Source organism: Lemur catta, chromosome 9 (genome assembly GCF_020740605.2).
Source record: "Lemur catta isolate mLemCat1 chromosome 9, mLemCat1.pri, whole genome shotgun sequence".
NCBI lineage: Eukaryota > Metazoa > Chordata > Mammalia > Primates > Lemuridae > Lemur > Lemur catta.
The window spans coordinates 73,003,539-73,147,717 of record NC_059136.1 but is presented as its reverse complement, the minus strand read 5'-3'; the positions used below and the strand labels follow the sequence as shown (position 1 = coordinate 73,147,717).

The 144,179-nt window shown below is 37.1% G+C and overlaps 4 protein-coding genes and 1 non-coding gene across 5 annotated transcripts; 1 reads left to right on the top strand and 4 right to left on the bottom strand.

Moving 5' to 3' along the window:
* Positions 1-38,363: 38,363 nt before the first annotated feature.
* Positions 38,364-38,560, top strand: LOC123645264. Its single transcript, XR_006737471.1, has one exon. It is a non-coding gene; the product is annotated as a U2 spliceosomal RNA (small nuclear RNA).
* Positions 38,561-80,232: 41,672 nt separating this feature from the next.
* Positions 80,233-84,578, bottom strand: PMP2 (peripheral myelin protein 2). Its single transcript, XM_045560671.1, has 4 exons — positions 84,374-84,578; positions 82,164-82,336; positions 81,850-81,951; positions 80,233-80,826 (listed from the first exon to the last, which is right to left on the bottom strand). The coding sequence occupies exons 1-4, from the start codon at positions 84,444-84,446 to the stop codon at positions 80,776-80,778; spliced, it is 399 nt and encodes a 132-aa protein (XP_045416627.1). The 5' UTR covers positions 84,447-84,578; the 3' UTR covers positions 80,233-80,775.
* An 8,602-nt stretch (positions 84,579-93,180) lies between these two features.
* On the bottom strand, positions 93,181-96,172 carry FABP9 (fatty acid binding protein 9). Its single transcript, XM_045560664.1, has 4 exons — positions 96,036-96,172; positions 94,095-94,267; positions 93,533-93,634; positions 93,181-93,364 (listed from the first exon to the last, which is right to left on the bottom strand). The coding sequence occupies exons 1-4, from the start codon at positions 96,106-96,108 to the stop codon at positions 93,314-93,316; spliced, it is 399 nt and encodes a 132-aa protein (XP_045416620.1). The 5' UTR covers positions 96,109-96,172; the 3' UTR covers positions 93,181-93,313.
* A 5,461-nt stretch (positions 96,173-101,633) lies between these two features.
* FABP4 (fatty acid binding protein 4) lies at positions 101,634-105,994 on the bottom strand. The gene is made up of 4 exons (XM_045560673.1): positions 105,831-105,994; positions 103,054-103,226; positions 102,359-102,460; positions 101,634-101,859 (listed from the first exon to the last, which is right to left on the bottom strand). The coding sequence occupies exons 1-4, from the start codon at positions 105,901-105,903 to the stop codon at positions 101,809-101,811; spliced, it is 399 nt and encodes a 132-aa protein (XP_045416629.1). The 5' UTR covers positions 105,904-105,994; the 3' UTR covers positions 101,634-101,808.
* A 30,029-nt stretch (positions 105,995-136,023) lies between these two features.
* Positions 136,024-143,951, bottom strand: FABP12 (fatty acid binding protein 12). The gene is made up of 5 exons (XM_045560698.1): positions 143,896-143,951; positions 141,372-141,508; positions 139,575-139,747; positions 137,993-138,094; positions 136,024-136,161 (listed from the first exon to the last, which is right to left on the bottom strand). The coding sequence occupies exons 2-5, from the start codon at positions 141,442-141,444 to the stop codon at positions 136,087-136,089; spliced, it is 423 nt and encodes a 140-aa protein (XP_045416654.1). The 5' UTR covers positions 141,445-141,508; positions 143,896-143,951; the 3' UTR covers positions 136,024-136,086.
* Between the last annotated feature and the right edge of the window lie 228 nt (positions 143,952-144,179).

Below are 144,179 nucleotides of genomic sequence, written 5' to 3'. Positions count from 1 at the left end.
ACCACCAGGTTAAAAAGAATATAAATATATATTATATAAACATATGCTTATATAACATAAAATACATGTAAATATATGTATGTATGATATATTTAAACTATAAAAACATTAGAAAGATAGATATTTTAGTAGCAAAATTAATCTTATAAATTATCCATCCAAGTCCTTTTAGCAGAGGTTACTGGGATGCAGGAAAGTGAGCTGCATAAAATTAATTATAAACCTTTTGGGAAAATAATTTCTATTTTTGCCATTACTATTAAGTCACTTGGAGACACTAAAGATTTTGTAAGATTCTCATAAAGAAATGCAAATAATTAAAAATAATGTGAATTATTGATTAATGAAAAAAGGTACTCATTTAAATCTTGGAAAAAATTTCTAAACTCCCCAAAATGAGGGGAAAAATTATCCCCCCATAAATATGATGAGGTTTGGGGGTAAAATTGCCATTCATATATCATCCTGTCTTATTCCTGCAACCAAAAGTCAGTCAATATTTAAGTATGTATATCTAACTACTTAAATACAAAAAGAAATCCAAACAACTTAAATTTGAAAATCTACAAATAGCTCTTAAAACTCTGCTGCCCATTGTTTATTTGCTGCGTATTGTGTAACAAGTGCAAATGCAAGTCAGATTAGATATGAGAATCAAAATCAAATCAGTTTTTTAAATTGTTTATTTCCTACACGCCCAGCTTTTCATAGTTCGATGGGAAAGAGCTAAAATTCTTTCAGTGAAATATAAAGAGGAAACCCACCAATCTGGCCACCAGGGCTGATGCCAGGACATCTATAAGCTACCAATTATACGTTGTATTTAGTTCTGCTTAATTTTCCATTAGCATCTTCTTTTCAATATATTCTTCTTTCAAAAGAGAGTTTTGAAATATTTCATCTGCCTCTATTCATTAAGGAACAATTGTTTTCCTTGCTTTGATTGTATAATAAAGAACACAATCACTATGATCTAATTAACAAACAAGACCAGAGAAAATCTAACCATGAAGCTACAATAATTGCTGACCTTCATCATTTCTGCATCTCCCACAGAATGACCTTCTGTCTGAAAAGTTCACCGACAGAGTGTCCTGCCATTGCTTTGTATCCTTGATGGGTGTGCTAAGCAAAGAGCAGATGTGACTCAGTCCTGTGCACTGATGATGTGGTTCCTGAGTCTTTTAAAGGGCACCTCTGTCAATTTTGCTGCTGTGGACATCCATCTTTCCCTAAAATTCTGAATTAAAACTGAAGTCTTTATGAAGAGTTATTATTATTATAAGATGATATTAAGAAATAATAGCCCTTAAAATATATTGCCATATTCTTAACAAATGTTACCGGGACGGGAAATTAAAGTAAACAAAAAAATTTGAACAGAAGGGCTTCTGTAGGATTTTTAGCCTCCCTCCCTCCCTCACTCTGATTTTCTTTCCCTCCCTCTTTCAGTCCATCTCTCTCTTCTCCTTCTTTCCTTTCCTCCCCTCTCTCCTACTCTCCTTTTCTCTCCTCTCCAATGCTGGTTATTGAAAATCTGTTATTTAATGATTTTGAAATGTCAGGACATGCCCTGGCAAGCTCTCAAATGCTTGAAAGGCTTAATATGAAGGAATGGCTGGCAGCTTGCGGAATTCATTTAAGAGACAACAAATGCTATGGAATAAACAACGAAAAATAAATGCTAGCTGGATTTTAAAGTAAAATTTCTTACTTAATTGAATACGGGTATCAATTGAACGAATTTGCCAATTCAGAAGAGATATGTTCATGCCGTTTAGTCCAGAGAAATGTTGAGTTACTGTTTTTTTGCAGTAATGGTGTACACAGCTGATTTCACTCTGTCTTGATGGCCTTTTTAACAGAATTATCATGAGAACTCACACATAATTCAAATCCAGTCTCTCCACTGCACACAGCTTAAAATCACAGTAATAAAACCAAATCTCAGTTATTTTAAAATTAAAAACAATTTTTAATTGACAAAAATTGTATATATTGATCATGTACAACATGATGTTTTGAAATATGTATACATTGTGAGATAGCTAAATGGAGCTAATTAATGTATGCATTTCCTCACATACTTACCCTTTGGCCAATATTTCCTGAATTTCCCCACTCCTAATCCCCTGGTAACCACCATTCAACTTTGTACTTCTATGAATTAAACATTTTTAGATTCTACATATAAGTGAGAACATGCAACATTTGTTTTTCTATACCTGGCTTATTTCACTTAACATCATGTCCTCCATGTTTTTCCGTGTTGTGAAAAATGACAGGATTTTCTTCTTTGTTAGGGTCAAATAGTATTCCATGGTGTATATATACCACATTTTCTTTATCAGTTCATCCAACTGATGGACACTTAGGTTGATTCCGTATTTGGCTATTGTGAATAATGCTGCAGTGAACATATGAGTGCAAATATTTTTTCAACACGCTGATTTCATTTCCTTTGGACATATACCCAGAAGTAGGATTTCTGGATCATATGGTAGTTCTATTTTTAATTTTTTGAGAAGTCTCTACATTGCTTTCCATAATGACTGTACTAATTTACATTTCTACCAACAGTGTGCAAGGATTCCCTTTTCTCCATACTCTTGCTGACTTTTATCTTTCATCTTTTTGTGAATAGCCGTTCTAACAGGTGGGAGGTGATATCTCATAGTGGTTTTATTTTGTGGTTCTCTTATGATTAGTGATGTTGAGCATTTGTTATATACCTAGAGACCATTTGTATGACTTCTTTTGAGATATGTCTATTAAGCTCCTTTGCCCATTTTTTAATTGGGTCATTTATTTTCTTACTATTGAGTTGAGTTCTGTAGATATTTTAGATAGTAAGCCCATATCAGATATATAGTTTGCAAATATTTTCTCCCATTCCATAGGTTGTCTCTTCACTCTGTTGATTGTTTCCTTTATATACAGATTAAAATCACAGTGATGAAACTAAATCTCTATTATTATTATTATTATTCTGAGACAGAGTCTCACTCTGTTGCCTGGGCTAGAGTACAGTGACATCATCATAGCTCACTGCAACCTCAAACTCCTGGGCTCAAGGGATCCTGTTGCCTCAGCCTGCTGAGTAGCTGGGACTACAGGCATGTGCCATCATACTTGGCTACTTTTAAAAAAATTTTTTGAAGAGATGTAGTCTTGCCGTAGGCCAGGCTGTTCCCGAACTCCTGGCCTCAAGCAATCCTCCCACCTCGACCCCTCAAAGTGCTAAGATTACAGGCATGAGCCATTGTGCTGGCCCCAAATTGCTATTATTAAGTAGATTTTGTGGGAGTGTGTTTTGTTATAAGCATTTTATACTCAGAGCCTTTCTGGCCACTTTGGGTAAAGCGCTCTAAGCTGCAGGATGCTTCTCTGCGTGATTTCTAGGTTTCTGATCTCCTAACTGGCCTTGCTGTGCAGCCACTTTCCAAGTGGCGATGAGTAACTGGCTGATTTACTCACTGACTTTACATACAAGAATACAAGAAATGTAACATTCTTGGTGGATGGGTTCAATTAATTATCTCATGTTCTAACAGCTGTTTTTTTAATCTTATTATCTTCATTACCTTTATTATTTATTAATAGGGTTATGTGGCACCATAGATATTGAGACTCTCTCTCTTTCTCTGGAGCCTAAATTATTGCCTAATAGGAAATTATAAAGTCATATTGATGGTTCTCAGAGATAATGTTTCTCGTGAGCTAACTTGTGTCCTCCTCCATCTGTGCCTTACCCAAGGGAGAAAACACAGCCCAGAGAGTCTTAGAGTGAAGTTGCTTCTGGGAACTTGCCCTCATTGATCAACACAGGATTCCGACCTTTTCCTTTGCGGTGGTTTCCTGCTCCCATAAATCTTTCATTGTTGTGGTGGTTTTAATGACTCATTTTTGCTGTAATTTTTTTCTCTCTGAAAGGTAATAAATGTACAGAGTGAACACTTCAAGCAGTCCAAAGCATGTATAGAAAATCTACTTCCACCCACTAAGACCAGTCCTGCAGCTCTTTTCCCAAAAGGGACATCTCTAAAACCTCCCATTACCGAGAGAAAAATTCCATCCTTCAGCCTGTTATTCACAGCTTTCTATGGTCTTTCCTCAACCTCTTTCCCTCATTTTTCTGTTCTACGCTAGGCACATACCCCCTACTCCAACCACACCTGCTCTCTAGTTCCTGGTTGAGTCCTGGGTCTTTGCTCCTAGGTCTTCCGCCCCTGAATCTTTGCTCTGATTGTCCCTCTGGCAGGGAGCCCTCCATTCTCCTGCCAAAGCCTGTCCAGCTTCAAGGCTCTTCTCAGGTCTAACGGGCCTTGGAAGGTCTTCGGAAGGTCCCTAGTCTGAAATGATCTGCTCCTTCTTTTCATCTTGTCAGAACCTTTACTGTGGTTTTCGTGATCACTGGTTTCCTTGCATTTGCCTCATGTATTTGTCTCCACTACTAAACTGTAAGATCTGAAGGTGAAGGCATTGAGAAACCTGAACTCTAGGCCCAGCTCAGCCATTAATAGCTGTGTGGTTTAGAGAAAACCACTAAGCCTCCCAGAGCCCAGTTTTCTCTTCTATTACAACATTTTTGAGAACAAATAGCCGAGTGCTACAAGACTCAAGAAGAAAACAGTAACTTGTGCTGCCTCTATGTTCTTAAAGTAGGGAGACATACTCTGTCTTCCCTATGTAAATGGAAACAAACGTTTGAACTAAATAACTTAGGTTATTACTGTCCCCAATAAATACAAGCCTAGCGGAAAAATAAAGAATGTGTTCATTGAAGTATGTGAGGTAAACACTGGGAATTATAAATCTGAATGATCGAGTGATTAACATGGAATCCCAAGTTCCATGGAATGTTTAATAACTTGCAAGTTGATTGAATTCATGGACTCTTATTGGTGGCCTTTCAAATTCAATAAAATCCTTTCACTTTTCTTAAAGAGTTGTTTATATAACAGCATGAGTTATGCCTTATACACTCTCAGGGAGGGATGGTGATGAACTCATGACCTCATGTGAACAGTTTAAGTACTCAGGACATAATCAGCAAGATGTCCTTCTAGGAAAGATTTCATCTAAATCTAGTTAAAGTAGACTTTAATATTCATAAGTGGTCAGAATTATTATTTGAGTAAATCCATCAGGCAGAGTTTTGTGGCAAGAATTAAATAAAGCCCAGGAGCTTAATATTTCAATGGAAAATCTCCTTTCAAAACTGGAAATAGAAACAAGTAATGTAATCTTTCAGGTCATGGAAATGAGCTTATGAAATTCTCAGACCACAAATATTAAGGTATCATACATTCACATAAACAAGAAGAAATAAGAAGAATCATAAGAGGGATTTTTTTTTTTTGGTTTAACTTTACCTAAATAACTTTGAAAATCTGGATGAAAGAAATAATATTCTATAAAAATATAATTTACTCATCCAAAAGATAAAAAATCTAGGCAGATGGATTTCCGAAAAAACAATAGAAAAAGTAGTCAAAAAGTTGCTTTTGTCTCTTCAAATGGTTTCCCAGGAGGATTCTACAGCACATTTAGAGAACACATAATTCCAATGTTATTTAGATTGTTTCAGATCATAGGAAAAATGAAATGTTTCTTAAGTGCATTTTATGAAGCAAGTATAACACTGATAATAAAGAAATGGCAAAGATCACATCAAAAGGGAAATATGGAGACCAACTTCATTTATCAATGAAGTGCAGAAATCTGAAATAAAATATCAGCAAATAAAACTCAGTTGTTTCTTAAAAGAATAGTAAATTATTACCAAGTGGGATTTATTCTAGAAATGTAAGTTAAGACAATATTACAAATGGTAATTCATTATTTGATAGATCTAAGGAGAAAAAATATATGATCATCATTAACAGTGCTGAAAAGAGCACTGAGCCAGCATCACATTTTATGGAAAAACATGAGAAATATTCTTAAGGCTTTTTTTTTAATCTAGTGGAAGTTATTCTCAAGTTAATTTTAAAAAATAAACATATCTCATGCATATAGCAACATAAATGACTCTGACTGAATCAATGTTTTAAATGTAAAAAATAAAATAACAAAAATACAAGATAAAAACATAAGTAAACTCCTCTAAATAAGGAAGATCTTTCTAATTATAGACTCAAATTCATAACCCATTTTACAAAAGATTGTAAAATTCAATTACAACATTAAAAGAATATAAAACAAAAATTTCTGCATCGGGGTAAAAATATGATAAGCCAATTCAAAAGACTGACAAATGACAAAGTGGGAAATGTTATTTGTGACTCATATCATAAAGGGAAAGCTCACCTCTCTCTTATACATCTTCTTTAAATAAATAAGAAAATATCTGTTAAACAAATAGGAAATAAATAGGTAAAAATATGAACAGACAGTACAGCACAGGCAATACAAATAAGCTTTATTTAGATTTATAAAAGGATGCTGTGTGCACTCATCAAAAAGGGAATGCTAATTTAAACAATACCATGCTTGTGATTTCATAACAAGGCTCCAGAATTATTTGACATTCTTTCCATTGGGAGGTGAAGTCTGTCTTCTTTTCCCTTGAATCTGGATTTTGTAACTTCCTGACTGACACAATACAGCAGAGGTGTTACTGTGCCAATTTCTGAGCCAAGGCTTTAAGAAACTGGCAGTTTCCACTTCCTGTCTTTCTTTTAAAACCCAACCACCACACTGTGAGGAAGCACAAGTCTTCCAGTGGAGAGGCCCGTGTGGACAGGAGCCAACAGCCAGTGCTGACTTGGCAGCCATATGAGTATGCTGTCCTGGTGGGAGAGGCTCCAGCCCCAGCTGAGCTGCTCCAGCTGACACCACATGAAGCAGAGATGAGCTGCCCTCATCAAGCATGCTGAAAATGAAGATTTGTGAGCTAATTAAATGCTTGTTTTATTTTGTTTTGTTTTAAGCAAATATGAGCTGATTGGAGTAATCTTTGAAAATGCAGTGATTAGCAGAGCAACCATTTTTACTATCTTTCACTTTTAGAATGGCAAAAATTTAAAAATTTGGCAACTCTATTGTTAAGGCTATATAGGAATAGTTGCTCTTTTACTTTGCTAGGAGGTAAAGATGGTAAAGATGAGATGGATTGGGGCAGCCACGGAAGCAAATTGTTTTCCTGTATTGTTCTTTTTTACTCTTTTGAATTTGGAACAATATGAATGTAATATCTCTGCTACAAACTACCCAATCTACTTTGAAAATAAAAAAAATTTTAAAGTATTTACAAGTTATTTAGGAAAATTATATTGAACATGTGTATTGAATTATATAATTCGTAAGACAACTTTGCAGGCATCATCTTATTTTATTAATCATAGCAACTCTGTGAAGAATACATAAGTAGGACAATTATTATAATCCCCAATTACAATTGCAAAGGTTGTCACCCATCAAGTAAATAACAAGGCCAGAATTTAAACTGAGCTCTCACTAACCAAAGTGATCTACAGATTCAATGCAATATCTATTAAAATACCAACATCATTTTTCACAGATCTAGAAAAAATAATTCTATGCTTCATATGGAACTGGAGAAGACCCTGTATAGAAAAAGCAATCTTAAGCAAAAAGAACAAATTGGGAGGCATCAATTTACCAGACTTCAAGCTATACTACAAGGCTATAGTAACTAAAACAGCATGGTACTGGCACAAGAACGGAGACATAGACCAATGGAACAGAACTGAGAACCCAGATATAAAACCATCCTCATATAGCCATATAATCTTTTTATTATTATTTTTATTTATTCATTTTTATTTCAGGATATTATGAGGGTACAAATATTTTGGTTACATTTTATGTCTTTGCCTCACCCAAGTGAGGATTAGAGGCATGCCCTTCCACTCTACAATGCTCAGTGAGTCCATTAGTTGTGAGTTTACGCACACCCCCAACCCCCAATTCCCTGGAGAATATTACTATGAGAGCACCAAAGTGTTGATTGGTTAGTGCCAATTTGATGGTAAGTATATGTGGAGCCTATTTTTCTGATCTTGTGATACCTCACTTTGGATAATGAGCTCAAGCTCAATCCTGTAAAACATAAGAAGTGTTAGATCCCTGTTGTTTCTTATAATTGGGTAATAGTCCATTGTATACATATACAAAATTTTAATAATCCATTCATGAATTGACGGGCACTTGGGTTGTTTCCACATCCTTGCAATAGTGAATTGTGCTGCCATAAACATTCAGGTGCAGATGTCTTTATTATAGAATGTCTTTTGCTCTTTTGGGTAGATGCGTAATAGTGCTATTGCTGAATTGAATGGTATTTCTATTTTTAGCTCTTTGAGGTATCTCCAAATTCTTTTCCACAGAGGTTGCACTACTTTGCAGTCCCAACAGCAGTGTAAGAGTGTTCCTGTCTCTTCACATCCTCACCAGCATTTGTTGTTTTGGGATTTTTTGACAGAGGCCAATCTCACTGGGGTTAAGTGAAATCTCATTGTGGTTTTGATTTTCATTTCTCTAATGATTAGAGATGTTGACAAAGCAGGATCTAATCTTTGACAAAGCAGAAAAATATACACTGGAGAAAAGAATCCTTATTCAATAAATGGTGCTGGGAAAATTGGATAGCCACATGTAGAAGACTGAAACAGGATCTGCACCTCTCACCTCTCACAAAAATCATCTCACAATGGATAACAGACTTAAACCCAAGGCATAAAACTATAAGAATTCTAGAAGAAAATGTTAGAAAAACTTTTACAGACACTGGTCTAGGCAAATAATTTATGAAGAAGACCCTCAAAGGCAATCATAGCAACAAAAAAATAAATAAATGGGACCTGATCAAATTAAAAAGCTTCTGCACAGCCAAGGAAACTATCACGAGAGCAAACAGACAACCTACAGAATGGGAGAAAATATTAGCATGCTACAAATCCAATATAGGACTGATAACTAGAATCTATATAGAACTCAGGAAAATCAGCAAGAAAAAAATCAAACAACCCTATCAAAAAGTATGCAAAGGACATGAACAGAAACTTTTCAAAAGAATATAGACAAATGACCAACAAACACATGAAAAAATCCTCAACATCTCTAATCATCAAGGAAGTGCAAATCAAAACCACAATGAAATATCACTTAACTCCAGTGACAATGGGCTTTATCAAAAAGTCCCCAAACAATAAATATTGGCATGGATGCGGAGAGATAGGAACACTCATACACTGCTGGTGGTACTGAAAACTAGTACAACCTTTGTGAAAAGTAATATGGTGATATCTCAAAGAGCTACAAGTAGAACTACCATTTGATCCAGCAATCCCATTACTGGACATCTTCCCAGAGGAAAAAAAGACATTGTGTAAAAAAGACATCTGCACTTGAATGTTTATAGCAGCATAATTCACAATTGCAAAGATGTGGAAACAACCCAAGTGCCCTCAATCCATGAGTGGATTAAGAAAATGTGGTATATGTATACCATGGAGTTCTACTCAGCCACAAAAAACAACGGTGATCTAGTACCTCTTGTATTATCCTGGATAGAGCTGGAGCACATTCTACTAAGTGAAGTATCATAAGAATGGAAAAACAAACACTGCATGTACTCACCATCAAATTGGTATTAACTGATCAACATGTATATGCACATATAGTAGTAACATTCATTGGGTGTTGGGCAGATGGGAGGGGGCAGAGGGGTTGGGTATATACACACCTGATGGGTGCAGGGTGCACCGTGTGGGGGATGGACATGCTTGAAGCTCTGACTTGGGTGGGGCAAAAGCAATATATGTAACCTAAACATTTGGACCCCTGTCCCCATAATATGATGAAATAAAAAAAAAATAAAAAAAAATAAACTGAGTTCTCCTGAAACCAAATCCAATTCTCTTGTATGAGATGGCTTCATTTAGTGGAAGCCAAAGTATGATAGAAATTAGGAGACCCAGTTTCTATTCCCAACTTTGTCTTTGATCCTTTGAGTATTACTGGATTAAATACTCCACTTCCCTTGCATTTGATTTTATCACCTAGAGACTAGACATGAAAATACATATGATTCACACTTAACTTCTAGAGAGCATTATAAGGATAAAATAAGATAACAAATGTGAAGGTGTTTCAAAAAGTTGTAACTGCAAAGCATTAAAATCAGTAAATGTAAATATAAAGGTAAAAGAAAGCATGGCTCTGCCTGAAGATAGCAGACTGAGAACAAGAATTTACAGTAAAATAGAGTTAAGAATAACCACCAACATGACATGTAAACAAATTTCAAGTAAATAGGAAGCAGATGGAGGGAGGAAAACTGATGAAGTAGCAGAGAGGCAGTACTATGTATCATGGACTCAGAAGAAATACAGCCGAAGAGGTTGCCGATCATCCCCACAGATCTCTGCACTGTCTCAGGATTTAGACATGCCACATACATTATTACCACTCCAGGCTAAAAGTGAAGGGCTTTCCTATGAAGATATTAATGCATCCCAAAGAAAGCCAATGCCCTTCAGGCATTTAAGTGTCTGCAGTGAAGTCACTGAATCTTGCTTATTCCTCTCAGAATTAAGTCTGATAATTGACAAATTCCATCTAGATATCCAGGCCTCTCATTGCCTCATTCTTGGAAATGACCATTGAGAAAACAGAAATGATACAGGGAATACAAAATAAATTTTTAAAAATTCTCATTGGTATCTTTAGAAAGTTTCACCAAATTGTCCATTCATTAAAGAGAAAAAAAAGAAAAGAAAAGAAATTAGTAGACTAAGTAATAATCGGGAAACAAGAAAGACCTCTTTGAAATTTTTTCCACACACGCACACACACAAAATAAATATGTTAGAATTCAAGTTGAAGAAATGTCCTTAAAAGTATTATAAAAAGGATTAAGAGTTACAAAATAGAGAGATAAATTCAAAGTTATGAACCTATAAATATGTGAGATCCAACACATAACTAATGGAAGAACAGAAGAATAGTGACACTGGAAAGGACAAATTATTAAAGAACTGGAGCAGAAGTTCTCAAGGCGTGATCTGAGGACATCTGAGGTTCTCCCTCATAATAACCAAAACAATATATCTCAGCAGATTGAATGCAGAGTCCATGTGGGAATCAGCTGTCTTCTTTTAAGATATTAAAGATATTTGCAAAAATGTAGAACAATGCTATTTTTTAGCTAAAGTCTTGTATTTTGGAAAATGTATTTTCATAAAACTAGATTTTATTGATGTCAATACATAATGAGTTTATTATTGTTAAAATAATAATTATTTTTAAATTAATGTGTATTTTTAAATTTCTGAATTTTTAATTTCTAATATGTTATATATTGATAGATATAATCTACAGAAACAGCATATCTTTGGGTCCCCAATACTTATACTTTTTAAGAGTATAATGAATTTCTAGGACCAAAGAGTTTGAGGGCTGTTATCTCAGAGACTACCCTAAATTGAAGGATACTAACCTACAAATGAAAAAAAAAAAAAAATCCCAGCAAGTGCCCAGCACAATGAAAACTAAGTACAACACTGTGAAATTTTTGAATACAAAGGATAAATAAAATATTCCAAAAATTTTCCAGTGAGAAAAACTAGGCTAACTATTAAGGCAACAGAATCAGACCAAAAAAACAAACAACAAAAAAATCAAAAACAAAACAAAACACTAGAATAACACCTTCAAAATTCTAATGGGCAAATAATTTCCATCTAGATTATTTATACAGTCAAATTAACAATCAACTGTGAGAGTATGATGAAGGCATTTTTAGAATTGCAAAGACTTGAAACTTTTATCCTTTCCTCAGAAATTACTTGAGGATGTACTCCAGCAAGAACAAGTGAATGAAGAAAGAGAAAGATATAGAGTCTACAGAAGAGTAAATTTAACCTAGAAAATCAGTAAAGGGAAGAACAATGATGCTAGTTCTATAGTAGGTCTAGAGAACTCTGACTAGAGGTCAGAATGGAGCAGGAGTCAAAGGGTCTGGGATGGAGATCACCAGGAAATCAAGGGGACCTTAGAGATTTGATATTATCCCTAAAATGACTTAAGGGGATGATGAAAACAAATAATGCAAAGAAATAGGAAAGCATATTTAAACTAAAAAATACAAGAAATAAAATGTAGCCATAATATTCAACTGGGTAGTAAACAATATTTACATAATTATAAGTAAACATTTTATTCATTTTCAACTTTTAGAATTATGCTATGTGTAAGCCATCGAATATAATAGTATGTTTATAGAATGGCATATAAATATTAGTCTTGAAAATGTTATCGTTTGAGTACAGATATCAGAGGTTAGAGGGTAGAAAGGAGTAGTAAAGGGGTTAACATTTTTTCATAAAGTGGGGAGAAAAAAATAAAGGTGAGCTACATTGATTAAAGTTAAAAATGTAATCAATAAAGTACAAATACTGACATAACTACTACACTGGAGGAGAGGTGAAGGTTGTGAGTAAGTTAAATAATTACCTATGGATGTCTATAGCAGGACATCTATAGATAATATAGAAAATTAGGAAATCTAGCACTAGCTGCATGAGGTTATTATTTAAAGATCATAATTATTTAAAGAAATAACTAACAGAAGAAACAGATAAATCATTAAAGGGAGTGTGCATGGAGATGGGACTGGGGACAGATGAGATTAGTCAAAGACGTTTACTTTTCTTTTAAATGTATGTATTTAGAAATCTAATGAGACGTCTCAGTTAACAGAGGAGTCACAGGAAGGAAATTTTCAATTTCACATTAGGAAGCTGAAAGTTGGTTCTTCCTGAAGTTTGGTGGTGAGAATTGTTGACATCGCCCCTGGTGCACTCCAATCTCCTGGTGCACTCTCTCTAGGTGTAAAGTGCTGTGTATTCTTTGAAGAATACCATGTATGCTATCTTCCTCAGTACTAATGTGATAAGTAACTTAAATCACTACTAAATGTTCCAGTTCTTCTGTTATATATTTCTGTCCTCATTATCTTTCTCTCCATTTCCTTGTTTTGTCACCTTATGATTAAGAGGATTAATGTGAAGCCAACTACAGTAAACAAGATCCCAGCATCACTGCTTATTAGCTGTGTAACTTTGTCAAAATGATTGAATCTCGCTTTTTCTCAATTACCTTATATAAAAATGGGAATAATATTAGTACCTAGCTGGTGAGGTGGTGATATTAATAATAAATGACTTAATACATGTAAAGAACTCAAAATGGTGCCTAGCGCAAGACAAGCACTTAATAAATATTACCTAAGAAGAAAAACAATTAATAATGTTATTTTCAAGTGGAACAAAGATATATTGTGCACCAAAGTAAACAGAGTTGTGTAAATGATGTCATTTTTTTAGAGGTTGTTGATGTCAAATGGGACAAATGAGTGTTTTGAGATGTCAGCTGAATCAAAATTAAGTATTTACGTGATTAATTCTATAAACTCTGGGAAACAGCTGTTAGGAAAAGCTGCACCCTGTATTCATCTGTGCCGTAGGCAAAGCTATAAACAATAGGTGCTATTAAATCAACCCTGTAAACAAAGTGATTTTCATATCTGGCTTTAAGATGTGAGGTCATGTTCATGTTGATGAAATTGAAAATGACATCAGGTATTTATTGTTGACAAGAGAAGTCATAAAATATGGATTGTAGTAAGGTAGAGCCGGGTGTCACTAAGTTTAAATTGTTCAAGTATTTATTATCTTTATGATGTTAGGCAAATTCCTTGTCTTCCTAAAATTGAGGGTTATAAAAAAGGTACAGTGGATATATGCTTCTTTTATTTGTTTCTTTGCTGTACAACATCTGAACGTCATTCCTCTCTTTTGGTAATCCCCTAGCCACTACTAAATACTGCTTCCTCCTGCCCCGTTATAACAGTAGTATAACAGTAGTTATCACACCTTAGCATGCATCTGGATCACATGGAAAGCTTTTTAAAATATTTCTGGGCCCCATCCACAGGGGGTTTGGGAGTTTGCATTTCCAGCAAGCTCCCAGGTGATATTGATGCTGCTGGTTGGGGGCTGCACTTTAAGAAGTACTGAGCTAGAGTGTGGACACATGAGTTAGGTCAATCAAAAAGATGCAGCTGTCTGGGATTTGAGACAATGATACAAGCGCAAGGTCAGCTGACAATCCACAATTATCTGTGGATAGAGCAGGAAGATCAGCAATCCAACTCTGGCAACACCAAGTGTTCAACGACAGATATCAAAGCAGGTGGGAAAGATTGTTGGCTGTGAATGACCTTGTCTGTTTAGCCTTTCTTGATTCTTGCCTGTTTTCTGGAGACGAACTTTCTCACCTTTCTGTCATTTCTATGAGCTACTGTATGTGCTTTCAGTAAATTACCTGTCTGGGTAAGTTCACCAGGGTCAGTTTCTGTTGCATACATCCAGGAACCCTGACTGGACTAGCAATGCTATCAATGAGCAAGCTGGGACTTGAACTGTTGCCAATCGAGGTGTCAATAACTCAGTTATGGATAATATCTGAGTAAGTGCAGTGATAGAGGAATGCTCTGGGTACTATATGAGCACAGAGGAGAGGGTTTAATTTAACTAAGTGATTGGCAATTGGGGGATAGGAAGTGAAGGAAGAGTATGTTTGGAGTGAGTGTTAGAGACAGAAAATAGCAGGATGAAATGAGAGCCGTAAGTAGGAATGAGGTTATGGAGAACCTTGTGTGCCCCACAAGGGAATTTCAATGTTAATATACAGGTCCATGTTTCCCAGACTGCTCTGATCATACAAGTAACTCTGAAAATTCTAGGGTAGGGGCCCATAATTTAAATTTTTAATTAATTTTATGATCAAGCAGGCTCGGGAAATACTGCCACAGATAACAAGAGCCACTTAGGGGTCTTAAGTATGAGAGTGCATGGATTTCTAGAATACTCTCTGACAGCATGAGGAGGATAGAGTCGAGGAGTGAATGACAGGAAGCAGGAAGGCTAATTAGGATGTTACTGTAATTACTGGGGCAAGGGATGGTATGGGCCTCAACAATTGCAGTCATAGAAAGGAAAAGGATCGAAAACATATTAGAAATAACAGAACTTGTCAATGGAATAATATTTAATAGAAGATGGGATTTAGGGCGAGGGACAGGGAGCAATATATAAAGACCACTCCCAGGACCCGGACTGGGGTGATGGATGGACATGTGAATGTTCTTTTTCAAAAAGTCTAGAGGTAAAACTAGGGTACAAGATAGAGCAGCAGAGAGAGGCAGGGTCCAGGAAAGTATTTTAATTTTTTCTGGTAATAATATACAGAAGCTTGAGATGGTTTAGAATGGGAGAATGCTGAGATCCTAAACACAATCCAAATATTGTTGCATAGACTTCTGCCATGGGGGAATAATTAAAATTATTATTTATTATTGTTCTATTCGCATGAGGTCTCCTTTGCAGACTGAGATACTTGTGTCACACATAAAAGCAGAGCTATAGCAGGAGAGCACCATGTTTTGTGGGTATGTATGTGTGTGTTGTTTACATTTTGTGGGTGTGGTGTGGTGTGAGAGACATTCTCTAATGTGAGTTCACAACACTATTCAGTTTCTACACTGCCCTGTAACACAGCCTCACGCCAGGGCATAAGGGTGCTCAGGGAGTCTGTCCTTTGTTGTAGCCGTGCAGTCAGGAAAAAGGAGAGAAGTGAAAGCTGAGAAAAGCTCAGATGAGGGGCAGAACACGCTGCTGTATGAGGCAACACGGAAGAATGGGACGGTGTGGCCGAAAGCCCCTGAAGTCATGGCCCAGACACGTGGCCTCACCACAAGCCGAGTTCTCACCGTGTGACTCACTCTGTGATGCAGTGAGGGCCATTTGACTCCTGGTTCTCTGCCCTATTAAACAGGAATGATAAAACAGACAGAGATTTTATTGTAATAAACAGCAAATTAAATAAAAGACCACATGCATAATAAAATAGGGCATTATGGTAGAAAGGGTAATTCAGTTGATAAATTTAAAAAATAGTATCCTTGTTGCATCAGTATTTAATACAGAAATTTCAGACCTCCTTTCTAAACATGCTCTTCATGCAGTGTCATTCACAAGGTTGATTTGGTGCTATGGCATGTTAATTATTTTCTCTCAAAAGTCTTTCTAGTTCAAGAGATTCACAATTCTTTCTAAAATCCAAATTAGAAAAGTAAATAATTAAATGTTAGTTAACTTAGTCTTCCTATATCTTTAAAAGTGAATAGATTTAAGCATATCTTATAGTCTCATGTCCCCTTTGACCTTTCTGATATTTCATAGCAGATTTTATCCTTCAAACATAGAATAATTGATACTAATGCAGCTAAAATGTATTAAACACTAAAACATAAACTCTGACTGTATATAGATTGTACTCATTTAATGCTCATAAAATCTCTCTGAGGTTAGCACTATAATTATTTCAATGTCACGAATGAGAAAACTGTGACTTGGTGAATTTAGGCAATGTGGCCAGGCCAAACACTAAGTAAGTCTTATAACTGACTTTCACATTCTCATCTGATTCCTTCTGAGAGATAGAAGGGACGGAAATAATCTGTGCTTTGCACGCACTCTTCTTGGTAACCAGTGTGTTCCACAGCCTTGCACACTACTCTACATGACGCTCTTTGTTCTAGATATTGACCAAAACATTCCAAAACATTTCTTTTTCATAGAACTAGAAAGGATGTTGACAAAAAGTTTTTCTGAATCACCTATTGTATGTTTGCTTCTAAGAGGAGTATCAATACACACCCATTTCGTACTGTGTAAGATGGTAGCACTGCCCTCACATCTTAAGTCGCCTGGTTGGAATTTCATATAATCACCTTGTTTTGAGATTTCTCAGACTGTAAGAAAACAGGTGACACAGCATCCTCTGCCTGCCTCCCAGGCCCTCAGGAGTCTTTCCCTCCCCACAGACTCCTGTGTGGTCCGTTTCTTTACCAGCCTCCCCTCACTCAGTGCACCCCAGCCTCCTGTGTTCAGAGATGCTACATAACCTCGCTGTCACATCAATGCTCTTAAAGAAGTTTACTCCTTTCCATCCATTCACATAATTCTGCCAGTGGGCTCCCCAAGATAATTTGGTCATATTATGCTTCTCCTTGGAGATCTCCAGCAGTAATTTATTGTTTAAATAATAAAGTTTAAACTTAACATGGCACGATGCTAATAAACATACTTAATGAAAAACATTTACAATGATTATTCCATATCTTAGCTTTTCTTAAAACACTCCTATGAGGAAGGTAGATGTCAAATATTATAAATTGTAAATTGACGAAACACAGGTGAATTACTTTTCAAAGAAATTCAGGAATTAGGCTGGGCGCGGTGGCTCATGCCTGTAATCCTAGCACTCTGGGAGGCCAAGGAGGGAGGATTGCTTGAACTCAGGAGTTTGATACCAGCCTAAACAAGAGCGAGACTCTGTGTCTACTAAATTGGAAACTGGAAAAATTAGCCAGTTGTAGTGGCATGCACCTGTAGTCCCAGCTACTCAAGAGGCTGAGGCAGGAGGATCAGTTAGGCCCAGGAGTTTGAGGTTGCACTGAGCTATGATGATGCCACTGCACTCTAGCCTAGGGAACAGAGTGAAATACTATCTCAAAAAAAAAAAAAAAAATCCAGGAATTAGATGATGTAACCAAGAGTAAATCATATTTCACAATCCTTTCTTTTGCCCCTAGAATAGAGTTTTTAAAATTTTTTTATTTTTACATTCTGCTTTGATGCATATAATAGATCATTCTTGCATATACCACACATTCTCACGTGCATACTCATAACATGTTCAATTGCTGGTTCTTTATAAAGTGTCCCTTTTCCTTACCACTTAGGAAAACATATTAGAGCATGTTTGTGAGACGTAATATAGCATCAAAGGTATGAGTGCAGCAGTAGCTAAGCTGTGGAATCAACCTAAGTGTCCATTAGTGGATAAATAAAGAAATGTGATATATATTCACAGTGAAATACGTGCAACCTTAAAAAAGCAGAAAATTCTGTCATTTGTGACAACATAGATGAACCCAGAGGATGTTATGCTAAGAAAAGTAAGCCGGCCACAGAAAGACAAATACCGCATGTTCTCACTTATATGTGGAATCTAAAACAATTGAACTCAGAAGCAGAGAGTAGAATGGTGGTTATAGAGCTGGGGACATTGGTCAAAGGGAACAAAGTTGCAGGTAGACAGGAGAAATAAATGGTGAGTATTTAAGGTGAGGATATGTCAGTTAGCTTGATTTAATCATTCCACACTGTATACATACAGTGTAATATCACTGTGTACCCCATAACTATATACAGTCATAATTTGTCAAGGAAAAAAAGGATGAGTGAATGCTCTGTAGATATATAGATCCAAGTTTAAGTCTCGGCTATGACACCTAGGGCTGTAAGACTCCAGGGCAAAGTTGTTGAACCTCTTTAAGGTTCAATTTTCTCATCTCTAAAATGGGAAGAATACAATATAGATCTTAGAGGTTTTATGAACATGGAATAAGATATTTGTCATGTGCTTAGCACTCTTGACATATAATAAGTGTTCAAGAAATGTTCATTTTAAAAGTATTATGCTCTAATTTATTTAGAAATTTCTCATTTAGGGGTTTGAACTCTATTTTAATAATTAGTTCTTTGCAACATGACCTCCTCATGAATAATGGCACAACAGCGTGTGATGGTACCACTTTCCAGACAATACATCTTTAAAGTGGCTAACTAGTCGGGGACTAGTTGGAATTCTCCCACACAGTCTGGCCTCCTCCAGACTTGGGTGAGACCGGAAGAAAGGTACAGAGCACAGAAAGCAAGTGATGTGGCCTCTGCCCTCCAGCCCTCAAATTGTTAAAAAGTCGAAATGTAGAGTATATTTTGAGGGTGAATTGCTGCCATTAGTGATTTATTTTTAATAAGGCTTTTGAAAAGAACATTCTCTTTTACTCGGACACCATTCTCGAGTTAATAAATATTATGCAAGCATCCAAGACACTCTTGCAATTGCTTACATACTTACTGAAATATTGTTGATTCTAAGATTAATAAGAGCAGTACTCAAAGCTGTTAAAAGTCATACTTCCGGCATTATCCAGAGCCAGATTCAAGTCTCTGCTTCTTCACTTACTTGCTATATGTATTTGCATAAGTCACTTGGTGTCTCTGAATCCCCTTCCACAGCTGTCCAGTGGGAATAATAATAGAACCTTTTTCGCAGGAAGATTCGTTGGAGGATTAAATGAAACAATAGATGCAAATGTTTAGTACAGCACCTGGCACATCCTAAGGACTCAAACAATATTAACACTCATCTTTTTCTCATTTGAAATCAATTCTCTGGCCTCTGATTTGATTTAATTTTGAAATATTCATATTTTTATATGTAAATTCATCTCCATGAACTATTTATACCACACACAGTTTTTCTGATCTCTTGTGTTCAAAGAAATTGTGTCTACAGCAAAGAAAAACCTTGACTGGGATGAAAGGGAGCTGGAAGGATGACAGAGGCCCTAGTGTTTGGACTTCTGGGAAGAGCCTTAACTGGGACATCGGTCAGGAAATGTTACCAATGCTGTTTGTCATGCTAGGAGGAGATGTGACCAAGTGTAAGGAACTGTGGGGACGAGGAAAGGAGAGCAAAGCGGTTCTGGCTGGTTCTCAATTCCAAGTTCTCATTAACAGTCCTTGGGACAGACGAGCGGGTTGTGTTCCAGGACCTTCCAAATTGAGCAAGAGAAAGGTTCTCAGAGAAAAGTGCCACTTGGGCCTTCCTGTCACGCCTGGCAGTGTCAGCAAGCTGTTTGGTATGACTCTAATCCTGATGAGAGTTTGGCATGTCTAAACCACCACCTGCCCGCAAGATTTATCCCAGCCTTTTTAACAGCATGGCTTTAGCAATAACATCGGGATGTTGTGAGGTGAGATAAATGGTAATAGTAAATTACTCTTTTAAATTACGGAACATATGTTACAAAGATTTGCATTACCAAGCAGTTTATAATGTATTTTGTTCCTAAGGGAAAATTTTATGGAAATTTTAATCATCAATTGCAATGACTCTGAAGTATTACTAAGAGTTGCCTCACTCCCCTCTTTTTCTAAATTAATTAATGCTGTCCACATATTCAATAGAACTGAGAGGCTGCCTTTTGTTCAGCTTGCCTAACAATGCAATTGCAGACCAAGCTAGTGCCTGGAAGAATCTAGACAGCTGTTTGAAAACTCAGTAACGTTGCAGGATAGTGAACACAAAACCTATGATTTCTGGGACCATCAGGAAAGCTGTCAAAAAATGTAACAGAAGATTGTAAGTTAAACAGCACCCTGTTTTTCTCAGCATGGTGCCTCTTCAACTTCTCCTAATATAGCCATCTTTTCCCTTTCCCTTACATCCCTCCAAATGCCTCAGAAAAACACAGTTACACATACATGCTCCTTAATATTTATACATCTACCATAGTTTTCTATCCCTTTTTCAGTCTTCCTCCTTCACCAAAAAAAATAAATAAATAAATAAAAGGGCAAACTTTAGGCATCAGATCACTATAATGCTAAGTTTTTCTATTGCATTTTGAACTTATTACTTGACAATCATGCCTTAATTAATAGTTTAGGAAACCAGCAATTTCACATGTAAGAAGTTACTCTCTTGGGTTAATAAAAATTATACCAGGCACAGGAAATTCGAAGAAGCTAAAGAAACACTTGTTTCTCTCTTGTGGTTATCTGTTCTAATTCCCTGTAAACTATAAGCCCTATGAAACTGGGGATTATGTCTATTTTTTTCACCATTGTATTGTAAGCACTTAAAACAGTGCCCACTGCATAGCAAGCACTCAATAAATGTTTGTAGAGTGAACGATCGCATTGAGCACCTGCTATGTGTCAAGCACTAAGTTAGGTCCTGAGTAAGGTGAAGCTTCAACACGGAAAGTGTTTGCAGTCTACAAAGTGCTGTGGAAATTCAGATGAGGGGCAGTGGACTCCGTTGATGAGGTGACAGTGGAAGACACTGGCAAAGATATGAAGAGGAACCGAATTTTAAGCTGGGCCTGAACCAGTAAGTGGGAGTTCAGCACATAAAATGGGAGAGTGGGGGAGAATAGTCTGCACAAGGAGAATAGAATTTTAAAAAGGCATCGGGGCTTGATAGTGCATTGGAGAACCGTAAGTGAAAAGTGTGGCCAGGATTTAGGGCATGTGTGAAGGCATGAGGCAAACACGGCTTAAAAGGTAGCCTAAGAGTTTGAACTTCATCCAGAAGAGGGAGCCATTTGGGATTACTGCATTGCCACAGAATGTTCACTGAACTCAGTGTGCGTTAATGCATGAGAAGTGGGCATCAGGAGCAAGAGTATCCTGTTTGGCAGGAATTGCAAACGCGTGTGAGGGAGCAGAGGAGGGCCTGAATGAGAAGACAGCTGACAGCCTGGGATGGAGGGGATTATTGTGGGCAACAGTGTGGAGGTAGAGCTGACAGGATTTAACTACTGTACTCACTGAATAGTGAAGGATAGTTAACTCCATTAGTCAAAGTTTTCTCTCTTGCTTGGTGTGTCTGCTCAGGGACATTTATCAAGGCAGTAAATGAGAGTAGAAAGAGCTTCTGAGAAAAGGATGAGTTTGGTTTAGAAGATGTTTACCAACTGTACCAGCTTCGATAGTTTCACAGTGATGAACAGCCAGCAGTTGGAATGTGAGTTCAGAGCTCAGAAAAAATGTCCATGTTAGAGACAAAGCAAAGAATGATTTGCTTTAGAGGTGATAGTTGAAGCCTTGGTTGAGCTCATCCAGGTAGACCACGCCAGATAAAAGAACAAAAAGACCATAGACTGAATCATGGGAAATATCTCTATGTAAAGGCGAATGGATAAAAGAGAATGGGGAAGAGAATAAAGAGGGAACTGTCAGGAAAAAATACCCAGTATGCAATGATAAGAACTAAGGGAGGAAAATTTTACAAAGGAGGGGAAATTAATAGTATCCAATGCTGAAGAAGCCTGGTGACTTAGTAGCGTGCCTTTGGTATTTAAAACTTAATTGGTAACTTTGATTAATTGGTGACTGTGCAATTCACATTATAGGGCCAGAGAGTTAAGAAGCAAGTGTGAGGTGAGCAATGAAAGCAGTGAGCATTTGAACTACTCTATGAAGATATTAGCAATGAAGGGAAAGAAAGATCCGCTGAAAGACTGGTGAGGTAGCAATGTCTGGGAAAGTTTTTATTAAGATTGGAGAGAAAAGCAGGCCAGGCCAAATAGTCATTGGAGAGGAAAGGATTGAAGATTCCAGAGAGAAAACATTACTCATGAAACAATCCAGACGAATGAAAGAAGAGAGTAGAGTCTATTGTTTGGGTCTTAAAATGATTAAATTCATTCTCCCACTGTTGTTAGATGATGGAAATTGTGAATTTTTTGAAGTCTAGAACCAATAAATTGTTTCTAGGGAAGATTTATTAGCTATATTTATTAAGAAACATTAAGGTATATTATTAGTAATACTTGTTAAGAACCATGCTGTTTTGAGGATTTCTGTTTTAGGGCTGAAACCTCAGGACACATGGGAATGCACAGTCAGTCTGGCCGGCACTGCGAAGTCAGCAGCCAGGACTCTGAGCTGCAGGATGGCAGAATGGATACCACTATTTTGGCTGCCTTTCCTTAGCCTTAGCCACTTTCCTTAGCATAGCTGCTCCTTTGGTTAGACTAAGGAAAGCAATTATTTATAATACATTCCACTCAAGTTGGATCTGCATTAGAAGAAAGTTAATTCCAGGCTATAATGTGGTTGTAAAAAACTTTAATCATGTACAGTGGGCAAACTGCTGGCCAAAAGATTAAAAAATCTTGAACACATTTCTCCTGGCTCTGTGAACTGTGCTTGACGTGGGAAACCCTGTAGCATGAATGAAAACTGTGATTGAACAGTTAACCATTGGACCAAGAAATGTGCACATCTAGCACGTAGGTAATGTTGAAGCACAGGCTGTCTTCCCTTCTGTCGTTCTTCCTAAGAAAAGCAAGCAGACAGAAGTGGATGATATTTGCACTTGATTAATGTGTTTGGTTGTAGAGGGCTTGTGAACTTGAGATGCTAATAGCTTTGGCAATAACCAGGTAAGGAATGGGTTTGGACAGAATTAGCTGGTGGGCTGTTATATGACCTTTGCATTGAATTTGCCTTTGTTTTTCAGAAACCATTGATTTCTCATGGCGCTTTTCTAAACTGAGCTCTTTATAGAAAGTAATGACTTTCGGTAATTAAAATGCCTGATGAATATCAAAACCATCAGGGCAGTAACCTGTACAAACAAAAGAATGGAGCCTCAGAAAGTACAAGTTTTTTCACTTCTAAGCCAAAGGGGTAGTTTCAGATTTACAAAGCTAAACCCTTGGCTGTCTGAACAAGTTTGGAATTGCCTAAGTTGTTAAGTGAAGAATGTCCTCAAGGAGAACAGGAAGGAAATTATGGTTTCCTAAGATATTCTGAATTTATTTAACACAAAAGTGCTCAGTATTTCTGAGAAGAACCCAAGGAGAAAATCAGTAGGTATGAAATCAATAGTCTAGGGTCCTCGGGTGTTCTTGAGTTTTTTGCAGCATACATTGTATAAGGGTGGCCTCTAATTTCAGACTGTGGCAGACATGGCTTGTTAGCTGCAGTGGTATGGGACATGCTAGAAAGAATTTGGCACTGAAACTAGACCCTCGTCTTTAGAGATGGACAGAGCTATTCAGGAAGAACAAAAGATCCAAGCAGAAAGACTCAAGAAGGTATTAAGGCACTCAGAAGTCTCAGTTATCTGAGGGCTATGTCCTCTTCATCTTTTTGTCCCTGGGATATTATACAATTCCCAGTATATGAAAGTCACTAACGATTACTTTTTGACTAAATGAAGACCAAGTAACAAATGATCCTACAGACAAATACACTATAATGATGGGGATATCCAGGAATACAAGTGCTCAGGCAGTTGGCACTATGAAAAAGTCTGTTAGGAGACGATGGGAGACTAACCTAGGTGGGAGTTCAGCATTATGATCTAAATCCTGAGTAAACATGACTAGGGCTAGTCCTTGAGGTGTTGATATTGAAGGAAAGTTGACAAAGCAAGATTCAGACCTAGGGGACAAGATAGAAGCCCATTTATTAGGCCTGCCTGACTAAATCATTAATTCATCCATTCAATTAAAAATTGATTATTGGGTTTCTTCTCTGGCTAGGTACACTACTAGATGCCAGGAAAGCAAAAAGGCGAAAAGATTTCTGTTCTCAGGTGGCTAATTGCAGGAGGAAACAGAAATAAAAAAAAAAGGTAAATAAAGTATATAGTTTTGATAGATGATGTTAAATATTATACTTTAACAAAAAAAACAAAAAAGAAAGGCCGATAGTAAGTATTAGAAGTCATCACTAAGGTGACATTTGAATAAAGACAAAAAGGAAGATAGTGGAGTGATCCACACAGATATCTGGAGGAGGACTGGCCCAGGGGAAGAAAGCAGAGAGAGCAGTAGGTGCAAAGGCCCTGAGGCTTTGAGGCTGGAGTGGAAATTTTTCAGAAAGCAGGGAGGCTTGTGTGGCTTGAGGGAAGTGATGGATTGAGTAGGAAAGTAGCAGGAGATGAGGTCAGAGAGGCAAGGGCAGGTGCAGAATAGGGGCAAATCATGTAGGACTTTATAGGATTGCACTAGAGGTGCTGAAATCTTGCTTCTCTAAAATCAGAACTGTTCCTCAAGACCAAGGTCAGGTGAAGTCTACTGGAATCAGTCAAATGCAAAGCATATCTGTGAGGGGCAAAGAGGTTGGGAACCAAGCAGGTGCTACCAGCTAAAATGCAGGCAAAAATGCACAGGAAGCAAAATGTGACAGCAGTACACTCCTCTTTTGGGGACCTTTCCCGCTGCACTGTGACCAATCCCCAAAGGAAAACATTTATGTCATATTTCTGCAGGATCTTGTGTTTGGTAGAAAACTAAACCATTAGCTTCTCTGGCTTAGTCTCAGCTAGAGTTATTTAAATCATAATTAGGGCAGACTAAAAAGTCCTCAGTCTAAAGGAACACAACGGTGGAATAAAGAACATTCAAGTTGACATGTCTGAACACGGACCTGGCTATCTTTAGCTGGTTCACCGTTGCCAACTTCTATGTGAGCAGGAGCTGAGGTCTAAAAAAAACTCCCATTTTTATAGTTGTGCTCTCTCTGTGTATATGCAGGAATATGTAGTTTATTATGTTAACTGTGTGTGTTGAAGTAAAATTCCTAGTGTAATTTAGCCTTTAAATAAAGATATTTAAAAAAAATGAAGTCTAAATTTAAGGAACATAAGTGTTCTCTGACATTCTAATTCTGGGTCATCTACTCCTTTCCATTATTCATTTAGTAAACCATTTTCCAGGCAAGATCTGACTCCTACATAACTGCTAGAGGAAAGACAAAGGGAATTTACAGACATGGAGACCTAAATTACTGAGGTTGTTCATTTTTAATTATTTTAAAATGCTGACTAGCCTCTATTCCAGCAGGGACAGGTGCCTGGTCTTTACATCCACAGTAGCAAGAGAGTGAGAGAGTATGTGTTGCTTGTCCTTTATTTTTCCTCTAGAAAATGAGACCTCTTGAATTGGAGGGACTGCGAACTCTCTAGGAATTTAGTTCTATTCTATTTCATGTTCATCATAAGCCAAACTCAGGCTTCCATGAGTGGAAAATCAGTTGGCCAGCCACTGCTTAGCACAGCTAGTTCATCAAACAGGGTATTGTGGACTCTATAGAAACAAAAAGCTTTTTGATTTGGACAGTTCTCATGAGAGCTCATTGAATTTATTGTGATATTTTTCTTTATACAGAAAAGAACCAGATTAGTACCAGATGATAGATCAGCACATTTCTAAATGCTAAATGCTGAGTTGTGGGCCACGTGATTGGATGCAGAATTCGTAATTATTTTGCTTTATTGTGTTTGCTGCAAGGACAGGGAGGGGTGATGAGGTTCTGATCTCTTCTACAGAGGGCTAGTGCAGCCTCGGGCAGGCGGAGACGGGCCAGTCACTGAGGTGCACACCAGACCCCGACCGGTCTGATTCATGCAGTTGCTGAGAGGCTGTGCATGCAGGTGTCAGCACTAAATATGCAGATTCAGAGTGGCAGGCGGAGGATGAAGGACACAGGTGCTCTGGCAACTTCATCTGCACCTGAGCTGACAGGTGTCCCTATTACCCCTTGGGCAAGATTTCAATATGGGGGTGGTAGGGAGGTGATGGTGAAGATGAAGCCACAGTTAGGGAAAACAGCTGTGGCAATTATTCAGGAGGCAAGGGACAAGGCAACTGACTCAGTATTTCCCTGAACGATCAGGTTGAAAATCAGGGAGACTTAAATGACAATAAGATCTAGTCATATAGAGGTAAGAGGAGGTTTGTTTACCTGAAGGTGAGTTATATTAACCAGCTGTGCAAAGCAATACTTTTTGTTTATTTGTTGTAAAAACAAAGCAAAACAAGATACCCGCATACAAACTTTTTATTGAAGTATTAATATAATATACATACAGAAAAGTGCATATCTCATCTAGTAGTAATATTTACAATGTGCATAACCAGTACTCAGACCAAGAAGCAAAATTATCAGACAGGACACCCTCCTGGACTTCCTGCCAGTCATTACAACTCCCAAAGGAAACCACTATCCCTGCTACTATTAATATTAACAACAGAAAACATTAATTTTACCTGTTTTGATATTTTATGTAAGTAGTCTGTAATCTTTTGTGCTTGACATCTTTCACTCAACATTATATTTGTAAGAGTCATCCATCCATATTCATCCATTATATTTATAAGATTCATCCATCCATATTCATCCATTATGTTTGTAAGATTTATCCATCCATATTCATCCATTATATTTGTAAGATTGCAGGTTGTTTATTCTTATTGCTGTAGGGTATCCCATCAGATGAATATCACTGTTTTTATATCCATTCTCCTCTTTATGGACATTTGGGCAATTTATAATCTTTAATTTTTATGAATAGTGCTTCCATGAGCATTCCAGTACATTCTTTTGGTGAATATACTTATGTATTTCTCTTGGGTATAAACCCAGAAGTAGAATTGCTAGGTCATGAGGAATGTGTATATTTAGCTTTGATAGATACTGACGGTTTTCCAAAGTGTGGTTGTAGCAATTTTTTTTCTGCCCCTATTCTTTTTTAATATGGGTAACACAAAAATTTCCAGTTAGCTCTTGCCGGAAGTAATTTCTCTCTTCCTACTTGTCTTAAAGTATCTATGTTTTGAGTAACAACAAGGCTTTCTGCCAAGTCCCTAGAAGTTAAATGTGTAGAATAAAAGAAAGGGGGAAATTATGGGGTAGGCTCGAGCAATAAAAAAAGTTACATTAAGTTTTCATACAAGTCTGGGCTCCCAAGTCTCTTTAGCTTTTATTCCCTAAGTACCAGCCCTTTATTTAACTCTTGTGCTCTGTTCAAGAATTTGACCTCTGTCCTTGCTTTCCCCAAAGTTCCCAACCTCCTTAGGGCTCTGCACCAAGTCAAGTCATAGAAGATGTATCACAGAGCTCCCAGTATGTTGGGCATTGGACCCATAGCATCCAAAGTCTGCTCCTATTGTCATGTTTTCTCAAGGAACTAGTGTTAGATGACTGGGCTGAGTCCTGCAGTCAGGACAGTTACATATTGGTTAATGAGCCTTTTGGGACTGTCTGTAATCTAACCTGCGTATATCATATTACACCTGCAGGTAAAGCAATTCCAACAACTGACTTTATTTTTTTTTTTTTAAGTGCTGGAAAATCCAGATGGATAATATATTGGGAGCCCTGTATTTATACACCAAACCTCAGTGCTCTTGATTTCAAATCATAGAAACCACAAATAAATTAATGGTCTGCTGAAGGCTGCCTTTCTAACCAGGGTTGATTTTACAAAGAGCTGAGTGATCAGTCATGAAAACAAGTTCTAGGAACATTCATGAGAGGAGGCAGTGTTGACAGCCTCTCTGCCATCAGCTAGGGCTCAGGTGGCCAACACCGACACCTGGGCTGGTCTCTAATTACACGGATTTATCCATCAGCCTTCTGTGCCTAATCTCATTTCTCACAGGGAGGAGAGTTCCAACTGTAGGGTCTTCAACTGCTTTCTTGGAGAAATCAGTCCCTGGTGACGTTGAGCAACACATGGCTTCCTCGAGGCTAGAGCCCCCTACTGATATGGGGATAGTACACATGCCGGGTTTACTTGATAAACCCAGAGTACAGAAGAAGCAACATCTATATTGAATATTTTCCTGAAATCTCCACTGCTATAGCTCCTGTAGTATTACCCTAATGTTTAAAAATAGGATTATATAACTCAATGAACTGCTGACATCCAACTGTAAAAGGGACCCACTAGGCAAGGCTGGTCAATTGCATTTAAAGTGGACAGACCCCTTACCACTTCTGGAGAAGAATGCTGACTGGAGTCCATGCATGCATAACAACAAATGCAGGAAACAATATAGTCTTATGTTTAAATTTTACAGATTGTGTCCATTGGTATTGGTCCTAAATGTACCCTCTATTATCTTGCATTAAAAGATACCCTCTGATATGTATTTTTCTTAATTTTTAAACAATGGCTATAATTTGCCGTTCCACAGACGAGCATTCCCTAAACGGTTGTTGGGTTGAAATCAATGTGCTTTAATTATAAATGCGGTAGCAGGTTGAATAGATTGTGTAAGGACCTCATGAGAAATTTGCACAGATATTTTTATGAGCAGATTCTCAGTATCAGCTTTTTGAGTCAACATTTTGCTCTTTCTCATAAATTTCAAGGACCCAGGGGGAAAAGTAGTCTATATTTCTGGTAAACTGTAACTCTATTTATGTGAGGTTTTCTTATTTCTTAAAAAACAAAACAAACAAACAAAAAACTCCTGCAATCAATGGTTAAAATATACTCTTAAAGATCAGCTGTAGAGCTTACCCTGTGTACTTTACCTATAAGGGCTTGAATTAAGAAAAGAAACAGAGGTAGACTTCCTCACATTAGGGAACTTATATTTAGAGGTTGTATGGTTTTAAATCAGAGCTCTTTAGTTTCACTGACAGAAACCCAATTCAAACAGACTTAACAAAAAAAGGGAATTGATCATTCAGTCCCTGCTAAAATCTCTGCTCTTAACATTTCCATTCTTACTGGCCCCACTGCTCATTTCCAGTACTCTGCCTGTGGACTCTTCCTGGCCTTGTGTAGGGGAGATTGGAAGTGCTCTGGAGTTGACAATCAGGAGTGTCCATCAACCAGTGACAGGAGTTGGTGGATAAATACCCCAGCTCCCTCATCTCCCAGGCCGGGTAACTGAAGCATGTGCTCTAACTGGGTTCCAGAGTTCTCCAGTGAGATCAAATTCCATTTCCCCAAAACGACACCTTGCTTGATAATGCAGCCTTTATTGGCTTTTTTCTTTACCCTACCTGACTTTCCTCTTCCCCTACTAGTAATTTCTGGCATCAATTCCTAAGTAAACTATTTGTGCTATAATCTTAGGGACTACTTCTGGGTGAACTCACACTAAAACAATTGGCTTTTCTAAGTGAGAAGTCCAAAGTAAATTTCAAGTACCGTTGGATCCAGGGGTTTAAATGATGTCATTGAAAGTGCATTTCCCTTGTTTGGATCTTCAGAACCTTATCCTGCTTCATGATCACTCCTTGTCTTCCATTAAGGAGACAGAATGGGTGCCAGTAGCCCAGGTGTAGACCATATTCTCTCTGTAGCACTGACCCCAAAAGAACTATTCTCTAGTTTTTCTGATGAAAGTGCCTATGACTTCATTGATCTAAATTTATTTCATGTCTAACTTAATCCAATCGATATGAGAATAGGAATTGAATACTCTTACTGGAATACACCTGAGTCAAGTATCCAACCCTGGAGCTAGGATTGGGTCAGGCCTATCCACATTACATTCTTTGCAAATGAAGGAAGGGTGGCTTTTTCCAAGGGCTGATCAGGTTGCTGTATTTGTCATCAAAATGGTCTGCAAGGGAAACTGTGTGCATGTGTGTGAGTGTGGGTATGCTTGTGTGTTTCCTAAGCCCTGAGTCAGCTTTGGATGCTGAGTATTCTGCTGGGCAAATTGGCTGTCTTCACTGTTTTTGTTGTCTTGTTTTTCATCAGTCTTTGTAAATGATATTCTATTTTATTTTATTTTTTACTGTGTCATCATATTATTCCTGAGTCTTGGTCCCACTCTGCTGTACCCCTTATACGTGCACTCTAATGTGGGTGGTTGTTTGGTGGCTTTCCACAGACTCAGAAATATGTGTTATTTGGCTATGGTTATAAGGTGTTTGCAAAAGGCAAGGAGTATATGACTAAAACACTCTTATAGGAAAACTCTTCTATTAGGAGAAAAGGTAATTTGAGCCAAATATTATACATATCCAATGGTCTATTTAGACACAAAGAGAGAAATTAGAGCAGTCAGAAAAATGGATGGTGGGCAATTCCCTGGTCTTTTCTAAGTCCCATTTATTATTATTTTATTCATACAGGTCTTTCCTTCACCCCCAAAATATGGAGCAACCAGGAACTGAAGGCTATAAAATCTCAAATTGCAGTCCAGAGTGTTGATATTCTCTACCAATATTTCTATATAATCTCTCTGTGTGTACGGTGAAGACACAAGGTGTATTGAAAGAGAAAAGAATTTGGAGTTGCACAGACTTGGGTTGAACTCATGGCTTTGTGATTTACAAACTTAGGATTGATAACATTCTTCAAATCTCTGAGCCTTAGTTTCCTAACTTGTAAGAATGGTTTTATAACACCTCTCTCACAAATTTGTGAGGATTAAATGAGATTTTATATAGAGCATGTGATAGTGCACAGCTCAGTAAATATTTTCAAATGAATAAATGAATGGGGGTTCATTAAAATGTGATTATGATGATGGCAATTATGATTTTTTAAAGAGAAAAATATTGGTCAAAGGACAGTAACAGGTAAAAAATAGCAATTAAATAACATAATTTCAACAAATTTCATAAGAATTTGGTTTGTCATCTTCAAAAATAGTATTTTTAACCAAGGAGAGACCATAGAAGCCTAACTCAATTCATAGTGTTGGTATATTTCCACTAGTCCACATCAGTCTGATAATTTATTTTCTGCTTTGCAGTAATTAAAAGGAAATAGAATGATTACCTTTTTTTTAAAAAAAGGAACAAATGCACAATCATGAAAAGAGCTTTTTCCATATTTCTTTGTGGGAAAATCATGTAACCTTTTGCTTCTCTGTTCCTCTTGGGTATAGAAAATATGTTTTTGGTGGCTCTGGGCCATTTTAATTTATTTCTTATAAGGAAGAAATTTGAAATGGAAATTTTCTCAGTAATTCTGACTGTCCTTTTAATAGCTAAAGCATACTTGTGGTCTATTTCTTTTCAAAGATCTGTTACAGATATTAGGCAAGTCCATTGCCCTACAAATAGATTGACAAAGTCATTGAGAAATACTGATAATAAAAGGAAGAGCAAAAGCAACCCAGGCAAATGCAAACAAAAAGAAAGCATGGATTGGCCTCTTATTATCAGTCATATCTGAATTCAGAGCAAATGAATTAAATAATACAATGGAGGGAATTTTCTAGTAATAAACATTGTGATCTACAATAAAGAACATGTATGTGCCAATTAACATAGCATCACATAAATCATAAGGTAAAAATTACCAGAACTACAAGGAGATATAGATGGAAACACAGTAGTAGTAGGCTCTTGCTGCACACGATCTATCAAATCATCCACAAATAAATAAGGATATGAAAAGCCTAAGAGGTAATGATCTATTTTTATTTACTTACTTTTTCTACAGAGAGAATAAACTGTTACAGTCCATTTTTTTTTGCATCATTGATTTTCAATGCCTATGCTATCATAAATCAGGTTTCCATATGTGTGGGTCTTTTTCCTGGGCTCTCTATTCTCGCCTATGTAAATATGAAAAGATGTCCAACCTTTTTAGTCATAGAAGTGCAAATTAAAACCATTTCATATGCACCAAGTTGGTAAAATTAAAAAGCTGGGTAATATCAGGTGTTTACACAGATATAAAACAATAGAGATGTTCACCCATTTCTGGTGAGAGTGTACACTCAAAACTATTTTAGAAAAGTTTGCCATTATCTAGTAAATTTCATTTTTCTGACCCAGTAATTCAATTTCTAGGTATATTCGTCAGGACTCTTAAACATGTACACTAAGAGGCATAACAAGAATGTTCACATAAATAACTTATGCTATCTTCATATAATAGAAGATACACAGCAGTGAAACTGAATTAGCTTCAGTTATATGTATCACTATGAAGAAATCTCAAAACTATGAGGGCTTTCTAGAAAGCCAAACAGAGATATTTAATACATTAACAATGGCTGGATACTTTCCGGACAGCCTTCCTATACCATGAGTGAGAGAAGCAGTCATTGAACAATATACAAAATATGAACAATAGACAATTTAGGGATATATAAACAAGTGAGAAAACTATAAAGAAAAGGCAAGGAAACAATTAATTCAAAAATTCAGATTGATGGTTATCTCTGGGGTGGGTTGGAGTGAAAGGAGAATATGTTCAAGGGGTTTGTAACCTGCATGGTTAGTACATTTTTAAAAATTATTTATTCTTCAAACTTTACCTAAAAATCTATATCATCTTTCATATATGTTATATGTTTTATAACAACAATATTTTAAAAGGAAATTATTATAATACAATATGATAACTACTACCTAAAAATATTTTTAAAAATATACTACAGAAAAAAATTAGAATATTTAATTAAACATTTGTTAAGAAAGAAAATCAAGGTTTGCAGTGGGCATAATAAAGCCAGGAACCAGGGCAAAGGAAGTTGGATGGCTTTGTGGTCAGCACCAAGACACAGAGATCAAATGATAAAAAACTGTCAGAACAACAGACTGGATAGTTAGAGGACAAATGATCCCTTGGTTGTACTAATAATGCATTTGCAATTTTATTACCTAATTCTTGTGTGTATGGACTTCATAAAGAGGACCACTTATCCTTGTGTTTATACTAATTAGTAAATATCATTCTTTCTTTATTCTCACACAATTTAAAAACAAGTTGCAAGTCCCATGTACTCAGAATCATTTTCCTTGGTCACATTTTTGGTAGGCTGCTTTATAGAAAGCCACCTTAGAGTTTCTATAACAGTCCTCCAAATTATATCATAAAGTTAGTTGTTTTTTATTTTTCCTAGAGATACTTAAACCAAGCTGTGAAGACTCTTGTTTAATTTCTTTATTAACAGAAAGTTACTTCTTCAACATCCCTAAATTTAGCCATCCATTTTTTTGATTCTCACTTTGGTTTATTATTGCAGTAAATAAATTCAGTTGTTACAGTTGTTCAGATTACAGTTAGTTTAATCCATGTCAGAATGATATTTGGGCCAGGCATGGTGGCTCACGCCTGTAATCCTAGCACTCTGGGAGGCTGACGCAGGTGGATTGTTTGAGCTCAGGAGTTCGAGACCAGCCTGAGCAAGAGTGAGACCTCCCATCTCAACTAAAAATAGAAAGAAATTATATGGACAGCTAAAACTATATGTAGAAAAAATTAGCCGGGCATGGTGGCACATGCCTGTAGTCCCAGCTACTCAGGAGGCTGAGGCAGGAGGATTGCTTGAGCCCAGGAGTTTGAGGTTGCTGTGAGCTAGGCTGATGCCACAGCACTCTAGCCCAGGCAACAGAGTGAGACTCTGTCTCAAAAAAAAAAAAAAAAAAAAAAGGATGATATTTGATTGAAAGTTTTCTTCTCAAGTTAAAAAAGTAAAAAAAGAAAATCTCAATTGTTTTTCTCTCTCCAAAGACAGGTTAAATTGTAGTACTAGATTAGCTGTTTGCAAGTAATCTATGTGCCTCAACACTACAAATGAAGAAATGCGCTTAGTGATGCCGTTACTAGTCTATACTTCAGCTTCTCCAGGGTTCTTTAATCCAGTGCCTGGAGGATGATGATGATATAGGAGCTCTATCCCTCCCTCCACTACTTTCTCACACTGTTCCAAATCTTTTGGCACTAAGCTGTAAATCTTACTTCACTAATCTTCCACTGAGTTTCTGTGGGAATAGCCCAATTGTATTGCACTTAATTTATGGGCTATGAGAGTTCCAATGATCCTGGAACCACACTGGTGGTTTGGCCCTAGGCAATTGTTGATTTCTCAGTTTCGTTCAGAAGCAGGGCACAAATGCCACCTATACTCATTGCCAGCTTTTTAGAGCTCTTTTTCTGAATTCACTTAGTCTTAGCCACTTATTTTTCTGGGAACTCTTTTGGGATACAATGGGTAGAGTAAACAACAAGGAATGGAACCAAGCCCACATTTGGCTTCTGAGAAAACCCTTCCCCTGTGGCAAGAATTCAAGCTTGGGGGTGGGGGAGTGGAGGAGAAAAAAAGAAGCAAATTGTTCAACCAGTTCTCTATAGTGTTGAAGGAAATTACATCAGATATTGGCAGAAATGGAGAAATCTTTATCACATTGGGTCAACATAGATACTTCCTTTTCTGTTGAGGATTCAGGCATTTATTTTAAAGGTAGGTTGGTGGATTTATTTACCAAATCTCCAGCATCTATACTTAGCAAACTTGCAATAGCCCTAGTAATACAGGAATTGCCACTCTGCAAGAAAAATCTGTAAGAGAGGTTTGAATGAATGAAGTGATAGAAATTACTCTGAAAAATGACAACTTTTCATCAAGAATTCCTGATTTGATGCTGAAAACATGAATAGGCGATTTTAGTCTTTGGAATTATTCCCAAATGTCCTATATCCACAGCATTTAAGGAATACTTAATAAATTTTTAGCAGAAGTCACATGATGCAGCTGATAAAAATTCACTCAGAAGAAATATATGTCTCTGATAATGTGTTATTAGGAATACTATTACAAAATGTTATGAACTGATGTAATGGGAAAAATATACACTGGACATGAAAAATAAATTCACTTCATTTGTAGGTCCTATACTAAATCTGGAGAAGCCTAAAAACAATTAGGTCATAAATGTGGTGAAAAAATCATGAAATTGATCTAATTCTCAATAACCAGGTTGTCAAACATTCAGGAACAAATCTTGGACTGAAAGTCAATGCAGTACTTTTTTTTTATTTAAAAAAATTTTTTTAGAGATTGTGTTCCTCTGTCTCTCAGGCTGGTGTGCAGTGACATGATCATAGCTCACTGCAGCCTTGAACTCCTGGGCTTAGGCAATCCTCCTGCCTCAGCCTTCCAAGTAGCTAGGACTACTGGGGCCTGATACCACATCTGCCTATTTCTTTCTTTCTTTCTTTCTTCTTCTTCTTCTTCTTCTTTTTTTTTTTTTTTTTTTTGTAGAGACAAGGTTTCACTATGTTGCGCAGTCTGGTCTTGAACTTCTGGTCTCATGTGGTCCTCCAGCATTGGCCTAACAAAGTGCTGGGATTACAGATGTGAGCCATCACACTCACCAATTCCATAGAGCATGGCAATGCAACTCACACTGTTAAGAAGACTACAGGGCTGGGGAGAGAGAAAGGATTTCAAAGACTTTCATCCTCTTTCATCAAGGAGAGACAGGGAATATGTCCATACACATAGCTCACCACTGCAACAGCCTACAAACAACTAGCAACTGAGAAAACCAGCACACTAAAGATATCCATAACCAAGGCATCCATCCACACCCTAGATCACCATTAAAGCACCCACAGGTAAAGCCAAAGTTTCTAATCAACATATGCTACAGACACTCCTATACAAGTGTGTGTGTAGGGGGGAAGTACCATCTAAGCAAAAGAAAATCAAAAAATAAGAAATGACAGCTGGCCCAGATGAGGAGAAATCAGCAAAAGAGCTCCAGAAGTATGAAAAATCAGAGCAAAAGGACATCCCCAAAGGGGAACACCAGCTCCCTAGCAATGGGCATCAATGAAAATGAAAATAATAAAATGGCAGATAAAGAAATCTGAATATATATTATAAGGAAACTCAATGAAATCCAATATAAAATGGAAAACCAACTCAAAGTAACCAGAAAAACAATTCAGGAAATGAATTAAAAATTAACTAAAGTGATCAACATATTAAAAAAACAAAAATAGAACTTCTGGAAATGAAAAATGCATTTAAGGAAATATAAAACACAGTGAAAAGTTTTAAGAATTAGACTAGACCAGGCAGAAGAGAGAATCTCAGAGCTTGAAGATAACTCTTTCAAATTAACTCAGTCAGTCCAAAATAGTGAATAGAGAATTAAGAGGAATGAACAAAGCCTATAAGAAATATGGGATTATGTAAAATGACCAAAATATAAGAATCATAGGCATCCCTGAGGGTGAAAAAGAAAAAGCGTAAGGGCTGGAAAACCTATTTGAGGGAATCATTGAGGAAAACTTCCCCGGTCTTGCTAGAGATTTAGACATCCAAGTACAAGAAGCTCAATGAACACCTCAGAAATTCATTGCAAAGAAGCAATCACCAAGACACGTAGTCATCAGATTGGCTAAAATCAACATGGAAGAGAAACTTCTAAAAACCATGAGGTGAAAACATCAAGTAACTCACAAAGGAAAACCCATCAGCCAAACTGCAGACTTCTCAACTCAGACTTTACAAATCAGAAGGGATTGGGACCCCACCTTCAGTCTTCTTAAACAGAACAACTGCCAGCCTATAATTTTGTATCCTTCAAAACTAAGTTTCATATATGAAAGGTAAATAAAGACTTCTCCAGACAAGCAAACACTTAGGGAATTTGTCAAGGCCAGACCTTCTCTGTAGAAAATACCCCAAACTGCATTATACGTAGAACTAAATGAAATGGAAAAAAATACAAAGGATAAATGAAACAAAAAGTTGGTTCCTTAAAAGGATAAACAAAATTGATAGACCTCATGCTAGAATAACAGTCAATAGAAGAGAAAGGGCTCAGATAAGCATGGTCAGAATGGAAAAGGAGATATTACAATAGATACCACAGAAATACAAAATATCATCTGTAAATACTGTGAAAATCTGTATGTACATGAAAACAGAGAAAATGGACAAATTTCTGAAAACACACAACCTCCTAAGACTCAATCAGGAAGAAATAGAACTCCTGAATAGACCAATCATAAGCAATAAGATTGAAGCAGTAATAAAAAATCTTCCAATAGAAAAATCCCCAGACCAGGTGGATTCACAGCTGTATTTTACCAAACCTACGAAGAAGAGCTGGTACCTGTACTGCAGAAATTAGTCCATAACATTGAGAAGGAGGGAATCCTCCCCAACTCATTCTAGAAAGCCAGTATTACTTTGACACCAAAGCCAGGAAAGGACACAACAAAAAAAGAAAACTATAGCACAATAGCCCTTATGAATATAGATGCAAAAATCCTCAATAAAATACCATCAAACTGAATTCAGCAGCACATCAAAAAAACAAAAACAAAAACAAAAAACAATCCACCATGACCAAGTGGGCTTCATCCCAGGGATGCAACGATGGCTCAACATATATAAATCAATAGATGTGATCCACCACAAAGACAGAAGCAACAACAAAGACCATATGAGTCTCTCAATGGATGCAGAAAAATATTTGACAAAATTTGGCACTCTTTCATGATAAAAACCCTCAATAAACTTGATACAAAAGAAGCATATCTCAAAATTATAAAAGCCATATATGACAAACCCATAGTCAGCTTCATATTGAATGGGGAAAAGTTGAAAGCATTCCCACTAAGCACTAGAACAAGATAAGGGTGCCCATTGTTACCACTTCTATTCAACATAGTGCTAGAAGTCCTAGCCAGAGCAATCAGGCAAGAGAAAGAAATAAAAGGCATCCAAATCAGGAAAGAGGAGGTCAAACTTTTGCTTTTTGCTGATGATATGATCTAGAAAACACCAAAGACTCTACCAAAAGACTGTTGAAGAAATAAATAAATTCAGGAAACTCTCAGGTTACAAAATCACTGTACAGAAATCAGTAGCATTCCTGTACACCAAGGACATTCAAACTGAGAGTCAAATAAAAGTATGAATACCATTCACAATAGCCACAAAGAAAATAAAATACCAAGGAATATACTTAACCAAGGAGGTAAAAGATTTCTACAAAGAGAACTACAAAACACTGTGGGAAAAAAATCACAGATAACACAAACAAATGGAAAAACATATCATGCTCATGGATTGGTAGAATCAACATTGTTAAAATGTCCATACCACCCAAAGTTATTTACAGATTCAATGCAATCCCTATCAAAATACCATTGTCATCACTTCTCGGCCTTTTGGCTAAGATCAAGTGTAGTATCCGTTCTTATCAGTTTAAAATATCAATGTCATATTTCACAGATCTAGAATAAATACTTCTACACTTTGTTTGGAACCAGAAAAGAGCCAGAATAGTCAAAGCAATCTTAAGCAAAAAGAACAAATCAGGAGGCATTGCATTACCAGATTCCAAACTATACTAAAAGGCTATAGCAACCAAAACAGCATGATATTGACACAAAAATAGAGACATAGACCAATGGAACAGAACAGAGAACTCAATTATAAAACCATCCATATACAGCCAACTGATCTCTGACAAAGCAGACAGCAATATACACTAGGGAAAATAAGCCCTATTCTATAAATGGTGCTGGGAGAATTGTATAGCCACATGCAGAAGAATGAAACAGTATCCATATCTCTCACCACTCACAAAAATTAATTCAAGATGGATAAAAGACTTAAATGTAAGGCATGAAACCATAAGAATTCTAGAAGAAAATGCTGGAAAAACTCTTCTAGGTATTGGCCTAAGCAAAGTAATATGGAGATACCTCAAAGATCTAAAAGTAGAACTATCAGTTGATCCAGCAATCCCATTACCGGACATCCACACAAAGGAAAAAAAGGCATTCTATATTAAAGACATCTGCACTTGAATATTTATGGCAGCACAATTCACAATTGCAGAGATGGGGAAACAACCCAAGTGCCCATCAATACATGAGTGGATTAATGAAATGTGGTATATGTATACCATGAAGTACTACTCAGACACAAGAAACAATGGTGATCTAGCACCTTTTGTATTATCCTGGATACAGCTGGAGCCCATTCTACTAAATGAAGTATCACAGGAATGGAAAAACAAGCATCATATGTTTTCACCATCAAATTGGTATTAATTGATCAACACTTATGTGCACATATGGTAGTAACATTCACTGGGTGTTGGGCAGGTGGGAAGGGGGCAGAGGGGATGGGTATACTTATACCTAATGGGTGCAGTGCACACCATCTGGGGGATGGACAAACTTGAAGCTCTGACTCAGGAAGGGTAAAGGCAATATATGTAACCTAAACTTTTGTACCCCCATAATATGCTGAAATTAAAAAAATGACTGAGAAATAGAACTGTATGATGAGAAATAAAAGACCATTTAATATCTAAAAAAATAAATAAATAAGATAGACAAAGGGTCAATAAACATCTGAAAAAATGCTCAACATTGCTAACCATCAGAGAAATGCAAATTAAAACCACAGTGAGATATCACCTTACCCCAGTTAGAATGGTTTTTATTAAAAAGTCCAAAAACAATAGATGCTGGCATGGATGTGGTGAGAAAGGAAAGCTTATACACTGTTGATGGGACTGCAACTTAGTGCAACCTCTATGGAAAACAGTATGGAGATTCCTCAAGGAACTAAAAGTAGACCTACCATTTGATCCAGCAATCCCACTACTGGGTATTTACCCAAAGGAAGTCATTTTATCAAAAAGACACCAGTACTCAGACATTTATTCCTGCACAATTCACAACTGCAAGGATGTGGAATCAACCCAAGTTCCCATCTATTCATGAGTAGATTAACAAAATTTTGTATATGTATATTATGGAATATTAGTCAGCCATGAGGAAGGATGATTTAAGGCCTCTTGCAACAATTTGGATGGAATTGGAGACCATTATCCTAAGTGAGGTATCTAAAGAATGGAAAAACAAACATCACATGTACTGGCTATTAAATTAGGACTAACTGATGAGTATACATGTGAACAGAAGGAAGTAAACTTCAGTGAAAATCAAGCAAGGGGGAGGGGTTAAGAGGGAATGGGCAAAAACCTACCTAATGGGCACTATGAACACTATCCGGGTGATGGGCTTACTTATAATCCTGACTCAAGCATAACAAAAGTGATCTATGTAACCAAAAACATTTTTATTCCCTTAATATTTTGAAATAGTAAAAAAGGAAAAAGCTAATTTTGAAGTTGTTGAAATAATAAAACTGATTTTAACTTTGTCAAATAAAAACAGACTTATTTATCAATGTGTTTTAAACTAACAAAACCAATGTCACTATTATCCTCTACAAGTATATAGAATACCTTAAACAAAAATTCCTATTTTAAAGTGTTTTTAATTCTCTTTTCATTTAGGTTTCTTCAAAGTTTGTATTTCAGGGAAAATATAAGATAGGAAGCACTTAGGAAAATATAAGATAGGAAGCACTTTTGGTCAAATGAAGTAATTCAAAGAACTCTTGGGTTTCATTGCTAGAATAGACATTAAGGTTAAAGAATAGGGAGCAATAAAAGCAGTTATAAGGGAATGGAAAAGTGGTTCGAAAAGAGAAGGGACAATGGTAAGTGTGTGCCTGGAGATGAAAATTTTATGGACCAATTATCATTTTTGACGCTTATTTAAACATGTAAAAATAGTGAGTAATTTAAGGACTCCATGTGACCTTCTGCACAAATTATTTCTAGTTCTTTCCCAAACTTCCCTTCTCCCTTGAAAAATTACATTGTGCACAGTCTTTTTTTCTTTTACTATTTTTAAACAATAACAAAAACGTCTAGGGGTGTGTTTTGATTCTGCAGCTGCAGGGGTAGTTATTGTTCTTATCCACTTGAAGTGAAGATGGATACTGAGAGTTTAATTGTGATGATGATGATGGCTTCTGGCAAGCAGCTTTAGAGACCTCCGGGGTTTGCGTGACACAGGATATGTTTTTCTGAACCAAAGGGAAGCAGTCAAAGTTTTGTTACCTCACCTTTTAAAAAATGGCCCGTAGTGGATACAGAGAATAATTGGAGCTAAAAGGATGATTGTGTATTGCAAGAGCTATGGACTGTTTGCTCAAAAGTCTCAGAATAGGGATGAGCTAGTCCTCAGAGGGAAATGGAGAAACTGACCTGTTGTGTTACTGGAAAAAAAATAATGGAAGATTTTTAAATTCAACAACTTCCTCTTGTTGGGATGAAGGGAATCTTAAAAATAACTAATAATGAGTAGGAACTGGAGGCTTCTTTTATATTTGAGAAGGCAACATTTATCTATTTTCTTGAAATGATAGGAAAAGATAAGAAGCATCTCAAACTTCTTCCGTGATTTCTAGATTTATTCTTGGCATTAGCATGGAAATGGAAAAATCCAATTAACGGTTGTAATTCCTCCCCTCTCTGAATTGTAGTACTTTAGATACAGTTGGCAGGAATAAGAGCTCACTTCATGTGTGGGGCTACTAAATAGTTTTTAAAATGCCAGAAACCCATCTTCCCAAAGTACCTCTTCCACCAAATAAAGATCCCCAATATTAGTGTTAATAGTAAATTAGATAGATGCACTGTCTCTATATGGCGACTTTGACCCTCTCCCATCAGTTTATCACAGAATACTTTCTAGAATAAAGCAAGACATCGTCAAACTCTGTTGTGGGGGCAGGCCCTGGGTAAAGGGGTGATCACAATACTTGCCTGGGAAGGGAACAGTTGTTCCAGAAGAAAGGAAGAGAAATAATCGAATGCTTCAAGAATCATTTTGCATAGTTCCTGTCCAGGATGGAACGTTCATTTCCAGAGCTTCTCCATTATTCTTTAGCAAGTGCAAATTTTGGGATTCTATATTGTTCCAGGCTTAGAGGGAGAAATGTTTCATGGACATTTGTTCCTGGGAAATGCAATCTGGGGATTATTAGGTTGGAAGAGTAAAGAATTTTTACAGCATTATTTTATCTCCTAAAAAAGCATTTCCAAGCTTGAGCTTCCGTTCAGATAAAGATTGGCTAAGAGCCAACTCCTTGGTTCTGCACTAGTTTCCCGAGGTCATGGAAAAGTTCCAGGAATGACAGCTTTCTTCCTGCATGTTATCAGGTATGGACTCCATCCTGATGTTCTCTGTTCAAATGGTTTAGTTACTGAAAAAACAAAACAAAACAACAAAGGGAAAAATGAACAGAAGCATTTATTTGCCATCTCACTAGGTCCTAATTGAATATCTAAAATGGAGCTAAGGCATGCAATTTCCTCAGGTGGAAGTAATGCACTGGAGTCAGCTACACAGGCTAAGTCCATGAAGATGCTGAAATGGTATTCACACGTTGAAGTATAAGCATATATGAGTGTGCTCTTTCTGTGGGAAAAAGTCTGAGTTTTTCATCAGGCTTGCAAATGGCACCATGACTCAAGAAAGGTTAAGAACCATCATAGAAGATCTACAGCTCTGAGAGAGTGACTTTGCTCTAGAGGAAAGGACTGTAAAGGGGGCGATTATAATGAACAGTCTGATAATGTCATCTGTTACAATACTGCATAAAACAGACACAAGAATGTACTATGATAATTGGTTTGACTCATGGTGCTAATATGCGCACTCGCTTAGCTCCTGCATGGTACACAGGACTACATGTTGATGGAAGGTGGAATTTTTACTATTTTGGGCATTTAGGGGAATGGAAACTGATCTGATGCCTTACTACAGGTTACTTCTCTAGCAAGAGTTAGGATGTTCTTAAATTTGGTGGGTCTGAGTAGTGTGATTTAAGGGAAGATGTCTTGAGGAAATTAAAATTTCTACTCCTTTTTTTATGTTGGTTTAAATGATTGCATTTCTAACACCTAGCACTAAGATATGAATACATCATGGACATTCCTAGCTCCTTAACACCTCCCAGGTCTGTTTATTTATTGGTTGGTTTTGATGGTTAAAAGAGACCTCGTATGGTTTTAGCAAAGAGGGAAGAAGTGAGAGCACTGGCCAAGTCCTGAATATATATTTAGAGTAATTTATATTATTGTCCTCCCATCTTTCTGCTAGTGATATAGCAGTTAATAATCCAACATAGCAGCATTTCTTGACTATTATACCCTTTAACAGAGGTTAAATGGGAAAATAATATAAAGAGAGATATGAAATTGCTTATTGTCTGCATTTGTAAAACCACTTAACAGAAAACACCAATGGCTTATCATTTTCACTTAAAGGAGAATATAAAAATTTGAAGACTAAATAACTATTTAGTAAATGTAAAGTTTATTATAATGAATAATTTCCAACTAAATTCTTCTCTACATGGGAAATAAAATGCAGATATTCTGTACATTGCAAGAATATTAGAAGTTCACTTCAAAATAATGTATAAGTTTGAAAACAAAACCAATCTTATCCAAAAAATCAACTTGACACATTGGATTTTGTTGACTAATTTGATAAGCCAAAGGCACTAAAAATAATAATATTTTGAAATGCATTTCAGCATAATGCTATCTCTCCCCCCACCCCCGATTTACTGAGGAGTAATTGACAAATAAAAATTGTGTATATTTAAGGTATACAAATGACGTTGTGATATACTCATACATTGCGAAATGATTACCACAATCAAGCTAATTAACCTATCCAAACCTCACATATTTACCGTGGTTTTTTTTTTTTGTGGTGAGAACATTTAAGGTCTACTGTCACAGCAAATTTTAAGTATATGACAGAGTATTATTAAGTATAGTTACCATGGTGTACATTAGATCTCCAAAATATATTTGTCCTGCATAGCTGAAAGTTTGTACCCTTTGACCAATATCTCCCTGCTTCCTCCATCCCTCAGCCACTGGCAACCACTGTTCTGTTCTGTGCTTCTATGAGTTCAACTTTCTTAGATTCCACGTATAAGTGAGAACATGCAGTATTTGTCTTTCTATGCCTTGCTTATTTCACTTGGCATAATGTCCTCCAGGTTCATCCATGTTGTTACAATGATAGGATTTCCTTCTATTTTAAGGCTGAATAATATTCCATTGCATACACACACACACACACACACACACAGAGACACACACACCCCATATTTTATTTATGATTCATCCATTGATGGACACTTAGTATTCCAAATCTTGGCTATTGTGAATAATGATGCAATGAACATGGGAGTGCAGCTATCTCTTCAACATACTGATTTCATTTCTTTTGGATATGTACCCAGAAGCAAAATTGCTAGATTATATGGAAGTTCTAGTTCTAAAATTTGAAGAGCCTCCATACTCTTTTCCATCATATTTATACTAATTTACATGCCCACCAACAATGCACAAGGATGCCTTACCTCTACATTCCTCCCAACGCTTAACTTTTATATTTTCAAAAATGACTATTTAAAGGATATTAGAAGTGTGAAATGATATTTCATGGTGGTTTTGATTTGTATTTTCCTGACAATTAATGATGTTGAGCATTTTTTAGGTACCTGTTTGCCATTTGTATTTTTTTTTTTTTTTGAGAAATGTCTATTCAGGTTTTTTGCCCATTTTTAAATTGGATTATTTGTTTTCTTGCTATTGAGTTGTAGGACTTTCTTACTTATTTTGAATATTAATCCCTTATCATATATATGGTTTCCAAACATGTTCTTCCATCCATATGTTGTCTCTTCACTGTCTTGTTTCTTTTGCTGTGTAGAAATTTTTAGTTTGATGCAACCCATTTGTTTATTTTTACTTTTGATGCCTATGCTTTTGGAGTCATACCCGAAGAAGCATTGCCCAGACCAATGTCAAGATTTAGATAGCAACAACAAAAATAAATAAATGGGACCTGATTAAATTAAAAAGCTTCTGCACAGCCAAAGAAACAGTCACGAGAGCAAACAGATAACCTACAGAATGGGGAAAATTTTCTCATGCTACACATACGATAAAGGCTTGATAGCTAGAATCTATTTAAAACTTAGGAAAATCAGCAAGAAAAATATCAAACAACCCTATCAAAAAGTGGGCAAAGGACATGAATAGAAATTTTTCAAAAGAAGATAGAAGAATGGCCAACAAACATATGAAAAAATGCTCAACATCTCTAATCATCAAGGAAATGCAAATCAAAACCACAATGAGATATCACTTAACTTCTGTGAGAATGGCCTTTATCAAAAAGTCCCAAAACAATACATGTTGGCATGGATGCAGAGAGACAGGAACACTCATACACTGCTGGTGGGACTGCAAACTAGCGCAACCCCTGTGGAAAGCATTATGGAGATACCTTAAACAGATACAAGCAGACCTACCATTTGATCCATGAATCCCATTATTGGGCATCTACACAAAAGAACCAAAGACATTCTATAACAAAGACATCTGCACCTGAATGTTTGTAGCAGCACAATTCACAATTCACAATTGCAAAGATGTGGAAACAACCCAAATGCCCATCAATACATGAGTGGATTAGTAAAATGTGGTATATGTATACCATGGAGTATTACTCAGCTATAAAAAATAACGGTGGTATCGAATGTGTAGTCAAACTTGGCCTACTAGTGTTTTGTGGGGGATTTTTGCATCTATGCTCATAGACATTGGCATTTAATTTTCTTTCTTTTTTTTGTAGTATCTTTGTCTGACTTTGGTATCAGGGTAATGGTGACCTTATAAAATAAGTTTGGAAGTGTTCCTTCCACTTTAATTTTTTTGAAAGGGTTTGAGAAGGGTGGTGTTAATTCACCAGTAAAGCCATCAGGTCCTAGGCTTTTTATTGTGGGGAAGTTCTTTATTACTGACTTAATCTCCTTTCTCATTGTTGATCCATTCAGATTTTCTGTTTCTTCATGATTTAGTCATAGTAGGTTTTAGTATCTAGGCACTTATCCATTTCTTTTAGGCTATCCAATTTGTTGGTGTATAATTGCTCATAGTAGTCTCTTGTGATCCTTTGTATTTCTGTGACATAGGTTGTTATGTTTCTTTGATAATTTTATTGATAATCTTTCACTGATAATTTTATTTATATGAATGTTCTCTTTTTTCTTGGTTCATCTAGCTAAAGCTTTGTCAATTTTGTTTATCTTTTTAAAAATCCAATTAGTTTTGCAGAGTTTTCTATTTTTTAGACCTGTTTTATTTATTTCTTCCCTGATTTTTAATTTTTTCTTTTACTAACATTGGGCTTTGTGTTTTTTTTTTTTAAATCTTGAGGTGTAAAGTTAGGATGTTTATTTGAGATCTTCCCTCCTTCCTACCTGTTTGTTGTCTCTGAACTTCCTTCTTGGAATTTCTATAAATTTTGGTATGTTGTGTGCCCATTTTTCTTTGTCACAAGATATATTTTTGTTTCCCTTTTGATATCTTTTTGACCTATTGGTTGTTTAGGAGTGTGTTCAATTTCCACTTATTTGTGAATTATACAATTTTCCTCTTGTTATTGATGTCTAGTTTCATATCACTGTGGTTAGGAACAATACTTAATATAATTTCAATCTTCTTAAATTTGTTAAGACTTGTTTTGCTCTAACATATGATTTATCCTGGAGACTGTTCTGGTTTCATGTGTACCTGAAATAAAATGTGTATTCTTCTGCGGTTGGATGGAAGGTTCTGTACATATTTGTTAGGTCTCTTTTGTCTAGTGTTGTTTAAGTCTGATATTTCATTATTGAATTTCTATTGTTAAAAGTCAAGTATTACATTCTCCTACTGTTATTGTATTGCTGTTTATTTCTCTCTTCAGTTCTGTTAACATTTGCTTTATATATTTAGGTGCTCTGATATTAGGTACATATATATTTACAATTGTATCTTCTTGATGAATTTACCCTTTTATCATTATATAATGAGCTCCTTGTTCTTAGTGACAGTTTATGACATAGGGTTTATTTTGTCTGATATAATATAGCCACCTCTGTTCTCCTTTAATTACCATTTGCATGGAATATCTTTTTCTATCCCCTCACTGTCAGACTATGCACATCATTAAAGCTAAAGTGAGTCTCTGGTATGTAGACTCTAGTTGGATTTAGCCACTCTATGTCTTTTTATTGGAGGATTTAATCCTATTTAAAGTAATTACTAATAGGTAAGAACTACCATTTCTATTTTGTTATTATAATTGTTTTCTGGCTGTTTTGTAATTCCTCTGCTCCTTTTTTCTTCTTAATGTCTGGCTTCATTACATTATGATTTTTTGTAGTAATAGTATGCTTTGATTCCTTTCTCTTTATTTTGGGGTTTCTAATACAGTTTTTTTCTTTTTTGTTACCATGAGGCTTACATAAAACATCTTACAGTTATAATGGTCTATTTTAAGCTGATAACAACTTAACATCAGCTGCATATAAAAAGCCTACACATTAACTTCTACCATCACAACTACCTTCTACCATAACAACTACCATCACATTTAATGTTAATGGTGTTACAATTTATATTTTGCTATATCATGTATCCATTCACAAATTATTATAGCTATAGTTATTTTAATACTTCTGTCACTTAACTATTACACCAAAGACAAAAGTGATTTTTGTACCACCCTTACAGTAATAGACTATTCTAAGTTTGGCTATAATATTCTTACCTTTATAGTGAGTTTTATACTTTTATAAGGTTTTATGTTACTAATTAGCATCCTTTCATTTCAACTTGAAGAACTGTTTTTAACATTCTGATCAAGCAGGCCTAGTGGTGATGAACTCCCTCAGATTTTTTTTTTTTTTTTTGGTCTGGGAATCTTTTTCCATTAATTTCTAAAGGATAGTTTTGCCAGGTCTAGTATTCTTGATAGGCAGGGGTTTTTTTCTTTGATCAATTTGAATGTATTATCCCTGTCTTAGTGCATTTTTGTTGTTATAACAGAATACTTAAGACTGGGTAATTTACAAAGAAAAGAGTTTTATTTAGCTCACAGTTCTGCAAGATAAAAAGTTCAAGGACGTTGTGTTGGCTTCTGGTGAGGGTTTTCATGCTGCATCATAACAGAATGGCAAGTAAAAGCGGGGAGAAGTCATCTGCAAAAAGGGACAAAACACGAGGGGCATCTTCATTTTATAACAACCCACTCTCAATGAAACTAATCCATTCCCGTGAGAACTAAGCCAGTCTGTGGGAGCAAGCACTGATTCACTACTGTGAGAATGACATAAGCATCCTGAGAGCAAAGCCCCGATGACTCAAAGGCCTCTCATTATGCCTGACCTCTTGAAATTAACACCTCTTAACAGTGCTGCAATGAAAATTAAGGTTCCAATGTGAGTTTTGGCAGGGAAATTCAAACCATAGCATTCTGCTCCTTACACCCCAAAACTCCTGTCTTTCTTACAACGCAAAATACAATCACTGCATCTGAATAGTCCCAAAAGTCTTAACTGGTTTCAGTACCAACTTGAAAGTCCAAAGTCCAAAGTCTTATCTGAGAGCCTATGATATCAAAAACAAGTAATTTACTTCTAAGATATAATAGTGGGAGAGCTATTGGGTAAACATTTCAATTCCAAAAGGATAAATAGGCTAAAAGAAGGGAATGACAAGGCCCAGAAGGATAGACATTAAATCTTAAAGCTCCAATATAATCTTTTACTCCATGTGCCACCTCCTGGACACATTGGTGTGGGGGTTGGGCCCCCAAGGCCTCAGGCAGCTCAGCCCCTATGGCTTTGCTAGGTGCAGCCTATGAGACTGCCCTCACAGGCTGAAGTCTGGTACCTGTAGCTTTCCCAGGCATGCTTTGCATGCTGCTGGTGGCTCTCTAATTTGGGAGTTCCATGGGTGGCCCAAATCCCACAACTCCACTAGGCATTGCCCTGGTAGGGACTTTCTGTAATGGCTCCACCCCTGCAGTGGGTTTCTTCCTGGGCCTGAAAGCTATTTGATATATCCTTTGAAATATATAGATGGAAGCCGCCATGACCCCATAGCCTACACATTCTATTTACCTGCAGAATTAGCTCCATGCGGAAGCCACCAAGGCTTACTGCTTGTGCCCTCCAGAGTGGCAGCATTAGCCACACCTGGGGCTGCTTGAGCCATGGCTGGAGACACCAGGGCAACCAGGATGTAGGGAGCAGCATCCTGAGGTGGCCCTGGATAGAAAGCTTGTAGAGAGTGCCCTGGGCCTGTTTCCCAAAACCATTCTGCCCTCCTAGGTCTCTGGATCTTTTTCTTACTATCCTGACACACAGTACCTGATTTCCTTTTATCCACACTAATCTCTTTAGCAAGCAGTTTCTGGGCCACACCCTTTGGCATGGTCTCCCAAACACTTTTTTTTGCTCTTAACATGGTCAGACTGCATATTTTCCAAGTGTTTCTGCGCTGCTTCCCTTCTAATTACAAATTCTGTCTTTAAATTATTCCTTTGGTCCCAAATCTAAGTGTAAGTTGCCAAAAGTAAACACATAGGTCCTTCAATATTTTGCTTAGAAATTTCTTCTTCCAGAAATCCTATTCATAGCCCTTAAGTTCTGCCTTCCATAAAGCTCTAGGGCCTGGACACAATGCCCCTAAATTCTTTGCAACTGTATGACAAGGGTGTATTTTACTCCAATTGACAATAAGTTCCTCATTTCCATCTGAGATCTCATCAGAATGGCCTTTACTGCCCACATTTCTATCAGCATTCTGTTCAAGACTACTTAATTAAACTTCAAGACATTCCAGCTCATCTTCTGAGCCCCCACCAGAATCATCCATAATGATTCATTCACAGTAATACATGCTTTTTCTAGTCTGCTCCTCCAAACTCTTCCAACCATCATTCATTACGCAGTTCCACAGCCACTTTCACATTTTCAGGTACCATTATGGCAGTACCTCATTCCTTGATACCAATTTTTTGTCTTAGTCTGTTTTGTGTTGCTGTAACAGAATACCTGAGACTGGGTAATTTATAAAGAAAATAGGTTTATTTAGCTCATAGTATATAAGCTGGGAAGTTCAAGGGCATGGCGCTGGCTTTTGGCGAGGGCTTTGGTGCTACACGATAACATGGCAGAAGGTCAAAGGGAAAATAGGCATGTATGAAAAAGGGGAAAACATGAGAAACATCCTCACCTTATAACCACCTGCTCTTCCAGGAATTAATCCATTCCTGTGAGAACTAATCCAGCCTTATAAGAGCAAGGATTCACTCACTAATATAAGAATGGCACTAAGCTACCCAGATGCACAGATCCAAAAGCCTCCCATTAGACTCCACCCTCAAAGTTTCCACCTCTCAACAATGCCACACTCAGAATTAAGGTTCCAACATGAGCTTTGGTGAGAACACTTAAACCATAGCAACCCTACCCTCTCCTGGCCTATGAAGTTTCTTCTGAGAAATTCTCTGTAATCTTATGATGATTTACTTCTATGCAATGAGTCATTTTTCTCTTTTTGTTTTCAAAATTCTCTCTTTGTCTTTGACTTTTGAGAATTTGATTGTAATGTAAGTCAGGGAAGATCTCTTTATGTTTAATCTATTTGGGGTTCTTTGGGCTTCATGGATCTGGGTGTTCATTTTCCTTTCCAGATTTGGAAATTTTCTGTCATTATTTATTTAAATAAGCTTTCCTCCTGTTTCTCTTTCTCTGCTCTCTCTGAAATTTCAGTAGTGCGTATATTAGTTCACTTGATGGTATTCCATATGTCCCCTAGGCTTTCTTTAATTTTTTAAATTCTTTTTTATTTTATTCTTCTGACTAGGCAATTTCAAATGATGTGTCTTCAAGCTCACTGATTCTTTCTTCTGCTTGATTGAATCTGCTGTTGAAATTCTGTATGGAATTTTTCAGTTCAGTCATTGTGTTCTTCAGCTCCAGAATTTCTGTTTGATTCATTTCTTGTGGTTTCTATCTTTGCTGAACTTCTCATTTTTTTCATACATTGTTTTCTTATTTTGTTTAACTGTCTCTCTGTGTTTTCATTGAGCTTCTTTAAGATAATTTCTGTTAGCCAGTTTATAGATCTCCATTTCCTTAGGGTCATTTACTGGTGATTTATTTTGTTTCTTTAGTGCTATCATATTTCCTTGATTATTCAAGATCCTCAAGGTGTTGCATTGGTATATGCACTTTTGAAGAAGTAGGCAACTTTACAGACTGACTTTGACAGGGAAAGCCCTTTACCAGTAAGCTCATCCAGAGATTCTGGGTGGGCCAGCTTCCAGGACCTATGGGTGGGCTTGCTGTTGCTGTCCTTAAGCTGGCTAGTCTGGTGCTAGTGTCAGTGGCTCAGTAGGCATAGTGCCTGGGGTCATAAGGCCAGTCTCTGGGTTACCAGGTCTAACCTGGAGCCTGGGTTCACCAGGGCTGGTGTGGTAGTATAGTGGGTTTGGATCCTGGAGCCTGAAAGGGCAGCTTGGTCCAAGGTTCACTAGCTTGGGCCTGGTGCTGGGAGCTATCATAAAATTGGATATTCACTTCACTTTCCTTCTCTCATGTGGAAGGTATTTCTCTCCACACTAAACTGCATAGACTTTGGGGAGGAGTAACATGGGTAATGCAAAACTTTCTTTTCTACTTTCTTCAACATGTATTTTCTTATTTTTGTGTTCTACCCAGGTACGCTCATCTCTCACCTGGTTACCTTAGCTCCTGTGAAGGTATTTTTGTGTGGTTGATTATTTAAATTGATGTTTCTGTAGTTCCAAGTGCTGGAAACTACTATTCTGCAATCTTGTTTATGTTAATTCAACTATTTATTATTCATTAATTAAAAACATCAACATCATTAATGCAGAATGAACATTTTTGCCAATAACATTTAATAAGTATGTCTTTATTAGGAAATCTAAAATTAGGATTTTTTCTAATACCCTTATCAAAAACTTTAATATAAAATCTAAATTTTTTTAATATGAAACCTAAATACTTCTTAGATAAAAGCATTTACTCAGCAGCTATTGCATGGTAAAAATTCAAACCATCCTTAAATGGTAAGATAAATGAACTTTATTAATAAATTTTCTTTTAAAGAAAATTTATGCTTTATTGTATAAAAAGATAAGCAAGAAACCAGTTATTTACAATTTTGTTGCTGGGTTTAGCTCTTAAATTGCATCCTATGTGCAGAGTGAATAACGGGGTTAAATCAAATAGTAAGTAAGTAATACATTATTAACAAAGGAGGAAGCTGAGATGACATTGTTATAAAGCTGTTAAACCTAAAGAGTAGAATAAAATACCCAACACCTAGTAAAAGGCAGCAGAGGTGTTTAATAGGTCTCCTAAGCTTTACAAGTTCTGATTCAGACCAAAGACAAATATACCACAAACTCTTGGCTTCAAAATATTAATATATAAGTAATTACTGATTTTATATAGTGCTTTAAATGTTCCAGAGTGCATTCAAGTATATTATAATCTTCACAATAAACCTCAGAACTTTTGAGGAGAAGATCTATATTTTGCTCACAATTGTATTTCTAGGGTCTTCACTGTGCCTGGCATATAATGGGCACTCAGTAAATTTTTAATGGGGCTGATTCCTGTAATCCTAGCACTTTGGGAGGCTGAGGTGAGAGGTTTGCTTGAGGACAGGAGTTTGAGACTAGCCTGAGCAACATAATGAGATCTCATCTCTATAAAAAATAAAAAAATAAGCTGGGCATGGTGGCGCATACCTGTAGTCCCAGCTACTCTGAAGGCTGAGGCAGGAGGATCGCTTGAGCTCAGGAGTTTGAGGTTGCAGTGAGCTATGATGGGCCACTGCACTCTAGCTAGGGCAACAGAGCAAGACTCTGTCCCACAAAAAAATAACAAGGAAAATAAAATAAATTTTATGAAAGAAATAAATTTAATGAAAGAAAATTAAAGTGACTTAGTTAAAAACACCAGTGTATAAGAGAAACTTGGGTTCAGTCTTGGTCTTATGATTCCAAATCTCTCATTCCTTTTATAATTTTAGCTTTCAGTTTTTTTTTTCTATAAAGAAATAGCCAAATCTTTAGCATAAAACTTTCCCATTTTTTTCTGATTTGAAAACAAAATCTTATGAGTTCTTCAGAATTCATACCCTCTATTATTTTTAAGCAGTGACGTTTAGGTAGTTTAAAATCAGGTGTTGTCATCAACTGTTTCTATAAAGGGGCAGATAGTAAATATTTTCAGCTATTTATATCATATTATCTCTCTTGAAACTCCTCAACTCTGCTGCTTTATTACAAAAACAATCATAGATAATATGTAAATGAATGGGCATGGCTATGTTCCAAGAAAACTTTATATATTAATACTAATATTCCAATTTCATATAGTTTTCTGGTGTCACAAAATATTATTCTTCTTTTTATTTTTAGAAATCATTTAAAAATGTAAATGCTATTTCTCACCTTGTGGGCCCAACAAAAAGAGACAGCTGGCTAGATTGGTTCATGGGTGTTAGTTTGCCAATTTTTGGTTTAAATAATGATAATAATAAAAAGAGGAATTCAATTTCCCTGTATAGTGAATCAATTCAGCCTAATCATTCTTACATTGGTTATTTCCGTGTCAGGAAAAGGATATTTATTTGAATTTTCTCAGTGGTTTCTCTTTAATGCTATTCGATAGTAGAGCATTATTACATTTGGGGTGACTGAGTAAGAAACAGTGGCAGGGAGATCATGGGGAAAAGAAAGAATTTTTTGAAGTACTCTCTGTCCATTTCTACAATGTGGTGATCTGAAATCAGTTCAAGATTATGTCAGGGTTGAATCTATCCAGAACTTACTTCAGGAAAGGAAATACTGAGACTAACGAAAGGCAAGTATTCCTGCCTGAAAATACAAAACATACTATTGATTTTAAAACAAAAATATTTTTTTGTTTGAAAACTGGTATGTTTATCCTAGTACACTTACAATCAGAGATAAGAACAAATCTCAGGTACTTACATACAGTCTGCGGAAAACATAGACATCGTGCCTACTGTCTGTGGAGAAACGAGAAACAAACTTAATGGAGAAGATACATAAGTGGTACTGAGGGAGAGGAAGAGGAATGGTGGAAGGAGACATTTCCACAGTTAAAGAGACAAGAAGATGAAGCTTAACTGATGCAGAAAGAGAGGAGCTGGCTTTTTCCTTGGTCGTGTATTGCATTAGTATCGTTAGAAATGAGTGGATTAATAAAATGTGGTATAGGTATACCATGGAATACTACTCAACTGCAAAAAACAATGGTGATCTAGCACCTCTTAGATTATCCTGGATAGAGATGGAGCCCATCCTTCGAAGTGAGGTATCACAAGGATAGAAAAACGTGTACCACATGTACTCTTCATCAAATTGGTACTAACTGATCAACACTAAGGTGTTCACGTGGTAGTAAAACTCACTGGGTGCCAGTCAGGTTGTGGGTGTGTGTGGGGAGGTAAACCCACAACTAATGGATGTGCAATGCACTGTATGGGGAAGGACACGCCTATAGCCCTGGCTTGGGCAAGGCAAACACATCACATGTAACCAAAATGTTTGTATCCGCATAAGATCCTGAATTTAAAAAAAAAGAAATGCTTATTAAAATGCTGAAGTACCACCAGAGCATGACTATAAAATAATCTCCCATATTTCATGAGACATTGCATGAAATGGAAATTTAAGATAAGAATATAAACTCTTCATTCATTTATTCATAGTTTTTTTGCAGCTGGAAAGAAACTGATGTGAGAATAAGAAAGTTAAAATTGTAATTATTTCATCATTGGGGCCCCTATTTTTTTTTTTTTTGTCAATTTTAAATGTGTTTTCAGTCCTATGCACTCACTGTAACTCCCAAGGAGCAAAGGTTTCTCTCATTTTGGAGAGGGAAACTTTTCTTTCTAAAAAATCCATGTGCCTATCAATACATGAGTGGATTAATAAAATGTGGTATATGTATACCATCGAATGCTCCTCAGCCACAAAAAACAATGGTGAACTAGCACCTCTTGTATTATCCTGGATGGAGCTAGAGGCCATTCTACTATGTGAAGTATCCCAAGAATGGAAAAACAAGCACCACAGGTACTTACCATCAAATCATGTACTCACTGATCAACCCTTATGTGCACATGTAGTAGTACATTCATCAGATGTTGGGCAGGTGGGAGGGAGAAGAGTGGATGGGTATATTCACACCTAATGGGTGCAGTGTGCACTGTCTGGGGGATGGACATGCTTTTAGTTCTGACTCAGGCAGGGCAAAGGTAATATATGTAACCTAAACATTTGTAATCCCGTAATATTCTGAAATGAAAAAAAAAAACTCTTCTGAGAATTCAGTTTCAATAATTTTCCTGGTTCCAGTAGGGACACATGTTTGGATTAAATAATTAAATTATTTAATTTAGTAATTAAATAATCTGCTGCTAAGTCAATGAAGAATTTGTCCACTGGAATGATAGGACCACTTGTTAAATATTCTCATGAGAAACATACATTTTGTGTGAAAAACCAGCAGACAGCCCCTTGAAATATTCCTTTGATCTCATGGAAAGACTGCCATTATTCCAATCCACAAATCAGAGAAGGGCAAGCTGTATCAAACATTTCTTCTCATCTGACCTCAATCTTTTGTTGTGGTTTTACTCAGTAGGAGGTAAGACATGAAAACATGGAGAGATACAAGTTATTTTGGAACTTCCAGCAGAGTCTGAGATGCTGTTTGGCAAGTACAAGGTTTATATTTTATTTTTGTATGTTTACTTGTTTCTTGTATATAAAGCTTCCAACCTTTAATGTTGAATTTGGAAGTCATGTAAACAGTTCAGATTTCTCCTCTGCCATTTCAGATGTTCATTTCTGAAGAATTAATGAGGGTGTATTTCCTGTGTGCATTGTAGGGGTTTCCGTCTCATCTTCCTTCTCCTTGAACTAGAATATTAATGACTTCCTGTTCTTGTCTTTTTGAGCAAGTCCTGCATCTTTTTAGGGGAGGCTTTGCGGGCCACATGGCATTTATGCCATTGTGCACAAACTTTGACAGGAGTCCAAGAAGAAAGATCTCCCTACATGAGGAGTGTCCTGTTTGGTGCCAGAAATGACACATGCTGGTCCACAGTGATGCAAACGTGCTGGTTTGTGTTAGCTCTGTCTTTCATAGATCTGAAACACTGGGAAATTCGCCAAATCTCTTTGAACTTTTTCGTTTGGACAATGAGGTTAATTGAACTACATTCAAGTCAGGATAGTGTTGATTTTGCTCTAGTAACAAACATGTCCAAAATTTCAGTTGTGTAAAAGAACAAAGGTTTTTACATGTCCATCATGGAATTGGCAGGGGATCTTGGGTCTGGATGATCACTTAGGGAATCAGACTCAGTACCTTGCCAAACGCTGTCTAAAGCAACCAAAGCATGCTACCAGTATTCAGTTTCAAACCTCCTCCTAAGACTTCGAGTTCATTTAGTACATTATACGCTTCCAATTTATTTCTAGTAAGGATTAACTGAATGTTTTCCCACTGAAAAACACAGATTGCCATCCTTTAGTCCTCCAATTAACAGTTTCCTCACCAGCCACTGCTTGGTCCCTAAACCAATGCCATATATTTTAGTTTGGTGCAGTACCCTATCTACATATACTAATTTCTATATCCGTTAGGTTAGTATGGATTATACTGTGATAGCAAAAAATCTCCATGGAAATCAATGGCTCAGAATAGCAAAAGGCATTTCTCACTGAGGACACATTGCATCAAGTGTTGGTTGGGTGTTTACTCATCTCAGCCCTCAAGGATCCAAGCTGAAGAAACTGTAGCCACCATGCTAAACACTGTTGGCCGCTGAACTAAACAGTAAAGGAAACTGTAGAGGGTCTTGTAGCAGCAATTAAATATACAGCCTAGGAGCATCATATGTCCCTTTACTCAGAACTCAATGGTAAAAAGAGTCACATATCCCCGCTAAAGGGACTTACTGTGTTCCCAGAAAGGAGCAACTTGCAAAAATTTGATAAAGAGGGCTGGTGACTATTAAAAGCTAGGTAAACTTTGTGTCCCTTTCAGTCATAAAATTACACAGTAAGTAATATCATTCTTACTGTGATTCAAAGAAATCTTTGGGTGACAATCCTAGGCCACAGAAGGATAATCATTATGCATGCATAAGACAGTTTAACATTTATAGAAATATCCCCGGATCTGTAAAAGCTATGCAAAATTCAGTGCTTATAAATGAATATCTAACCACAACTATAATAGAAAGTACGTAAACTCTGTTTGCATTTAGTTTACACCTCCCTAGCTACTCACTCCCTTTGTTCCATGGTTTCTCTGGGACAAATGTAGTCAATTCCGGTAAGAACTGACTCAGGGTAGGAAAAGAGCACAACACTCTTAACTGGTTCTTGGCCAGTGTGTTGGCTATGCTGACAGCATTGAATTGTCAGCAGGTGATTTTCCACTTGCCTCTGTTTCCCAGCAGTTCTGGGGAATTGCTGAGGAAGCAGTCATGAACAGAGGCATCCTTATTTGGAGATGGCCTATGGTATTTTAAGCACACTGATTGATGTTCAACCTGGAAACTGCTGTAGCTTGACTGTGCAAAAAGTTCTAAGCCTAAGTATTGATGCAAAAGATGGCTAGTACAATGGGTAGTCAGGAATACTCTCCAGTTCTGACATCTCTTTGTCCTTGCCTTGTAGGAAGTAAGAGAAAAGAAATGTCACATTCTGTGGTTAAATATGCAAATGATTAGACTTATTAGACTTTAGCTAAGAAAAGAAAATTTTTTCCCAACCTGTGGCCCACGGCCTATAGGCAGAGTAGCACAGATAATCACTTTCAGCAGGACAAAGGACAGCCTCAGAGTATGGGGAAAGAAGTGTCCAGTGTCCCTGTGATCACTAGACACGACCCTATTTGGGGGGTCTGCTTAGACAATCTAAAAAGTTCCTGACTTTTTAAATTATATCTTGCAGAAGTTTAGTCTCCTACACTTGAAATTCTAGAGTCATCTTTGACAGCTTGGCTTTGCTGCCTTTCAGCTGTTGGACCTTAGGAAATTATTTAACCTTGTGACACAGTTTCCTCATATATAAACACATTACTACATGCAAAGCACTTAGCACCTAAACCATGTTAGCTTAAAGGTTCAGAAATTATGTTTCTGAGGGATACAATTATACCCACAGCAATGTCATTTTTAAGTTGTGACTAAAGGAAAGAGTATCAAAGTGGTTAATCAATTTAAAGATGTTTTGGAACAGATAATATGTAAGCATTTTCACCTACTCTTCCAGAGCTGTCTGCAAAGGTTTGAGTTTTAAAAGTCTTGGTATACTTCTGTGCTCTGAAACTCAGAAGGTTTGTTCATAAAGACCCGAGTTCAGAATTCTCTGTATCTTGGTGTCTTCTGAAACATGGAAGTTGTATTTCAAATTCTTGTTTCAATCTCTTCTTCTCAACCCTCTTTGGGAGGAAAGAATTTTCCATTACTGAAGAATTGCCTTCAACATTAACACAACTATTCACAAAAAAGCCTCAAATTAACACAGAATGTTATCTTAGACCACTTTCTAGCACTTACAAAGTCATTCCATTATTATATTGGACATAGCTCTCACTCCAAAGTGTATTCTGTTGTTGTATACCCTGGAAATACCCACAGAATTCTAAGGAGAAGATAAGGCTCAAAAGAAGAGCAATTTGAAGTTAAAATCAAATAAATTACTTTATTTAGAATTTTGGAAAAGATATATGAGAATTCTATGTAGGGTTATTATATGGAATATAGATTTGGCCCCTGGGATTACAGTGGCATAAACAAATGGAAGTTTGTTTTGCTCTCAGGTTCACGTCTAAGCCACATAGCAGTCTCCTTCCATGAAGTCAGCAGGGGTCCCAGGCACCTTCATCTCCCTGCTCCTCCACCCCTAGGATATTGCCCTCATCCCTACGGTATACAATGGTTCATCACCAAGTCCAAGTTCCAGAGAATAGGGAAGGGATAAAACAGAAAGGGAGGTCAGTCACCCACTTCCTTTTAATGGGCTACCCCTTTAGGTAACCTGAGCTACTCTTCCTCACATCCCATTGGCCAGAATTCTCAAAGCGGTTAAGTAATCACATATGGCTACACAGGAGCCAACAAATGTCTTCAGTGGTGGTGGCCATGTGCCCAACTAAAAATCAGTGTCATCAGGAGGAGAGAAAAGGGAAGAACAAATGTCAGAAGAGAACCAATAGCCTCTGCCTCAGTAGGGAATAGGATACTAGGAGATAGCTCTATACAAATATGATACCTGCACTATTTTTATAAATTATCCTAGGCTTGCAGATATATGTGTATTTTGAATTAGGTAGATGAAAGCTATTCCTGATGTTCGGTGTAATTTTCTTCTGAGGAATTACCTAATGTGTCTGTGCCTGAATCCCCACAATTGCAAAGTGGGAGCAACAAAATTAGCTCAAAAGTATTTGTTGGTTTGATGAATCTTAAATCAAGGTTTAAAATCAAGGAAACATTTTTAAAAACCAACTCAGTGTTATTCTAAAAAAAATAGTTGATTTTTTTTTTGTCATGGGTTATTGCCAGTGATAAAAAATGAAAGTTTTATTTTCTAACAACCATATCCCTTAGAGAGAGGTGGCTATTTTTATTTTTTAAGTCAGATTTCAGATTTAAGAGGACTATTTATTTCTCAAACTCAGGCAGTGCCTCTCAAGCTAAAATGACCATGTTGTGTCATTGTTTATATGTGGGAGGTAAAAGAAATTTTGCTAGAAAAGTTCGGACTGGTTTGAAAAATGATAATGAAAGTGGAGCCAGAAAATCTTAAAGCCTTGACGTCAGAACTAAATGGATAAGCAACATTGAATTGTCCCTTCCTTCATTCAACATATATTTATTGAACATCTAGACTAGAAACTGAATATGCAAGAATGATAAAGACGGGCAACATCCAGTTCTCAACATTTTGCACGCTTCCGGGGAGACAGGAAATAAACAAGCAAACAAAACATGTAATAACACAGTGGTAAATGATAGAAAATAAATAAATAGTATATTCTGATGGCAAATAACTGGGCATCTGCTTTAGATGATGTGGTCAGGTAAAGCTTTTCTGAATGGGTGACATTTAAGCAGAGACCAGAGGGAGAAGCACCAGACACCAGACCTGGAAAGAGAAGGGTACAGGGAATTACAGACAGAGAGAACAAAGCTCTGGGGCAGAAGTTATGTGGGCAAGTTCAGCATAAATAGCAAGGTTAATAATAAAAATGAATATATTTATTTGAAGGACAGTTTGAAAAATGTCATGGTTTAGAACCATTACTTAGGCTTCCTCATGTTCATTGTTGCTTCCATTATTTTTTATTAGTTAAATAGTAGAAATTAAAAACAAAGCAATACCCAGCATTAAAGTTTGATGGCCAAGAGAGAATATATACAAGCAGAAGCCCCTAGAATAAAGCTTATCAGATATATGTAGAACTAATTACTGAAATATAAGGAGCAAAAAATACTAGAATATGATTAGTTTTAAGTGTATTTAGGAAATCCTGGACGTGGCCAGTTTTTAATTGAGTGCTCCTAAAATGGATCCCACTTTACTGTTGTGGACACACTGTCTCTCCCATATTTAGCTGGAGATGTGTTTACTTTGTAATTGGAAGAGTCATCCGTTCCTAGTGCTGCTGGTTGTAAAGCAGCTTTGTTTTCTCCATCTGGAGTACAGGGCTCTTTTCCAACTTGAATCCCCAAGGATTCATGTAAATCTGTATCTGGAAATCCCATCACCCCGAGCACATTGCTGTGGCGTCAGCCCTTCCGTGCTTTCAATGCATCCCCTTACAGAACAGATGCTTCAGATATGGTTTGGAACCTTCACCCTCCCTTTTGTGGGCTGACCCGATCCTCAAATATTGAGGAAAGCATTTTCAAAATTCTATCAAGAGGGTTTGCATTCTCAAACTGACTCAATAACTTCCCAAATTGCCAAATCACCTTTCACCCTGAAACTCTTGAAAGGAAAGCCTATAGAGATTTGGTGATGACATTTGTTTCTTTCGAAGATGTTCCATTAGTAGCTCTTTCGTGCCCTTTAAGGATGATCTGCCAAAGACCTGCATGCAGTTTGGAATAGAACACCTGGGCTCAGAGGCTACAGCCCACAGGTAAGCACTTGGCGTTTTCATGCATGGTGGCCGTATACAGCTCCATGCATGGTGGACTGTATGGTGTCAGAACATGAAGACAAGTGACAAGACCTGGCAATGGCCTTGGCAGAGAAACTCTTCTCAGAAACACTTGCCTATCTGTTCCTAATGAGGAAATCGCAAAAAGTGAAGCTGAAAGTTTCCTGTCATGGAAGGGTAATAAATAAGCTTTGGAGAAAATTGGACAAATGCAGAAATATATACAAAGCAAATATGACTTTTGGCTAGAGTGAGATCTCTCCAGAAAACATGGTGACCGTGTCATATCTGATTGACTGATGTGAAACATGTGGACTAGGTGAGGAACGGTGCCAAAAATTTCCTAGAGGACTTAGGGAGGGGTGCAGCTCAAGTGCTTTTCTCCCGTCTGGTTCCTGCCGATACACTTGTGAGGGCGGCTTGAAGGCAGAGCACTTCACCAAGCATGGCTTGTTTTCCTCTCTCCCTTGACCCTGACTATGTTTAGCTCCTAATCAGGAAGAGGCTGAATATCTTTAAGAAAATATAATAGATTTGTTTGTATGTCCCTATCATCAGGGGCTGGAGTCATAGATAAGGTGAGCACAAATTACATAATTATTTTTCCACCACCTTTTTCCATAGACTTCCAAATCTATTTTATGCCCTGGGTTTATTTACCTCCCCTGCCATTCTGTTTTTAGATCTTCTGTCTAATCATCATGACATAGTAGCAGAAGGAGCACTAAACTTGGAGTCAGAAAACTAGTTGTGATTTGGGGCATGTTGCTTCACTTTCATCAGCCATAATATCCTATTCTATTAAATGAGAATTGTGCTTACCTCTCAAGAGTGTGATGAGCATGAAGTGGATAAGGGTTCAACAACCGTTGGCTCTAATTTATTTGCGTTATCTTGCTTGGGGGAACAGGGTTCATTCTAGATTGTGAATTTCTTGGATGATAGTGGAGATTTAGAAATAAAAATACCAAAAGGGATCATTGTTTCAAATTTCTCTAATTGTTGGTGGGACAAGATAGATCTTTAGGAGGATATCCTATACATTTTGGATGTGCATATCACCTGATTTTGTTAAAATGCAGATTCGGATTCAGTAGATTTGGGTGAGGCCTGAGATTTTACATTTCTAAAAGCTCCTAGGTGATGTCTATACTGCTGATCCATAGACTCCAAATTGAGTTGCAGTGGATGAGGAGATTGGGATAAAGGGAAGAGGTAACACAGGTGAGAAGAGTGATAAAGACTGAGCTTTCCTGTCTGTTGTCTCTTCATTTTGATACCATATTGGTGAACTGACTACATATATTAGAGTAATTTTATAAGAAATCTTCTTGCTAATACTGTACCTGGCCATGGTTATTCGCTCTTAATTGAGCATCTTTCTTGAGGAGTAAATTTAATACAAGAGAGACACAGAAGAAATTGTGGCCTAACTCAGAACATGCCAACCCTGCCCATGATCTGCTACATACATGGTAGGAAACCAGGGACATTCAGTTTGGAAAAGAAGAGTCTGTGTTCTACCAACTGGGAAGTGATCCAACAATGACAAAATCTTAGCTTCTGTGACCTTAGCTGTATTTAAAGGGTATTCTCTGGGGACCCCCTAGTAGAACATGTCTTGATTGGACATTGTGAACTAGCATTCTTATCATTCACATTTAGAACCAAATGACTTCCTTCTGGCATTTTCACACCGATTTGGTAGTCTGCCATGATATTAAGCATTGTTCAGGATAATTTCCCATGTTACTGGGTCCATTTCCCTGATTTATAGCTGTTTGTAAAAGTTGGCTCTAAAAAGGGGTAGAGAAGTCAAGAAGAAAATAACTTTATAATAAACTACTGCAAACAAGCAGCAGATGGTGAAATTCTTGAAATCCTGTTATAATTCTAGAAAGGTATAGGATTATGATATATAGCTCTTGGTGACTCAGTTCTAATATGCAACTGTTACCCATTATTTTTTTTTGAGATACAGTGGTGTCTTGGATATTTATTAGCTACCAAAATAACCACCCACGAAAATGTGCTGTTGTGACTTGTAACAAAGCTACACAGGCATAAATTTTGTCCAAGCACCATTGTCTAAGATTTTCTGCTTACCAAATCACTCCACTTGGATTACCAGAATCTTGATTAAAATGATCTATAGAGGAACATATAGTGAAATATCTAATTACAACATAACTAATGGGATCCTTTAGCTCAATATTTTATATTAAAATAAGAAAATCAGAAAAGAACTTTGTTGAGTGGATCTCAACTACATAATGAGAACTCCACCCTAGTTCTATCTTTTATTATAGAGTATTAAAAAATCATTACTGTGGAGATTATAAGAAAACACAAATAATCGTTTGGTTCTAACATTAATTTCCTGTATCCTTTAAAAGGAATTCTTGATGGTCTTAGCTGAGTGTGGCTGGAGGGGAGGTCTGTGTAATGGTGCAGCCTATATCCAAGCTGGTAATTGTTCCTGGTGCCCAAACCTGTTTCACATTCAACATCAGCCCTGTATTACCCTGGAGTGATTCCTTCCATGTATAGGGTTTTTTTTTTTTAACAGTTGTAGCAAATCCTTAGTCTCTCAGTTTGTAATTGCTCAAAAAGTCTAGTACTGAGTCTTCATCAGGTATTTTTTTATGATTTTGTTTTTCTCTATTCTTAACTGTACTGAACCTAAAGGGATGCCCTATGTCTCCAAATTGCAGTGTGTCATGTCTGCCAACCATTGCTTACTGCTGGGAATGGCCACCGCCTGTCAGTGCTTCATCTGAATCCAGGTGACAGTGACTTTGCTACCACTCTGAACGTGGTGAAAAGAGCAACTTCTGAATTGGTTACAAGTTGAAATAGGCCTCTTTTATTCTGCTGCAAGATAAAAGACTCTGGATAAACCCATTAAGCCTCTCCCTTGACTTACATATGAAGTGCCGCTTTCATTTCAAGAGGAAAATAGATTTTGGCTTAGTTCTTTTTTTACTAGAGATCATCTGGAGTTAATAAACATTTTTTATGGTATCTTTAGAATAAACAAATTAGACAAAAAAATCTTTTTTATAAAACTAGTTTTCTGATATATAAATAATTAATATTCATTTGGGGGAAAATTTAAAACACAGAAAATTATTTTGAAGTCCCCCCAAAATCCTATCACCCAGGGATAATCATAGTTAACATTTTGTTTTGTGAACACTCTCTAGAGATATTACTTTTTTTGTATTCTTGGACAAGTTATTCATTCTTTCACTGTGTCTTTCTCTAATCTATTAAATGAAAATAAAAATAGTACCTATCACCTAGGATTGTTTTGAGATTTAGATGAGTTAATACATACAAAACATGTAACTTAGTGCCTGACAATAGTTAATAAAAAGTCATTAATATTTTAATCACTATGTGTACATATTTACAACTAGTAAGTATATTATTTACAAAAATGGAATAAAACTATACATGTTACCTTGTAACTTTACTCAGTAATATGTTAATGTCATGTTTCTATGTCAGTAAATATAGACCTACATCATTATTTGAAATTGTGGCATAATATTCTATTATATGAATGCAGTCAGATTTTTAAAAATTATGATTTTTCCTTGATCTTCCTACCTGTCGCATATTTGCACATTTCCTTAAACTAAGTTCCTCAAAAGAGGAATAGTAGGTCAAACAATACAAAATCTTTGAGTGTAAGTGTTTTTAATACCTCAGCTTAAGAAACTGACTAAAGAAGGCAATTTAATAGTCATTTGATAGGCAAATGAAAGAAACTTGGTATTTGGCTGTATGTGTAAGCGGTTATGAAGACTGGCTATGAGGAAGTTTACTTGATTCAAATTCAAGAACCACTACTTACTAGTTGTGGTAAGTCACTGTGTGACCTTGAACAAGTTCTTAATCACTCTGTGCCTCTATTGCCCTATCTGTAAAATAGGAATTTTTTTAAAGGTCCTACTTTCTAGGGTATAGTGAAAATTACATAGAATTATGCAAACAGTGCTCTTAGAATAGTCCCTCGTTTATAGTAAAAGCTCAATAAATATTACTTAACGTTTTTTTACACAGGCAAAGTGAAATAGAAAGGACAGCAATTGTCTACTGAAATTGAATTTTATGTAATTTAGAAGTGATATAAATATTCCCAAGTTTTCCCCAAAGAACTATTAAAAAACATTTGAAATATATGCTGATATAGAATCACTGGAGGAAGTTCTTTGATTTGCTGGGCAAGACAGGACCAAATCATCCGAGCTTAACAGCCTCAAGAGCTACTACTTGCCAGAGTATCGTGAATTCTGTCAAGTTACATGCACTTAATTGCTTTAAACCCTAAGGCACTAACACAAAAAAATCTTTCCTTTGTTCTATCCAATGTTTGGCAATAAGACAGAAAAGAATAATATAATCATGCATCACCTATCGTGATTTTTAAAATTCCTTGCGAGAAATGCATTGTTAGGGGATGTTGGTGTGCGAACATCACAGAGGTGCTTACACAGACCCAGCTGGTACAGCCCACTGCACACCCAGGCTGCATGGTAGGGCCCATCGCTCCAATGCAGCCACTGTACTGAATACTGCGGCAACTGTAACACAGTGGTAAATATTTGTGTTTCTAAAAATATCTACACATAGAAAAGGTACAGTAAAATACAGCATAAAAGAGCTGTATAGGGCAGCTTAGGGAGCCAACTTCCTATATGTGGTTCTGTGTTGATCAAAATGTTGTTATGACATGCAGGACTGTATTTTTAAAACATTGAAAAGTACCAGCTTATTCAATATTGCTCTATAAAGTGATTTATTTCATTTTCAGGCCTTACCCTATTAATAAGATGTAGTGTCACCAAGGAATGTAGTTAAGGTAAGGTGTACATGTAGATTTTAATTAAATTCATTTTAAAAATATAAAATATATTTTGATATTTGGTTCAGCCTTCTTCGGACTCTCTCCGTTCATGTCTTTCACTAATCATGTCGACTATTAAAAAAGAAAAGGCGGAATTTGACTGTTGTACTTACGTGGCTTTCCAGATAAGCATAATTGGGTAAAAACAGGAAAGACCCATGCTGAATGTCATAAGGGTTTCTACTTTACCAAAAAATGCCAGATGTCTTTTAACAGAGGAAGATTTTCTCATGGACTTTATATAACCCTGACCTTGCTGAACATGTTTGGTCACAGTTGGCGAGACTGCCAGCACAGCAAGTAAGAGACAATTGTGAGCATTAAGTCCCTGGCTCATCTTAGGCTGGCTGTAAGGGCCGGGCTGCATATCAGGCGTGGCTGAGCCACATGGTATTCCCAGTTGCAATCCTAAGGGGAATGTTGATTTCAGTTGTATTAGGGATACTCAGGCTGGGTGGTGTCTAAAATGGTGTTAACAATTACTGCATAGAAATAATGTGGGTTTTTTTCACTACATTCAGATTGCTTTGACTGAAAATAGGCAAAGGTGCTTTAATTTAGACATTTGCTTTCTGTAGAATAATGTGACTAAAAGTGATCTCACATATCTACCAGATGAATCTGCAGAACAGCTACAAATCAGCAGGAAAGCTGTGTGGATCTGTGACAGACCCACAGCAATTCTGGATTCAATGAGCTACAAAGACGGTTCCCCCAAACACGCAGAACTGAAAGGAATTTCCTTCTGTGCTTTTCTTACTATTCTCTGTGTCCTCCCTACCCAGATGTTTTTGCACTTATATCAATACTTCAAAAATCTAAAACCAACACGAATTTTATATAAGTACAGAGTGTGTGCTTGGAAATGGTCTCAGAACTGCTCTAATCTATTCCCCTCATTCAGACGGACATAAATTATATTACTAATTCATAGACTCACCCATCTGTCTTTCATGATTTTTAAATGAGAAAATCCCTGGCTTTCCTGTGGAATCATTTTAGGCATAATCTCTGGGTGATGCATGTGACTTACCGGAGAAACAGAGAAGCAGACAGATTTCCTGTTTATAGTTTAACATTCCAGACCTAACTGTTTCAAAAGGAAAGAAGGGAAAGTTAGCTGTGACAGCCTATAATGATGGAATGCCATTGCTCTTCGTTGTCTGTGAAATCCCAAGGAAAAGAATTTACCTTGACTAACATTTGGAAAAGTTATCTGTTTGTTTTCCAACTCAGCTTAGAAGGGCCCTCCGTGTGCAGGATACCGTGGCCAGCATTGGTAAAATGGCACTCATTCATGCGTTCATTTCTTCAGCAAACATTTACAGAGCCTCTTCTAGAAATCAAACAAGGTGGGCTGGAATTTTTTTAAATTTAAAAATTTAAAATTTCTTCAACTGAGCTCTCATTCTAGGACTAGAGATCTAAAGAAACTGTTATGTTGTGGTGCTAGCACAGAAGACGGAGTTATTAAATGCATCTTCTTCAACCCAGGTCAGAGAAGTCAGCATGGAATTTTTGTCTTTTGAAGGATGATGAGGAATCTATTGGATAGGAATAGGGTGGGAGTGTGAAGGGAAAAAATATAGAATGCATTTCTCTGTCCACATAGAACTTCTGGAAGTGTTGAAAAGCAGGCAGCTATTAAATAGAAAAGTTCATGAACATAGTAAGATTTCAATATTAAATAGATAATTATATTAGATACAACAATATAAAATTTAGAAGTAATTGGGATTTCAGAGACCATCCAGGTTAGCCCCTCTTTTTCAAGATGGATAAACTGGGGCTATGCAAAGGTGAATGAGCTACAGTAGGTCTCCTGGGTGGGGTGTAATAGAACTAGGATCTAAGCCTGTGACTTCAGATGCTGAACAATACTCTATTTAACAGATCTTATCTATCTGTTCCCCTTTATTAGTGGAACAAATCAAGACTGTGTAATATATTTGACTTTATCCACTCTATTTTTATGACTAATTCAGGAGCACGGTAAACAGAAAAGGCTCTATCTAGAGTCATTATTTGAAGCTCTCTTGCACAAAAAAACCCCCACCCCAAAAACCTATATGCTGAATATAAGGACCCATATTTATGTGTGCTTAGAAACATAGATATAATAATGACAACAATATCTTGTGTATGAATAATGCTTTATACTTTACAAAGTGCTTTCACATGCATCATATTTTTTTCCTTCCACACCAACTGTGTAGGTTACCTATTTTGGCCCCATTGTACAAAGTAGGAAATTGCCAAGTTAGAGTTTGTGACTTAATGTCATACAGGAAATAAATGACAAAGCCAGGGCTCAAATCTGTGTTTTCCCCTACACTTGTGGTATTCTTCCTATTATACTCCCATTGCCTCTCTGACACGTGGTATATGCTGTAGATGCCCTGCACCTTCCCATATCAGCCTGGTATTTAATTAATACTTGCTGTGACCTAGCACTTTCCTGGAAACTTTCATGGACACAAAGCAGTTTAGGTAGTTGTGGTCCTACCTTCAACAACATATGATCAACCTGAGGGAAGTGGAACTAAAATGAATGAAATAGGGCATAATATAAGATAGGTTTTAATAAAAATCTAAATTCATGCTGGCTTTAAGGGCAGTAAGTATTCTCCAGACCCCAAATTACATTAGGAAGTAAAAGTCTACCGATGATTTATTTTGGAAACCCCAAAACTGAACTCTATCATCTATTTATGCTACATTACTTAATTTATTTAATGCAATTTACATGCATTGATGATGCATTAATAATATGAAAAAATGTAATTATAGAAGATCAAGAATAATAGTACTATAAATGCCAAATGCCAGGTTGTGCAAAAAATTATGCCTATTTTAATTCCAACAAGGGAATGATATTATTTGGTTTTCTTAATGGACATGATACAGCTTTGTCACAGATCTAGTTTTTAAAACCCTTTCACTGTAGAAGCATCAGTCCTTCGGTGCTACTGGGATATTCACTCTGTACCACCAGGCCAATTAAAACGATTTCACAACAGTTAGCAAAGAGTATGCTTAAATCTTACAGATACTGCCAAAATTCCAACCCAGAGAACTGAGACCTGAAAACTTAACATTCTGTAATTGATTTTTTCCTTAATAGATAGCAAGATGTGGGAAATGCTATTTTGAAAAATTAGTTTCCATATTGCTTTCCACAGGGGTTGCACTAGTTTGCAGTCCCACCAGCAGTGTATGAGTGTTCCTGTCTCTCCGCATCCACGCCAACATGTGTTGTTTTGGGACTTTTGATAAAGGCCATTCTCACTGGAGTTAAGTGATATCTCATTGTGGTTTTGATTTGCATTTCCCTGATGATTAGGGATGTTGAGCATTTCTTCATATGTTTGTTAGCTGTTCTTCTATCTTCTTTTTTTTTTTTTTTTTTTTGAGACAGAGTCTTGCTTTGTTGCCCAGGCTAGAGTGAGTGCCGTGCCGTCAGCCTAGCTCACAGCAACCTCAAACTCCTGGGCTTAAGCGATCCTACTGCCTCAGCCTCCCAAGTAGCTAGGACTACAGGTGTGCGCCACCATGCCCGGCTAATTTTTTCTATATAGATTTTTAGCTGTCCAAATCATTTCTTTCTATTTTTGGTAGAGACGGGGTCTCACTCTTGCTCAGGCTGGTCTCAAACTCCTGACCTCGAGTGATCCACTTGCCTCGGCCTCCCAGAGTGCTAGGATTACAGGCGTGAGCCACCGTGCCCAGCCCTTCTATCTTCTTTTGAAAAATTTCTATTCATGTCCTTTGCCCACTTTTTGATAAGGTTGTTTGATTTTTTCTTACTGATTTTCCTGAGTTCTAAATAAATTCTTATTATCAGTCCTTTATCTGATGGGTAGTATGCGAAATTTTTTTCCCATTCTGTAGGTTGAAGCTTTTTAATTTAATCAGGTCCCATTTATTTATTTTTGTTGTTGCTTTGATTGCCTTAGGGGTCTTCATAAATTCTTTGCCTAGGCCAATGTCTGTAAGAGTCTTTCCTACATTTTCTTCTAGAATTCTAATAGTTTCACACCTAAGGTTTAATTCTGTTATCCACCGTGATCTGATTTTTGTGAGAAGTGAAAGCTGTGGGTCCTGTTTCAGTCTTCTACATGTGGCTATCCAGTTTTCCCAGCACCATTTATTGAATAAGGATTCTTTTCCCCAGAGTATGCTTTTGTCTGCTTTGTCAAAGATTAGATGGCTATATGAGGATGGTTTTATATTTGGATTTTCTGTTCTGTTCCACTGGTCTGTGTCCCTGCACTTTTGCCAATACCAAGTGGTTTTAATAACCACAGCTTTGTAGTATAGTTTAAGTCTGGCAAATTAATACCTTAAACAGATTCAAGTAGACCTACCATTCGATCCAGCAATCTCATTATTGGGCATCTACCCAAAAGAACAAATGACATTCTATGACAAAGATACCTGCACTCGAATGTTTATAGCAGCACAATTCACAATTGCAAAGATGTGGAAACAACCCAAATGCCCATCAATTCATGAGTGGATTAGTAAAATGTGGTATATGTATATCATGGAGTATTACTTAGCTATAAGAAATAACGGTAATATAGAATCTCTTTTGTTCTCCTGGAGAGAGTTGGAACCCATTCTATTAAGTGAAGTATCCCAAGAATGGAAAAATAAGCATCACATGTACTCACCAGCAAATTGGTTTCCTTGATCATCACCTAAGTGCACATTTGGGAATAACACCAATTGGGTATCAGACAGAGGTGGAGGGTGGGGGGAAGGGATGGGTGTATGCCTACATGATGAGTGCGATGCGCACTGTCTGGGGAATGGACACACTTGAAGCTCTGACTCGGGGGGATGGGGGAGCATAGGCAATATATATAACCTGAACTTTTGTACCCCCCATAATAAACTGAAAATAATAATAATAATAATAAAAGTCCCAAAACAACAAATGCTGGTGTGGGTGTAGAGAGATAGGAACAGTCTTACACTGTTGGTGGGACTGCAAATTAGTACAGCCCTTATGGAAAGTAATTTGGAGATACCTCAAAGAGCTAAAAATAGAAATTTCATTTGATCCAGCAGGCCCACTACTAGGCATCTATCCAAAGGGAAAAAAGACATTCTATAATAAAGACATCTGCACTCGAATGTTTATAGCAGCACAATGCACAATTACAAAGATGTGGGAACAACCCAAGTGCGAATCAATACATGAATGGATTAATAAAATGTGGTATATGTATATCATGGAATACTACTCAATTACAAAAAACAATGGTGATCTAGCACCTCTTATATTATCCTGGATAGACATTGAGCCCATCCTTCGAAGTGAGGTATCACAAGGATGGAAAAACATGCGCCACATGCACTCGTCATCATACTGGTACTAACTGACCAACACTAAGGTGTTCACATGGTAGTAATACTTACTGGGTGCCAGTAGGGGGTGGGGGGTAAACCCACAACTAATGGAAGTGGAAGCCACTGTACGGGGGAGGGACAGGCTTGTAGCACTTGGCAAATGGCATTACATGTAACCAAAATGTTTGTATCCCCATAATATCCTAAATTAAATCTTTACCCTCATGGAGCACACAATGTAGGAGAGTGAGGAAGAAAGTAAACAAATAAAAACATAATAAAAAAAAAAAGAAAAATTAGTTTCATACTACATTTTTGAGTAATTTAAACTTTCTAAATTCTACTGAAAGATGATTGATATTTTGCAAAGGTTTAGTATTATTTTATAACTTTGTTTTCCTTGTTGATCCACATTTTCCTATTTTTAAACTTTCACTTTTCCATATGCTTTGTCATGAATAATGACCAATTGTGTTGCCTCCTGTGGAAATACCAAAGATAAGAGGTAAACAGTTGCTTCCCTAACAAAGGACTTGATTACATCTGAATTGCTTTTAAGGTAGTATTTCTACTATCCACTATTATTTAATCTCAAGTTAGAAACCTTTGGTATGCCTGACTTTGATGACCTTTCACTCTATTTTAATTGATAGCAACATAATAATGGACTATATTAAATTTCTAAACTTTGGAAAACTTTGGCACAGTGGTTCTTAAACTGACCGCACAATGGAATCATCTGTGAAGTTAAAAAAAAAAAAAAAAAAAAACTAGTGTTAAAGAGAGTAATTGGGAGGTCATTTGGCTGAGACATATCTAGTGTACTGGGTTCCTGCCTAAGCAAACCAAAACACAACTCAGTGTAAACAGTAAAATGCAACCTAATCTTAACCAATCAGAACTGCCAACTAACCTCTAACTGAAGAATCCGCTAATCAAAAACCACCAACTAACCTCTAACTAGAAACTTTACCAATCTGAAACTGCCAGCTAATCTAGAACTAGAGACTTTCCACTTTAACCAATCAAATATTTTCTTTGTCTTCCAGAAGCATCTTATAAAAATTTTTTCCTAGTGCCCCCTTGGTGAAGCCCAAACTGCTTGTGGTTTGGTGCTGGTGGATTTAGGAATTGCTGTTTGCTTAAATAAACTCTTTAAAATCTTGATGCCTAAGTTTAACAATAGTGATGCCTGGGTCTCACCTATCACCCACGGGTTATAATTAAATGGGTCTGGGGTGCACTCTTGATACTCATGTGTTTAAAAACTTCCAGGTGATTCTAATGTGCAGAGAGGTGCAACCTGAATTAGAAGAAATCATCCTAAAAGCTAAGCAGAAGTGACTTTTTAAGAAATTATAAAGTTAATATTTAGTCAAACATTAGAAATATTATGGCCAGTATGAAACTAATACTCTCATTCATAAAATCCAAGTACTATACTATTTCTAGGTGGGTGGTGTGCTAATAAGTGTTTAAAACCAGCTCCCTAAGAAACAAAGCTCTGTTTGCTTATGTTTGTCCATTTCCTCGGTAAAATGCTCCCATCATAGCTGATTTCAAGCTATTAATGAATTCAGCTGAGAATCCAGATCATTAACAACTGGCTTGCCAAATTTCTGAAAATTTAAAATTAGCACTTAAGAGCCAATTTTAGCCAGCTTCAGTGCACCACTGCTTCTAAGAGAACTAAGTCTAGTATCATTATCTGATTAACATCAGTTAAGTTATTTATCCTTTTGGGATAAAGTGTATTTATTTAGGCTTTATTTAGGTTAAAGCAGATAATCATTATTTCCCATTTAAAAAATTAAAAAAAATTTTTTCTATTACATGTATATATTGTATAGTGGTGAATTCTGGGCTTTTAGTGTACCCGTCACCTTGATAGTTTATATTGTAACCAGTAAGTAATATTTCATCGTTCACCTCCTTCCACCCTCCTCCACCCCTTGACTCTCTAATGTCCATTGTACCACTTTGTGTGTCTTTGCATAGGCTGTAGCTTGGCTCCCACTTATAAGTTAGAATATGCAGCATTTATTATTCTGTTCCTGAGTTATATCACATAGGATATTGATCTCCAGATCCATCCATGTTACTTCAAAAGACATGATTTCATTCTTTCTTATGGCTAGTACTCCATGGAACATATATATCACATTTTCTTTATCCACTCATTTGTTAATGGACACTTAGGTTGATTTCATATCTTTGCAATTGTGAATTGTGCTATGATAAACATATGAGTATGGATATCCTGGGATTGCAGGATTGAATAGTAGACTTACTTTTAGTTCATTAGGAAATCTCCATAGAGATTGTACTAATTTACCTTCCCAAAATAGTATATAAGTGTTGCATTTTACTGCATCCATGATAGCATGTCTTGTCTTTTTGACTTTGACTTTTTAATAATGGCCATTCTAATTGTAGTAAGATGGTATCTCACTGTGGTTTTAATTTGCATTTCTCTAATGATTAGGGATGTTGAGCATTTTTTCATATGCTTGATGGCCATTTGTAAATCTTCTTTTGAAAAATGCCAGCGTGTGTCCTTAGTCCACTTTGTATTGGGGTTAATTAGTTTTTCCTTGTTGACTTGAGTTCCTTGTACATTCTGGATAGTCCCCTGTTGGATGTGTAATTTTTAAATATTTTCTTCCATTCTGTATGTTGTCTGTTCACTATGTTGATTATTTCTTTTGCTCTGCAGAAGCTTTGTAGTTTAATTAAGTCCTATTTGTTTATTTTGGTTTTTTGCCTATTTTTTTGAGGTCTTAGTCATGAATTCTGTGCCTAGACCAATGTCCAGAATAGTCTTACCTAGGTTTTCTTCCAGTATTTTTATAGATTCAGGTCCTATATTCAAGTATTTAATCCATCTTGAGTTGATTTTTATATGTGGTCCGAGATTGGGATCCAATTTCATTCTGCATATGGCTATCAAATTTTTCAACACCATTTTTGAAAAGGGTGTCCTTTCCCCAGTATATGTTCTTGGCAACTTTGTCAAATATCAATTGGCTGTAAGTATATAACTTTATTTCTGAGTTATCTATTTTGTTCCATTGATCTATGTGTCTATTTTTATAACAGTACCATGCTGTTTTGGTTACTATAGTCTTGTAGTATAATTAGAAGTCAGGCAATGTGATGCCTCCAGCTTTGTTCTTTCTGTTCAAGATTGCTTTTACCACCTTTGTTAAATACATTTTTAGGCATTTTTCCCCTGCTATTATAAATGGGATTTCCTTCTTGAGTTGATTCTCGGCTAGATCATTGTTGGTGTATAGAAATGCTACTGATTTCTGTATGTTGATTTTGTATCCTGAAACTTTATTGTATTCATTTATCAAATCTAAGTGTTTTGTGGTGGAGTCTGTTTTCTAATATAAGATCATATCAGAAAACAGAGACAACTTGACTTCTTCTCTTTCAATTCGGATGCCTTTTATTTTTTTCTCTTGCCTGATTGCTCTAGTGAGGACTTCCAGTGCTATGTTGAATAAAAGTGGTGAATGCGGTCATCCTTGTCTTTTTCATTATTAGGAGGAATGTTTCAAATTTCCCCTATTAAGTATGATGTTGGCTGTGGGTTTGTTGTCTATGGACTTTATTCTTTTAAGGTATTTCTCTTCAATGCTTAGTTTGTTAAGGATTTTTATCATGAAGAGATATTAAATTTTATTGAATGCTTTTTCTTCATCTATTGAAATGATCATATAGTTTTTGTGTTTAGCTCTTTTTATGTGATGTATCACGTTTATTGATTTGCTTATGTTGAATCATCCTTGCATCCCTGGTATAAAACCCACTTGATAAAGATATTATCTTTTTAATGTGCTTTGTTTTCAATTTGCTAGTACTTTCTTGAAGATTTTTGGGTATAAGTTTATTAGGGATATTGGTCTGTAGCTTTCTTTTTTGGTTGTGTTTTTGCATGGTTTTTGTATCAGGGTAATACTGTCTCATAGCATGAATTAGGGAGAATTCCCTCCTTGATTTTTTTGGAACAGTTTCAGGAAGATTGGTATTATTTCTTCTTTGTATATTTGTTAGAATTTGGTTATGAGTCTAGATTTTTTTATTTAGCAAAATTCATTTTTTCTAGTTGTTATAGATCTGTTCAGGAGTTCTATTTCTTTCTGGTTTAATCTTTAAGGGTTTTATGTTTCTAAGAATTATCCATTTCCTCTAGATTTTCTAGTTTGTGAGTGTAAACAGTCTCTGATGATCTCCTTTATTTCTGTGGTATCAGTTGTAATGTGTCTGTTTTCATTTCTGATTTTGTTTATTTGGAGTCTTCTCTCTTCTTGGTTAGTCTAGCCAGAGGTTTATTAATTTTGTTTATCTTTTTGAAGACCCAACTTTTCATTTCATTGATTCTTTTTTTTAATCTCTGTTTCATTTAGTTGTGTTCTGATCTTTGCTATTTCTTTTCTTCTGCCAAGTTTGAGTTTGATGTGTTCTCGTTTTTCTAGTTCCTTGAGGTATGAAATTAGGTTGGTAAGTTGTGATCTTTCTGCTTTTTTGACATAGGCATTTAATGCTATAAACTTTCCTCTTAGTACTGGTTTTGCTGTATAACACAGATTTGGGTATGTTGTGTTTCCATTTTCATTTATTTCAAAAAAAATTTTAATTTTCATCCTTATTTATTCATAAAGCCAGTGATTGTTCAGAAGCATGTTGTTTAATTTCCATGTATTTGCATAGCTTCTGACGTTCCTCTTTATGTTGATTTCTAGCATTATTCTATTATGGTCTGAGAAGGTACTTGATATGATTTTGATTTTTAAAAATTTATTAAGACTTATCTTATGGCCTAACATGTGGTTTATCTTGGAGAATGTTCCATGTTCTGGTGGAAAACAAATGTATATTCTATAGTTGTTGGGCAGAATGTTCTGTAAGTATCTGTTAAGTCCATTTCATCTACAGTTCAATTTAAGTCCAGTGTTTCTTTGATAATATTCTGTCTTGATGATCTGTCTAGTGCTATGAGTGGGGTGTTGAAGTCCCCCATTACTATTGTATTATTGTGTCTCTCTTTTTTTAAGTTGACTTGAATTCCAGCCGAGCCAATTTTAGACCCCAGTGGTTGCAACAGTGGGCTGAGTGTGCCTGTCTTCAGGCCCCAGAGCAGCTTATGCTGGCACCAGTGTTAGTCGGTCCTGGAGGGCCAATTCTTTGTTCTCCAGGTGGCTTGCTCAAATGGTAATAGTGGGAAGAGTGGGCTGGGTGTGTGGGCAGGTGCTCAGGACCCTGGGCAGCTGGAGTGATGGGGGTGATGGCCATAGTCATGATGGAGCAAGCTCCTGGATCGAAAAGGTTGGCATTGCTGGTAGCTATGGTGGGTTGGGTGCCTCCATGACTGGGTGATAGCTGCAGCCACGTCATCTCAAATTCAGCCCAAGAGTAGGGCACAGCCCAATGTTAAACTCTCAAAATGACACCAGCTGTGGGCCTGCAATCAGAGAAGGCAGGGCTCCACTCAGGTAAGCAGCATGGGCAAGAAGCTGTGGGGATTGCAGTCCACTCATATCTCAGTCTCACAGCAGCCCATTGCAATGTGATGGGAATCATCCTAGGTGTACATATGAATGCCTGGTTTCCATGTCCCTGCTTGGCCAGGTGGCAGCTGCTGTCACGTCAGCCCACATTTGGCCCTAGGGCAGAGCATAACCCATCACTAAACTCTCAAAATTGTGCCTTAAGCCTGTGACCAGGGAGGGTGAAGCTCCCCTCAGCCAAGTGGCATGGACAAGAAGCTGTTGGGAGTGTGAAGCCCTGGAGATTTCTACCTTACTGTTTCCCTACATCCAGAAGCTTCTGACTCTCAGCCAGTCAGTCCCCAGCTGGGAAAGCTGCCTCAAACCCTCTCCTTACTTTTAGTGCTTCCCATCACTTCTCTGGTGAATCTTAGCTTTCTGTCCTACAAAATCTGCTCAAAATGTGAGTAGATACTTACTATTCAGATGCCTCTTTGTGGAGGAGGCATATATTACCTGTGACTAGTCAGCTATCTTGATCTCTCTCTTCTTTTCATTATCAATCTAGCTATGGTCTATCAATTTTGTTAATCTTTTCAAAGAACTAATATTTCATTTCATTGATCCTTTGTATTATTATTTTTATTTCAATTTCATTTAGTTCTACTCTGATCTTTGTTATTTCCATTCTTTTGCTTGCTTTGGGTTTGCTTTGCTCTTGTCTTTCTAGTTCCTTGAGGTGTGATGTTAGGTTGTTAATTTTTTATCTTTATGACTTTTTGGTGTAAGCATTTAGTGCTATAATCTTCACTCTTAGCACTTCTTTTACTGTATCCCAGAGATTTTTATTAAGTTGTGTCACCATTATCATTTTATTTTGAAAAATTTTTAAATTTCCATCTTGATTTCTTCGCTGATCTAAAAATCATTGAGGAGTAAGTTGTTTAATTTCCATGTATTTGTATCACTTTGAGAGTTCTTTTGGGAGGTGATTTCCAGTTTCAATTCCACTGTGGTCTAAAAAGGTACTTGATATAATTTCTATTTTGTAAAATTTATTGGGGCTGTTTTTTTGGCTGAACATATGGTCTATCTTGGAAATTGTTCCATGTGCAGATGAGAAGAATGTATATTCTGAAGTTTTTGGGTAGAATGTTCCATAAATATCTGTTAGATCCATTTTTTTCTAGAGTTCAGTTTAAGTCTAAAGTTTCCTCATTGATTTTCTGCTTTGATTTTCCATCTAGTGCTGTCAATGGAGTATTTAAGTCCCCCACTACTGTATCCTAGTCTTTCTCGTTTCTTAGGTCTAGTAGTATTTATTTTATGAATCTGGGAGCTCCAGTGTTAGTTGCATATATGTTTAGGATTGTTATGTCTTCTTGTTGTATTGATCCTTTTATCATTATGTAGTGAGCTTCTTTGTCTTTTTTTATTGTTTTGATTTGAGTCTGTTTGATATAAGAATAGCTATTCTTGCTTGCTTTTGGTTTTCCTTTATGTGGAATACTTTTTTCCACCACTTTGAGTCTATAAAAATCTTTATGAGTTAAGTGGATTTCTTGAAGGTAGCAGATGTTTGGATTTTTTAATCTATTTTGCTAATCTATATCTTTTAAGTGGGGCATTTAGACCATTTTCATTCAAAGTTAATATTGATATGTGAGATACTGTTCCAGTCATCATGTTGTTTGTTATCTGGTTGCTTTATATTCCTAATTTTATTATGGTGTAATAACCCCCTGTGAATTTTATACTTTAGAGTGTTTTTATACTTGCATGTATCAAGCCTTTGTTTTGATGTTTAGAACCCTTTTGAGCATTTCTTGTAGGGTTGGTCTAGTGGTGACACATATGGCAATGTTTGTTGGATTATTTATGGATTAAACTTAACAGTTTTCTGTATTGTCTTTACATTTGTATAAGTAATATTCTTAATAAGTGTAGTCACTTGGTGTACAAATAACTTAAAAGATCAACAGCTCTGAGGTCTTGTGATATTCTCTTCATTTTGAGCTATAATGATAAAATAATCTATTTGAACATCATGTACATTACTAGATAACTAATAATACCAGAAGACACTTCTATAACATTCTTCTTATGCCAAGCACTGTTCTAAGCACTTTACATATATTAAGCTGTTTGTTTTTGACAGTTCTTTGAGATCTGTTCTACTATTATTCCCATTTTCATAGAGGAAGGAACTTGGGGTCAGAGAGGTTAAGTGGCTGCCCAATGATGCATAGCTAATAAGTAGCAAACTGGAAGTCAAACTAGATTGTCAGACTGTGTTCTTAACCACCATGTTCTATCAAAAAGAAGTAGAGGAGCAAAATTATGTTCTGAGACTATTTTTGTATATTGCAGAACCCAAGTGCTATGGTCTGAATGTTTGTCTCCCCACAAAATTCATATGTTGAAATTCTACTGAGGTGTCTTTGCTCCTAAGCTTGTCTGGCAGATAGAGCTAAGAAATAAATGCTGGTTATGCACATATACATACACATAAATACATGTAAACATCACATGCATATATGTACATACATGCATATGTATATATTTATCTATGGTTTAGAAATTATGAATTTACCTCAATTTCATTCCATTCCCACACAGTTCTTTCTTGCCTTCCCTCATTCCATATTTGTGTGTTCCTTTATCCATAGTGAACACTCTGGCTCCCATCAACATCAACACATTTTCTCATTTGCTCAGTCATGTAATCCATCTGAAATAGTTTCATTATTACTTGGGCACTGCAGTCCTCTCTTCCTGCCTGTCAAAAATTACTGGCCCCAGTAATTCTTTGACTAGTTATTTATTCAAAAGAAAGGAACTTACATGTCTACAAAAAGTCTTGTATAAGAATGTTTGCAGCAGCTTTATTCATAATAGCCAAAACCTGGAAACAGCCCAGTTGTCCTAACAGAAGGGTAAGTAAACTGTGATATATTCATACAATGGAATAGTACTTGGCAATAAAAAGGAACAAATTACTGCTACATGAAACAATATGAATGAATCTCAAAAACATATTGAATTTAAAAAGGAAATCAGAAAAGAATATAATGTATAAGTGCATTTATATGAATAGGCAAAACTAATCTATGGTGATAGAAATCAAATCACTACTTGCTTTTCATGGGGGAAAACAAGGCAGGACATTGACTGTGAAGGGGTATAAAAAAACTTTCTGGAATTAAGAAATGTTTTTTATCTTGGTCAGGATGTGAGTTATACAGGTATATGCATTTGTCACAATGTATTGAACTCTACCCTTAATATCTATGCATTTCACTGTCTATAAATTATTCCTCACTTTTTTAAAAAATTGGCTGGAGCAGAGACTGCCCCGTTTAGCTGAGATTATAACTCTTCAATTTAAAATAGCTCCTTCTCCTGGATTGCCTCATTTTGTGATTTGAGTTTGCTACCATGACCAATATCTTTACTTCACTACCTTTACCTTTACTAACCTATTATTTCCTTTTTATTATCATTTCAAGTATACAAAGTACAACATAGATTAGAATTTCACAGTTAATTAAATGACATTATCAGCTGTTTAGGTTTGGTCAATATATATGCTTTAATAGAGTAATGACATACATGCAAATTACAAATGTTTAAATAACACTGAATTTTAAATTAATCCTCCATGTAAGCCTTTGCCTATCTGACATATTAAAATGAAAGCAAAACAAACAAACATCTGTATTCAGGTTGGGCTAATAGAAGCAACTGATTTCCAACATTTAAATGATCAAAACCACTTCAGTGAGAAAATGGTTTTCTCAGACCTTCTCATAGATTCTGGTGCAGACCACGCCCTTCATCACACATTCCTTAAAAAAGAGAGAGATTAATTATCTCCAACTTAAACCAGGGAACATCAGATTTGTAATAAAAATAGAAATTCAAAATAAACTCATCAGATTAATTTAGAAAGGAATAAAGCATCAGTATGTCAGTCTCCAGTACTTTACAATATGACCACTGAAATAGGAGTAATAGTTGATCTATATTACATTACTGTAAAGGACTTTTTTAAGGGCAAGTTTTTATGCATAATTTGCACGTCTTTTAAATCTACTAAAACATTGCTTTTCAAAACTATCTGCACATTTGCATTATCTGGGGAACATTTAAATATACTGATGGCTCCTCCTTCCCCAAGAGACTTGCGTTTAATTGACCTGTGTTGGGGTCTCCATACTGGTATTTACTCCCCATGTAAATCTATTTTGCAACAAAGGCTAAGAACACTGTACTAAAGAGAAAAACATTCAAAACATTACATGAATCTATTTATAATCCATGTATGTGTTAATTAGTAAACCCAAAGCCTCAATCTTAAAAAAAATCCTTAGAGGTCGTTACATTATCCTTTGTGAACATTCTATTTTTGACTAAAAGAGGTCTCCAATGATCTCAGCTTGCATTATTGACATGGTTTAGTATAAGTTACCATGGCTTCTTGAAAGCAAAATGGTTAGATGTCTGTGAATATCTGCAATTGAGCCTTTTACAGTGTGTTTTGCTTTTAAAATTTAGAGTTGCTTTTTTCTTTGTGAGTCCAAACTAGTGAGATTTATACAAACTTTCTTTAACTTTACTACCATTTTTAGGTATTCTTATTTCTAAAATGACAAATTGGCTTTTTTATTTCTAAAATCTTGGGTCATTATTTAAAGTATTTGGAGGTGAATCTTTTATGGTTTAAATGTCACTCAAGTGTTTACTCGGATCCTATTCTTAGCCATTTTTATCTATTTATATTCCAAAGAACAAAGAGAAGTTTGAAAATAATATAAGAAAATTCTTTATATTAGCATCATTTCTCTATTTAGAAGTAAAAATACTCTTACCACTACCATTTTTCCATTCACCAACTTCCTTTTTATGGTTGTCTCTTTGCCATCCCATTTTTGTACTTGCTTCAGTGAGCCTCTCTCCAGGGTCACAGTGCTCTACAAAGACAAGTTCATGTAATTGACTTGCCTTGACTTCAGTTGATTAAAGAAGCAGTTCATTCAGTATCGAACCATTTTCATAACAGATGTCTCATGAGGCACATTCATGTTCAATGGAATAGAGTCTACCCTTTTAAACACTAGCAGAAATAATCCTCTCTCTCAAGCAGGCGATTGTGCCAACTTTAAAGCAAAACATTAAAGATTACCTTGGTTTTCCTGTTGTCAGCTGTGGTTTCTTCAAATTCCTGGCCTAGCTTGAAGGAGATCTCTGTATTTTTAAAGGTGCTTTCAGTTCGTATAGTTATAATATCTCCTTTCTTGCTGATGATCACCCTGGGTTTGGCCAAGTTTCCCAGTTTCCTGGTGGCTAACCCTACACCTGAAGATCAAGATAGTGTTAGAATTAAATTGACCAAGAGAGCGTCCCTGGGGAGACTGTGGTGGACACATCGAAGCCCAGTGGTGCCTTAGGTGTATAGATGGCAGGTAGTATCACTTACTACTAAGGGCCTTCTTACCCAGTGGAAATACATGCCCAGGACTCAAACATTTTAGGTTTTGTTATTACAAAAGTAATAACAAAGATTTTCAAGGGGAAAGTGTTCAGCCAAAATAGTGTGAGTCATCCACTTTTACCACATCCAATTCTGCTCCCTATTGGAAATTACTAATTATAGATTTGTGTGAATCATTCCAAATATTTTAGTTTATACATACAAATGCTATGGATATATATGAGACTATGACATATACAGACTGTTTCATGATTTTTTTTGCTCAGTAATATATTATGGATTTGGAGAAGAATTCCCTTCCTATCTTTGATAGAATCTCATTTCTGATATTTTGTAGCTCCCATGTCTATCTGCTTGGAAAAACTATCCATCTACCTTTGAAAGATGGACAATTACAAATGATCATATGTAAATAAGATGATATTTTAAAACTCTTCTACATTTGAAAAACAAAAAATTAGACTCGGATTTTATTCCTATTACTACCAAGACTATAGAAATACATAGAAAAGGACAAATTCCAAATAAGAAATACATGAACGATAAACTAGTTTCCTAAGGCTCCAGTTGGAAGTCCCAATGCTTGAGGCTCTGACTCAGGGGGATGGGCGGGACATGGACAATGTATATAACCTAAGCTTTTGTACCCCCATGATGAGCTGAAATTAAAAAAAAAAAGCTTTTACATATATATATATATATATATATATATATATATGTATATACACACACACACACACACACACACATACAAATAAGAAGTTAAGAGTTATAGCTAATAAACTGTTATTTCTTTCAATTCTGGTTAATATTTTGTTATTTTATATGATTGAGGACAATGTTTCTCAAACTAAATCATAATCTCTGGGGCAGAGCCTGAGAACCCACATTTATCAAACCCCAGGGTGTCCTTATGCACATAAATTTGAAAACAACAGAATCAGAGCATCCCTCCTTGAGACTTTCTTTTATTTTGCTGCTTTTTCATCTGTAAAGTCAAGTCTTTAAATCTAACCAATCTCATAGTATGGATCTATCCCCATAAGTTCTCATAGTTTGCCAGGTAACAGTGACACAACTTTGCTCATTTTACCTGAAATAGAACCTTTTATACAAGTTTTCTGAACAGTTAAGTAAAGCTATAGGCACTTTGACAAGCATGGCAAGCTGAGGTCCCTGGCATCACTCTCTATTAACATCTGTGGAAATTTCCAAAGATTCTTCACATCTATGGTGTTCATATCTATGGAACATTCTCTAGAAATAGTATAAAATAAAGTTGTTGTAACTAATGACTGGGTTTTCCATCTCCATTTACTGCTCCAACTCTAGGAAATTGAGTTTGAAATCATTGCCCTAGTTTTTTTTTTCTCTCTGTAACTTCCATAGGTTATGAATGTCCTATTTTAGAAAGCACTTTTGTCTTTCAAACTCTCTGTCTCTACATGATTATGTAATAAAGGACGACCTAAGGATAGAGAGAAAAAAACTTACAGTTTAGCTAAGAATTAAATTTTAAATTGAGGTTTTCTAGTATTTGTAATATATTCAACTTATTTTATGAGCACTGTAGTTGCTATAAAACTCTTAGAAAAGCCAGAGAATGGATTGACTAAACTTCTAAAATTTCTTTCCTATGGATCTGTGATAACTCTTTTGGTATGAAACTGCCTTTGAAATCAGTGGAAGTTCTATGCATTTAAGTAGCTCCCATTTAAGTTAAAATCTATTAAAATTGCCACAAATAAAATGCAAATAAATTATCTGAATGACACAACAAAAGATTAACCCCTGAAGAGTTTTGTACTTGAGACTGCAAACTTTTGCGGTCTCTTGTTAAGGATATTAGAAGAAAATGTCATGTAGCTTTCTTAGTCAGAACAACAAAGAGCATTTCTTACCCAGAGCTTTCATGTAATCATCAAAATTCTCACTAGAGACAAGTTTCCAGGTGCCAAGGAATCTGTTGCTCATTGTGCTAGGTGAGAGGTCAGCACAGTTCTAGATGGGATTCAAAAGACTCAGAGGAGATGCAGAGGCCTCAGAAGATTCTTTTCAAAGATATCCAAAGCACGTGACTCTCACAGAGATCCAATGGAGAAAGGCAGTGTCACCATTGGACAATAAACGGCTCTTCAATCAACAGCTGCCCATCCAGTGGGATAAAAGAGAACTCCACATAATGGTTCCTTTGTCTCCAAAAATTCTTATAAAAATGAATGAGAATGCTATTCGAACCTTCAAATTTTTTTTGGGCTAGCCTACATTTATAAGAGTTCTTAGGTCCTTTAATGCTCTGGAAAACACTCTGTGAATTATATGATCGTGAATGAGTGTATGTGTGTGTGTTTAGGCATCTTGGTGACTTTCAATCCTGAGTCTGCACAATTAAGAATTCTTATTGAAAAGGAAGAAAGAGAGAAATATGTCCATGAGTATTGTGATAACAGTCTGAAATATGTTGTGGGAGGGAAATGCAGGGGAGCAGTGTGAGGAAGTATTCATAGGTAAGGGAGGCTTGGCATAGTTCACATATCCCAGGCAGGCAGAGTAGGCAGACAATGAGATCAGTCTATTACAGTAGAGCACAGAAATTGTATTCATGTGATGGGACGAGAAATAGCACTGTAACATGCTCTTTAACCACAGCAAAGATTTTCATCTAAAAATAAACCTTAAGTCTGAACCAAGCAGGTTCTTAGTTACTATAACAACTTTGCGTTTAAGTCATTTAAAATACATCCACAGTTTTATAAAGACAGGATTTTCTGGCAGGGTGCAGTGTTTCATGCCTGTAATCCTGGCACTTTGGGAGGCCAAGGTGGGAGGACTGCTTGAGGCCAGGAGTTTAAGACCATCCTAAGCAAGAGTGAGACAGCATCTCTACAAAAAATAGAAAAATTAGCTGGGCATGGTAGTGTGAGCCTGTAGTCCCAGCTGTACTACTGTACTGGGATGCTGAGGCAGGAGCATCACTTGAGCCCAGGAGTTTGAGGTTGCAGTGCAGTGAGCTATGATGATGCCACCTCACTCTAGCCTGAGTGATGGAGCAAGAGCCTGTCTCAAAATAAATAAATAAATAAATAAAAAGAGAGATTTTTCTATAAAAGTAATACTAATGCATATTGAGAGCTCACTATGGGCCAGTCACTGTGCTAAGTGCTTAATATAGTGATCTCATTTAATCATATCACTAACTTCAAGAGTTACGCGTTATTATTATATCCATTTATCAATGAGAAAAACTGTTGCTCAGGGAGGTTAGGTAACTTGCTTCCAAAACTCAAGTACAGAGAGGCAGAACTTGAACCCAACACTGTCCCCAGTGCCCAGACTCTGGACATTATCTCATGCTGCTCCTACTATACCGTACATGGGCAGGGGGGACAAAGAGCAGGTGATACTGATATCACTATGATGGCTAGGGGTACTCATTCTCTTCTCAAAGATCAAGAGATCCAGGCTACTACAGAGCCCAGTGTTCAACCAGGGAGACCAAAGGTAAATCTTCTCAGAGCATAACTGCTGCTCTTGGGAACGCCTAATTGCTTTTCTACATACCATGTCATGTAAATGTTCCTTACATATTGTCTACAAGTTACATACAATTAAATATTTGGAAAAGAAATATGTTCTATAGATATTAAAAAGATCATAAGAGAATATTATAAAGTAACTCCTGCCAATAAAATTTCTTTAAAATAAAAAGCTTTAAAAGAAATTTATAAATTTCCTTAGGAAACACAATGTATCAAAAATGATGAATCCTGAATACTCCCAAATCTATTAGCATTGAATCCATAATTAAGATCTATCCTACAAATATACCCTAGGCTCATAGTCTTCACTAATGAATTCTTACAAATATTTAAGGAAAAATAATACCAATCTTACATACAATCTTCCAGAGAATAAAAAAGTACTATTAATAGTTTCCAACTGGCTTCTGCCAAGGTCTTTGCACTTGTTCTTTCCTGGGATGCTTAACCACTCCCATGTGGTTAACCCTTAAATCTCAGTTCAATCATCCTCTTCTACCTTTGCAGCAACATATTTTAGATTTGAATTCAATCATCCATCTTTTCTAACTTCTTCTGGTACCATGTATATCATTTTTTAAGTTACTGCAATGACAATTTTTATGAATTTTGGATATTATTTGATAAACGTGTGTGTCACCTACTGAAGTCTTGATTCCATGTGAGTAGGGACGAAGTGTGATTTTGCTCATGTAATATCCCAAGTGCATAACACAATGCATACACATAGTAAGTAATGAATAAACGTTTGTTCACTAGCTGAATGAGTGAAGAAAATATGAAATTTTCTACTTACAAGGATTTTTGTTTGCATTAAATCAGAGAATACATATTATATTTATTATTGTTTTATTTAAAAGTGCTAACTTTTAACCATTACACTTTTCCCTGAGAAGAACAAATACAAAACAAAGCTCATGATGCCATTTTTCAGAAGGGATGGAAGAAGTTTGTGCCTTTTTCTTTTTTCTTTCTGATCTGAAAGAGTGACCCTACCTGCCTGAAAGGCAGGCTTCATGGACTGAGGCTGACCAAGACCCTGCATATTCAACATTTGATAGATACGTTGCCAGCATTCATTTCCTTTTTCCCTCTTTCCAACAGTCTCCAGTTTCCTTTTGGGGATCCACGTAATTTCGTGGAAGCTGACCTTACTGCCTCCCACTTAGGGGGTAGAATAGATGACCCTGGCCAAGCCAATCATCACATCCCATCCTCTTGAATACAGCAATAGAATCAAGGGTATAGATGTGTGAACTGAGCAGACCATACAGCAATTACAGGTGTTTTCTGGAAATGTTAAAGCAAAATTGCTCTCTCTGACATGAAATAAGAAAGCATGTAGCTCCAGGAGCTGAGAGCAGCCATCTGGGCACTAGGAGTGGAGCCAGATTTAGGATGAAGCTAAGGAGAGACGGAAAGGACCCAGATCTTTCAGATATCCTTGAGGCAGTGGATCAAGCCTCGTCTAAAGCATCCTTATCTTTGGATTTTTTCAGTTATATGAGCTGATAAATTTTCTTTACTGTATTATTTACTTTGAATCTGGGTATAACTTAAATATTTTCCTTCCAGTGAAGGGACTGTACTGCCAGAAAAAGCCATTGGGATGCTTTCTGTTATAAAGAATGATAACCATTCTTTTTGACAAGATCATGGGAAAAGCAGCAGCAGAATTTTATGTCGGAAAGGTACTTTGAAAATACAGCAGAAAAGAGAATATCTTTGGATATTCTAGGGGTTTCAGTCTGGGGTTTTTCTAAGAATCCCTCTTGTCATAGGACGTTAGACTTTTTTCATGAGATAATACATATTATGAAAGCATCTACAACTAGTGCTTATGATCAATAATATTATTTTCCTAAACTTCTCTTTCTCTTCTCCCTCCCTTGCCTTCTCTTCCTTCCCTTTTATATTCTGGTGGCACGAAAAGCCCAAAGGCTTTGGAATCATACCTAAGTATGAAAATTAGTTGTAACATCCATTCCTTCATTTGCCCATCCTATTAGTCAGCAGTAAAAGCAGGTGATTGTTTTCATGTTCAGGATGACATGATCTTATTACAACCCTAGGAAAGGACATGTGAGAAGAACCCAAGATTCGTTGTATATTATCTCACAAGCATGAATGCAATTATTCAATATATATTTCTTCAACTGTGATAGTACCAGATATAACATGGTGAGTGAAGTAGCAGCAGTTCCTGCCTTCATGAGACTTTTACTCTATTAATAGTTCAGAAGATAGACATTAAACATTCAGAGACATATTATATCCAGTTATTTTTTATCATTTGCAGATGGAGACGGTGAGAATGCCATTAAAGAGCCAGCTGACCACTTCTACATAGAAAGACGCCTTATGGAATTTCTTAGACACCATCATGAAACTGATGATCTGATTCATCCCCAGAATTCCAGCAACTAGGGCATCAGGTGCCCTTCCCAGGCAGGTATTTGACATAAGGTGACAATGGCACTTCAGGCCTGCTATCCCCCTTCCATGTTTCAAGTAAGTGTTTTTCCCTAAGTTTAATAATGCCAGAATTAAAATTGCTTTCTTAATGCAAACCATTTCTTGTAACTTTTTCAGCTACCAGTGGATATTTGGTCCTTTGGTTACTATGGTAACTGTTGCATTTATGCTGCCCCAAAGGTAGTTAATAGCTTTTGTTGAATGGCAATAAAGAGATGGAAAAAGTAGTGGTGATTTCACTAAACAACGTAATTAGCATTGTTTTTTGCTAGAATCTAACACACCTGGCCTCTTTTCCAAAGGCTAGTCTAAGATTTCACATCATTATTCCTAATAAAACACCTGAGAATTGAAGTTATTCTCTGGGGAGGGAATAAAAGACAGGATTTCAGCATTTCAATTTCTTTCTCTGGTCATTATAGTATGTACTGAGCTTTCTACAGTTTTTCTACTCCATTTGCATTTCCTCTTAGAAGGAAAAGTGATACTAACACTTTTCAAGTGATTTTAATACTTTCCAGATAGGTACTACTTTCAGGTTTTAGCACAAATAGCTGTAGGAAACACTAGGACTCAGCCATCTGCTACATATTGCTGTTACGAGAAAAAAAAAAACGCTAAAAAATAATTTACTTGCAAAACATAGGGAAAATATGTATATATGTGTCTAGCTTGATTTTATAAGGAAGAAAATAAACTACAAAATTCACATGATTTTCTAATCAGGTGTTATCCAGGTAGCTTACTTTGTTTCCTACTTATTTCCTTGATTGTGTCTTACAAAATTTTTTCAACTATTGAGATGGTATAGAGGCTTTGAGAGAAAGTGTAATTTACATATGAACTTTTTATGCATAGAGAGAGATCAGACTAGGTAAAGTTAGATCAGAAAATCAATTAAATTCGTGTTTAAACTGTGTTTTGTTTATTTTTGCCAATCCATCCGTTATTCCCTCAAACAATTAAAAACTAGTTTTGAAGCTAAATTCTAGCTTATAACATGCTCGTGACTGAAGATAGAATGTAAAAATGAAATCTCTTAAATTTCACACTGACTCAGAGTAACACTGGCTGCTGCAATAAACGCCAAGATTTCTGTGGCTTAACCCAGAAGTTTATTTCTTGCTCGATGTCCAGTCCAGTGTGGGGGCTCCTGGTCTGTGGGTAGCTTGTCTCCATGAAGTGACTCAGAGGCCTTGGATAATTCATCTTGTGCCCATTCCACCCCCTCGGGTTTTGGAGTCCTCTCCTCCAACCAGGCAGGCACAGGTTGCTTTGAGTCAGAAGTGTCACATGTCACTTCCACTCAGATTTCAATGCAAACAAAAGTCGTCATAAGGCGCCATGGCAGGGGGTGGGTGTGGAATGGGCAGTGTAGTGCCTGGCTGCAGGCTCTTCTCAACAATCCCTCTGTACTATGGAAGGACAACCCCAGATTTCTGGTGCATAATTAACCACTTCGGTCACAGCAGCATTCAAATCATGGTACATAGAATCCTAACATTATTTCTTTCTTTCTTTCTTTGTTTTTTTGAGACAGTGTCTCTCACTCTGTCACCCTGGGGAGAGTGCAGTGACGTCATTGTAGCTCGCTGCAACCTCAAACTCCCGGGCTCAAGTGATCCTCCTGTCTCAGCCACCCAAGTAGCTGGGACTACAGGTGCACACCAATACACCTGGCTAATGTTTTCTATTTTTGATAGAGACGAAGTCTCATTATTGCTCAGGCTGGTCTTAAACTCCTGACCTCAAGCAATCGTCCCGCCTTGGCCTCCCAGAGTGCTAGGATCCCAGGCATGAGCCACTGTGCTTGGCCACTGACACCATTTCTTAATGTAAAAGGAATGTTATAGTGAATTTGGAGTAAGTTCTCATCTAACTTTACCACTTACTAGATGGATGGCATCTGGGTTGCAGTTTTATCATTTGTAAAATATTGATTGTTTTGAGGATCAAGAAAGATAACTTTTGTGAAATTGCTTGGTAACATATATTGAGATGTATTATTTTTAATAAGCTCTACTGAAATCCAAACTCTGTTTTACAAAGCAAACCAGAATCCATTTTCCCTACTCCTTTTCCACAAAGTCCATTTCTAATTAGTTGGTTCAAGACCCTGCTCCAAGCTTACCTTTGCTGAGACACTCAAGCTCTGGCCTTTTCTGCTCCCTGTTCGAGGGCACGTGCTTGCCAATTACATTGCTCCTACTCTCTGCATTCTCCTTGCCCTGTAACCTGGGAAGGGGATCTGGGGAAAAGGAGAAGACCTGAGGGATTGCCTGTGTTAATCCTTTTTGTAAGGTCTCATTTACCCTCACCACAACCTTGAGAAGTAGCTAAGTATCTATTTTACAAAGCAGAAAACTAAAGTGATTAAGCAACTCACGCATCCACACGTAGCTGCCGATGGCAGAAGCAGGGTTCAAGTTTACCTCTGACTGGTTCTCAAACCCTGTTCCACTTCACTGCATGTGTTTCTGGGCCAACAGATGAGTCCCATTCTATCAGTGGTGGTTAAACTGGTGGTTAAATCGTCCCTCACCACCTTTCTGGAAAAAGGACACAGGGCCAGGACACCAAACTCCAAAATGAATAGATTATATTTTTCCTCTAAATGTTCAAGATAGAAATCGTGAGAGTGTATAATTTTGGGGTTAGGTTATGTCCTGATACTTTATCCTAATGTTTCATCTAATTTGGGTTACTATCTTTGGGATAATCAGTTGTCTTTTTATAGCCAGTGAAGAAAAGCATGTTCATCTATGGTTATTGTATTTTTGTGAATGAAGTATGAAAATTAAAAACTACTGAGAAGGTTCAAAACAAATTATTTTAATTTTACTTCTGCAGGGCAAGCATGGTTACATTTTGTACACTTAAGTCCTTTAGGAAAGAGAAGGACAGGTCATGACAAGAACAATATCCTTACTTTGGTTCTTGTTGTATTATAATTTAATATGGTTAAGCTGCCCGTGTGCAGCAGCTGTGTGCTAGCATCAAGCCAGTCACTTCCAGTACACAGCTAAATGCCCAGCTGTTTTCAGGGTTCAATGTGACAGGTCCTACGTCTTTTCCTTGGCAAGGGATTCAGTTCATGCCCCAACCCCATGCTTGAATCTTTTTGTTTATTACCCTTCAATTTCACACTTACTAAGGTGACTATAACCCCAGTTTGCCTAGAACAGTCCCAGTTTATGCCTACTGTCCAGGTGTAACTCTTAATAGTTCCCCTTTTCACTTTTAACATGTCACCCAGTTTGGATGACAAATTGTTGCAGAACCCCAAGTTTAGGCTCGTATACCTGAAGTGCAGCTAAACCCAAACTGTGACATTGGTGCTTGGAGATAGACAGAGGTTTGTTTGATTTGACCAAAGCAAGAACCTGGGAGAGTAAAATCTGTCAGATCCATTTTACCAAAGAAATGAAGCAGGGGGCTTTTATGTGGCTAGGGAATAAGGGGTGGGGGGTGGGGAATTTTAGGGAACCAAAAGGGGAAAGTCTGTGTTGCTCCTCGTCTCAGATAACGCTTTGAGTAACCAGACTTCTGGACATCAGGAGTTAGTTGTAACTTTTTAAAGGACATTCATTCTTTCTGTAAAATAAACTCATAGGTTTTCCTTGCAACCCTGGAGTTATCTCCTCTTGCTTGACAAAGAAACAGTACAACAGCAGTTAATAATTATTGTGACAACAAGGGGTGTTGGGTAGGAAGCAAGCTCTTAATGTGTGTAAACAAATAAGGACCTAGTCAAATTTTGTATTATTTTAGTCATTAAAAAATGCTAGGGTACTAAAATCTCAAGGGGCCTGGCTACAAAATTACATGGGCATTCCACTCTAGTGCATATTAAACATGATTCTCAGGACTTAAGTTTAACCACCTACTATCTATGTTTCAATTTAAGGCACAACATGATTATTCACATAATTCCTCCTCTTTCTCTTTTCCTCCTCCCAGTGCTACAGGGACTCTCAGTTTTCAGGCTTTACCCTTTAATTTTACCTCCATTACTCTGTCTTGCTCTAAGCCCTGACAGGACTCACTCCTAACAATAGCATTTAGTGAAACTGTTAAGGGAATTTATGTAGCTCTAACAATTGTACTCCTACTAGGCATTTAGAAATTCAGGACTGGCATTTAATAAAATGTCATTCTGCAAAGGCTAAGCTGTAAACAGTGGTGACAGATGCACCAGGCTGATTATTTTAAATGTATTTATGGAGAAGGGAGGCAATAATTGTTTTAAATCCTCTTTTACAATAATTTCACCATACTGTATAAATATGCAGGCTGTATTGTTTGCTATCTTTCTATCATCTATTTATTTATGTATCTATTTTCTTCATCATCAACATCATCGTTATCATCATCACCTAATCTATCTATCTATCTGCTTTAAGCAGGGCCAGACTTCTGCAAAGCAATATTGGTTTTTGGAATCTGTGCTGCCCAAATTAGGTTCCAGTGATAGAATATATCTCCCTTTGAGGCCATATAAACTTCCACCTGGCTTTGATAGAATGCCTGAACCTAAATGGAATGGATCCATTGGCAGGAGCTCAAGGACTGTGGCAGTCAGATGGGCAGAGACAGAAGGGACTTTGGCGCTTTTACAGTCACACCACAGGCAAGTAGCTTCTCACCTTACCAATTTATCAGACTCTTATTATCAAACAGCTCTAAAACTGCACTTGATTTGATGATTTTATTGAGCAAATTTATAATGAGACGTTTTTAAAAATGTCTCACTGGCCCTAAGATATGTCTTCTTCAAGTATCGGCTCCCTGTCAGTGAACAAGTTTTCACTGATGTGGACCTTTTCTTCACACCTTTTCATAGACTCTGGTGCTGACAATATTATTCATGGTGCATTCCTAAAAGCAAAAGGGGATTTATTAGAGTTGGTAGATAACAGGCTAAAATTACCCTGTCCCTCTGTCCCCAGACCCAACTTTCAATTCGAGGTACAAAAACAATTGAGTAACGTGAAAGGCATGTATAAAATAGGAGCATATAAACATTTCAATTTAGATAAAACTTACCACTACCATTTTTCCCTCTGCAATTTTTCTTTTGATTGTTGTCTCTTTGCCAAGCCATTTTTGGACCTGAATCATTGAGCCACTGTCTAATGTTATAATGCTCTATAAATGAATAAAGAAATCAATTAGAAGTAGCAATCCACCACATTCTAACTTTCATATGACTAGACATCTACTTTATAATTTCTATTTTGAAATTTTTTTCTTTAAAAACTTTACTTTGGTTCTTGTCCTAATTTAATACTGTCAAGCCAGAAGTCTCAAGAGATTAGTCAATTAGCGCTCTCTCCCAGACAAATAATACCTAAGCTATTTGTGCTTAACTGTTCCTTCTCTATGCTCTTTTACACAATGACAAAGAAAGATCAGGGGAAAAAAGTGAAAACAATTTGAGTTTTTTAGCCCTGTTGTTAACCATCAGAATCGTTAGCAAAAGGATTAAGTTCAGAGATGTGCAGATATTGACAGAACAAGCCCAGACTCACTTGGTGATCAATCAGATTACATAGAGTAAACCATGCCTGACCACCTTCTAGTTTTTTCCTGAAGATTTAGTTCTGACCTTCACTTTCCGGTTGTCTGCTGTGGTTTCATCAAATTCTTCCCCCAGCTTGAAGGAGATCTCAGTGTTCTTGAAAGAACTTTCTGTTCTGATGTTCACCTTTTCCCCATTGACACTAATACTGACGGTTGGCTTCACTAACCCTGCCGCGTTCCGAGCTGCAACGTCCACTCCTGGAAGACAGGAAACCAACACTCCTTATTACGACATTTAAGAAGAAATGTTAACAATCATTTTGGAAAGCAATTTTCAAAGAGTGCATACTTCGCCTATTGAAGTTTTGGATCATGTACAATAACTTCTTTTAGGCTCTCTGTGATATCTGGATTGAGCCAGAGCCTCCCAATCACAAGGTTTATCTTGTAATTATATTTGACTTTTGGAAAAACTGAATCCACTCTCTGAGACTATTGTGCTTCATCTAAAATGTGTATTTGTATGGGCTTTCATATAGTGATTCCTGATCAAACACTTGCACTTTTGCTCATGGAGCGTCAGGGCAACAGTGCAGGAGTTTGGCTTAGAGCCTGTCCCTATTCAAGTTGGGGATTTTCCATTGTCAAACTTGACTCCTGCAGTAGGTGGGCAGAGGAGCTGACTCCTTCAGATTGCGAAGCTGGTGTGACTCATCTCACGGCAAACACGCAGATCACAAAGAAGAGTGAGCTGGTTAAAACCCGGGCTCCAGATTGGAGCTGGCTCAGGCATATTATAGACCTTCTCTACCTGTCAGTTTGCTGCATAGTAAAATGTAGGTAATTATAGTACTTACCTCACAGATGTACTGGAAGAGTAAATAAAAGGACTTAGCCTGGTGCTGGCACATAGTAGGTGCTCAACTATTATTCCTCCTTGTGCCATGGCTAACCCCAATTCCCAGTCAAGGCAAGGGCCATTCTGGCCTTAAGTCCCAAGTTTATTATATGCTTCTCAATTTTAATTTAAAGCAAGTGAGTCTATAAATCCATGAAAAGAGAGGAAAACTTGTTTCTTATTATCCCCTGAAAAAGTTAATACTGACTACAAAAGAAGAATAAAATATTACATTTATAAGCATGCTGAGTTCTTATTATGAGGGATTAAACATTGTTGTTTTGTTGCCAGGATGGAGTAAACATTAATTAATAGTTGTAGCCAAAAGTTGCAGTAAAGTTTAAAAAAAAAGAAAACTAAGGAAAAGTTAAAAAGATCTTAGCTTTATATACAGTTTTTTATTACAAGGGAGTTTTCCCTTAATTAAATATGAAAAAAATATTAAATAATTACTGCTCTTCTAGTATTAGTAAAGAGTAGTTTTAGCTGTTATACACCCAAGTCATTTTAATTGATGCTTAACTATTCAACTTGATTCAAAGATAAAGGATAGGTAGTGTTTATACTTCTGAGTAATAACCAATAGTGAGACATTCAATGAGTACAAATATTCCCTTTCTCCCATCAAAATTTGGAATTCTTAAAAATAATGTTTTTTAAATATCTCTCATATGTATGAGAACTCTAAAAATTAACCAACTAAAAATTTTATTTGTTGCTACTACTCTTTTAAAGTTATAACTTAAAACAAGCCTTGCAACCAATTTAATTGATATATTTAATTATAGAGATTACTGTCTATATTTTGAAGCTGGGAAAAGCTATTCAATGAGATGACCAAGCTAAAGAGAAACTCTATCTAGAGGTTAAGATGCAGTATTTTCAAAAAGTATAAACATATGGGTTATGACCGGAGACAGGTAGGTCTAGTCTTCTAAAAAGAAACAATTATTACTAGTAATTTAAAAAAGCAAGAGTAGATGCATAAACTATGTTATTAGCATATAAATTTACTGTAGGATTACATAAGAAAGAGAAATTATAGGAAAATTCATTGTAAAGTACAAACCCAGCCACATCACAAAATGCTTTGCCAGTTTTCAAAAATCTTATAATGGCATTTCTCACCCAGTTCTTTCATGTAATCCTCAAAGTTTTCACTGGAGACCAGCTTCCAGGTTCCCAAGAAGGGCTCAACCATCGTGGAAAGCTTGCTGGGGAGAGGCACTCACAACAGAGAACCAGAGAAAGGTAAGCTTTCCAGTGCTACTAGTAACTTCATTTAAAGAGTGTCTTCATCACATGACTCTTCTGAAATGGCCAATGGGCAGCAGTAGCAAGACCGAAGATTCTAGGCACCAGCATTTGACTCATTTTATTTACCTCCAAACTAAGAAACAGAAAATTAACATGTGACGTTAAATCCAGGTCAATGATTATACCTTCTAGCAAAGAAATTTACATGTAAAGTGTCACCTGATAAATATTACTTGTAGAACAGAGACAATTTTCAATGGAGATCAGCCTTTTGAACAATGGATACTGAATCAGCCCTGAAGGAATATCCCAACAAATGTCTGATGAATACCTGGCGAGGGCGTATTCCCACGCAACCCTAGGAAATCCTTGCTTGGTCCACCTCAGCTGTTTTTTTGTTTGGATAAGTCACAGTGCCTGAATGTCCTCCTTATTAAAATAATATCTTCCCCGCCCTCCCTTGCAGGGTTGATGGACTGATATTAGTTAATGTAACTGAAATGCCTACAGTTGCTTGGAGTAAGGCGTAGGGTGTTATTAATATTGTCATTGTTTTTAATCAAGGGTAATTGAGGACTGGGAAGAAAGGTGACAAGTGAATAGTGGTATGTGATGTAAGCCTTAAAAAGGAAGCAAAGCTAATGCCTGGAAAATTCATCTTTCAGGATTACAAAGTAATTTTGATGTTAAAAGACACCATTTAAAATTGTGAGGGGAAATTTTAGGAAGTTTTATGGAGAAAAATGATGTTTGGCATCTGTATTCTAAAGACAAAGGCAGCAAATAGTTTCAATCTCTGTGCAATTACTTCTGCAATCATCTTCTGCAACCCCAGTAATGAGAGTGGACTTTGCAGGTACTGAGTGTACCAAGAAGGATTAGATTCAGGGGCTGTGGGTTTAAATTACAGCTTTGAACTCAAGTTGTTTCAAAGATGCTGGAAAGTTAGAGTGTCAGGGGTCAGAAAAAGAATATTCATACTTTTATCTGCTTTGTATGAAGTATTTCTTCCATTCGGAGAAATATTTTATTCAAATCATCTATTTGTGGAGAAAACAAACAAGCAGTTGATGTTTTGGCACCACAAAGTAATAAGTGGGATAAAGAATTGCTTTTGATGAAAACATGTAAAGAAGAAATTCATAATGTGATACCTTTATAGGTAGAACAGTTACTAAAATATCTGGAGAGAAAAATAAGGTAAGCAAAAACCCTCAAGTCAATTTCAGGAAGCTGAGTCCCATGCTCAAAATAAGTGCCTCAGCAGTTGTAGGTGCATTCGGAGGTGATGTTAAAATATAGAGCAAGTTATTAGAGCTTGCTTTACTGGTTCTAAATGTGTATGCACTCTCTGCTTGAAAGATAGCAAGCATGCATGGCTATGCATTTTGGCCATCGGGGTACTGTGACAAAAGTCTCCTCCCAATCCTTGTTCCAATTCTCCTGCCATAGGTTGATTCAGAAATCAGTCCTGTGGTCCATTTTAGAACTCAGTTGGCCCAGGAGACAAAAGGTAAAGTCAAATTTCTGGCTTCAGTAAAATTTCCCACCCTTAGGAGAGAGTCAAAGAGAGAGACAGCCTCTCTTCTTCCTCTGCACTTTGCTTTCGTGTATATTTACAGCTGCTCTATCCATTGTGTTACCAATTCAAAGACAGAGCCAAAACAGAGGACGGCACAGCAAAAAGGTGGAAGAGACTGAAGGCCAATTTATTTCTAGAATTTTGATTATGTTAGTTAATAAAGTCTATTATTATTTAAACAATTTCGTGTGTGAGTTTTTGTTATTTGCAGACTTCCTCATTGATACGGCTTTGTAAATAGCTTCACCAAATGGTTCATTTGGACCTCACAACCACCAATTACATGGATCATGTGCAGTTGGCCTCGTGTACACTGTCTTTCCAGATCAAACTCAAACATCTCTCCCTCTGTGAAACTTGTTCAGGACTGGGTGATCCCTAATTGTGTGAAATAATTATACTTTTAACAGAAGTGTATTAGAGAACTTATTTCATAGTATTGCAACTGGTTATTTCCCAGCTATCTCCTGAGCTATTCCATGAGTCCATCAAAGAAAGAAAAATTTCTTACTTGCCTCTGTATCCCTAAGACAGTGCCTGGCATATTGTTAAGTGTTCAGTGAATGTCTTATGAATGAATGACAAAAGAAATAAGCAGTATTTCTTTATTTTTAACTGGCAGTTCTTCTCATTAGTGTTCTTTATCTCTCGAACAGTGACTAAAGACGGGGTTTTAATACGTTATCTTCTCCTGACCTGCTCTTATGACAGGTCTTTCATTGTGGTCATTATCACATGGCAGAGGGATTCTCAGACTCCCTTCATCTTTCTGGTGTCTCATTACTTCTGTACAAGTCTCCCTTCTCAACTAAGAAAAGTTCTTTGCTATTTATTCTACTACCACCACTAGCCTTTGGCCCCTTTGTTTGATTACAAAAAAAGCAAGCACCATTTCCTCAAGTCAAAAATTTTAAAATTAGAATGTTTCTAATTTTTAATACTAGCAAAGAAACTGGAATATTATAATTTGTTATAGAATACTTATACATCTTGTTTTTATGACAGTTTCGATGCTTACTTCTCCGCTCTCTCATTTTTATGTGCTCCTTCGACATCTCGTTTTCTACATTGACTGTTGGTTTGCTTGATGGTGTCCCACAGATCCCTTAGGCTCTGTTTACTTTTCTTCAGTTTTTTTTCTTTATGTTCCTCAAACTCAATAATTTCTATTGTCCTATTTTCAAGTTCACTGATTCTTTTTTCTGTCTGCTCAAATAGGCCTTCAAATCCCTCTAGTGAATTTTTTATTTCAGTTCTTATATGTTTTAGCTCTAGAATTTCTACTGGTTTCTTTTTAGGCTTTCTATTTCTTTATTGATATTTCCATCTTGTTCATGCCTTATCTTCTTTACTTTCTCCACATCATCCCTTAATTCTCTGAGCCTCTCTAAGAAGGTAGTTTTAAAGTCTTTGTCTAATAGGTCACCATTTGGTCTTCATCAGGAACAGTTTCTGCTGCTTAATTTTTTCCCTCGAAGGGCCATACTTTCCCATTTCTTTGTGTGACTTGTGATTTTTTTTCTTGAAAACTGGATATTTGAATCTAATATTGTAGAAACTTTGGTAATCAGATTCTCTTCCTTCCCCAGGATTTACTGTTTTTTTGTTTTGGTTTTGTTTAATTTTTTATTTTTGTTTGGTCATTGATGTGCCAAGGATCAGCCTGAGGAATAAGCTCAAGGTCTTCTGAGCCTGTGCATTCTACTTTCCAATTTTTCTTATATGTGTGATTGCTTTAAATGTCCTAGTCTTTGATATCTGGCTCACAAAAGGGAAAAAGGGAGAAATGAAGTGGGAAGAGGAGAGGAGCTGACTTTTTAAATACCTTGGAAGTTGCTTCAGCCCAAGACGAGGGATTTGCAACTATGAGGGATGTGTGTTTATATGCAATAATGGCTGCTGGCCTGTGTCTACACCTCTGTGAGGAGAAGCAGCAATCATCAGTCAAAGGACAGATCTACGATATTTAGAAAACAGAGTCCCTATTGCCCATCCTAGTTCCTACAAGCTGCATGCAAACTGCTCCAGGAACATATGCAGAGCTGCCTACCATGGGGCTTGGGGTGGGGGGATGGGCATCTTCAACTGTATTAAGAGCTGAAATTGACCAAAATTAAATTCATTTTATCATCCAACACTTCCCCTGAATATTACAAGGATTAAATAGAGCTCAGAGTTTCAAAATAGATATATCAGACAGATTCTGACAGTGCAATTGTTGTCTAGGTGGGGAGACATATTCTTGGTGCTTCCTCCTTTGCTGTCTTCCCAGAATCCTCTCAAAATTGATCTCATCTCATTTTATGAATCAAATTACCACTTAGACCCTGATGGCTTCCAGATCTATATTCCAGCCAGAGTAGCTCTATTGATTTTCACATTCCTGTATCTATTTCTCTTAGTTTTGTGATCTTAAATTCTGAGCCTTAGTTTCCTCTGCAAACAGGAATGCTAAATCCTCATCAAATTTTGTAAAGCATGCAAAGTGCCTGGCAGCACAATTTGTGCTTAATAAATATTAGTTTACCAAGATTTGTCCTAATCAACCCTTATAAATCTTCTCTATTTAGGTTCTCCAAAGCTCTGATGAGCCCAAAGTGAGAATCTTATTCTATGTTTTTGTGAAGAAGACAATATGGTCAAGAACCTAGTCCACCTCTCCTGTCCTCTATCATGGTGTTACATATAGGGAAGGTACTCAGAAAATGAATATCTCTGGACTTATTTTTAAAGAGAATGTCACAAACAGAATTACATGAACTACGGCATATACTTTAACAGATTTTGTCTTACTATAAAATGTAAACGTGATTTAGAAATTTCAATCTATTAATATGTACATGGAACTCAAGTGATCTAGAGAGGTGCTTCATGGCTTCCACAAAAGGCAGGACACACACACACATACACACAACACACACAGGCACACACACGCACACACGCACTACCTGAGAAACCTCATCATTTTTGTGTGTTTTATGTATTGGGATTCTATGGAGATTTTGCTGAATAAAAAGTTCTACTGGCAAGAAAAATAAAAGCTTGGAATCCACTACAATAAAATTTAAATCTTTTTTAATCTGAATCTTTACTCATATATTGCACATTTTCTACAATGAGTATTATGAAATTATTTGCAATGAATTCTGGAGTGATTTCAGAGTTAGCATGGTTTACCAATAATTCTGCAGACTAAAAGTTGTAAACTAGAAGCTTTTTCTACCACATGCATTGTACATTAGTACTCCCCCACATCCAGGGTTTTGCTTTCCGGGGTTTCAGTTACCTGAAGTACAGTAGAAATATTTTGAGAGAAAGCAAGACAACATTTACATAACTTTTATTACAGCATATTGTTATAATTGTTCTATTCTATTATTAGTTATTGTTGTTAATCTGTTATGATGCCTAATTTATAAATAAACTTTTTCAGATACATATGTACAGGGAAAAACATAATGTATAGAGGGTTTAGAACTATGCAGGGTTTCAGGTATCCACTGGGGCTCTTGGAATATATCCCCCAGGCATAAGTGGGACTATTGTATGTACTTCTCTCTTGCAATGCCAGGTATTAAATGTAAGCACTTGGGCCAGCTGGCTGTGGACAATTTCACTATATTTAAAATGACCTTAAGTCTCTGAAAGATTCTTACTTACCTATAGATATACCAAATAAGGATTTACTATTCAGTGATGGTACATAGTTATTATCTCCTACTCAGAAAAGTGGAAGATTCATAGATATTAATTTTTTTACTTCGAATTATTATGAAATATTGTATTACTTTTACCAGAAACAAAGCAATAATGCAAATTTTTCTATTTCCTTCACTTAATAATAAGTGAGAAACTATCCAGCACAATAAATACATCATTACATCACCTTTTAAATCCAAAAAGTTTTATTTAACCAATACAACCATATTGAATAAAATCAGCATTGGATAAAATCAGTTGCTTGCTTAATAGTGGAAAGTAACAATCTCTTTTTGAACAAAACATCCAAGAGTATGTCGTAGAGTTTGATGCAAACTTCAGTCCAGGTCAGTGTCTCGTGGCTTACGCTCTCTCATAAACTCTGGTGGAAGTGACGCCTTTCATGATACATTCCTAGACATGCAAAAAAAAAAAAAAAAAATCTTGGTCAATCACTGGGACTAAACCATTGGTTTATTTGTTGTATCTCTCAGTGTTGGAAAGGAAACTATATTCATTCAAAAGACATTTGTTCTGAGCTCCTACATATAGACCTCATACTGTAATAAATTAGAGAGATACAAAGACCAGGAAGATACAAGTCTTCCCCTCAAAGGAGCTTGCAATGTACATGATGAATGAGAAACAGAGATATATACTACAGTGTGGTGGAGGCACCACTAGAGACAGCCTCAGGGTGCCTAAGAGGGAGGAGGAATACTTCCTGGAAGACAGCATACCTGGGCTGAGCTCAAAAACATGAAGGGCAATTGCCAGAGTGGAACCATAATCCCAATAAAATCACCTTTTTGTTCTATATAATCAAGGTAAGTATCTGTTTCCTTAAGTGGCACAAAGATCATGAGGTGGCCTAGCAGTAGGATCTGGAATTGCGTAGCCAGAAGGTACTCACCACCACCAGTTTATCACCCTCTCGTTTTCTCTTTATGGTGGTTGATTTGCCATCCCATTTCTGCACATGTACCAAAACACCCCCATCTAAGGTTATGGTGCTCTGCAGGCATAATAAAAAGTGATTACTATTTGCACATGATGACAGAAAATAAAATAAAAAATACAGTGCCTTTGTTCAAAGGAATATTTTGAGATCATTAGTAATTTTAAATGTCAAGAATAAATTGCTACAAGAAAAAAATGAATGTCAAAAACAACAGCATAACAACTTACATATACATTATGTCCAGAATGTTTTATATAAATTGCATTTGAAAAAATACCGGGAAGGAATATAAATAATAAATTTACATTGAGATGGTATTAGTATGGGTGATTTTTCTTCCTTTTTTTCTCTACGCTTTTAAAAACATTCTCTAACATTGTAATATTACTTTAATTCACTTCAAATACTCTACATATTGTATGATACATAAATTATGTTAATATTTTAATAATAGTCATATTAAGAACAACTTAATAAAAAGAGGGAAATTCATCAACTGTATTGAAAGCAACATGGTTTAGATGTAGGAGTTCAGGGCTCTTTCGTCTATAATAAAGTAGTTTTCTTTTTATAATAAAATATCTTCTTGCAGGAAGTGACAATTTAGAAACTAGGCATTTACTCTGTTTCAATTCCTTATTTCTCACCTTGACTTTCCTATCATCTGCGGTGACTTCGTCAAATTCCTGGCCAAGTTTGAAGGAAATCTCAGTATTTTTAAAGGTACTTTCCGATTTAATGGTGATCACATCCCCATTCACACTGACAATCATGTTGGGTTTGGCCATGCCAGCCACTTTCCTGGTGGCAAAGCCCACTCCTACAGTTAGGAAAACAAAAACTGTCAGGTTTACATTTTCTCTCACATCTTTATCTGAGTCAGCAAACCATAGAGTGTGTGTGCACGTGGGTGCACATGCGTGTAAGAGGAGAAAGACACCAGTGAGTTTCTTAAAGTCTTCATTTAAATAGCTCCTGCAGGTAAGTAAATCAGGCTAAGACAGAAAAACTCTGAGCCACAATAGGTGTAGGTCTATTCTTGGGTTTTTTGGTTTTTGTTTTTTATTTTTCTTAAGAAACAAGGTCTCGCTCTGTCACCCAGGCTGGAGTGTAGTGGTGTGATCATAGCTCGCTGCAGCCTTGAACTCCTGGGCTCAAGCCATCCTCCTGGATGTATTAATGGGTCCATGCTTTGCACTTCCTCTTCTCTCTTCCGGATACAACTTCTCAGGAGACCCATTGTTAATTTTCAATGAGAATATGTATAAAGGTTAAGCCGTTTGGAATACATATTTAAAAAATGGTCAGCCACTGTCATTTTTCTCTATTAATGAAACACTTGTGGCAACTTGACCATTCCTTCTTAAATATTAAAAATTATATTTAAAAATCCACAAAGACAGAAATTTGAAGAATTTGGGGGGCCAATATAGAGTTATTCAGTTAAAAGATAATCCATTTTGAATATATAAAAATCATATTTCATGGCATTTGCTGCCAAGTCTAGTTCTCTGGGCTTCGTTTCTAAATTACTCCACCATGAAATGAGGGTTTTTAATTAATTTCTCCAAAAAGCAAAGTGTTTTCTACATTCATATAATTTTAGAATGGTGATATCATTCCTAATAATTTATAGGAAATACTACAGAGGGACTAAGCATCGATTGTGCATACTTCAAAATTTAAGAAATAACTATTTCTTAGTTTAGAAGAGTTTAGAAGCCAATACATTGATTCCCAATCACCTAAGTTGTGAATTCCTCTCATTTAAAAAGGGGAATATATTTTTCTTGTGTGAGGTATGGGATGAACAATTTACAACCTCACATAGTGGTAACTTGCTGCCACTATGTTATACAGAATTTATGACAGTCATAGATATGCTGTATTTTTTTAACAGATGCATATAAATTTAAGCTATTTCTTTGACGAAAGGTGACCAAAGGTTAGAAATAGAGGGGAAATATTGTGCAAAATAAGTAATTCTGGGGCTCTGATTTATCTCCCTGTCTGAAAAGTAGCCACAAGTGGGAAGATAATATGTTGCTTCATCAAGTCCTGTCTCTGTTACAAAATACAACCTTAAATATATAGAGTGAGTCAGCACAGTGAATGGGTGCAACATCAAATGTAATTCTAGAATGCTGACCTTAGGAAAAATCATATTCTCCACTTGCTTGATTCTGTCTTTATTTGACTAATGAAGGCAATACCTGTCCTCTCATCCTCAATTAGAGTAGCTAATTTCATTCAGAAGGTACCTTATTGTCTTTAATTGTCATCAGTCCTTTATAATATAAAAGTACAGTGTTATTAGAAAATAAATATTAAAAGTGAAAAATATTTCTAAAAGTCAATAGCCAAGTAGCCCCAAATCCTGGCATTTCTATATCAGTGTATTTAATTAGTTTATTGAATCACAACTAGTTGATAGTCTAGAAAGTTAGGTCTCTCTCATGGCTGAAGTCCCTAATTTCCCCCCTCATCTATAAACAAGAAAAATGGTAGTTACAGACAAGCAAAAAATATACTGTATAATTTAGGGGATGGTTAAGTCTTTTGAGATTTAGGGATTAAATCCTAGACTCTAATAAAGATATTGTGTAAAATTCCTCCCAAGTTTGCTAACCCTGTATCCAACTATATCATGTACAGGGGTCAGGGGTTGGGGGAGGACTCTCTGATTTATGTTCATTGCTTTACTTCCATAATCATCTGGGAGACATTCACACAACACCACGCTGGCAACATCAACGGAGTCTAAGAAATTAAAAGCCTCCATTATCGAAGAGGAGGTATGTTACATCTGTACTCAATAATTCTATAACATCCCATGTCATTTCTAGTCAAAGAAGCATGTAAGCCCTTCAGGAAACATATTTTCTGAAATTAAGATTTTTGTCTACCATAAAACAACCACACATGTTAATGGATTGACACTGAGGCAAGAAAATAATTGGCTAACATACACTTACTGAAAAGTTAATGCATTCAGTTCGGAAATATAGCACCTTCATTTTCAAATGGAAATTATTGCACTCTAGGAAATAAACCCACTTTTCTTTCCAAGTTATTGCTTATTTTATATGCAAAAGAAGATGAAAGAAACACAGGCAAAAAGCCAAGTAAATCAAAGACACTCAAGTTTTCAGTTAAACTAAAATCTTGTCATTTCTATAGACTATAGAAATTCCATTTAGATCCTTTTTTATGCTGGTTCACCTTAAGGAATCATTAGTTGTAGCTGTGGTTCAGAATGTTTCTTGAAACAAATGATAGTCATTTGCTACTTACACAGCCTCTATATAAGAAAGCAGCATTTTCACGTCTGGCCAATGCTTCCAGAGTGAAAACACATCTGTAAAACTCTTTCCCACCAGAGAAAATGTTATAAATCCAGTTATTCCACAATGCATTTCCTTACCTACTTCTTTCATGTAATCATCAAAGTTTTCACTGGAGACAAGTTTCCAGGTACCTACAAAAGCGTCACACATTTTGTGAGTTTTCTAGGATTATTCTTCAAGGTGAGAAAGAAGCAGCAGCTTTCGGGAAGGTGCTGTAACCCTCTTGAGCCCAGATAACTTCCTTTTAAAGATGCTCCGAACATGTGATCTTAGGAATAACCAATTGGGAATGATACCCGATCATTTCCTTCATTACCAGCCTCTTCATTTTTCCCTCTGAGTCATGTTTTTAATAAATTTCTCAACTTTGGTTCTCCTTGGCGAACGGTCATTGGACTTAGAGTACAAATTATTTTTAACGGCTAACAGGATATTTTAAATGTTCCTGTTTTGACAGTTTAATGCTCAGTGCATTGAATTTCCCTCTGTTATTTCCATACATATTTATCCCAATACAGAGAGGGGAAATTATCTCAGGATGAACTTTGGCTCCCTTTTCTTGGGTTTTTAATTAAAATTGCAATTATATGGTTCTTTTTAATTGAGGAATGTAAGAATCACCTTGGAGATTCTTAAGCAATTTCAAAATCTCTTTGGGATGGTACTGTCTCAGGAATTACCTGGCAATTAAAATAAATAATGGCATTTTAAATTACTCCAGATTTCTAATTTCAAATGTTTTGTATGAATAAAAAAGTATATTCAATTCATCCATCAGGAATCTGGACTGAAGACTTAATTAAAATTATAATTTAATTTCTCTCTTTCCATCCCCCAAATGGCAGCATAGTGTTGAGTTCTACAGACCTCTTAAAAAATAGGTCCCAGTCGAAAATAGTCTCCCCACACTGAGAAAATTCATTCAGTTCCTGAGCTATATTATAAGCTCTGAATGTACCAGATCTAAATGGTGTTGTTTTACTCGAATGATCAGAAATGTCACAATCTATCAACATCTATTTCCTTCTTTTACATAGGAACTAATCTGTGAGATTCGTTTTCTAAAGTAATCATGGTTTTCAATCTTTTCACCCCATACCAGAATGATGGAAAATGTTTACATGTGCAACAAATTCCCATGAACATATCCAGATTTGGGAAAGAAGAGATTACAATATTACAGTGTGAGGAATCACCACACTGTGTATCCCACTGAGCAATATCTGCTGAGTGCACCATTGATTGACAAGCCCACTATGGACTGTTGCATCCAAAGACTACCATCCAGGATGGTCTTGCATTAGAGATTCATCTGTTTTCCTATTGAATAACATGGTTCAGATGGAAAGTAAATAAAAATGACTAAATTTAATAGAGGGATAATTTTGATAATGTTTTAAACTAATAATGGCTTGCTTTTTAAAATATATGTTGATGCTTTACTTTTAGTAACAAATTGCTTCAAACAGATTTGCAAATGATTATCACATTTGAATATATGTTACCTGTATTGTAACACTGCAATTTAAGCATGTTGTTTTAGAGATGGACTGTCCAATACTATACTTTCTAGACACATGTGGCTCTTAAACACTTGAAATATGGCTAGTGTGACTGCGAAACTGAATTTTAAATTTTACTTAATTTTATTTAAAATGTAAGAAATGATGCTCAATTCAGTTATTGGAAAACTTTTAAATATGTTTGGAACATCTTCAGTATGTCAATCTACTTTTTCAACTGTAAATTTTATGAAATCCAAATGGTGGTCAACGATTTCAAAAGACAATTTACAGTCTGAATTGAGATGAGCTGTTAGTATAAAATACACATCAGATTTTGAAGACAATATAAAAATGTATAATATATTATTAAAATTTTTACATTGATCACATGTTGAAATGATATTTGAGATATGTTGGGATAAATAAAATATATTGGTGAAATTAATTTATCCTCTTTCTTTTTTACATTCTTAACATGAAAATTTTAGATTACATATGTGGCTCCCATTATATTTCTCTTGGGCAGTGCTGTTTTAGAGTGCCAGAGTGATGCTGAGGTTCTTTGTTTATTCAGCATATGAGTCAGGCACTGGGCCAACCACTGGGGATTCAACAGTGAGCAAGCCGCCTTCAGCACTTGCTTGCTCTTGTGGGGCTTACATTCTAGTACTAGAGAGGATAATATACGAGGAAACAAATAAATAAACCACCAGCACTCCTACAAAAAATTTTCGAGAATATTTCTGTGGGCTGGTGGCATTATCTTCCTATGTCAGCATATTTAGTGCCTGATCATTGTTGGAGAAATGGCGTAATTGTGATTTTCTAGAAACAACCACTGGCTCTTTTAATGATCTCATAGAAATAGGAATAGTAGTAACTTATAGTAAAGGGCCTTAGTAACTTAAATATTAATAGCAATGGAAGAATTAAGATGTGAGGGAGTATTTCAGTCCCTATGAAGAAATTTCATGTTATCACTTGTGGAGAGTAACAGAATAGGCTTAGCAGAGTTTCTTACCTCAAGGGATGCTGTCCTTAAAAGCAGCTCAATTTATGTTCCAAACACACGGATCATCCTATGGAATGCTAATATTCTTACTATGCATAAGTCCACTAAGGTATGTCTTGTGTAAGGTAGAGAACTCTTTCTAGACAATAAGCTGTACAGAAATGTAATGCAAAGACTCATACCTCATCCTCTGAAGTATAAACAGGAATACAAGCAACTGCTCAGTTCCCCCAGAAATTATTTTCCTCTAAGTGCCTAACACTTAATCTTGCTGACATGGATAAAATGGAATGTTATCTCAACAAATCATTATCATCTTTCACCACAATGTTGATGTACTGCTATGTGAATGAGTAGTACAAAATAAGGAGAATCACACTAACAAGAAAACTCGAGATTATATGGCCTTGGGTTCCATGCTCTTTGAAGAATACCCCCCCTACACATTAATGAAGAGGATTTGAGTTTGACCAAAATTTTAGTGGTCATCCTTCTTGAAAACTAGTAGAAATTATACTATTTGAATTTTCAAACACAGTTTCATTGTATAAAGTTCACCCTGGCAAATAATTTTCAAAAGTCTTTTTTCCAAGCCTGCTATGTCCAAGGCACTGTACTGCGTGGGGTACAGGAATATAATAACAAATAAAACGTGATTCCTGTCTCTCTTTTATGATCCAATTTCCCACTCTAGTTATCAACCTGGGCCAAGGCAAAATACAAAGTCTTTTTAAAGTGTTTCGTTTTGATAGTCATCTGGATATGGGTATTTATTTTGTATAAGAAGCACTTGCTGATCTTTTAATTTTGTTTTTACATTTTTATCATCTTTTATTATCATATCATGCATACAAGATAAGAGATACTTTCGTCCCCTCTCCAATCTTACTCATTCCTGACTTTCCTTCTCCACCCTGAACTTGATTCCATCCATGTCTTACAAGTTCCTAGCAACTTGCTAATGTTTCGATTAATGACTTAATTAACAAAAGGCATGAGATATGAGTTTAGGCTACATGATTATGCTTAATGCTTGTGTATGTGCTTAAACCCAGGAAAGCCACACGTTCCTATCTGAGTTTAGAACGATGAACACAGTGGCCCTAGGAAGAGCGGATTATAAAGGGTACAGTGAGAAGATGTAAATCTCCTCACAAGGCAAGTTAAGAGATTATGAGGGGCTGAGCAAAGGGAATGGCAGTGAGACAATGGACAGCAGTGGAAGAAATTGGAAAATGGTATAGAAAGGGTACAGGAAGCTACTTCCTTTCTGGAGGAGGCTGGTACCCAGAAACAAAGTACGTGGGAGATACTTTGCCTTTGATTATGAAAAGAATTCCCACAGAGGTGACTGCTTTTACTCGCAAACACTGAAATCCAGCATTAAAATGCCCACGCCACGTCAGAAGGTTTCCTCAGAGCCGTGGGAAGGGGTCTCAGTGGCCAGAGCTTCGCTTTGCTTTGGGGATGTGGAGGTTGGGGACATGGCCCCAGACCCTCAGTGCTGACAGGGGACGGGCACTCCCTGGTTCGGTCCCTCTGCCTTGCACTTTGCTCTCCTATGGACAGCTTCCATGGAATGTGTCCCTCTGACCTTTGCCTGTGTTTATTTCTTTTGGAGGAAATTAGGGTATTTTTTCTGACAATTTTTAAGTTGAAGAGGAAACGTACCCACTCTCTGGGTAATGAGGAGGAGAGACAAAGGCCTGATGAGAGGGAGTGTTTTCACTGCATGTATGCAGTAGGTTAAGGAGGGTTCATGCCAAGGCTCCACTTTTATTTAAGGCAAAGTTCCTTTCTTAAAGCAATAATATTACCAATATTTGGGGGCTGATTGGAGTTTTAAGGAAAAACTTAGAAAATTTAGGCCTATTTTATTTGGTTTTCTAATAAAACCAAATGTTCCCACAAATTAGTGGGAACATTTAATATAAGACTTGTTTTATATTTCCCATCCTAGGTCAAAGAGACAAAGTAAAGGTAACCCCATATAAGTCTGCATATCATTTGTTGCACATACGGTCACTGTGAGCCATCATTGACTCTTGACTCTTTGACTTCAAATGGTGGCAGTTTTGAAAAGCATGAGTAAGCAGGCCACGGGCTGTGCATCACTTAAAGGGTAGTGACTAATTATAGACTTGTGTTGTGCCTCGAAGCTTGTTGCCTAACTCCCTCACTGGCCCTCTTACTCATTAAAGGATTCCTCCTATGTAGTGTAGTGGGTGCAAGGAGGAACTAACGAAAGAGCTGGCAAAGCACTTTCTGAATGAAAAGAGTGCCCTACTTTGTGTAATACAGCAAGTACAAGTATGACCTGACTGTGGGCAAAAGTGAAAAACCCAATAGGAAAACCAGAAAGGAATGTACAAACAAACCAGGTGTGATATCATGTTACCTAGAAAATGTCCAGGGGGACAGACAAACAGAAACACACACATATGCACACACACATCAAGTTTGTTCTCTTCTTTTCCCGGATTCTTTCCTCTTCTAATTCCCAGGTTTGAGCTCTTTGAGGATGGGGCTGTGTTTTATTCCTCCTTGTGTACCCCAGGCTTAGCACTACGTATGACGCATGGTAATTCATTGCTGAATTACGAGAAACTCGATCAGGTTAATTAAGAGGAGATTAAGGTATAAATAGCAGATAGAAGTATTTATATTTTGAAAGAAGATCCTGATTAACCTCCCAACATTGTTTGTAATGGAGTGAAGGGAAAAATTTGAGGTGTGGGACAGGAAAACCAGTGTGGCCCCTGAAGTAGTGACAGTAGATAGACTGCTACTAGTTTGGGTAAGAACTTTTAAGTTTACAAGGAAGGAGCACACCCGGTCTCTTCCAAACTTCTGTCATTGCCTGGCCTTTACCAGTCTCAACCCACTTACATTTTGTGTGCTTTTTAAAATTGTGCACATGCTATGTAATTTAAATGACACGAATAGAACTAAATGCAAAGATGGCATCCAGCCATGTACTCACTAAGTGCCCAATAAGAGTGCCAGCTACTGTGCTTGATGCTCTGCTCTGAGAATAAATATAAGCAGTGAGGGAAAGCATACGAGGGCCAGCATGGGGTCGGAAGGATTGTAAATAAAGAACCACAGGGTACGATGGGAGTGAGATGCCTCCCGCAGCCTTGATCAGGGTAGAGGGGATGAGCAAAGACTCCCCGAAGGCCTGAAGTCCAAAGTAAGGGTGAGGATGACTCAGGGTGTGCTGGCCAAAGTAGGGCATGAGAAGTAGGGCGTGAGAACAGCTTGTGGGAACACCAAGAGGGAGCCTGGAAACACGAGGGAGGCTCTGCTCCTGGCGCACAGAAAGGTGCTGAGTGGCGGGAGTGAGACAGTGAGGGCAGCACAGCGTCAGGCAGTGGCCGGAGCAAGCAGGGCCTCACCAGCCAGGCTGAGCTCTGTGGTCTTAGCTTAAGAGCAACATGGAACTGCGGAGGAATTTTAGTGAGACAGTAACATGGTCATCTTTGAGTTTTTCCAAGATTATTCTAGCTGAGGAGTAGAAAACTGGGGTGGGATGTGGGGATTGGTATAGAGATTTGAAAATAAAACTTACTAATAAATACCCATGCAGAAATTATTACTGAACATTTTGGTATATATTCCCCAGACTTTTTGTATACATATAATAATGTTTTCTAAATGACATAGTAGTCCACATTGCTTTGGAACTGAATTTTTTCACTTAGTAGAATATTCAGAAAATGTATTAACATCTACTATGTATCAAGCACTATTCTAGGTACTGGAATACGATCATGTACTCTGAATATCATTCTGTGTCAATAAGTATACTGGTATCATATCATGTGTAATGAATCCAAAGTATTCCACTGTATGGAATAAATGCCATATTATAAATATATAAAATCAATATTATACAATAAAACATTTTGTTCCAGGTTTTATCTTTTTGCTATTATAGAGAATACTGTACTATAGTGACCATCATTATACAAATATCAAACCAAGTATTTCCAATGATTTCTTTAGGCTACATTTTTGGCTACAAATTTAGGCTGTAAATGCTGGGATAAATAAACAGATATTTTAAGGCTTTAAAAATGTACCGTCAAATTTTTCTCCAAAACGTTTGTACCAATTGACAATCTTATTTCATATGCATACATGTCATAAAAAACATCCAGACATTTTAAAATTCAAAAAATATTTTAAATACTATATTTTACATATGCAGAGTGAGGCTAGTCTAAACTGTTTATGAGAAAATGGGCCTAAGGTTACACAGTCAGTAGTGGCAGAGCTGCAACTAATATCTAGGCTTTCTGAGTCCATTACTCTTTCTATTAATCTGTGCTCCTCCTCCCAGAAAGCCTAGAACCTTTAAATTAATAAGCAAAGCCATTTTCAATCACATCATAAACTTTAGAAGAGTGTAACATGGAACTGGGTTTAAGGTACTTGAGATTTTACTTCAGTTCTTCTCAAGAGTCATAATTCTTCTAGGATCCTATAGTACCTCATGCATTAGGACCAGATATGATTATGCTTCTGACTTCTAGACTGTGAGCTCCTTGAAGGAGGAACTATACATCCAGAGGATTTCTGGCAAACAGTAAGCACAGTTTCTGGTTCACATTAGACACCTAGGAAATGATGTTTGAGAGAAATAAAAAAAGAAATTAGGGAGGAAGAAGAAGAGAAAAAGAAGGAGAAAAAGTATAAAGGAAAGAGGGAAGAGGGAGGAAAGGAAAGAGAGAAAAAGTACACTTAGGATGAATACACGGGTCCCCTGTGGTTGTAGACAAAATATGAACCATGTGCAGGAATGGAAATACCAGACAGCAACAGATGCCTCAATGGGCACTAACTGTGACTTGACGCTGACAGAGAGGCAGAACAGAGACAGTTCATCCAGGAACAAGTTTGATTACAAGGAAACACTGAGTACTCTTTCTGGGAGGCACTTGTGCTGTGAGACTTCCCCCAGTGAACTCTGATCGAGTAAGAAAGCACAAATGTCGGCATCTGTGAACTGTATTTGCCATCTGGGTGTTAACTTCCTTCTTGACGAAAATCCTCTCTCACTGGGTGAAATGTGCATTCCTGTGCTTAGTCTGGAGCTTGCCAAGATTCTCTGTGTCTAGATGTTATTACTCCTGCTGCAAGATTCTTGATGTTGATTCTGAGCTATAAAGATGTATCATTCTTTATAATTTTGACATTCTGTTAAAATTTTTATTCAATTCACACTAATATCCCTGTGACATTTTGTGGTTGCCTTATAAACCACGTTGTATGATAGAAAGATCCAGGAGTGCTGGAGTTAAGGTGTGTTGAAATTCTGTTGTCACTATTCACTAGCTTGTGACCTTTGGCAAGCTAATTAATTTCTATGACACTCAGCTTTCTCATCTGTAAAATAGGAAAACTATATCTTATTGTTATTGTTTAAATTAGCAGTCTTAAATGTCAAGTATTTTGCATGTTGCCTAGGATATATTTGTATATGTTGCTTAGCATATATGTCACTCAACATGTGGCAGCTAGAAATAATAGTGGTAGTGATAATAATAATAATAATAATATCATCCCCAAAGTCAAATCACATAGTTGGGGAGGTGAGTCCTAGGCTGAGAAGAACTGAAAAACTTCCTCTGGTGCAGAATGGCCTTACTCAGAGTCATTTTTTGTCTTAGACCTCTCAAAAGACTAAACTTTCTTCAGCAATAATTCTGTGGTCAAAGTATAGTCTTGAGACCAATTGTAGCTGTAGAAATTCATAAAATTCAAAATGAGTTTTCTTAATATCCATAATTGAAAACAAAAACTTTTTTTTCTTGAGAGACAATAGCATGTTCATACTCTCTTCCTGTTATGGTGGAAAATATTCCTCCCCAAATGGGAAGTTTTTAGTGTTTTAAAAAAAAATCATATATACCTGATATATAAATTCAAAACTATGTCGATAAAGAAGAGAAGGTAATTATTTTACTCTCTAGTGATCATAACTTTTAATAATTCTATGAATATCCTTTTTAGTCCTTTTCTTTACATATGTAAATATACATATGGAATATGAATATGAATTTCATTAAAGACATTGAATAATATGTCAAGATCATGTACATACATACTCTTCTATAACCTTCATCTTCATATAGTAATATGCCATCGCCATTGTTTTAGTCCATCTTGCGTTGCTTTAAGAGAATACATGAGAATGGGTAAATTATAAAGAAAAGGAGTTTATTTAGCTTGTGGTTCTGCAGGCTGGGAAGCTCAAAGGCATGATGCTGGCTTCTGGCAAGGGCTTTTGTGCTGCATCATAACATGGCAGAGAAGGTCAAAAAGAAAGTGGATACATGTGAAGAGAAGAGAAACCCCAGAAACATCCCAGCTTTATAGCAACCCACTCTCACAGGGACTAATCAATTCCCTTGAGAACTAATCCAGTCTTGCCAGAGTAATAGCTCACTCACTACCACAAGAACAGCACAAAGCCATTCATGAAGGACCTGCCCCAACCACCCAAACACCTCCCAGTACTGCCATGTTGGGGATCAAATTTCAACATGAGTTTTGGCGGGGACAGACAAACAGTATCCAAGCCACAGCAGTCATCTTTTCATGTCAATGACTACATCTCTTTTTTAAAAATTGCTACCAAGTAACCTATTTTTGTGTGTTATTTTTGTGTGTATTTTGTGATTAAAATGTGCCATTTTAATTGGTACCTCCACTTTTCATTGTTAAAATTTTTTTAGTAAACATTCTTGTACATATATATCTTTGTCTAGTTATATGAATATTTTGAGCTAGAAGTGAGGGACCAATAGTTATATTCACTTAAATGTTGGTATACGTTACTGAATTACTTTCCAAAAAGGCCATGCTCTTTAAAGTCCCACCGATAATGAATGAGATGATCTATTTCCTCTCATCAAAACTGGCTTAACATGGGGCTTGTTTGTAATGAGACTTATCATTTGAAATAGTCAACATGGGCACAAAGCAAGTAGATTAAACTTGAGTACTAGACCAAGAGCCAGAAGCCTACAGAGGGCCTGGTTCATGTCAGTCAATAGTCCCTCAACACATATTTGGTGACAGACCATCTGGCTGTCTAACCAAGATCATCAAGGCCCTGGCTTAGGAAACGTAAAAGAACTGAATGAGGAAATAAGTAACATTATATACAAACACTAGTATTCAAGGTCATCTGCTTAAAAAAAAAAGTGTGTGAGTGAAGAGATTGAAGCAACTTGTCTTGAGAAGACTTAGGGCACATGGTTGGACCTCTTTGAATTTCAATCAGAGAGAAGTGGAGCACACAGCCTTCAACTGTGTATTTTCATCTACTTTCCAAACGTGAGACATGAAAATTGCAGGAACTATACTTGGGTCATAACTACTCTCTCGAGACCAATCAAGACCTCACACAGTATGGTTTTTCCTCTTTGTGCTTTCTCTGTGGTTGAGAATTTGCATGGTTCACAATGGAGATGATTTTTTTCATTAGTAAGTATAGGAAACAGGTTTGAAATATTACATTATTTTCTGAGATAAAAAGACATTGTGATTTGAATTCTTTGAATGCTGATTCTCTTAAGTCTGTAAGTATCAGAGGGTGCCTTGCATGCATTGAAGACTGTATTGTGTGAATAGGTTTATCAGTCAGAGAATGAGTTTCTTTAACATGGACATAAACATAGAGCAAAAGCCAGCATAAAATCTGATCTAACATTCAAGAAACTGTAAATTGCATTTCCTGACATTATGATTTCCATGCCAAAGAGTGCACCACTGGGACTGTTTGCCCTTTCCATAACCCTCCTGTGGTTGTGTACACCATGAAGCTACCTCCTGATCATTAGTGTTGCATAGTACAAGGGATCTGTCAACAATAATTTATTTTGACTACATAAAGATATTGGGAATTCTTCAAAGGCATATCAATGAATACTGATGCTAAAAACTTCTCTGAACATCTGTATTAAAAATTGCTGCTAGTGTTAAATAATGATGAATGAAAAATTCTAGGTAGCAACAGTTTCATCTAATCCAAATAAAGTCAATACCTTGATTATTTCTGAGTAGATTAACCATGTGTATGTTTGTGAAGGATCATGCATTACTTTGACATGAACTGATTTTTTTTTCAAGGATTTCCTTTATCTCCTTTTGTTTCCCCTGGGGAAATCATTCAATATTTTGGCAAAAAATTTGTGAAAATTATAAGTTCATTAGTACGTTGAAGCCTGTGTTTTTTCAAATAATCATTGGAACTTAACTCTATATTTTTAAGATTTGTGTTGTTGCTCCAAGATATTCCCTGAAATATATTTATATTCCTTAGGTGTCAATAATTATTTCTTAAATCCTCAAAGATAGGACTTCGAGCTTACGGAAAAATATCTAACATGAAATTTTTTTTTTTAATTTTGCTATAATGTGTCTCAGTTTTATAAAATGTGTTTCTTTTCCTTTCCTGGTTTAATCAAAGAAAGGAATCAGAATCCTTTCAATAATACTAGCAGGCAAGACGATGAGCTTGAGCATTTTCAGTGATTCCAAAGTGGAATTTCACTTCACCCAGGTTCCTCTGGGGTTTTGATTTCTGATTATCCTAAAATTTGGAAGCAGTTATTCCAGCTCTTGCTCTTTACCCTAGTTGTCTTGCCCAACTCTGCAGATGTAATACTTACTTTCCCACAAATCAGACCAAGGGATATTGTCCTCACTTCTTTCTATGTGGCTTTTTTCCCCCTTGTCCTTTGACATACTTCGTAGTTCCTCTGAGCTACAGAACATAGGCTATTTTAAATCAAGTCAATGACACACTCTCAGTTCCTATATCCATGTTTTTTACTTGGGTATATGTATTGTGCTTATTCAAAAATAACATTTACCACAGAAATAGTAGTCCAGAGTGCAACACAACTTGATCATAGCTACAAAAACATCTGGAACATAAAACCTTAGTGTACAGATCTTTTTTAAAGCACATGTTTTTTAAATTGTTGGGTACTTGCCTAAGAACATGATTTAGAAATGCAAATGAAAAAAAATCTATGTATAAAGAAGGCATATGATAATTTTACACAGTATATAGGCTCTACTTTTTGATATTTTTAAGTTAATTTTTCTAAGATGTTCTTTTTCTTTCATGGAGTATAAGTTATATTGCTAAAAAAATTGTACTACTTTTTATTGTCCTCTTAGGTTCCTGCAATTACTGCAATTTTACAATGATACAAAAAAATTAGAAAAATCATAGAATATGCTCCTGTCACTGATCTCTTACAATTGTCTTTATTTTATAGATGAGGAAATAGAATTCCAATATGTTATATGGCTTGTTCAAAGTCACACAGATACCAACTCAACCAGTATCAAAACAGAGTTAACTTTGTATGTATGCTCTCTTCCATATTGAAATTTTATTTTCCCAGTGTTTTTCCCAATTTTCCTCAATAAAATTGAAATTACATTTCCTCTAAATTATAGTCCAATGTATACTTCATTAGGAGTAATAATATTCATCATCTGAATTGGACATTTTTAAGCAACTCCTTAGATTTTCTTGTGGTGTTGTCTCTTAGATCCTCAGCTATTTCCTCTGCTCCAGCCTCCACGGCAGCCAAGACAGTAAATCATAACTAATACTTCATTCCTAGAAGGATCATAGATATTAGCATCACCATCAAAGACTGTAAGAATGCAGAGATCATGGTCTTTATCCTACCCCTATGCAATTTACCTGTCTAGCCCCTACAAAAACTAGATAGATCTGATGGGCAGATGCTGATGGGCTACTACCAACTTAATCAGGTGATATCCCTAACCAAGCTGATGTGCCAGATGTGGTACCTTTACTGGAGCAGATAAGCACATTCAGAGATCTAGGTGAGTAGACACTATCAGGTGGGGCTTTCAGGCAGGTAGCAGGATCCAGATGACAGGGCACTACTTGGGAGTAGACCAAGAGACTGATTAACAGTATGAGGCCTAGCCACTAGGTAAGACAGCAGTTTCATCACTTGATCTATTATACAAAGCAGGCACTGGATCCCAAGAACAAGAAGAAAACCCAGTTACCAGAATGGGGACGCTAATACCTTGGAGCCTGGGCTGCAAGTTCAGAGAGTGAGACTATGCTGTTCCCAAGTGAGAACCTAGACAGAGCTTGTTCCAGAGGTGGAGGCTAGGCTGAGGCTCAGGAAAGGATAAAGTGGCCTCAACCATGCAGAGTAGGATACTGAGTGACCAGGGCATAAATAGGTCAAAATAACCACGCACAGGCCTCGCCTCCCTCCACCGACTTGGCTTTTAAGGTCATTTTCTTTGTATGTGTATCTCTTCATATATGTATTTTTATTTAAATATCTATCTTCTAGTTTTCCTTTTGAGGCTTACTGTTGAAGAAGCAATTTTCAGGCAGAACAAAAGAGCCATTTCTGGTACCTCCCTTTTTCTCTCTCCACCAACAGAAATACTGCCCAGGAACTCCTGCCAATCACTTGTTAGTAACAGCAGCCATAACTTTTTAATTAGCAACCTTTCTGAAAACCTGGCATCATTTATTCATTCATTCATGTACACATCAACCATTTATTCATTCCATAAATATTTACTAAGTGCCTACTGAATGCAAAGCACCTACTATCAAGTCAGACTCTCAAGCCAGTCAACACTAGCTTGCTGCTTGGAAATAGGTACTATTTTCTAAAATGTAAAAAGGATTAAGTGAGATAATTCATGTAATTGATAAAGCATAGGACTTTGCAATAATAATTAGCCAGCATGGAATAGCTACTACTATTACTTTTGCTCTTATTAATAATAATGAAAATAATATTAAAACACGGTCACAGTCTACTGTGCAGAGTAGACTTTAAAATAAGTAAATGTAACATAGAGTAATAGGTGCTATGGTACAGGCATGCACAAGATTCACAGAGAATAGTAAGTCTACTTGGAAAGGTCACAGAGGCCTTCACATGATGAATCATGCTTTAGCTGAAGGTTGAAAGTTGAAAAGTCCCTCAAATGGTCACGGAAAGCACTTTGCAGCAGGGGCGTTTATTCGTGCCATGTGACTCAGCATGGAAGACAAATTCGGAAATGTGCAAGGGCCCACATGACAAATAGTCTGAGATCTTTTGCAGAGACGTCTGGATCTGGTATGGGCAAATTATTGTGTATGCTTGAAGATTGTTAAGTCCTGGAGAAACAAAAGTTACCTGTTATAAAAATAAGTCTAGCAGCAATACAAAAGTTGGGGCTGAAACCAAATTGGGGAAAGTGCGGCAGGCAAGCCAGGCGCCGCTGCAGGCAAGGCCGGCGAGGAGCTGTTGAAGTAGATCAGCAGGGAGGGTGTGAGCGTCTGGCTGGTACTGTGGCTTTAAACAGGTACACCAGGAAGCCCAGGCCTGTCCCCCAGTCGTCTTCTCCACCCTCACTGTCTCTGGCACTGGTGTGTCTGTTGCAGGCAGGTGCAGCGTCTGGAGGACCTTAGCAACTGGCCTTGGACAGGAGCAGCTGAACCTCGAAAGTGTGTCCCATTCTTTCCCACTTATGCCCACCTGTGGCCAGACCTTGGCTAGAGCAGCACTCCCTAGAGTAGGCACAATGGCCACCAGTTTCAGAAGGAGCTTGAGAGCTTGTTAAAAGTGCCTATTTCTAGATCCCACCCAGCAAATGGAATCCCTTGGAGTTTGACACAAAATCTGCACTTTTTACAATCTCTCCAGGGAAGACTGACATTGAGAAGCCCTGCAAGACACCACTAGACAAGTAATTCTTAAACTGAATTAACCAACTCACTGGTGGAGGGAGCTTTTTGAAAATAACCTTTAGGCTCCATTCCTCCAGGGATCCGGAGGCCTTGGGTCAAACAGGGAGTCCTGATACACCCCAGGCTTGGACACTCGGTCAGATTTGAGAACCATTGCCCAATATTGCCTTCCTGGCAAATTACCCTTCTGCTGCGTGAATAAATGAAATAATTAGTTCACAAACCTTTCCTAGTATAATTACAAAGGGATAGCTGAGCTGCAGTTTTATTGAATTACCACAGAAAGATTTTGAAAAACAAAGAGGCTATGATGAAAGGAGAAGAAGGTCCCTCTCCCAACTTATTGCTATTAAGAGATGGCCTTGAACAGGAACAGCTACCGATGACCACAGCACTTATCACCCTGGTGCGCTACAAGGTGCGTATTATGTAGAACACCACCTGACGTGGGACCAAGATCACCTTTGATCTAATCACTTGCATCAGAGTCCTTTTCCTGCTCCTCTCTCATTTGCCTCAGAAATCTAGGGGAACTCCCTTTAACCCTGTCCTGCCTGTGTTTCCAGTTCAGAAAGCAAGGCTCATCGTTTATCCCACGTGCTCACTTGACAGGGTATGTGGGGTTAATTGAGCCCGACAGGGTCTAATCCAATCATGGACCTAGGAAGTAGGAGTTAGGGCAGAGGAGGATGAAGCTGCTAAAACAGATGACAGTTACCAATTCTGTGGCAGTGTTTCCCAAACCTGGCTCTGCAATAACCACTTGGAGAGCCTAAAACAGCAATAAAAAAACAGACTCCTGGGCCTTGTCCACCATATTAGAATCTAATTATTACAGTAGAGATAGTTTATGTGACTTAAAATGAGATTCAGGAGCTGAAGTAGAACATCTGCTGAAGCAGAACATTATGTCTATCTTATCACTTAAAGCAAATCGGGCTCCACTATTTATTTTTTCTTGATTTTATGGTTGTTCCTATTCAAGCTCTCTGCTCCATAAGAAACTCTGTTGAATGCATTGGAGTGAGATTTTTCTGGTTTCTGAGTGAAGATGATGAAAAAACAGTGTTGGAAAATTTTTCAAGGGAGTAATGGTAACAGCTCAACATTTTTGCTTTAATTCACCATGGTGGGACAAGCAGGCAGGCTCCCAGCAAGAGACCTTTTAAGAACTTCCAAGTTAGAAAGGGGATGAGCTTCCTCTGAGCTTGAAATGTGAGCCTTCCCACAATTCCTATTGTTTGAACATTCATGGAAAGAGAACAGTACAAGAATATAAATGAACTACCCTTTCTAATGACCGCCAAGGAGAATAAGAGAAGGGTTTACTTTGAAGCTTAGCCCTGCTAATAATAGGGCTGCTCACCCATTTGGCTGGGAAATTCCAGAAAAGAAAAATCCCACTGAAGCCTAGAAATATTTAGTCCAGAATTATTAAGGAAGGACAAACTCCATCCAGAGAGTTAAGAAAGACTTCACTGACAAGATCACTTGAGCTGAGTGTTGAAGGGTGAATACACACAAGGGTGCCAGGTGGAGGAGGGCAGGGACATTCTAGGGAGTGGGAAGAAGAGGAGGAGGAGGAGGCTGGGGGAAGAGAGAGGTATGCACGTGCATGGAAATAAGAACAAAAAATACCACATTTTAGTGTTGAAAGTGCAGGAAAGGGTGGAGATGAGTGCATAAGGTGTTAGTGTTTGGAGATGGGCGATCTAAGGGGTGGCTCTGGAGTTGCAGGTCATACAAACAAGTGTGTCCTCCAGTAACAGGGAAGCCATCTAATCTTTCCAGGAGGGGAGCTTGTTTCTAAATCAGGTAAAAGTTTTAACAAGGTGATTCTGTAACCGCCCTTCACAACTTCCCCCGCACCATGCATTGAACAAATTTCAATTCCTCTCCCTTAACTACTTGACCTTTGAGTTCTTTCCCAGAAATGGTGGATTTTTTCCAAGACAAAGGAGCTGAAATTCTGAAGGCCCCTGGGCAGACTTCCTGAGCCAAGATTCACCACCCCCCATGACCTGTCCCAAGGCACATGACCTGCTCCCTTGTAAAATACACCACTACCTGCCCCAAGGCATGTGGCCCCTCTTAAAAGCCTATGATTTCTCATAGTTGGAGAGACGGATTGGAGACAGCTGCTCCTGTTCTTCTGGTAAGACCTCTGTCGTTTCCTTAGCAGTCCTTGGCAGTCTCAATAACTGGATCTTTGTGCAATCGGCAACTGGATCTAGACCAAAACACTGTAGAAGTTTCCACAACAATTCCAGTTGCAGAGTGGCTTAGTTTAAGGAGGGACTGGAAATTGGGATTAGGAGGCCAAATTAGAAAGCTAATGCAATTGTCTTAAAAGAAAAAAAAAAAAAAAAGGATGAATTATGGTGGGGATGAAGGGGATGCCAGAAGTTAAAGTGATTTGACTAGGATCACATAAAGTGGCTTCTTGAGTTGTAATCCTGTAGTTTTTCATACTCTGCTATAATTGTTTGCTGTCATTTGCTCTTTTTCAAGAATATATGCCCTGTTATCTCCTGCACCCACAGGGCTTATTAGGTAGATAGTGAGGGATTTGAGGTCTCCTAGGGATGAAAGTGGGTGTTGTTGCCCCCATTTTGGTCCTGCCCAACCCTGATTCTCCATACCTGGGGGAGGAGGGAGTACCCTATGAATCCACCAATCAGAACTTGGTGCACCAGCTGCAAAATAATGCAGAGGACTCTCTAGCCCACGGGCCAAGCCACATACCATAAAGTTGAGAAAGGGACCTAGAATCCACTTGCATAGTTAAGGGTCAGGTCATGTGATTCCCAACTGTCCAATCAAAGTGGTTCCATGGTGACCTCTGAACCACGAGGGAGGTCGCTATCCAGGCATTATAAAATAAGATACAGACCATCGCCAACTTCTCTCTCTTTTTTGCCCTATGTTTTGCTTTTCCTGCTGTGACAATGGGTCCAGTCATCATCTGTGGTGTATGTACCATGCTCTATAAACCTATATCTTGCTCTTGCCATATAATCCTATCTTTCTCTCCTCAATAAACTTCATTTTCATGCTTGCATAACTCTGGCGTGTCTGATCATTCTTCCGCCATGAGCACGCCAAGAACCGACAGTTTCAGACTAAAACCTGGCAGACTGATTAGCAGTTTCCCTTCCCTGAAATACCGCTGCAGTAATCACATTCTGATTTGCATCACCTGTAAACCTGTTTTAGCGAGGATTTGCTCCCGTACCCTGAATCTGCCTTTGGATTTAATAACTGCGTATCTCTCTGCTTAGGATACAAAAACATACATTAAGTGGGACACCGAAGCCAAACACATTTTTCCCACGCACCACCAGGACATTTGCCCTGTGAGGTTAACTACAAAATGTAGAAACTTCAAAAAGGCCCTTTATCTCTTCTCCAAAAGAGCCTGATCCCAAGCAAAATATTCCAGCAACTCTGTATTTTCTTTTCCAGGGCTTCTACAGAGGCCTTTTTTTTTTTTTTTTTTTTTAGTTTTTCCAAAGCGTAGTACTTCCCAAAAAGATGACACATGATGGCTCAAACCTCTTCAGTCTACAAAGGAAAAGGAAAAAGAGGGAGAGAAAGGGAAAAGAATATGTAAGTTCCTTTTTGCTCTCTCTCTTAGCCTCGGAGGAGGCGACAGTCAGGATGCTGCTTTCTGGTGGCCTCACTCTCTGATCAACGTCAGGGACTGAAAGACGATGGAAATGAGGGAGGTGGGAAGTTATAGCTCATCTACGTGGTTTTTCCTTTTTGAGAGTAAGGCTGAGGATTCAACTTCCCTGTAACTGCTACAGTGGCTTACTTATAGTAAGTATATATTGGTTATTAAATTAAGTGTGTTGAATTGCATCCTTATATGATTTTTTTAAAAAATTTGTGCAGGTCTGCATAGTTTTAGAGAACTTCCCCACTATCTGTCCTTTCCATAATCCTATAACATAATCAGTGGAGGTCTTGCTATCTCCATTACATAGATGATAATCTAAAACGTGGGTTAAAAACTTAACCAAGCATCAATAGCTAGCAAGTCACAAAGCCAGAACTCAAACCTAGGGTCCAACTCAGTGTTCCGCTCTCTCCAGGATTCTCAGGCCTTCCATGGGACCATCATCACAAGTATTGTGTCCAAGGAGCCTGGACTTAGATTTGTGTAGATCTTTCCAAATTCTTGGGCAATGATGGAAAGAAAGCCTCCATTTTCTGGTCGTGAAAGAAATTTTGAAAACCAGGAAAATGATTAAGGAATACCACTGATGGGTATTTGTCCATCCATCAGAGTTGAAGGAAACTTATCAGGATTATTCTTAACATAAGAATATGACACAGATGTTCCATGATTGTCTATTATATCAAAGCACCATCTCTCAAATGAGGTTTCCACACTTGAGGATCACCTGAGGGTCTTGTAAAAAATGGAAATCCCAGACCCCACCTCCACCTACTGAGTTGGACTCCCTAGAGTTTTAGCCCAGAAATCTATTTAAAAATCTCTAGGTGATTCACATCCAGTAAAGTTTGAAAAGAATCACTGGACTAAGGACTTAGTCACCTAATTTAACCTCTCCAGATATTTTGGCTCAAAATATTTTTTTTATCTGCAAAATGAGATAATAAGACCTTACCTCCCTAGAGCTGAGAAGCTAGATCCCATTATCTCTTCCCTGTACAAGGTTCTAAAACCTGCCATTCAATTATTTGCTTTTCTCATCAATCATTACTGATGATTCATTCCTGCTTCCCTGCTTCATCCTCTTCTTCCAAATTCCCTTCTAAAACGTCTTGTCACAGAGGTTCTCCTGAATCTATCCCTTCTGTGAAACTGACCTCAAATGCTCCTGCCCTGAGTTCATTCCCTTCTCTTCTCTGAACACTTGAAGCATCTGAGGTCCCAGCACTGCTTTGGCCCAAGGCAGCAATTGCTTTGTGGTGACAATCCCTGCTACGTCTATGTTATGACTCTTATCTTGAGAGCAGGGACTGTCCTTGTTGATGACCATGATATCGACTGACTGATGCTGTGTAAACTGTCATTTCAAAACAGTTTTATGATCACTTTAATATGCATGTTGAATCATTGTGACATAGATCCCCTAAAAAGCCTACTATGCACAGACTCCAAGGTTAGTTTCTGACAGATTTGAGCTCATAGGAATTTGACTTTTGTTAGCCAAATACATTTAACTCCCCAGTGTCTATATCTTTAGACTCTTCAGTTCAGAAAGAGTATAGATTATTTCCTAACTACAAAGGTATTTTAATTAAACTAAAAAAAATGCTGAGTTAAAATAACTAGTCTGTGGCTTACTAGGGAAATATGCTTGAAGATAATGTTGAGCATGGAAAGAGAGAGGTAAACCAACAACTCAGACCTTCTCAGTGCCCTGAGGATAGATGGGAATAGGACAGATCATATTTCTGACTCAGAAGCAGGCAACATCCAACTTTCCCCCAAAACAATACATCTATTTAAATCAGGGCTATCTGCTAAAGTATATCAAGAGCCCCTGGTCAAGAGTTCCTTTGTTACAGGATTGCAATAAACAGTCCTCAGTCTTAACAAAGTTGGTGAGAGAAGATGCTTAAATACTATCTAACTGTCAGCTTTAATGCCTCTGTTTTTTTTTTTTTTCTTAAGTAATCAGTTCTCTTATTTTAAACTCAAACTTTTGAACCTTGTGTCATTCAGGTTTGGAATTGGAAAGGGAGGCTAATCTCCCAAAAGGCAATTACATGGAGAAATCCACTGGAGAATTAGAGCGATGGCAAGAGGGCACCCAGATGGAAGGATCAGCATTTTCTCAGTGAGTCCTGGTGTCTCTCTGGAAGTTCTCTATGCATTCAAGGAAAACAAACATGGCAGGCGGAAAGAAATCTCAACAAGCTTCCTCAAAGATCACTGCTTTTCATTGCTCCATCATTATCTTAACTTTATCCTTTTCCATAATGGTCCATACAGCTGAATATTGATGAAATTTGAAACTGTGAATTATCATTCGATCCCATTGCAGATTTACCTGACATTGAGTGTTCTGGAGTGTGCTCTGTGGGAACAGAAAGCAGGAAACAGTGGGGGCGAGGGAACAAATAGGGAGCTAAGAAAGCAAGTGACATGAAAAATATCCTACTGGCTACGATTTAGCAAATGACCAGAAAACGGTCAAAAGTTTACATCCAGCAGTATTGTTCTTCAAAGGAGTTTACTAGAATTCACCATCCTAAAAGTATAAGAACTAAAAGTTTACTGATGGGGAATCTCTCAAACAATAACAAATGCATTGAAAGTTAGTGGATCAACAGATGCAGGGCAGCATATGGCCTCCATGCGCCCCAGCAATTTTTGCCTTCCTGTGTCCCTCCCACCATAATAATATCAATACTAAAAATTATTTTGATATAACTTTTAAGTATTTAAAATACTTTTTTCTGTTTCAGGCAAAATTTAATAGATTTGTATGGGCCCTAAAAATGTTACATTTTTCTGATATGAGAAAAAAATTAAAATATTATTTGACCCTAAAAGTTCATTTTTTTTAATTTTAAGAGAAATTAAGATTTTCATGGGTCCCTAAAAGTATTGTGCACTGTGCTGCTGGGCTTAGTGGATAAGTTGGCCCTGCATCGCTGAAGTAAAGATCATGACTGGTTTGAGGCTAAATAGGTCTTTTCCATTCTGAATGCCTATTTGTCAGATTTTACTGGGTACCAAAACCCCATCCGTGCCAGATACTCAGTGGTGCAGCTAAAATTAAGAGATATTTGGGATGCTATCTTTTCTGTAAACCTGCTTCTCTTACAGGGCTAGTCCTTCTAACTGACAGAAAGTCTCAGGTCCATTCTCTGACTTTCAAGTAATGGCCTAGACTGGGAAATTCTATTTACAGCACTAGACTAAGACTGTTTTTCCAGGTCCTCTGACTCAACTAGCTTGTGTGATGTTCTCATGATATTTGACCAGCAATTATATTTCTCCCAGATCCTAGAGACCTGTTAAAATTTTCAAGAATTATCATTGGTTAATTGAATTTAGTAACTAAGCTAAGACTTGATGATGGTGGTGACTATAGTGATGACTACAATAAACATGTTTTCTTATACATATTTATACATTCAAGAAAAAAAATACGAGTATGTGAACTTCAGTTGATTTTCTCCCGTAGGTCAATATACTTCATTGGCTCTGCTTGTTATTTAACAGCCTTATTTCTATCTCCCAAGGAAAGAAAAATAATAAAATAAAAATATTTTCTCTTTGGTTCTCCTGGAGAGAGTTGGAACCCATCCTATTAAGTGAACTATCCCAAGAATGGAAAAATAAGCACCACATATACTCACCAGCAAACTGGTTTCCCTGATCATCACCTAAGTGCACATTTGGGAATAACACCAACTGGGTATCGGACAGAGGTGAGGGCTGGGGGGAAGGGATGGGTGTATACCTACTTGATGAGTGCGATGCGCGCTGACTGGGGAATGGACACGCTTGAAGTTCCGACTGGGGGGGATAGGAGTGAGGGGAAGGATGGGTGTATGCCTACATGATGAGTGTGATGAGCACTGTCTAGGGAATGGACACGCTTGAAGCTCAGACTCGAGGGGTTGGGGGGGCATGGCAATATATATAACCTGAACTTTTGTACCCCCATAATAAGCTTAAATAAAAAAAATGGAAAAAAAATTTCAAAATACTTTACATCAATATAACAATAATGAAAATTAGCTCAGAATTAAATTAAAATGGCAAGACAAATCTAATGAAAAGAGCACTGGTAAATGTGAGGTTTTAGCCTTACTTTTGCCACTTACACTAATGAGAATATGGGAAACTGAGATGCCTTTTCCAGAGTAAAGAAATTGAGAAGAACTAGAGAACTCCAAATGCCTCTTCCAAAGCTACAATTATATGAAAACAACAAAAAGCTTATAATCTCTAATTAATAAAAGTGCTTACTTCTTCACAGCATGTATGCATATCTATCTGAATTGCAAATTCTTTGGAAAATTCTGGTTCCTAGTCACCAATCCATACCCTCACCCACTTCAGAGGTTCTGATTTTTAACAGTCTCCCCAGAATTGGAAAGCACTAATCTAAATATGAGAAAATTTATAAATGTTCCCATTTTGCAAGAGTTCTGGACTATGTCCAAATTAACAAAGATTATGTTAATAGAGATAAAGGCAGGGGGTGGAGGAGAGTGTGGGGGCTGGAGAAAAAGACAAGAAAACCAACACCTCTGACAATCTTGTAAGCCTCTTCCAGTAAAGAAGATAAGTCTGAAAGATCAGGAAGTTGGAGAGTTGGGAAAGCAAAAAAAATACTTAGATAATGAAATAAAATTCATCAGAAATCAAGGCTATATTGGGGGGGGAAATCACATTTCTTAAGTGACCCTTTATACTGTGCACAGCACCACCTTGAGGAAAACAATAAAAAATACTATAAAATAGGGCCTGATTCATTCACTGAGTTATTCACTCAGAATTTGCTTAGCACTTCTAAGCATACCAGACACAGTTCTGAATGCTCCAGATAAAACAACAAAACAAAACTAAACGCAACAATAAAAAAATCCCTGACCTCTTGGAATTTATATTATCAAGAAAAGCAGCCTTGTTTTTTTAAAAAATTTATGGTTGTATATAAATTCATTTTACAAACTTTTTATTTCTTTTTCTTTTTTGTAGAGACAGGGTCTTGCTATGTTGCCCAGGCTGGTCTGGAACAGCTGGCCTCAAGTCATCCTTCCATCTCGGCCTCCCAAAGTGCTGGGATTACAGGTGTGAGCCACCACACCCAGCCTCATCTTACAAACTTTTAAAAAATGTAGTAAGAATTTAAAGGAAATCTTTTGTATCACAAATGTAAAGAACATGGTAATTTTTTTAAATGAGTTTTCACAGAAATGATTTGCATAAATCAATTTATATTTTAATACTTCATGGTCAATTCCAAGATTTCTAACAACAACAACAAAAAAGGCAGTGTAGTAGATGCTACCTAGTCATCCATTATTTCATTTTCAAGACTGAAGCACACATACCCCTAACTGCCAGGAATGCAGGCTTCTGAAGGCTCACAGCTGATTATATCCCCATATCAGGCAGTCACTGGGCTGTGGTTTCCCCTCCTTCCAGGAAGCTATTTAAACTTGGGCAAGGAAGCTCTCTTTAGCAAAAAGTATTTTTGAGCCTTCATTTCTCTTTGTGCTTCAGCCTGGATAGATTCTATCGCTGTGTTTTCAAGTTCACTAATCTTTTCTTCTATAGTTTCCAATCTGTTTTTAATTCTATCCAGCAAATGTCCATTTCAGATACTGTAATTTTTATTTCTAGAAGTTTTATCTTCCATGTATCTCTTTATTGTGCTCAGGTTCGTTAAATTTTTGAGCATTTGGGGATATTTATATGTTTTAAAGTTTGCATCTGCTAATTCCATCATCTCTGTCATTTCTGGGTCTGTCTCTACAGACAGAATTTATTCCTGATTATAAATCTTATTTTCCTGTTTCTTGTCATGTGTAATAATTTTTTATTGGATGCAGGAAAATTGTGAGTATAATATTATTAAGTGCTTGAATTTTGTTGTCTCTCTTTAAACAGTGTTGATTTTTATTCTTACAGGAATTTATGTTATTTGCAGATCAGCTTGTGCTTTTCAATGATAGTTTTTAAGCATTGTTAAGGTGGTTCTAGTGTATCCTTTACTCTAGGAATAGTTTAGCCCCAGTGCCAAGACAAGACCCTTCTGGGGTCTTTCTAGGCCCCAGTTGAGTACCAAGGATCTCCACTCTAACGGGCCACAGATAAAACAACTCTCTGCCCTGTATGAGCTGCAAGAATTTTTCACTTGACATCTCTCTGGTCATTCTTTCCCTAGGTTCATTGAAGTTTCACTGCACGCATGCAGAGCTAAGGATTTTACCCAAAATAAAGGGAATCCTTAATACAGATTTCTAGAGTTCTTTTTTCCTATAGATTCCCTCCTCTTCAGAACCCTGCCCCACATCTTCCAGCTGTCTCAAAGTCTCTACCTTTCAATATCTCTCCTAAGCTTGGTGAAGTCATTGTGCCCCCAGACAGAAAGCTGGGGTGATGTTGGGAGTGCACCTCAAATGTTTCCCTTTCCTTAGGCATCATGGTTCTGCATTTCCTGTTCTCCAATATCTGAAAATAGCTGCTTCATACATTTTGTTCAGTGTTCTAGCCATTTACGGCATGAGACTATATCCAATCCTGACTATTATATATTGTGGCTAGAACCAAGTTCCCAAATTCCTTTTTATCTCATCTGTACGTGTAGTATTAGCATTAATACAAGCTCATTTCAGTAATGCATATCTTCCATTTTAATAACATTGTTCTTTACGAAAATGCCTTTGAGGTCCAATGTGGGGAGGTAGGGAGAGCAGAGCTTTTGCCCTTGGCCAGTCCTGGAGTAGTGGGAATGGAGGTAGGTACTGGAGTAGAGAATTCAGAAGAGATGTCTACATCCTCAGGGCCACAACATGCCAACTCTACACTTCTGTATTTGTATAGGAGTTGGAAATCCTAGGTCAGTGATTCTCCGGGAAACAAGAAAATGAAGGGCGGTATTGCAAGGGAAGAAAGTAGCTAGAATCTAGATTCAAAATTATGCCAACTTGAGTTGTTCTAAGTCAGCCAAATGTTTGAAAGTAGTGGCTTACCAAGACTTTATTATTTTGAAACACATTTTAGACTCTTCTCAAGCGAATAGATGAAGTAAATGTTGCCAAGCATAAGATCTTATATCTTGCATGTAAGATCTCCTACGTTCCACATTTGATAAGCTTGTGCTTGGTGTTCGAAGGTCACCACAAACACCACTGCAAAAACTCAAACTACAAGTGCCAATACTCCATCATAGGAATTGAAAAAATATTAATATTGATAGAATTGAGTCCAAATTATTTTCCTATCCCTTCCTCAGTCTTCAATATCTGCCAGAACTAAATGATGAGGACATTAGTTTTTATAGATGGCTATTTATATGAATAAATTATGAAAATACAGTAGATCGTCCAATCGTGGAGGAAATTGCTACAAGTGCTTGACTTTGGAATGCATTTTATAAGAAGAGTTGCTTTCTAGTTATAAATGCATTCAAGTAAAATTAAAGTGACACAAAATAGCAATAATCCTTAATTTTCTTTCAAAGCCCTTTGTCCAACTACAATATTACTTAGTGACAGCAAAGCCTTTACAATGCAGTAGACATGGATCTTGGCAGTACCATGAGCATCTCCATAAACTCGGGGAAAATTATTTAACTTCTCTAAGGCTTATTAATTACAAAACGAGGATGGTTTTTATCCGACAGATTGGGTTTTATCAAAATTTTTTACAGCATAAGTGACCTAGTACATTCCTGGACACACACAGTAGGCATTCTATATTGGTCAGAAAAGTAGAAACCACACATCAAAGAGATTTTAATACAAGGAATGTTGAAGCTGGTATTGGAGAACTAAAAAAGTTACACAGAGTTAACACAAAGAGAGTGACAGCAGGACTCAGCTACTACCCCCTATGACTGCAGGAGCAAAAGGAAAGGGATGGAGTATTAGAATGCCAGTGCTTGGAGGAGGGGTTCCGCGAAGCTGGGACTCAGACTTGTGAGGCTAGAGCATGCTGCCCAGCTGGTGATGAAACTCCTACAGGCACGCAAAGAGGCCGGGGCAGTGATTGTGCTCACCTCATCTGTTTCTCTTCTCTCAGGGATCACTGTTCTTTTTGCCTGATGTCTTGCCTTGAAAACCATTGTTTTATATATAATTTGTCCAGTTTTTGTTGTTATAGGTGGAAAAGTAAATCCGGCCCCTGCTACTCTATTTAGCCAGAAGGGGAAGTCGCTAGTGCTTTCTAAATAAATAAATTAGCCACTTCTGGGGGGATCAGTTTAACTGGTTCTGTCTTGCTCTGTGTAGTTTTTCAGTGAACCTATAGAATCAAGCAATTGTTTTGGCATACGTAGCTATAATGTCAATTAATGACATGCATCTTTCTAAGACCAAAAATTTTTAAATAGAGCTTTTTTAAATAGCTCTCTCCTGCTTTAAAAGCCAGTCCATCAATAAATTCTGTTAGCTCTAACTTAGAAATATACGCCAAATCCCACTGCTTCTCACCCTCCCCGTTGTCCTCCCTACTAGGAGGCACCATCAGTACATGCTTGGAATGTTGTTATGATTTCCTAATTGACCTACTTACCTCTGACTTTCTGAACCTGACAGCCATGATCCTGCTAAAATGTACATCAGATCACGTCACCCTTCTCCTAACCACCCTTCAGGGGCGCCCATCTCACTCAAAGTAAAAGCCAAAATCCTTGCCCTGGCCAACAAGGCTCACTACAATCTCTCTCTACCATTATCTCTCTGCCTTTTTCTCCTACTACTCTTCCATTTGCTCAGTCTTTTCCTGCTATACTTGCTGTCTTGCTTTTCCTCAATCACCGCATGCTGGTACCACAGAGCCTTTATTCAGTCTCATTTCTCTTCCTGAGTTATATGCGTGGCTCATTCCCTAACTGCCTTCAAATCTTTACTCAAATGTCATATTCTTTGGTCCTACCAGCATGATCCAAACCCTTGCAATTGTCAAAAAGAATCCATTTTCATCACATGTAACAATATGGTGTAGAAATAGTTTGCCTTATGTCATGACAGCAAAGCAAGGCAAGCTTCGAGACGCTTTCTCTTCTGATGCTTGTTTAATTCATGCGGAACCCATCTATCCAGCTTCTTTACCTTGCTAATTTGTTTCCAATGGTCTGATATTGTTGGAGTAGTAATGTCAAACCTTGCTGCTAATTCACACGTAGGTTAATATGGATTTGCTTCCACTACAGCTCTCAGCTCATTATCCCCCTTGGTCTCAGGTCACCCATGTAGCTCATTTTCAAGATGAAAATCACCAGAATGGAACTTCTCAAACCATCGATATACTATGCGTTCATTAGCCACATCCTTCCCAAACACTTTGTTGATATTTCGAGCTGTCTGCACTGCATTGGTTCCACGACAGAACTCATATTCAAAAATAACACAAACTTTGTACTTATTCATGGTTTCATAAAAATTGCTCTAAAAAAAATTGGAAAGATAATCACAAGCCAAACCATGCATTTGGAAGAATGAGGATGTACCTTCACAATAAAAACAAAACAAGAAGTGTCAAAGTGAAATGTCAGAGATATCAACTGCCAGACTTAATACTTAAGGAAATCTGACACTTCATACTTAATATGCTAGTATTTATTATAACGTAGGAACACTCTAAAAGAAACTCATAATCTCAATTTCTGGAGAAGCTTCTGGCATCATGGCTAACAAACTTAGACTTTGGAGGGACAGAGAGCTAGTTTTGAACTCTGGCTCTGGTATTGATCAGCTGAGGAACTTTAAGCTAAATATTTAACCTCTCTGAGTCTTAGTTTATACTTTTATAAATATCTCCTGAAGAAGATGAGGTTATGCATAGAAAGTTTAAACATAGTGTCTGGCACTTAATAAGTACTCAACAGTCTGTTATTATTATTGCTATTTCATTTTCTGTCTCAGGTTCTTGTCAATCACATTATTCAAATGGAACATTATTTTCCCAAACTTATTTACCAGATAGGAAATATTCAATATTAACTCTGTTTAAATAAATCTAAACATCCTCCGTCAGTCGTTTTCTAATGGCTATTTTAGTATAGTTTGGGTAGATATGAATCAAAGAATATATTTTTAAAGAATTTGTTTACAACTTAAAAAGAAAAGGTTATACCTCACTAGGTATAACTCCATGTTCCTCAATTGTCTTGATTAATGATAATTGACTCGAACTAAACTGATACAAGCTACACTGAGGTTGCAGCACAGAAGCATGAAGTCTCCAGGACAGGTGTTGTGTAAAGGAACAGTAGGAGTCCCTCCATGATTTTCCGACCCAGACTGCTGTCCTCACTGTTGACGTGTCTGCCACCCTGTTGCTAGGTGTCTTGTATCCCAGGCAAGGCAATTAGTCACCAAGAAAGTAGTTTTAGATCTTTCTGCCCAGATAGAAACATTTGTTTTATAACCTGTTGCTTATAAATTCCCAGAGATTAGTGTGCCCATGTGATACCTTTCCAATATACCATTTCTCTACTGGGTTGATCAAGGGCAGCAAACATGACCTGATTCTTCTATCACCAGCTCTCAGACAGTGCCTGCTACATGGCAGATGTGCAGCAAATCCTGAATCCTGAATTACCATATCACTTTGGAGCAGCAATGTGTCTTATTTGATTTGGTTTATCTAGATGGTTGCCCAACCACCCCTGAAGGATATGCACTTCCATCAACCACGGTGAATGACTTCCTGCTTTAGTGATTCTCAGCTGGGCAAAGGAAGTGGGAGGAAGGTAGGCATGCAGTTTATCACTACTGACAATCTTTGGTTGCTGTTGTACTTTTGTGGGTTTTTTTTTTTTTTTTTTTGAGTACTCAGAGGTCCCTAGACTTCACTAGATTATTGACAAGTAACATCGTATTAACATCAATATCCAAATGTCATGTTCTTGCTCACACTCGGTCATGCAGAACACCAGCCCTTGCAAAGTCCACCCTGCTCCCAGGCCCTGCCCACAAAGGTGTTCCTGAGAATCACCAGGGATGTCCCTCCTGTGTCTTCTTGGTATCTCATAACTAACCCTTCATCACAAGGCTTCTTGTACTGTCCCCTGCTGCCTATGAGAGTATCTCCATTACCACAGCAGGCAAGACACTAATACCAATGCCAAGAGCACTGGTTTCCAAAGCTCCTGCAGCCACTGACCCTCGAGGTGTCAGAGCAGTGCAGGGCTCCATTCCGATGGGCAGACTGCTTCTCTCCTATCTCTACAGCAAGCTGTTACCTACGCCTGCAGCAGAGCTGCTCACATCCACCTCCACGCACGGGGTCTCAAGAAAATTGCTCCTTCAGCCTCTGCCCGGAATCCTCTCTCTGTCCAGTCCAAGAAGCTCAGGGGACAGATATCTTTCTATGCCTTCCATTATCTTCTTTGTCATTTCAGTAAACCAAAAAACAAACAAGCACTTCTTCCATTTCTACCAGAATACCAAGATCCCCCATGTGCCAATCAGACAAATAAGCAGTGACAGGCCACAAGTTCAAATGGTCAAACTCTACGTCCTCATCTGGACTGAGCTTTGGCATTCTGCCACATGTTTTAAGACAAAGGGAAGCTTGTTTATGTATTAGTTCCATGTAGTATTTCACTTGGCTCATAACTGTACACTATGAACCTGTTTCTAACTAACAGTTCCAATCTAAATTCACTTTGTTGTGGTTGTGAAGTTAATAATTGAGAAACATGGATTTTGGTTCCAGTTCTTCCTGAAATAATCTGGGTGATACTGAAGTGGACAGTTAACCGACTTGGGCCTGCTTCTCCATCCACAAAATAACATGGTCAGTCCACATAGTTTCTACAACCCTCCCAGGCCTAATATTGCATGACGTTTGCTGCCAATACAACAAAATACTCTCCTTTTATGTGGCTTTCAGTGATGATGGTAGTGGTTTTGGTGTTCTCTGCAATAATAGTAAGATATTATATTAGATGTCAGTTATTGCTTTTAGCTCCAAACATCTTTCTTATCCTTTCACATACAGTTGAGGCTGCAATCTGTGAGGTATACTATATGTCCTAACTAGTTTATTAAAAAATTAATATTATTTTCCCAATATAGAACAGATCATGTTGAATTTAGAGGACGGACAGAAAATGCATAATGAGAAGAAAATCAGTATGAAGTGCCTGTTTGAACATGTTATCCCAGCCCTGCATTGAAATATCACCCTCATTTCTCATAGCTGCCAATGCCAAGGTAGTATATGATATGGGCATATTTAACAGAGCAAACAAAATTGTTGATGCTTGTGCAAAGAAAGGCTCTTTCATATTAACAGCCACAATATTTTACTTGGAAGTTGTATTTAAACAACCTCAGTAGTTTGGATCACAGCCTGAGAAAGCTTAAGAGTTTGAGACTGTATCTGCTGATACTCTCTCATACGTCCGTGTGCAGGTAACATCATTCACAGCACTTTCCTAGAAGACAAAAGAAGGATGAGATGGGTAAGTATTGTTGGTGAAATTGATGTTCAGAAGAACGTAAACTAAGTAATATCCATACACGCATTCCTTAAAAGTCTTGAAAAGAAACCTATATAAATAAGACCTATTTGTTAGCTGATTTTGCCATATTATATATAATATGGAAAATCACATATATGTGGTACATATGGTGCATATATAACGTATATATCATGTTTATATATTTATGAAGAAAGCAAGCACACAGTTTGGAATTTTAAGTACTTATTAAAATACTTTAAATGCCAACATTGAAGCAGTTTTGTTATTTTACATACTCTACATTTTTCAAATAAGAATACTAACTTACATTGATGTAGTATAGTATTTTATGGTTTTCAGAGCACTGATACATAATGATGATATGTAATTCTCTCAGAAAACCTTTCATGAAGACACTGTCTACATCTTGAAGTCCAGGAATCTGAATTTTGGAGAGGATAAATAACTTGTCCAAAGTCACAAAAGTACTCACTGGTGGAGATGGAAATCCACATCTTTGGATTCTGAGTCTAGTGTTCCTCCTAATGAACTATAAAACCTATCTGTTTATTGGCTATGTCATGATAAGCAGCAATAAAATCAGTCATCCCTAGTCTTCCCCTTCTGACTTTATAAGAAATAAAATGTATCTTTTTTTTGTAGCTCACAGCAACCTCAAACTCCTGGGCTCAAGCAATCCTCCTGCCTCAGCCTCCTGAGTAGCTGGGACTACAGGCCTGCACCATCATGCCTGGCTAATTTCTTTCTATTTTTAGTTGTCTGGCTAATCTCTTTTTATTTTTAGTAGAGATGGGGTCTTGCTATTGCTGAGTCTGGTCTTGAACTCCTGACCTCAAGTGATCCTCCTGCCTTGGCCTCCCAGAGTGCTAGGATTACAGGCATGAGCCATTGCACCCGGCCTAAAATGTACTGTTTTCATAGAAAGAAAAAAATATCCCTGTATTAAGAAATGAGGTTAGATGCTGTTTACTTCTGTATGAACCTTGTATATTCCCTTAGAACTATTTTATAGTATGTTCAAAATTAGCTTTTTATTCATTTTGGTTCAGGTGGGGGTTTGAGAGGATCCCTCCACTCTGTAGAAGTGGGAAAGACCTTGAAAGCCATCCCAACAGGGAGCAGGATGGATTCTATAAAGTATAGACTTTGGAATTAAACCAACTGGATTTTAATCTCAGCACCATTACATTTTTCTAGCTGTATATACTTAAGTAAGTCAGTGTCTGAATCTTGGAGTCCTTGCCTGTCAAATGGGCTAATAAATCTGGCTCACAGGACTATTGAGAGGATTGGGTAAATAATATTAATATGTGGAAATTTAGGGACATGGTAGCAACATAAGTATTACTTCTTACTTGTGTTAACTCATCCATTGACCAAAAAGATACCACTCCACCTTCATACCACTAGTTTAAAATTCCTTCTCATGCTTTCATTTGGTGTTGAGTTGGAAGAACAGTGAGGGGTTAATCCTGGCATGGAGTAGAGGATCGGCAACAACCCTCAATCCCTGCAAAAGTCTTTCTTGCAAAAACACATGCCTGCTTTGGTTTACCTGTGAGTCAAAGAATTTTTTAAAATTTTCTTTAGTTTTTTACTTCTCTAATCCATGCACATTTTATAATATTAATGATTATACATTTATCTGATCATGTTTTTCCTCATTCTTATAAAGTAAGAGAAAAAGAAAAACGGCATTCGTTATTGTTTGAGAACAAGTTACTTGAGTGATTTTACACTGGGACTGCAATAGATGAGGAAATATGAGAACCACCTCACTCACCACCACCATTTTCCCGTCCACCAGTTTCCTTGTTATGGTGGCTTCCTTGCCATCCCAGTCCTGAACTTGAATCAAGGAATCGTTATCTAAGGTTACTTTACTCTGAAAACCAGACAAAACAAAATTCAGATCAGACTGTCATATTTGAACACCAAAATTTCATCAGGTGCCAAATTCTTTTTAGCTATTATGGTATTCTCAGATAGTTTTAGAATTTGTTTACAATCCCATTTATTTTAAAAGACTTTGTCAACAGTAAATTTGTTGGCTAATTCTGCTGGGGAAAAAAAGTTTTACAAGAGTAAAAACATAATATTATCTTGAAGAGTAAGTGAAATTTTCTTTTTATTTTTTACTATTTAGGCAAAGTGTTATCTTTTTGCATAAAGAATCACAAGTAAACTTCAAGTTTAGAAATATATGTGAAGCCAATTCAAAAGTTCGCTTTCCTCTTTTTACCCCAACAATATTTTCCAGGTTTTTCCTTCTAGTAGATTTTTTTTTTTGGATTTAGCGCAGACATCTTTATTAAACATTTTAGATCAAAATTTTTCTTCCATTTTATATGCCACAGGAATTTAAAGTCTCATATTTATTTATTAATAGTAACTGTCTATTAAAGTGGTATGACAGTTTCTTTTATCAGGATATTATCCTCCATATAGTTTAACAATCCTACGTTGAGTTCATTTATTCAAACAACAAATATTTATTGAACTATCATGACCAAGCTCTGGGTTCTGTGAGACAGGAAATCCTGTCTTTGAGAAACTCACATTCTGGTGCAGAGAGACAGACAATAAACAATAAACATGAAAGTAAATTATGTATTTCAAATAAATGATGTATTTCAATTGGAGCCCATGAGATACAAATGAAAACTCTGTGCATCACTTTCAGGCAGAGGCAATAAAAAGGCCAATCAGTGTCTCTTTATCTTGTAGACTGAGAAGACCACAATTTCCAGATGGTGCAGCTACAAGGCAGTTGAACCTCCTCTGGCCTGGATCCCTGAGAGATTAAGAGGGGCAGATACCCTATCCACCCCGCTTTACATACACAAACTTCCCCAGCTCCACCCCAACGTTACATATGGACTGTGAGCTAGAAATAAATCCACCACTGTGACCTTGTGATTCATTTGTTACGATGGCCTAACTTTGCCTAATACAAATTTAAAACAAGCAACTAATACAAGTTTAATTCATTACAACTTTATGCATGGAAAACTGCTGCAAAATGGAAAGGGAGAAGTTTTGTTTCTGAGAAGTGTAAATATTAATCTAATAAAATGATTCTTAAAATGTGGTCTGCTAAGCATCAATTGAGACTTATTAAAAAATGCCATTTTCAGGTGTCTACCCCAGACATCAAAGTCGCTGAGGATGGGATTGAGCAGTAGGCATTTTTCAAATATCCCAGGAAATTTGTATATTAACATTTAACATCCTCAGAATTAGGCTTTTGCCAAAAGTTTATCATAAAGACTTTAAACATGTTTGCTATAATTGCTTACTTACTTTGGATGATTTCTAACTAATATTCTTATAAAATTTATCTGACAAATTGTTGTAGGCCTCACCTTGGTTTTACGGCCACTTGGTGTGGTTTCCTCAAACTCTTCTCCCAGTTTAAAGGAGATCTTATTGTTTTTAAAGATGCTTTTGGTTTTGATTGTGATCACATCTCCATTTGTACTGATGGTCACTCTGGGTTTTGCCAGACAGCCCAGTTTCCTGCTGGCTCTTCCTATTCCTGGAAACCAGATAAAAGGACATGTAGTTAAATTTGTTGTTGGCTCCAAGAACTTAGATTATCTGGGTAACTCTTTGTTAACCAGGAGGTTTGTGAGTTGAAAAGATTTAATCCTTCATAAATTCACATCTCTAAAGCTAGTAGCTCCACCATTAGATGTTAAAATAGATTACTTTTTGCAGGAAAAAAAAAACTCATTTTTTGCACACAAAACAACCAGTCTCTAGCTGTTGTTAAGTGTGTGGCTTGTTTCTCTAGTCCAGTGGTTATTAATCTTGTTGATTTATGGATCCCTCTGAAAATCTGATTAAAGCTATGAGCTTTATTTTATCCCCTTATTTTACAATTATATCCACTCACAAATAACCAAAATACTTTGATTCAGATTATTCATATAATGTAAGAATGTAAGCTCTTCACTTACATTCTTATATGAACACATATATGGAGTTTGTTTTCTCTATTATTATTCTCATCTATGTATTTCTTATTGTGGTAAAAAATATGTAACATAAATTCCCCATGTTAACAATTTTAAGTGTACAATCCAGTGGCATTAAGTTTATCACAATGTTGTCCAACCATCACCACCATATATAGAATTTTTAAAAATATAAATATTATATCCATTGTTATTCAACTTGCTTTTTCCTCTTACATGTATGTCTTAAAGATTTTCCAAGTCTGTACGTATAGATATATTTATTCATAGCTACATAATGTTCCATGGTATGTATATACCAAAATTTATTTTATCTGTCTCCCTATTTATGAGCAATTTTTTTCCATTTTTGTTATTATAAATAATTCTGCGGTGAACATCCTTGCACACACAGCTTTGTGTATCACATGTAGGAATATTTTCAATAGAAATAGCACTATATACACAGCAATGCCTAAATTAAATTTCTGAGAGAAGATATATTGGGGAAATACTATAATACGGATTACGGAATTCATATTGTAAAATACAACCACAGGATGTGACAGACTGGATAATGGTCTCCAAAGATATTCATGTTCTAATCTCTGGAACTTGCGAATGTTACCTTATATGCCAAAGGGGACTTTGCAGATGTGGTTAACTTAAGGATCTGAGATGGGGAGATTCTCCTGGATTATCAGAGTGGACCCTAAATATAACCACAAGTTTCCTTATAAGAGAGAAGAGGGATGTTAGACTACAGAGGAAAAGGCAGTGTGAAAACGGAAGCAAAGATTGGAGTGTTGCACCCACACGCTGAGAAATGCCAGCAGCCACTGGAAGCTAGAAGACAAGATCTATTCTGAAGACCTCTGAAGATTAGAGCAAATGTTTGTAACATGTCATTTTTTTAAAATAATTGTGTCTTTTTGTTTTAAATCATTTAGTAAAATCATTTGCTGTTTAGTATATGGTGCCTGCATGTTTTGTTAATGTAAACCCATGGTAAATTACGTAAGGGACTATGTCAATTCCAGCCTAGCTTTGCATACAACTGTCTCTTGGTGCTGAATCAATATTTATTTTTTCTATGTAAAAAATTAGAGAGTCCAAGATTAATATTATTTTATACAGAGCAAGTTCTATGCTATCAAAACTCCCATTTTTATTGGCTACGATACACAAGTAAACAAAACTCACCCAGTTCCTTCATGTATTCGTCGAAATTTTCACAAGAAACAGATTTCCATGTTCCTTGGAGCTGATCAACCATTCTGTTTGAGATAAGTTGATCTCAAAGAAAAATAGCTTCATAGGGGTGTGTATGTTGCTATTCCCTGAAATAGTATCAGAACCTGTTTTTAATATAATTCTGGATAGACAGTGCAATGAAAAAAGTCAGGAGGAAAAAAAAAGAAAGAAACTCTAATTCTTGCAATTTTCCCTGAATACCATCCAAAGCAGAAAAGCTTTCTTAAATGTAAATAAGTCAGGATGAAAATAGAAACATGGTAGAGTATTTAGCAGGATTAGATATAACTTTTCCAGCACTAAGTTAGGATCAAAACTAGATGGTACTTCCCTTCCCTAGGCCTTGCCACACACAAAGCTGTATACAAGGGGTGTGCCCGGACCTCTCTGCTGATGCCATTGGGCTCCAATGCCCCAGGTCTCTCTCTTCTCTGACCAAGGGTGATTCAGAAAAAGCCAATTTGTTGGATATTTACAGATATAATATTCTCATTCTTGATAGTTTTAACTAAGAACCAGAGAGACTTTATAGATGATATCTGGCATTGGAAGTAAAAAGTTTAGTAAGGGTTGAAACAACCAATTTAAGCCATGTGCATACTGAGCAAGAAAATGGAACAGAGAAAAAAGAAAGAGACCGTGTTCCACGCACATACAGCCCTGTTCCTGATGGTTCTCCAGGTGCCAGTGCAACTTCCCATAAGCTTAGAGAGTGGTCATTGCCATGAGAACAACAAATATCTTCTTCGTAGAGGCTCCTTAGTTTAAGCCAGTTTCTGTTTCTTTCAACTTAAAGGACAAATACACCGTTATACCTGCCATCAGCCCCTGAGGACATCGTTGTTAATTCTAGGAAGTGCTTGATGTCCATATGTTGACATAGTGATATTAAGAAAAACTGACGTTATAAAATTCTTTTATTTTTATTTATTTATTTATTTATTTATTGAGGCAGAGTCTCACTTTGTTGCCCAGGCTAGAGTGCCGTGGCATCAGCCTAGCTCACAGCAACCTCAAACTCCTGGGCTCAAGCAATCCTCCTGCCTCAGCCTCCCAAGCAGCTGGGACTACAGGCATGCGCCACCATGCCCGGCTAATTTTTTCTATATATATTTTAGTTGGCCAGATAATTTCTTTCTATTTTTTTAGTAGAGACGGGGTCTCGCTCTTGCTCTGGCTGGTCTCAAACTCCTGAGCTCAAACGATCCGCCCGCCTCGGCCTCCCAGAGTGCTAGTATTACAGGTGTGAGCCACTGCACCCAGCCTAAAATTCTTTTAAAACAGGAACGAGAGTATAATAATTCTTGTTAAAATGTTAAATTTCCAAATTCCAGTATCTATAAAGGCACTTATCCAGGCCAATAGTCTTACTGATAATTACTCAAATAACATTTACAGAGTAACTAGTGTTATTACTGTTACACACTTAATATGTGGCTAAGAAACTTTGCATACACTATAGATTTAGTGTCCCAGCTATGATAAAGATAGCTTTATTGGTAAAGGTACCATAGTTCGTTGGTTGGTTTTCCTTTTCTGAGTTAGGCAATGTAACATTATGATTTTTTTTACATCTAAGTGTACAGTCTGTAAGGTTATATCCACTCAATTAGGTAGGCATGAGGCTGAATCCAGGAAGTGATCCACCACTGAGGGTATTGTAGGCAATAAAATTAGGCACCAAAGATACTAAACTCCCAGTATTTTTCAAGAAAATGTTGAATGTGTTGTTACATATGTTGGATGCACATTGATCCTCTCTCTATAACAAGGAAAACCACTGATTGAAAATCACCTCCTTGAAGAAGGTGTCATGGTGAGAGAGGCGTTGATCTCTCTCGAAGGTAGGTTAGACTTGCAGAGGTGTCAGTAGCTGAAGCATGAGATAGAGCCCACATGTGGCTTCTATCTCTGCCACTGTGGCCCCTCCATTCATGTGTCCATCGTGTCAGCTCAAAGACTGGCTAATGTCAACTGGCCTAGATATTTTGTCTACTTGGTGATTCAGTGTTTCTTCTGTGATGGATGTTTTGTGGTGTCCACTCCCATATGTCCACCCACATTCCTTTACATCAAACATCCTTGACTGCAATTTTTCAGTCCTTTCCTTCCAGACCCCTGACCCTGACTATTCGCCTCTGCCCATATGTATGTGTCTATTCCTGTCTCAAGCCACACTCCCTCCACATGAAATGGGTAAGAGGTGCACCACTATGAGCCTTGTGCACTGAGATGATGTTCCCTTACCAGTTCCTCAAGCCCCCTCACACCCTGAGAGTAATGAAATGACTGTTCATTTTCAGCTTGCCCCCCCAGACTGAACTGACCAACCCATTAAATGCTCAGGCTTTTTCTCCTTCTTGAGCTGGTCCAAGAGGACCCCCATATTGTCCTAGGCATGATCTGAGGGAGAGGTATCGGCATGGCCATGTTGGGTGACACGGGGATCTGGGCCACCTGCTCATGCTGTTACCTTATGACTTCCAGTCTTGTTTAGGCCTGATCCCAGATGCTCAATTTCAGTCTTACGATGGACTGTTGCTGGGCCTGCCTGAGGTTCTGACTCGTGGGTCTGACAGAAGCCAGCTCATAATGGACAGTTCCGGACACACTGTTACTTAGCGTCCTATAGTCAACAATTCCGTCTCCACGGGGCCCCAGTAACACACTGGACACTCTTTTTCAAAAGGCATATATGACTCTGTTGCAGATGGTGTGGCCTTGCTCCAGAACCTCAGAAGCCTGTGCTGTGATGCT

Excerpts from the sequence above, each read along its gene's own strand:
- FABP9 (XM_045560664.1), bottom strand. The coding sequence starts at position 96,108 with ATGGTTGAGCCCTTCTTGGGAACCTGGAAGCTGGTCTCCAGTGAAAAC. Across the intron at positions 94,268-96,035 it reads GGATTACATGAAAGAACTGG|GAGTGGACGTTGCAGCTCGG; the intron begins GTGAGAAATGCC and ends CCTGTCTTCCAG. Across the intron at positions 93,635-94,094 it reads CAGACAACCGGAAAGTGAAG|AGCATTATAACATTAGACAG; the intron begins GTCAGAACTAAA and ends ATTCATTTATAG.
- PMP2 (XM_045560671.1), bottom strand. The coding sequence starts at position 84,446 with ATGAGCAACAGATTCCTTGGCACCTGGAAACTTGTCTCTAGTGAGAAT. Across the intron at positions 82,337-84,373 it reads TGATTACATGAAAGCTCTGG|GTGTAGGGTTAGCCACCAGG; the intron begins GTAAGAAATGCT and ends CTTGATCTTCAG. Across the intron at positions 80,827-81,849 it reads TGAATGGAAAAATGGTAGTG|GAATGTGTGATGAAGGGCGT; the intron begins GTAAGAGTATTT and ends CTCTTTTTTAAG.
- FABP12 (XM_045560698.1), bottom strand. The coding sequence starts at position 141,444 with ATGGTTGATCAGCTCCAAGGAACATGGAAATCTGTTTCTTGTGAAAAT. Across the intron at positions 138,095-139,574 it reads CAAGTGGCCGTAAAACCAAG|AGTAAAGTAACCTTAGATAA; the intron begins GTGAGGCCTACA and ends TCTGGTTTTCAG. Across the intron at positions 136,162-137,992 it reads TGGACGGGAAAATGGTGGTG|GAAAGTGCTGTGAATGATGT; the intron begins GTGAGTGAGGTG and ends TTTGTCTTCTAG.
- FABP4 (XM_045560673.1), bottom strand. The coding sequence starts at position 105,903 with ATGTGTGACGCTTTTGTAGGTACCTGGAAACTTGTCTCCAGTGAAAAC. Across the intron at positions 102,461-103,053 it reads CAGATGATAGGAAAGTCAAG|AGCACCATAACCTTAGATGG; the intron begins GTGAGAAATAAG and ends TTATGCCTGCAG. Across the intron at positions 101,860-102,358 it reads AGGGTGATAAACTGGTGGTG|GAATGTATCATGAAAGGCGT; the intron begins GTGAGTACCTTC and ends TTGCATGTCTAG.